We start from the raw sequence: 144179 nt of genomic DNA on the forward strand, positions 1-144179 counted from the left end.
TTAAACATAACATTAAAAATTAAATGGGAGGGGCACCTGGGTGGCTCAGTAGGTTAAGCATCCAACTTTGGTTCAGGTCATGATCTCACAGTTTGTGAGTTCCAGCCCCACGTCGGGCTCTGTGCTGACAGCTCAGAGCCTGGAGCCTGCTATGGATTCTGTGTCTCCCTCTCTCTCTGCCCCTCCCCCACTTGTGCTCTGTCTGTCTGTCTGTCTCTCTCTCTCAAAAATAAATAAACATTAATTTTTTAAAAAAACTTAAATGAGAAACTGTTCATGAAGTTAATTGGGAGTTTATAAATAAAATAATCTATTAACAGATGTTTCCCTAAAACTAGCATTTGTACCTGCATCCAGAGTCTCAACAGAGAATCTTAGATACTGATTCTATTATTCCAGTAAATTATTCTGTGAAATGACATGTTTTAACTAGATGATGACTATGGTACCTTTCAGCTATCAATTTAAATCCAATCCTTGGTTACAATGTTACAAAAAAAAGTGCATAATTATGTAATGTTCTACTCTTTCATTGTGACTAAATTCTATAATTTAAACTTTATATAGATTTAATTTCTGTGTGTGTGTGTGTGTGTGTGTGTGTGTATGTGTGTGTATGTGTGTGTGTGTTGACCCATGAGCCCAGCCCAGGCAATTCAAGGCTCCTTACCCACCTCTTTGTACATGAAATATTTGTTTCACCTACTAGCCATTTCAAGGACATAGCCTGAAGAGAGTAATATATTGTTGACATCATTGGATTAGATACATGAATGAACCCCATTAAGGTGTTAGTAGAAACTTTTAAATTTCTAGCGAGCAGGTGCAGAGATCTACTCACCTTGTGGCCACCCAAGACAAATGCAATTAAGTAAATCCCTTTGCTTGTTAAAAGTGCCACCTACCTAGCCATCTGGAGTGGTCTGCTTCTTCAGTCTCTCCCTGTCCTCTGTGTATGGAGGCCAATTTCCAATTTCACCAGGGGAACTCCTGAGGTTGTGCCCCAACAAATATGTGCCTGGAATTCAGTTGACATTAAAAACTGATTAGTAATAATAAATCCTGGGACTAAAAGAATGTTTTTGATATATCATCATATAATGCTTTCTAATTGCAATCTGTAACTTTTTGTATTAACTATACCTAAGTAATTTTTTTAGTTATTGCAATTACCAATAAGTTCAGCATCTTAAGACAAAATAAGAGACAAGGAGAGTCATCATATATATAATGATAACAGGGTCAGTCTAACAATAGGATATAGCATTTGCAAATATGAGTGGATAAAAAAGCTGTGAGATATATTATTCAGCCATAAAAAAAAAGAAATCTTGCCATGTGTAACCACATGGATAGAACTTGAGGGCATTATTCTTAGTGAAACAAGTCAAACACATACAGATAAATACTGTATGATCTCACTTATAGGTGGATCTAAATCAAAACAAAACAAAGCAAAAAAACAAACCCATAGATACAGAGAAAAAATTGGTGGTTGACAAAGGTAGGGATAAGGGGGGTGGATGGAATCGGTAAAGATGATCAAGACCAACAAACTTCTATTTATAAGATGGTAAGTTCTGGAATGTAATGTATAACATGGTAGCTATAGTTAACAATGCTGTATTATATTTGACAGTTGCTAAGGGAGTAGATCTGAAAAGTTCTTATCACAAAAATTATAATTGTATGTGAAGATGATGTTAATTAAATTTACAGTGGTAATTGTTTTGTAGTATATACATGTATCAAAACATACTATTTACCTAAAACTAATATAATAGTATATGTCATTGATACCTCAATTAAAAAAAAATCATCATCTTATTTAACTCATAGTAAGGAAAATGCTACTGATTACAAATATTTTAAATGTATCTTTTCATATCAACATAATCCATAAATATACACTATAGAACCAAAATGGGAAATACAGCAGTCATTGTTCTCAAGAAGAAATCAAATGAGTGCCTGGGTGGCTCAGCCAGTTAAGTGACTGATTTCAGCTCAGGTCATGATCTTGTGGCTCATGAGTTCAAGCCCCGCGATGGGCTCTGTGCTGACAGTTCAGAGCCTGGAGCCTGCTTTGGATTCTGTGTCTCCCTTTCTCTCTGCCCCTCCCCCGCTCACACTCTGTCTCTCACTATCTCTCTATCAAAAATAAATAAAAATTAAAAAGAATTTAAAAAAAAGAATAAATCAAAATCTCTTATCATTGATACTCACTGATATAAATTTTCTGGTTTTATTCAATAAGTCTTTGTGATATTTCTCCATTGTTATATATCGCCCTATCAATATATCTTTATTTGTGTAATACAATAAAAATTATGCATGGAAATTCTTCAATTTTTTTCAAAAACATTATGCATAGAAATTAAATATTATGTTAGTCACAAAACAAGAAAACTTATAAATTATGCCTTACAACCAAGTAGATTACAGTTTATTTTTTAAATGGACACAATTTTTAAAAGTGTGAGCTTACACCCAGTAATCTATGCATTTCAATTCTATGTTATAATTTCCCTCTTCATGCTAAATCAAGCACCTTTTCATGACATTAAATATTTCACAAATTGAAACGTCCACCTTTAATCAGGAAACTTTGGAAAGGCAAATAATATTATAAAGAGTACATACGACGAAGTCTCTCTACTTGTAGTATCTATGATCAGGAATTTTAGCATAAGTTGAAACATAAGCAAATATCTCTACATGGGATTTGAATCCATTACATTTTTACATACTCGACAGAAGACGATTTATAAACATAACACCAAGTTAAATTGCCTTCATAGGAACTGTATGAAGTTCAGTGTTTGTATGCAATTTTAAAGAGAATACATTGTAAATATCATATATCATATTCTTTTTAAAACTTGCATATAAAAATAATAAAAAAATAAAAATTGCATATAAAACCTCTATGTACATATACTTAAGTATGCACATAACACACTACTTATGTATCTATATATTATAACAAGAATTTCTCAGGAAAAATTAAAAACATGATATTTTATATGAGATAGATAATTGAAATAAAGTGAGTTCTACCCCAGATTCATGAAACAGAAATAAATTCTGAGGGAAAACCAAGTTTTCAGAATAAGAGCCACTTCATTCAGTTCTGTAAGTTTTATTTTGTCATATTTTAGGATTTCCAAGGGAGTACAAATTAATTAAGTAATAGCTAATATCTGAAGCTATATTTTATTAAACTATATTTTAATGTATTTAAGTCTTAAGGCAGACAATATAGCATTACAGAATGCTAATTATTTAATAATTATACAGTGTATACATCAATTTTCAAGTTGAATTTTTTATATAGTTTTATTAAATTTATACCATTTATTTATAAATTCCATTTAGAACTAATGAAAGGTAAATTATATGACTAATATAATTTTAAGCTAAATATGAAAAATAAATATAAACTGTTTAATATTCATATGAAATATTTTGTTCACTTAATTTGTATAAAATAATCAATGGCTTATATCTAAAGTAATGGAATAATTTCATGCTTAAGTATATACTAATACTTTTTTTGCCAGAATTTTTTTTAATATGAAATTTATTGTCAAATTGGTTTCCATACAACACCCAGTGCTCATCCCAAAAGGTGCCCTCCTCACTTCTCATCACCCACTATCCCCTCCCTCCCACCTCCCATCAACCCTCAGGTTATTCTCAGTTTTTAAGAGTCTCTTATGGTTTGGCTCTTTCCCTCTCTAACCATTTTTTTCCTTCCCCTCCCCCATGGTCTTCTGCTAAGTTTCCCAGGATCCACATAAGAGTGAAAACATATGGTATCTGTCTTTCTTGTATGACTTATTTCACTGAGCATAACATTCTCCAGTTCCATCCACATTGCTACAAAAGGCCATATTTCATTCTTTCTCATTGCCACATAGTATTCCATTGTGTATATAAACTACAATTTCTTTATCCATTCATCAGTTGATGGACATTTAGGCTCTTTCCATAATTTGGCTATTGTTGAAAGTGCTGCTAGAAACATTGGGGTACAAGTGCCCCTATGCATCAGCACTCCTGTATCCCTTGGGGAAATTCCTAGCAGTCGTATTGCTGGATCATAGGATAGATCTATTTTTTAATATTTTGAGGAACCTCCACACTGTTTTCCAGAATGGCTGCACCAGTTTGCATTCGCACCAACAGTGCAAGAGGGTTCCCGTTTCTCCACATCCTCGCCAGCATCTATAGTCTCCTGATGTGTTCATTTTAGCCACTCTGACTGGCGTGAGGTGGTACCTGAGTGTGGTTTTGATTTGCATTTCCCTGATGAGGAGTGACGTTGAGCATCTTTTCTTGTGCCTATTGGCCATCTGGATGTCTTCTTTAGAAAAGTGTCTATTCATGTCTTCTGCCCATTTCTTCACTGGATTATTTGTTTTTTGGGTGTGGAGTTTGGTGAGTTCTTTATAGATTTTGGATACTAGCCCTTTGTCCAATATGTCATTCGCAAATATCTTTTTCCATTCTGTTGGTTGTCTTTTAGTTTGTTGACTGTTTCCTAAGCAGTGCAGAAGCTTTTTATCTTCATGAGGTCCCAATAGTTCATATTTGCTTTTAATTCCCTTGCCTTTGGGGATGTGTCAAGTAAGAAATTGCTGTGGCTGAGGTAAGAGAGGTTTTCCCCTGCTTTCTCCTCTAGGGTTTTGATGGTTTCCTGTCTCACATTCAGGTCCTTTATCCATTTTGAGTTTATTTTTGTGAATGGTGTAAGAAAAAGGTCTTTCATCCTTCTGCATGTTGCTGTCCAGTTCTCCCAGCACCATTTGTTAAAGAGACTGTCTTTTTTTCCATTGGATATTCTTTCCTGCTTTGTCAAAGATTAGTTGGCCATACTTTTGTGGGTCCAATTCTGGAGTCTCTATTCTAGTCCATTGGTCTATGTGTCTGTTTTTGTGCCAATACCATGCTGTCTTGATGATTACAGCTTTGTAATAGAGCTTTGTAATTATAGCTTTGTAAAGTCTGGGATTGCAATGCCTCCCACTTTGGTCTTCTTCTTCAAAATTACTTTGGCTATTCAGGGTCTTTTATGGTTCCATACAAATTTTAGGATTGCTTGTTCTAGCTTCGAGAAGAATGCTGGTGCAATTTTTATTGGGATTGCATTGAATGTGTAGATTGCTTTGGGTAGTATTGACATTTTAACAAATTTATTCTTCCAATCCATGAGCACGGGATGTTTCTCCATTTCTTTGTATCTTCTTCAATTTCCTTTCTTTCATAAGCTTTCTATAGTTTACAGCATACAGATCTTTTATATCTTTGGTTAGGTTTATTCCTAGGTATTTTATGCTTCTTGGTGCAATTGTGAATGGGATCAGTTTCTTTACTTGTCTTTCTGTTGCTTCATTATTAGTCTATAAGAATGCAACTGATTTCTGTACATTCATTTTGCATCCCACGATTTTGCTGAATTCATGTATCAGTTCTAGCAGACTTTTGGTGGATTGTATCGGGTTTTCCATGTATAATATCATGTCATCTGCAAAAAGTGAAAGCTTGATTTCAGCTTTGTCAATTTTGATGCCATAGATTTCCTATTGTTGTCTGATTGCTGATGCTAGAACTTCCAACACTATACTTTTTTGTAAATATAAACATTATGTAAACATAAAAACTGCTAAAAGTAATAATAAAGGAAATAAGATAATTTGCAGATATTCTAATTATATCTATCTTATCTACCTTCCTTGAAGTAAAATGAAAAGATAGTTTTACTATTAAAAATTAATTTGGATAACATTCTTCCATTTGAGTCAACACATTTCAATATGAGTTTTGGAAGTTAGTTGTTACTGCAAAACACAGTATTTCAAAATTTAATGGCTAATGATTTATTTAGGTTATGATTCTATGGATTTCCATTTTTGGCTGGGTCTAGGTTGGTGGTTTTTCTGGTTGCAGCTGGATTTTCTCATTCATCTGTTGTCAGACGCATGTCAGCTGTGGGCTGGCTTTACTAATATTGACTCCTATGTCTTACATTTCTGGAGCCTTGGCAACATTAATTGGGAAAATGTGGTTCTTTTTATCACAGTCTCATTTTATAGCGGTCTAGACCAGGTATCTTCACTAGGAGCCAGGACTCCAAAGATGCATAGTGGAAGCAAACCAGGCTTAGAACTGGAATATCATGATTTCTGCTACATTCATTAGACCAAGAAACCCACAAGGACATACCAGATTAAAGGGAAGAGTACTAGAATCCAAATTCCAATGGGAAGAACTGTAAAATAATGTTGTAAAGAGTATATATTGGAAAGAAACAAAATAGGTGCCCATCTTTGCAAATTAATCAACTGCAAACGGAAGAATTTGCTGTTAGAAACAAAAGACCTAGTTTTTAATAACAGAACATATGGGAGAATAAAAATTTGGATAGAGGATGTTATTCATGAAATACCAATAATTTTAAATGGAAAACAATTACCTTCTATTTAGGCTTCTGTAAAATTAGTCCAACAACTATTATGGTTATAACTTTTTTTTTTAATTTTTTTTAACGTTTATTTATTTTTGAGACAGAGAGAGACAGAGCATGAACGGGGGAGGGTCAGAGAGAGGGAGACACAGAATCTGAAACAGGCTCCAGGCTCTGAGCTGTCAGCACAGAGCCCGATGTGGGGCTCAAACTCATGGACCGCGAGATCGTGACCTGAGCTGAAGTCGGCCGCTTAACCGACTGAGCCACCCAGGCGCCCCTATGGTTATAACTTTAAATCTGTTGTAATCTTTGTAACACTGCAACACACACACACACACACACACACACACACATACACACACACACACTTTACCTGGAATGCTGCTTCGAAATGAAGATAAATGATGCTGGTTGTTTAGTGATTTTACAATTTTGCAGACTCATCTTTAAGGCTTAACATTTTTATTCTAACAGGGCTTTTCTCTTCTCCCCACTACATTTTTCTTTTCTGGGTTGAACGAATCTGATTAAATATATATTGTCATTTATTTTTCCTTTACTCTGTCTCAGAAAATAGAAATTTGATATTAAAGTGAATTTAGGTAGATATTTATCTTTCACCTATCAAGTATTCTTGAATAAATAACATCAAGGTATGAAAAAGTATGTAAACTAGAAAAATAATAATAGGGCATTAAAACCACGTTTAACCCCAAAATTGGCTTATTGATTTTATGCTTCTGTAACTTCCCAATTATATTTATTTCTCACTAACCTCACAGATTCTTATAGTATAAATGGAACAGATATATCTTTGTGTTTCTATCAACCTGGGATTCCCAGAGACTGAGTTTCTGAGTTACTTCTATTTATAGCGGCTTCAAGTGTGTTAGAAAATGAACTGAAAGAGAAGGCAATACTAACCAGTAGTGTATTTTAAGAGGTAACATCAAATAAATATCTTTAACACAAAATATCTTTATTTTTAACGTTTTATTTGAGAGAGAGAGAGAGAGAGAGAGGCAGGCACAGGAGAGGGAGACAGAGAACCTTAAGCAGATTTCATGTTGTAGGCACAGAGCCTCATGTGGGGCTCTATCTCAGGATACATGACCCGAGCTGAGATTAAGAATTGGACGCTTGGGGGCGCCTACGTGGCTGAGTCGGTTGAGCATGCGACTTCGGCTCAGGTCATGATTTCACAGCTTGTGAGTTCGAGCCCCGTGTTGGGCTCTGTGCTGACAGCTCAGAGCCTGGAGCCTGCTTCGGATTCTGTGTCTCCCTCTCTCTCTGCCCCTAACCCACTCGCATTCTGCCTCTGTCTCTCTCAAAAATAAATCAACATTTAAAAAATGTAAAAAAAAAAAAAAATAATTGGACGCTTAACCAACTGAGCCACCCAGGCACCACACACAAAATATCTTTAATACAAATATATAGAAGACAGTATGTGCACATTGCTCTAGCTATGGGATCAGAATGTATAAAGTTATGAATTCATGATGCACACAGGCAGCATGATCGCTTAGATTTTAAGTGGAAAGCTTCATGATCAGGAAAGAGTTTCTTTCAATTCTGTGTTTCTCCCTGTGAATGGATGCACAGCATAAAGGAGCTGCTTGATCCAAAGGCTGGACTCAAAGCCTCTTATAAATGTTCCTCTTGGCCCCTCTGTGACAAACCTTATATGCATCCATTTGTGTTTTTCATTTATCTAGACACGAAATGGGCATTTATTTGGAGACTGTATGTGACTTCTTCAAGCAATATGTTAGGGGAATGTTTTTAGGGTCAAACAATGCATTTAGTACGAACATTATTAGGTGAGGAAAATAAAAACTTTTAAGTAATTTAAACAGAAAGGTAGGGATAACTTTCCACAGTAATGGAGGGCAGCTATGTTCACCACTATACCACCAATGCTGCACAATTTCCCATAGCAATGATTGATGGCAAAGAAGAATTTTATTTTGGCTTCCCTGTAGGACTCAAGATTGTTTCCTCTAGTTGGCTGAGATTGCTTACAAAATTCTAGAGCTAGAATTTTTATAAGGGGAAGTATCTTTATTAAATGGAGTCCACATATATATATATATATGTATATATGTGTATATATATTATACACATGTATATTATACACATATTAATGTGTATATGTGTATATATATTAATGTGTATATATAATTAATATATATTAATGGAGTACATATATATATACACACACACATATATGTATATATGTATATAGATGTGTGTGTGTGTGTGTGTGTGTGTGTGTGTGTATAACATACATATTAAATGGCCTGGTCGGGTATCATTTCTCTCTAAATGGTCTATGAGCTCTAGGCTAGGAATGACATCTAAAGTAATTTATTTAAATGTTTGTTTATTTATTTATTTATTTATTTATTTATTTATTTATTTTGAGAGACAGAGAGAGAGGGAGAACATGAGCTGGGGAAAGGGCAGAGTGAGAGAGGGAGAGAGAGAATCCCAAGCAGGCTCTGCACTGTCAGTGCAGAGCCCAATGCAGGTCTCAAACTCATGAACCATGAGATCATGACCTGAACTGAAATCAAGAGTCGGACTCTTAGCTGACTGAACCACCCAAGCTCCTCTAAGGTAAAATTTTTTTAAGACGGAAAACACAGTTTATCCACAGGACTGTTTTGGAAATATAAAGGTAATATATTTCTTCCTAGTTTTCAATGCTTGCCCATAAACATGTTTTGTTAACTATGGATTAAAAATATCATTGGAATAAAAAATAGTGCTTTTGTAAGTATATTAGGTACAAATATTGCTAAGTTAACAGATAGTGGGTCTGGCTTTTAAATCTGTAGCTAAAAAAATGTAGGCAATTAGGCCTGTACTTTCACCATCTGTAAAGGACTACAGAGATAGTTTCCACAGTCCCAACATTATACTCTTAATATGACAACGAAGTTGCCATCTGATGGGTTATTTTTCACCCAGGTACAAGTAGGATTATCATCTTAAAATCTGAATAGAGGTAGGCATATGGGATATAAAAATATCAAATGATGTAGTAAATGTTAGCCGATGGAGTGGGGAATAAGTCTGGTAGAGACACATATTGGTCTTGGGGACACTACTGAGGCCTAACATTAAGCTTTAAATAATTCATTTTAAGTGAAATTGGCTAATTAATATTTGTAATTATCTGAGTTATGTTCAGTTCCTTAACTGGCTTCTGTTCTTTCTTATGTGAAGAGCACCAAATCTAACGTAGCTTAAAAGGTCCTCTGTGAACTGTCCTTCACCAACCATTTCTAGCCTATTTCAGCCACATTGTTACTTGCAAGTACCTATACAATGCAGCTAGTTCCACTCTGGACAGAAAAGATCATGTAAATATTCTTCCTCAACATAAGCATTGTACTTTCAACAAAAGAACTTCATAAGTGATTTCAGTTGATCTCACCGGCTGACAAAATGACAGGTGGTGCAGATTCTTAAGTGAAACAGGCATTTTCATTTTCTTGAATGAGTGATGGTGAAGAATAAAATGCCTACTAATACAATTTGGGGCCCTGCCTTTATTTTGTGTTTAAGTACTAGTAACATTTTTCACTATTGCTTTTGCATGATCACTTGCAAACCTCAACGCAGTGAAACGTAGTTTTGACCTCGCAGAAGCCCCGGAAAAACCTCAGAGATCCTTTGGGGAACCACACTTGGAGAAACTCTGCATTAGAAGAATGCTCATGTTCATTCTGCTTCTATTGCTGCACTTCAATCTCCCAATCTACCTAGGAAATCTCATATGTGTTTTCAAAGATAAACTTACAAAATCTCTTGCTATAAGAAATCTTCTCTGACGCATCTGCTATCATCTTCATAGTACCATGTACTTTCCTTTGAGAGTCTCGTAATAGTTGGAATTTCTCATTAATTTATTTCCTACTTGAATTTTTCATCTTCTAAGAGATCACAGATCATAACATCAAATAACTGCAGCCCAGAGAGTTCATGCATAAAATCATTGAATTGGACAGTTTGTGGGATAGCGGTAGCAGACAGAATAATATCTAAGTGAGAAGTGCATGATACTCTGTCAGAAGACATTCAAATCCTTCCCCTTAGGGGCATGGCGACCTGTTGAAAGTCAATGAAAGTATATATTCGAGACAAATTCTCATCTTAGGACTCTAGTGCTTTAGCATAGAATAGTCATATGGGTACAAACACTGTGTGGGTGTGCAAGTGTGCGTATGTGTGTGTGTGTGTGTGGGTGTGTGTGTGTCAACAAAACTCCAGCACCTAGCACTGTGCAGTAAACATGTTGAATCCTTAGATAAGCTTAATGAATAAAACAACACAATTTTTGTTACTTGGAATATTATTAAGATACGAGTACATAGAGAATTTGGTGTTGAAGATGGTTGAATAGTGATCCCATGTGGTTCAGTGAACTAGTATTGTAAATTACAAGTGAATGTGGGGCTTTAGGAGAAATAAATTACAGTTGGGTGCAAGAAAGGTAAACTATATATGTTGACAAAACTGTGTGCCTGCAGGACTATGAAAGAATGAAAAACTGAAAGCTCATGAGTTATCTGAATGACTAATGATAGCTATTTATTTTCCCCACACTTTTCGTTACCTCGATAGCAAATAAACATGATCCCACACTCTACATGATAATGTAATAATTATTTTAAAAATGTGACAATTAAAAAATGAGGGGTTGAGAGGGGGAAAAAGAAATGTTGCAGTTTGGGTACTAACATGGAGACCACAGAATTCATATCTACACTCTAAAAACTGTGTTACTCACTTAGTGGAGCTGAAGTTCAAGAATATTACCAGGACGGGGTGCCTGGGTGACTCAGTCTGTTAAATATCCAACTTCAGCTCAGGTCATGATCTCACGTTGTGTGAGTTCGAGCCCCACATCAGACTCTGCGCTGACAGCTCAGAGCCTGGAGCCTGCTTCGAATTCTGTGTTTCCCTCTCTCTCTGCCCTTCCCCTGCTTTCACACTGTCTCTCCTTCTCAAAAATGAATAAACATTATAAGAATTTTAAAAAGAGCTTAAAAATAATATTGCCAGGGGTTATTATTCCAAGTTCCACTTACATTTCAGGCCACTAACACTCAAAAACACAAGTTATGGGTACATAATAGAGAATGTTTATTTTGTGAGGAGACAGGATGGAAATATACTTTCTAGAGATATGAAAGCCAAATGGTAGAGGTTGATGTGGCTGTAGAAAATATTGATCACGGGGCGCCTGGGTGGCTCAGTTGGTTGAGCCTCCAACTTTGGCTTAGGTCATGATCTCACAGTTCATGAGTTTGAGCCCCATGCAGAGCCTGGAGCTACTTTGGATTCTGTCTCCCTCTCTCTCTGCTCCTCCCCCCGCTCACACTCTGTCTCTCTGTCAAAAATAAATAAACATAAAGAAAATAAAGAAAGAAAATACTGGGGCGCCTGGGTGGCGCAGTCGGTTAAGTGTCCCACTTCAGCCAGGTCAGGATCTCGCGGTCTGTGAGTTTGAGCCCCGCGTCGGGCTCTGGGCTGATGGCTCAGAGCCTGAGCCTGCTTCTGATTCTGTGTCTCCCTCTCTCTCTGCCCCTCCCCCGTTCATGCTCTGTCTCTCTCTGTCCCAAAAATAAATAAATAAACGTTGAAAAAAAAATTAAAAAAAAAAAAAAAAAAGAAAATACTGATCTATTCATTTGATCCACAGACAGAAGGAGAAAATCCTTTTCCCCCCGTATTTCTATATTCTCCAGCCTGTGTTTTCACTGAATGTCTAATTTTATTTCCAGAGACAAATTGGCTAGTTCATGTTCCCTGGCCATGGTGAACTGAGATGGTATGCAAATTTGTGACTTAAAAACAAACAATAGAAGATAACTTATAACTAAAAATGTTTCATTGCTTACCATTTTGGTCAAGATATACTTAACCATGCTGCTAAGCATATTAACATAAACATAAGTAATATTAGTATAATATACATAATATAAGTATAAATAGTATCCTAAAAGGATTTAACAAAAACCCTCTGCCTATTTTATCCTTTCTTTTAACACAATAGTTGATTAAAATAGACTCTTCCACACTTCTCTTTTTCATTTACTACTTTATTTTGCTAATAACTCATATCAAGACATATAATACAGCTTCATGAATTTAATGGCATTATTATGATCAAATGTATGTGTATGCCTTAATAATTTAATCAGGTAATGTTTATTTATTTATTTTTCAGGATTTGCCAAATAGCCCTCTAGTATATGTTATATCAAATTACAAACCCGTATCAAAAAATAAATATACCAGTTCTGACACACTTCAAACCAATAGTGTATTACTGAAAGTTGGGTTCGTTGCAACTAGCTCTTACAATTATGCTTGTGCTGGCACTGAACTGGCAGATCAACTTAGAAAAATTGCATCCTTCACAATATTAAAGTGTCCAATCTATGAAAATAGTATATGCCTCCATTATATACATCCTCCTTTATGTTTCTCATCAATGTTAGCTTCAATGTAGAGTTCTTCCATATTTCTTGTGTTATGTCTAATATTTCATGCTCTATAAAATGTAGTTTTTAAAAAAATCAATTTTCAATCCTCTTTTGCTTTGATGATGTAATGATGACTTCTTGTATTTCTTTCCTTGCTACTGCATCTGTTATTTGAGATTCTTCTGTAAAGATGATTTCTTACTTCTTTGCCATTTATTTATTTATTGAATTACTACTCATATTTTTAGGGACAATTGGATATTTCTTTTATTCTTTGATTTAGTATTATCACTATTTGTTTTTTCATTTTTTATTATTTTTTGATGTTTATTTATTTTTGAGAGAGAGAGAGAGAGAGAGAGAGAGAGAGAGAGAGAGAGAGAGAGAGAATGAGCAGGGGAGGGGCAGAGAGAAGGGGACACAATCTGAAGCAGGCTCCAGGCCCTGAGCTGTCAGCACAGAGCCCAATATGGGGCTCGAACTCATGAGTCCTGAGATCATAACCAGAGCAGAAGTCAGATGCTTAACTTACTAAGTCACCCAGGCACCCCTATTTATTTGTTTTTTAAGATGTTCAAACTTTGGTCATTAAAAGCACTTTCAGGGACACCTAGGGGGCTCAGTTGGTTAAGTGCCCGTCTTTTGATTTCAGCTCAGGTCATATGATCTCAGGAACCCTGAGATGGAGCCCTTTGTCGGGCTCTGTGCTGACAGTGTGGAGCCTGCTTGAGATTCTCTCTCCCTCTCTCTCTCCGTCTCTCTCTCTTCCCTCTCTGTCTCCATCTCTCTGCCCCGCTTCTCCCAAATAAACAAATAAATTGTAGGAAAAAAAAAAAAAAAACACTTTCAGGTTGGCTCCTGTGTTCCTTGGGTATGCTCCATTTTTCTTTTCTTTTTAGTTCTTCTTTACTTTTAGACACCACAAGATACTCCATACTCATATGTCCTAGCCTTAGCTCCAGAATCTTCCATTTCACCAACGAGAGCGGATTCTTTTTTCTTTGAATAATTATATATATAAATTAAGATTTCATCATAGATATATTCCTTGTTATGGGGCGTCACTGCTTTTAAGTCCTCGCAGAGGACAGGAATTACAGGACAGGAATATGTGTTTGTACCCACATACCCAGTATACACACACACACATCTATGAGGTTTGTATATATATTCTAATATCTAAAATGAATCACAAGGTTTTAGCATTCATGTTTGGTAATTTGTAACAACTCTTTCTGATAGAGAGAAACCTAGCTACCATTAGCTACAAAATATTTATTCATTGTTACTCTGCTATATATTTTTAAAGTAGTTACACAATTAATAACCTCTATCTGTGTAAAGAAAATATATATCTATTAAAGTATGTAGTGTCTGCGTAATATGTTTCTCTTTCACCTTAAGGTCACAGCGGAAACAATTTTCAAAACCACGTTAGTTAGTGAGCTCCTTCCTCTTACACCCTTCAGTGTGGCTCAAGTCTCATTGGAAACAGAATTAGACTCATTCATAATAGTTGCATTCCCAACTGATAATTGACACAATCCTGCCTGATTTTTTTTTTTTTTTATGTGCGCTAAAGTTCCCTCTTTTTAGTATAGTGGACAAATGCACGTCCACTACACATGCATTCACTGTCCTGTATTCACTGTCACAGTACCACACAGAATTATCCCTTTACCCTAAAACTCCCTTGTCTGGCCTTTTGTAGTATTTCCTGTATCCTTCCCCCAGCTACTGGCAACTAACTGATTTGTTTTTGTCCAGAGAGCTTGTCATTTTTAGAATGACATATAAATGAAATCATGCAATTTGTAGTCTGTTGGTTCTGGGCTCATTTTACTTAGCAAAATACATTCAAGATCCATCCATTTGGTTGTGTGAGTCAGAAGCCTATTTTATTTTATTTTATTTTATTTTATTTTATTTTATTTTATTTTATTTTATATTTGTATATTATTTTATTATTTTTTCTTATTTATGTTTATGTTTGCTTAGTTGTTTATTTATTTTATTTATTTAATTTATTTATTTATTTATTTATTTATTTATTTATTTATATATTTTATTTATTGTTCAGTACAATTCTTTTGTATGGATGAACCAAAGGTTTTTGTTTTTTGTTTTTGTTTGTTTGTTTTTCACCTGCTGAAGTCTACTTTGTTAATTCTAGTTTGTGGCAATTATGAATAAAGCTGCTATAAACACTTCTGAACAGGTCTTTAGGTAAATGTTTTTGATTCACTTTTGAATTTCTGGGACTGGATTGTTGGATCTTATGGGAAACATATGCTTGATTAAAAAACACACAAACAAAAATCTCCAAAGCTGTTTTACAAAGTGTCTGTACTATTTTGCATTCCTATCAGCAATGAATAATTTCCTGTTACTCTGACTCTTCTCTAGCATTTGGTACTTTCAGATTAAAATACATATATATTTTAATAATTGCAATAGGTATGTAGAAGTTATTCACTGTGGTTTTAACTTGCATTTTCCTGATTAATGGTATTGAGCATCTTTCCATATGCTTATTTTCTATCCTTTTATCTTCTTCTGAAATGTCTATAAAGATCTTTGCTCTTCTAGAAAATGCTATAATTTTACATTTAACATTTATGTCTATAATCTATTTTGAATCAAATTTCATATGTTTGTTAAGTATATCTGTATTCATTTTTGGTATATATACATCCAAGCTTTCTAGCACCACTTTCTCAAGTTTATTTTTTTCAATTTTGTGAGAAAAAATTGAATTCATTCATGTTTGTGTTTTTCTGAGCTATTACTATTACTCCATTGACCTTTGTGTCTTTTCCTTCATCAAAGCCACCCTCTGTGTAGCATTTACTTTGGCTTTATAGGAATTCCTAAAAATCAGGTAGAGTTAGTCCCATCTTGTTCTCCTTTATCAGAATTGTTTTCCAGAATTTGTTTTTGTTTTTTTTTTTTTTTTTCTGGTTCCTTTACCTTTCTTTATGAATTTTAGAATTAGCATCTTAAATGCTTGCTGTGATTCTGAAGAGATTGTTTTGAATCCATAGATCCAGCTGGGAAAAATGTAGACTTCAAACACATTAACATTGCATATAACACCATTTATTTAGACTTTTTATTTCTGTTGTGAGTGTCTTTTAGCTTTCTCCATAAAGATCCTCCACATATTTTGTTAGACACATGCCAAGATGAATCTTTTTCATTTGGTGCTATTGAGAATGATATATATTTTTTAAATTTCAACCTTAAATTGTTCATGTTTTTAAAAAAGAAGTCAATTGACTATTATTGACCTTGTACCATGTGACTTTGCTAAACTGGCTTGTTAGTTTTAAATGCCTTTTTGTAGTTCTTTTGGATTTTTCTATATATCAAATCATGTCATCTGTTTACATAGATAGGTGTATTTCTTTTACTAAAATATTTATTTTTTTAAGTTAATGAGCTTTTTTTTTTTAGCAGTTTTAGGGATACAGAAACACTGAGTGGCAATTACAAAGTTCATATACAACTCTTTCCTCCTGCCCCCTCAGCGCTCCTTATTATTAACAATATGGTATTAGTGTGGTGCATTCATTACATTTGATGAGCTAGTATTGACACATGATTATCAAACCCAGTCCTCAGTTTACAACTGGGTTTACTCTTTATGTTGTACATTCTGTACTTTCACAAATGTATAATGACATGTATCTTCCATTACTATATAAAATGATTCTACTGCCTTAAAAATGCCTGCATTCTATCTAGTCATCCCTCTCCCCTTCCACTTGAACCACTACCAACCACTGATATTTTTGCTCTGTTTATAGTTTTGACCTTTTCAGGATGTCATGTAGTTGGAATCACAGAGTATTTAGCCTTTTCAGACTTAGCTTATTTCCGAAATATGCAATAGAAAGTTTTTAGAAATACACAATTTAAAGTTCTTCCATATCTTTCTTAGTTTGATCACTCATTTTTTTTATCATTAAATAATATTCTATTGTATCGCAGAGTTTAATGATACACCTATTGAAAGACATCCTGCTTTCTTCCGAGTGTTGACAATTATGAATAAAGCTGCTATAAACATTCATTTTTGTGTGTGAGTGTGGATATAAGTTTTCAACTCATTTAAGTAAATATCGAGGAGTGTCATTACTAGATGTAATGGTTAGAGTTTTGTTAAGATGGCATGGTTTCATTTTGTAGGAAACCACCTATCTATCTTCCAGAGTGGTGGTATCATACTGTACTTCCTCCAGCAATGAATGAAAATTCATGTTTCTCCATATTCTCACCAGCATTGGGTGTTGTCAATTTGAGGTATTTAACTATTAGAATATATGCATAGCCTCGTGGTTTTTAATTACTTTTCTTGCCATATTGCATTGGGTAGGTCCTCAAGAAAATGCTCAATACAAGTGGTGAGGATACTGAACTTATTCCTGACTTCAGGGAAAGTATGGTTTTTTAACAAGTAGGTATTGGGTTTTATTAGTTTTATAAAAGTTTCCTTCGTTATATTAGTTTATGAAAGTTTCCTTCTCTTCTGACTTTGCTGATTTATTTTTATGGATGGGTTATGAATTTTGTTAAATGTGTTCTCTGCATCTGTTGAAATGATTGTGTGTTAGATACATAATGGAAGTTATAACATCGTACATAGTTATGTATGTGAATACAGAAGGCATAGTTCAGTATTAGCACTTTCTGAGTCTTTGATGAACAAAAAGTCTAAAGAACACTCCTGACACTTAGATTAACCACTTTCTGATGCTTGTATGAATGTATGTTACAACATCTTAATGCAATTATCCAAACTTGTGTTTCAAATATCTGTTACTCAGTCCTTACTAACACAACAACTTTCACACTTGTACAATTTTGAATAATTTTACTCATTTCAGGCAAAATATTTCACGTTATTGTCTTCCTTTTTGTCCTAATATAACTTTTGGATCATTGGAGCATGTTTATTTTTCTAAATGTGTGTCTTTAAATATGTAAAGTTAATGGCATATGTGCCACTAAAGTCTAATTCTGTTCTAATCTATAATTTCTAAATTAAAATCATTGACCCAGTTCCTCGAATTAAAAAATCCAAGGCAAATTTAACCTTTGAATAAGGCAGCTATAAATATATTGATGTGAATAACTTATATATTGTTCCCTGAAGATTTCTTCTAGCATCTAAACTAAACTAGATACTGGGAACTTGGAGTGTGGTTCAAGAACACATACCTCTGTAGTATGGAATAAAAAAAAAGGATTTTCATGTTCTTCCATATGCTAAAATTAAACTTAATTGTGTATCAGCAAGAGGAAACACTGACCACATACTTTTGTCTCAGGTGAAAAGAACAGTTTTAGAAATAAAAAAGATTACGCAGTTTTCCTTATATAGTCTTTATTATGTTACATATCATTGGTCAATTTTCAAAGGTTGAACTCTTACTGAATTCCTAGGATAAAACTCAAGTACTCATTATATATTAATTCTCCCATATTTTTTAATTCAGTTTTGATAATTTTTGAGGCATTTTATGTCCAGGTCCACAAAAGATATGGTTGTGTATATTTTTTTTCTCATAATGTTTTTGTCCAGTTTTGGTATAAATGTAATAATGTTGGCTTCATTAAAGACTTATAAAATGACCCCCACCTCCATTTCTAGAAGATATTGATATTAAAAAAAATTCTTCCTTAAATATTCCATAAGATTTGCATTTGAAAGTATCTGGGTCTGGAAGTTTCTATTTTGGTAAGGTTTGTGTTTGGAAAGTTACCATTTTGGAAAGTTTTTTAACTTCCAATTAAGGTGTATTCATGTTATCTATTTCTTTTTGGATGAGTATTGGTAGTCTGTTTCTTTCTATGAATTGAGACATTTCATCCAAGTTTTAAAAATTGTGGCATAGCTTGAGTATCCATTTGTTTTCCTTTTAATGCTTTACAGATCAGTAGTGATATTTCCTGTTTCATTATTAATATTGGTAATTTGTCTTTTCCTTTTAATACTGAAGCAAATTTTGAGATAAATGATATGAACTACTTGTGTAAATATGTTTCATACTATAAGACTCTCCAGAGGAATGATCTGGGAAAAAATTCTAGGAATACATAATTATATAAAATATGATAATAAATAGCATGCTAAAAGTCGTGTAGCTCTTTTTGAGTTTGGATGTTTTCATTTCATCTTCTGCAAAGTGTTTTATGTATTTTATAGAGTTAAATCCCAACAATTCGGTAATACAAATAAAAATATAAGATCATAAACTTTAAGTAATGATTTTATAAAAATATTGCTAGAACCTGAGCAAAATTAATTTATAACAAAATTTTCTGATTCCACTGTTTCTTTTTTGTTGATGCACTAAATGTGATACACTAAGCATCCATAAATTTAGTGCAAACTGTATATTATTGTTAGTGATTATATCCCACTCAACTAAAGAGTAAAATGTATTCATTATGAGGAATAAAGTTAGACTGTGACAATCGTGCACACAAAATTAGTTGTGATCCAAAATAAGAAAAAAAAAGAAAAAAAAACTCATAATGACTTGTGATGAAGGGAATGGGGTCCTCACTTTGTGTCGTTTCCCTGTGGGAACCTCACCAGGTTCTCATGGTAAGGATTTAGAAAGGTCCTAGTATCACAGGGGACAATGGTCATTTTGAAACCCTCAAGACCATTCTCATTAACAAATGCCTACTCTGTGAGAGGAACGACCTCACCAGAGAACAATTCTGGAAAGTCACCCCAATGCAGAAGATATTCCGCCTCGCTTCAACACTCCTCAGCCTTTCTATCTCACCTAAGGAGGAAGGCAAACAAACACACACATACCCAAGAGAGGAGAGGCTTCAAGGATGGAATTGGGAATTCTGTGGACAGAGCGCAAGTAGGACCAACAGAATAAAAATCTGTACCCTAGAAGAGTGATAAGAAACCCTTAAAAGAGTCTATCCTCTAGAATGTAGTTTCATTAAAAGAACTAAAAGAATTTTATCTAAGGATTATAGAACATTTCCTTCCCTAAACCATTCTAACAAAAATCAGTGCAATTATCATCAGTTAGAGAAACACCTGTAAGACAAAGACTTCTGAGGAGCAGGACAAAGGAAAAAACTCAAAGCCAAGGTTGAAGATGAAAATAAGAATACTAGAGGAATTTAAATCCTCTGTTAAATATAGCTACAGCAAACATTAAATGTAGCACACACCTAGCCACATTAAGGTAATTCCTCACACTATAGACCTATTTACCTCAGCTCTTATTACCTGATACAATATGTTAGCTTTCAACAAAAAATTACAAGATATTTATTCCAAAAGGCAAAACATTTTTAATTTTTAATTTTTTTATTTAAAAAAAATTTTTTAACGTTTATTTATTTTTGAGACAGAGAGAGACAAAACATGAACAGGGGAGGGCAGAGAGAGAGGGAGACACAGAATCTGAAACAGGCTCCAGGCTCTGAGCTGTCAGCACAGAGCCCGACGCGGGGCTCGAACTCACGGACCGTGAGATCATGACCTGAGCCGAAGTCAGACGCTTAACCAACCAAGCCACCCAGGCACCCCCAAACACATTTTTTAAATTTAAAAATCTGAATATTTTTTCCTGAAGAAAAAAAAAAAAACAATCATCAAAACCAGACTTGGAAATGACACAGATGTTGTATCTCTCCAACAATTTAAAGAAATTTAGGAGCGCCTGAGTGGCTCAGTCAGTTGAGCATCCAACTTTGGCTCAAGTCATGATCTCACAGTTCATGAGTGTGAGCCTGACAGGGGCTCGCTGCTGCCAGTACAGAGCCTGCTTCAGATCCTCTGTCCCTCTTTTCTGCTCCTCCCTCACCTGTGCTCTCTCAAAAAAAAAAAAAAAAAAAAAAATTAAAAAGAAAAAATATATTTAAAATAATTATGCTTAATACATTAAATGATCTAATGAAAAAAGTAAGCACTATGCAATACTGAATGGATAACTTCAGCAGAGAATTGGGAATTATAAGAAAAATATCAAAAGGAAATCCTGAAATAAAAAAAATAATTAAAGCCACTGAAATAGAAACAAAGAATGTCCTCAATAAGCTAATAAGTAGATTTTTAAAAAAACTGGGGAAAGAACTAGTGAGCTTGAAGACAGGTCCATATAAACTTCCCAAACTAAAACTAAAGTGTAAAAACAAAATAAAACAAAAAACAAAAAAAAATGAGCAAAACAAAACAAAAGACATTAGAATATCCAAGTACTAAAGAACAAAATAAAAGGTTGTAATATAGCCATAATTGAAATTCCAAAAGGAAAAGAAAGTGAAAATAGTTCAGAAGAAATATTTGAAGCAATGATGACTGAGAACTTGACAAAATTAATATCGGACATTAAACCACACCACCAGGAAGCTCAGGGAACACCAAGCAAGTTGAATAAAAAATATAAATACACACACACACATGCATACATCTAGGCATATCATAATCACACTGCAGAAATGAAAGAAAGTCAGAGAGAAAAATCATGAAGAAGGCAGAGAGAAGGGACGAAACTGGAGAGGTACAAGAATAAGAACTACATGGACCTCTCAGAAGAAACAATAAAAGTTAGGGGCGCCTGGGTGGCTGAGTTGGTTAAGCTTCTGACTTCAGCTCAGGTCATGATCTCATAGTCAGTGAGTTCAAGGCCTGTGTCAGGCTCTGTGCTGACAGCTCAGAGTCTGGAGCCTGCTGTGGATTCTGTGTCTCCCTCTCTCTCTGCCCCTCCCCTGCTCATGCTCTTGTCTCTCTCTGCCTCAAAAATAAATAAAAACATTTAAAAAATTAAAAAAAACAATTCAAGTTAAAAGAGAGAATAAAATATTTTCAATGTTAAAAGAAAAGAAAAACCATATCAACCTAGAATTACATATCCAGCAAAATTGCCCTTCAAAAGTGAACAAGAAATACAGGGATTTTCCCCAAGTAAATAAAAACTAAAAAAAAAAAAAAAAAAAAAAAATCATTATCAACAGACCTGGCTATGGCAATGTTAAAAGAAGCAATTCATGTAGATGGAAATGATATACATCAGAAGCTTGGATCTTCATAAAGGAAAGAAATGGAGTGAAAAAAATAAACATTAAGGTAAAATAAAATTTCTATTTTCCTTATCTTAATTTATCTAAAACAAAATTGTTTAAATTTTTTTTAAAGTTTATTTATTTTTGAGACAGAGAGAGACAGAGCATGAATGGGGAAGGGGCAGAGAGAGAGGGAGACACAGAACCGGAAGCAGGCTCCAGGCTCTGAGCCGTCAGCCCAGAGCCCGACGCGGGGCTCGAACTCACGGACCGCGAGATCGTGACCTGAGCTGAAGTCGGACGCTCAACCGACTGAGCCACCCAGGCGCCCCCATAATTGTTTGTTTAAAGTAATAACAGTAACAATTTTTGGATGACAGGATGTGGATAACTGACAAGAATAACAGTACAATTACAAGAGATGAGACAGATGTATTGGGAATAATTGTTATAAGGTATCCACAGTACACTTACCTTAAATCATAAGGTGTTATTTCACCATACTTACATTATTTTTTTAATATTTTTGATGTTTAGGGCAGAGAGAGAGGAAGACACAGAATCTGAAGCAGGCTCCAGGCTCCCAGCTGTCAGCACAGAAGCTGATGCGGGGCTCGAATTTATGAACCGTGAGATTATGACCTGAGCTGAAGTCGGATGCTTAAATGACTAAGCCACCCAGGTGCCCTGACTTCTGTTATTTTTAAATAAAATACATTTTATTTTTTAAAAATATTTTTACAGATTAAATTTTTTTTATTTTACATTTATTTATTTTTGAGAAACAGAGTGACACAAAGCATGAGTCGGAGAGGAGCAGAGAGAGAAGGAGACACAGAATCTGAAGCAGGCTCCAGGCTCTGAGCTGTTAGCACAGGGCCCAATGCGGGGCTTGAACCCATGAACCAAGAGATCATGACCTGAGCCAAAGTCGGATGCTCAACCGACTGAGCCACCCAGGTGCCCCAAAACAAAATATATTTTAAACTCTAGGGCAACCACTCAAAAAAAGTTACATGCAACTTCTGGGTCAAGAGGAGATAAAACAGAATGATAAAACATATTCCATGAAAGCCTGAGAAGGAAGAAAAACAGGAAAAAAGAAGCAGAAGAACAGATTAAGTGAATGATTTCATGTGTAGGTCTCATAGACTCTGCAACTGTTCTGAATTAATACGGATTTATACATAAAAATAGTCACCCTCAAAGAATTTACAAAATAATTAAATCAAGTACTAAATTGAAATCATTTTTATAAAAATTATGTTGTTCAATAAGCATTCCTTACAAAACAATTAATGTATTAAAAATAAGCATGCTTAAAAGAATAAGCATGTTTATTAAATTAATAATCAAATTTACAGTTTCATGTAAACATAATTTAATAAAAACATGCTAAATACCTAAAGGCATGAGTGCATCAAGTCTAGACGTTGAAGGTTCTAGAAGTTGTATTTTATTCAATCATATATGTAACCACTTTTGGGAATTCACCAAATATACTGAGCCATTGTGATATTCAGAGGTGAACAACAGTTAAATGTTAGCACACAACAGACTGCAGCTTGTCACAACAGATTATGATGTTTATAGAGACAGATTTGCTGCTAACATTTTATGTTGCTTAGTTTTGATTTTTTTTTCAAAAAACACAACAATTTGTTAAAAGCTTTACAGTGAGTGTCTCTGAGAATCCTACAACCTGTAAGCCTGAGGGAGGAGGTAAATTCTTCATCTGACTTTGTCAAACAGAACCTCCAAGGGATTGATAGGAAATTTTTAAGCCTGTGTCTGCATGACTCAGAAAGAAGTAAAGGAGAAATTGTATTCGCCTAGCATTCACTAGAAGAGAAAAATAAACTGTTAGTGTGCAACTTTTTTCCTGAGGACAAGGATGGATGCTTTTCGTCAAAGGAAGAGGCAATGATTTTAAGTTAAAGGTAACCAGAAAGCATTGGAAGGAAGAAAATATCTCTTGTACATACAAATAAGGAAGGACATGTAGTTCTACCCTTATACGTCTCAGCAAAGCAGAATAATTTCTTAGAGCTCTTCCTGCCATCTGGGCCACTGAATTTAGAAAGCACTCACAAAATAACAAAAAATAGAAAACATCTGAGTTATATGTCACTTGTGTAAAAACGTCATAAAGATTTTTTTTTTAATTCCATTGGTAACATATTTAAATTTTTTATCTGCCTTAAAAAATGTGTGATAACAAAACCTGAATATGTCTACCTGTCAATCTTATGTAACATTTTTTGAGGTCTGGAATAAAAGCATTAATATAATTTTATAGTATACCTGCGAAGATAGTAGAATCAAGCTCTGGGAATAAGGATATGGGGTTTGATCCCTGATTATGAAAAAGGTCACACTTTAATCTCCTTTTTAATTCATTGTCTTTTATTTTATAATAATAGAACACTGTGTGTTAACTAAATGGACCTAAAAGTCCTCTGCTTTATCTGAAACATTAGAAGTGACAAATGTACAAACAGAACAATTTTTTTATTATTTTATTTTATTTTGTTTTAATTTAATTTATTTTATTTTATTTTATTTTATTTTATTTTAATCTTTGTATTTATTTGAGTATAGTTGACACATAATGCTATGTTAGTTGCAGGTGTACAACTTAGTGATTTGAAAAATTTATACATGATGTTATATTCATCTCAAGTGTAGCTGCCATCTGTCTCATTACATCACTATTCCAGTGTCATTGACTATATTCCTTATGCTGTGCCTTCTATTCCTATGACTTATTCATTCCATAATTGGAGGCCACTGCTCTTCATCCATTTTGCCCATTCCTGCACCCTCTCCCTTCCGGAAACCATCAGTTTGTTCTCTGTATTTATACTTCTGATTCTACTTTTGTTTATTCATTTTTTTAGATTCCATTTATGAGTGGAATCGTGTAGTATTTGTCTTTTTCAGTTTGACTTACATGGGTGGATCTTGAGGGTATCACGCCAAGTAAAATATTTTTTAAACACTAATCTGTTAGGTTAATTACTAGAGTCAATTATTTGATAAAATTTTAACTCAAAATTTAAAGTTAAACCAAATTACTTTATTAAACTGGTATATTTTAATATCTGAATAATTAAGACAAAGGTATATTTAAAAAACATAACTTCCTAACCACAGTGCCTCAAATCTCTTCTAGCTATAATTTATAAAAAAAAAAAGATAAGGGGAGAGAGGACACAACTACAAAATATTCATTATGTTACATATCTGTTCCCAGGTTTCCTCAATATATATTAGGAAAGCACATGGACTAAGTAATCATTTTTCTATCTCTATACACAACATTAGAAACAAAGGACACCTAAACATGTCAAAAGTACACTATCACTATTCCATCCTAGATTTGCTGTTGTGTTAAAATGGCATGATAACTAGATAATGTCCATGAATTCAGAACTCTTCTAGTTCAGGCATCATTAAGTCCACATTGAAGCTAACTAAAATACTATTTTTTTTAAATTTTTTTTTTTTTAAAAAAGACTATTTTAAAAATATGAACTAGGAGTGCCTGGGTGGCTCAGTCAGTTAGGCGTCCGACTTCGTCTGGGGTCATGATATCACAGCTTGTGGGTTGGAGCTCCACATCACGCTCTGTGCTGAGAGAGCCTGGAACCTGCTCAGGGCCTGGAACCTGCTTCGGATTCTGTGTCTCTCTCTCTCTCTCTCTCTCTCTCTGCCCCTTTCCTTCTTTCTCCCTCTATCTCTCAAAATAAATAAACATTAAAAATTTTTAAATACAAATAAAAATAAAAACTAGTATTATCTGGAGATTTATAGCAAAATTCATGAAAAATCAAGTGAATTAAATGTTTTATGAGATGAATAACAATTTTCAAAATTAATCTACAATTCAGTAGGTAATATATGCAGAGAACAAATGCAAAATTTGGCCAATATCCATAGTTTAAAAAATTAACCATGTGCTGATATTTTTGAGATAAATTTTATTAAAAAAATGTTTAATCCATGGAGATGCAAAAATAAAAGAAACCAGCATTATTCCATGAAGCTACTCCAACACATTCTAAAATTGAAGAAGAAAAAGAAGAAGAAGAAGAAGAAGAAGAAGAAGAAGAAGAAGAGGAGGAGGAGGAAGAGGAAGAGGAGGAGGAGAGCAGGAGAGGGTGAGGAGGAGGGGGAAGAGAAGGAGGGGGACTAGTGGGAGAAGGGGGAGGAGGGAGAGAAGAATTGGTGAGAATTTTCATTTATAAATACTAATTACAATTTTAATACGCATTTTAGCATATGTAATCAAGCCATCTGTGAATGAATAAATATGATCAATGGCATATAAACACATACAAAACCAGTCAACATCAATAAATGTTCTTACTTAAATCCAATATATAAATAATAATTAAATGAAAAACATAATTTGACTCTATAATTTGATTAAAATCACGAGAAGATGGGAATAATTCTAAAATGCTTGTAGAAATTCAAAAAGATCCCTAAATTTTAAGTTAAATATAAATAAGTTAATGAATAAATTCATTAATTCCTCAACCTTTTCAACCATATATACCAGAAACTCTCAGAAAGCACTGCACAATGGTAAGCAAACAGTCTTCTCACTTAAAAATTTTAAAGAAAAAGTCTATTATTACTGCTAGTGTTAGCATTTAATATTCAATGTAAAAAGAAAGAATATTTAAATTATAAATATTGGAAAGTAATAATTTAAGAATGATATGCTAAATACCTAGAAAATTTAAGAAAATCAAATGAAATGTACTAGAACTAATAAAGTTCATGCATAATATGTCAACACATTAGCAAATCAGCTAATGAAATTCAGGAACTTCTTACACCCATGTCACTAACTTTAAAAAAAAGGAATAGGGGAGCCTGGGTGGCTCAGTCAGGTAAGCTTCTAACTCCGGCTCAGGTCATCTCCCAGTTCCTGAGTTCAAGCCCTACATCAGGCACTGTGCTGACAGTTCAGAGCCTGCTTCAGATTCTGTGTCTCCCCCTCTCTCTGTCCTTCCCCCACCCACACACTGTCTCTCTCTCTCTCTCTCTCTCTCTCTCTAAAAAATAAACATTAAAACACTTTTAAAAATAAATAAAAATGAATTACAAAAGGGTCATTCAGAAAGGCAACAAAAATAAATCACCATCTGGGAATAGCTAACAAGAAACACATAATTCATGTATCTAGCATTAATGTAGGTGGGGGTAAACACATCCTCATGTAATGTTGGAGAAAGTTAAATTGTGGATATTTTGTGGAAAGTAATTTATCAATATTTCCACAAGTATAAAATGGGATACTTACTGACAAATTATTTTTTGTAAATTATACTTAAAATATTAATCACTGATACACTGATGAGAAACTGATTACCAATCAATAAAAACAATATGGAAAAGGCATGACTAATTTTACAGTAAAAAATTTCAAATTCAGTAACTCTACATAACAAGACAATTAACCTCAATCACCATTTAATTTTTGTAAGAGAAGACAGTTTATTTTCACAATAGTGAACATTTGGAAACAGATACAATGTCCGCAAAAAATAACTGGTTACATAAGGCACACAAATATATCAAATGATATCTGATACATATATACCAAAAAGAATAAGGGTGATATCTATTTGTGCTATGTAGTTATCTCCAGAGATAGTAATAGGTTAAAACAAACAAGCTGTAAAATATTTTCTATAGAGTATATTTTATTTAAATCATAACCTACGTGTGTACATTGTTTCATATAGACATAGTCTATGGATCATAGTTGTGTGGGAAGAGAGATCTGGATTGAAAAGAGTTTTAACTTTTCAATTAAGTATGCTTTGATTTTTTTTTTTTTAATGTTTAATATAAAAAAGACTACCTGGACAGGAAAAGTATTTGTTTTCTAGTTCTGTGTAGTAACTTAACAGAAGTTTAATTATATTTGAAAAGTCTTTTCACAGAACACAGAACAAGCTCATTGATGTTTGGCTGCATAGCTGGGAGTTGAGTGCACACCTGAGCCCAGGAATCTTGGGGACCATCTTAGATTTCTGCTTAAAACATTTTCACCTTTTTGTTTCCCTATTTCTCTCTCCTTCTGTCACTTGTTCCTCCTCTCACTCCCTCTGCTCTTCTTCAATCTCTCTTTTTCCTAATGGAAATTATGATACATACTATTTTTTGTTCTTTTTTTGAATATTGTCTACAAATTTCCTACAAAACATATTTTTGGTTTCATAATTAAAATATAGTAAATATTGTATATGTATTATAAATATAATATAACATAGTAAATGTTTTATATAGATAAACATACATACATACACATATGTATACAAATTTTAGAGAGAGAGAATGTGAGCAGGGGAGAGGGGCAGTGGGGGGGAGAGAGATTCCCAAGCAGGCTCCATGCTCAGTATAGAGCCCGACACAGGGCTCAATCCCACAACACTGGGATCATGACCTGAGCTGAAATCAAGAGTGGAACGTTCAAATGACTGAGCCCCCGGGTGCCTCAAAATATAGTAAATGTTTTAAAATCATAATAAGAAACACAAACATGATTTTCCAAGTCAGATAATTTACTAAAGGGAAAAAATGCAATGGATAGAAATATATTTATTAATGAATATTGTGTGTGTGCACATATATGAATATACTAAGGGTCCATAAAGATAAAAAAAAGGTTTGATGACGTGATCTATGGTGGGAAGAGAGGACATTATAACTAGGCACAGTATTTCAATCCTTTTAAATGATAGAAAGCTGATGGTAAAGTATTCAATGTCACTGGTATAATAAAATTAAAAAAGAAAACTAAGATAACAGGACATGTTTATAAATATTTTTAACTTCTGTACCTGCTTTTTTTAGAGAACTGTATCTAGTATTTTAATTTAAGAGAATATCAAAGTAAATATTTTAAAAAAGAAGGAAAATGATTCAGTTCTTAATAGCCTACTTTCCACTTAAAGTTCTGGATTAAGTTTGTAATAAAGTTCTACTTAACAGACTATATCACCTAATTTCCACAGACGGCTGTTAATGGAGTTGATCTTTGCCCGATATCTCTGCTTATATTCGGTAGCCTGTTTTGAACTTGTACAGGAAAACAAAATGCAACAAACTTGTTTTTTTGTTATTTAAATACCCCCAAACCAACAGCGATAATACTACCATCCCCATTCTGAAGAAGAAACAGTATCTTAACAACAATAACAACAGAAAGTTAACTTGCCCAAGAGCGCACAGACCAAAAGTGGCAGATCAAATTCTCCCTACAGAACTTTGTGTTCTTCACTGTTAGCTACACTGCCTCTCTTGCCCACATGACAGATCCACATAATGATCTGAGAATATGGACGTTGGTGTTCCAGAAAAAGTCATATGCTCAACGGAACACTAGGTAACAACACAAATAAAGTAAAAACCATGCTATGAAATGGATATATCTTACAGACACAGTGCAGAGTAAAAGAAGGTACGCATAGGGTATTTGCTATGTGATTCCAAGATTAGTCAGTAGTTTAAAAGCAAGAATAGCAGTTACACTAGGGAATGAGAGACTGAAGTGCATATGATGGGGAATTCTGGGTATTTACACATGTGTGTACATTGTATTAGAAATCAAACAATATTTGTGTGCTTTTTAAATATATATTATACTTAAATAAAGTAAAAACCTTTTTAAAAAGGTACATTTTCCTCAATCTATTCATGGAAAGCATATATTTGTTTTTAAACTGGCTTCAAAGAAATTGAAGTTAACATTAGTAGACTGTGATAATACATACAAGTATCATTCTTTGTATATTTGTTTCTTATTCAATTCTATTTTTTTATCCCATTTATTTTCTTTCCTTTTTTTTTTTTTTTTTCTTTTTCTAGAGATGTGTGCTGAAAAGGCAAAATGTGTGCTGAAAAGGCAGTGGGCAGATGTCATATATAAACACTTTAATAAGTGCTTAGGGGCAACTTTGATGAATATTTTATTTTTGATTTTCTAGTTTTGTTGACAGAGATCCATGTATCCCGGGATAGGAGTGAAATCAAACACATCAGAGTTAAATTTCATATTTTTAAAATTCAACATCTCTCTTACCAATCACCATGTTGAATATAAGAGAAGTGAAATAGTTGGACCTTGCCTCTTTGAATAGAATCCTGGATAAAGGAGCCCGGCTCTAAGCAGTTCTTTCCTATCTTAGCCTTGAGACTCTCAAAATGCTTCATCCGACCTCTTATTCCTATTGCTGTTTACATAATTTGTTTACATATTAGTCACCATCACTGGGCAGTGAGTTCCAGGTACTGGGTTCTGTCTTCATAGTCTCTGACCATTAGTTGATGTTTAATATGTGTCTGCTGGCTATATTGGTATCTCTGGTCTCAAGGTAAAACTTTCTTGCGTTACGCAAGTCTCTCAGTAAAACTCCTGGACCCATATTCTCTAAGAAGTCTGATATGGCATCTTATTATAGTCATATAATATAGTGGCATTCAAGCACTTTACACAAATGAGAAAGTAGATGGATGGATGGCTTTTCTGGTAAGAACATATTATTTACTGTTCACGCTCTTAAGTCACCTTTTTCTCTTTCTTTCCTTCTTTCTCTTTCTTTCTTTCTTTCTTTCTTTCTTTCTTTCTTTCTTTCTTTCCTTTATTTTCTTTTTTATCATGGTATATTATCAGTAGTGTTTGTAATATCACTAATTGCGTTCTGGAAAACTTTCAAAACACTCAGTGCAATTTAATGGTATATTTCAAAATAATGAAAGAGGACCCTAAACAATGATTCAAGCCTCAAAATTTATCATTTCCCGAGCAAGAAAGAGGAATTAAGTGACCAAGCTACATAGTTTATTCCACTTTCCCATTAGCTAAATAAATAGGGGGTGCCTGAGTGGCTCAGTCTGTTAAGTGCACTACTTTGGCTCAGGTCATGATCTCACAGCTTGCGAATTCGAGCCCCACATAGGGCTCTGTGCTGACAGCTCAGAGCCTGGAGCCTGTGTCAGATTCTGTGTCTCCCTCTCTGCCCCTCCCCCACTCATGGTTGCTCGCTCGCTCTCTCTCTCTCTCAAAAATAAACATAAAAAAAATTTAAATAAACAACAGGGTACTATCTAGTAGTCAATCTAACAAGGACATGTAGATTATCAATTGTTTCTAAAACAGAGAATTTGGGCTTCAACTAGATTAAGAAATGTTACCACTTGTTAAAAATTATAGAGAAACTGATATTTTATATTATAAACCTCAATTCTTTGGAAACCAATGGTGTACATTATCTTTTGATGTGTATAGAGAATGTGTAATTCTATATATATCTTTTTTTAACATTATGTGGCAGATATGAACTGCAATATAGCACGGAAATTTTGGCTGTTTTATCCTTTACGGCTATACCTAAAGACTAGGTTACTTATGTCATCCTTATTGTTGATAAAGAATAGTTTTTGTTGGGACGAGGGGTAGAATCTACTATTCTAGGAAACAGAGGTTTTAAAATTGTAATCCTGAGGTTTATTTATTTCACTTACTGTTATTGGGGTATGGTGCAATAATTTTTATTATTTTAGGGCTTTGCAGGGAAATTTGAAAATTTTATATATATGTGTGTGTGTGTGTGTGTGTGTGTGTGTGTACATATACATGTATATGCAGTAAAATCTGTATTTGATAATTTTGGTAATAATAGTAAAATACATTTTACAATAATGTTAAAATTACAAAAGAAGGGCTTTGAGTTACTTCATAGCAGTTATGTAGACAGACAAAGGAACACTAATTTCAGAAAACTTATGGAAACTAACATTAGCCAATAAACTTGTGTGAAACACTTAATTACTATTAACTTCTGGGTTTCTTTCTTATCTAAAACTGTCATTAATAATAGTACTTATTGAAAGAGGGTATGAGTACTCGAAAATTTAATATTTGTAAAAATTCTGAACATATGGCTCATAAATACTAATACCTAATGAGTGATGATAAATAATTTGATTGACCCTAGAAACAATATCCTATTTTAGTAATATATATTCATAGAACCTGAAAATTATAGATGAGGTAAGTAAATTTTGATTACATGAACAATAACGGCTCATACAATAAAATTCAAAAAGTTGAATCTGGTTCCATATTTTGATTGATCCGCTTACTTGAATACTAGGCAGTAACTAAAACTAATGATGTAAAAAATATCTATAGCAAAAATAGTCAAATGTATACTCTGTGAAAGAAGATTCAAAATGAAGTAAGCATTGCTCAGAAAGTCACTCCAAATAGAGCTGAAAGGATATTAATGGTAAATGCATATTGAAAGTAGTGTCCAAAGTATATTATGATGGATTGATTTTTCAGGTGTGAAGAAAGGAGAAGAATCAAGATTGATTCCAATTCTTGTATGTGAACAACTGGAAAATAGACTTTCTATCTCCTTAATGCCTAGGAAGGAATAAAATCAAAGGAGATCCGAGAGAATGGAAAGTCAGAATTACCAAGGGAAAGTAACTAGAAAAGAATTATGGATTAGAATATTTCATAAATTATCACTCCGTGCTGATAAATTTTATTGAATCCTGAAAGATTTTTAATTACAGGAGTAGTATAGCCAAAATGCTGTTTTAAAATGTTAACTTAACAGAAACCCATGGGGGAGGGGAAGGAAAAAAAAAGGAGGTTAGAGTGGGAGAGAGCCAAAGCATAAGAGACTCTCAAAAGGGTTGATGGGGGGTTGGAGGGAGGGGAGGTTGGGTGATGGGTATTGAGGAGGGCACCTTTTGGTTGTTTTTTTTTTTTTTTTCCCAATATATGAAATTTATTGCCAAATTGGTTTCCATACAACACCCAGTGCTCATCCCAAAAGGTGCCCTCCTCAATACCCATCACCCACCCTCCCCTCCCTGCCACCCCCCATCAACCCTCAGTTTGTTCTCAGCTTTTAACAGTCTCTTATGCTTTGGCTCTCTCCCACTCTAACCTCTTTTTTTTTTTTTTTCCTTCGAGGAGGGCACCTTTTTGGATGAGCACTGGCTATTGTATGGAAACCAATTTGACAATAAATTTCATATATTGAAAAATAAATATTAAAAAAAATAAAAAAAAATGTTATCTAGGTAGTAACGTAAATGTTATGCTGAAAGAAAGAAAAAAATATGGGAAGCAAGAGAATATTAGGAATTATGCTATGATGGAGGCAGGTGATAGTGTGAAGAATAGGGATTCATTCATTACATTTCTGCTAAGTAACTAATGTACATGGTATTTGGTATTGTGCACTATGAGGATAACTGATAAAACTACAATATTGTTCTTCCATTAAAAAAAAAAAACTGAAATGGGGCGCCTGGGTGGCTCAGTCAGTTGAGCATCTCACTTCGGCTCAGGTCACGATCTCACAGCTCGCGAGTTCGAGCCCCGCGTCAGACTCTGTGCTGACAGCTCGGAGCCTGGGGCCTGCTTCGGATTCTGTGCCTCCCTCTCTCTCTGCCCCAACCCACTCGCATTCTGTCTCTGTCTCTCTCAAAAATAAATAAACATTAAAAAAATTAAAAATTAAGTAATTTACAAAGTTACTTGGAGTTTTAAATTATTATGTTTGTTTTTCTTCAATCTAGGGTCTTACCAACACATCTGGTAAGTGAAAATTTATTAGGTTAATTTATATGTACTCATATATATGCACATGTAACTCTACTTCAGTAAAAATTCCATTCATAATTAGCATATTACAGAAATGAAGAAGGAATTAGAAGTATTCCAAATCATTAAATATATCTAAATAAAGACGTGAAATAAAAACAAGGATCTAGGGGCACCTAGGTGGCTCGGTCGGTTGAGTGTCCGACTTTGGCTCAGGCCATGTTCTCACAGTTTGTGGGTTTGAGCCCACCGTTGGGGTCTGTGCTGACAGCTCAGAGCCTGGAGCCTACTTCCGATTCTGTGTCTCCCTCTCTCTCTGACCCTCCCCTGCTCACGCTCTGTCTCTGTCTCTCAAAAATAAATAAACATTTAAAAGTTTTTAAAAATCTCTTTAAAAACAAGGATCTAGACATTTATAGAAGAGGGAGAGTTAAAAATATCAGCAGACATTTTTTGACAGCCTGGATGAGAAGAGAACACAAAGGCTTGTGTGAAGGTCGCTGACTCATGACAAGAAAAGCATCTCATTTTCACTACAGTTTTCTTAACATTAATCTTAGTGAGTTTTCATGCCAGATGCTTAATATACATTTTCCATTTGGTAAATCAACACTATTTTCTTGCAATGAGTTTTCTACAATTTTGCACAGTTTTTGATAGCTACACAGCACATATAAAATGATCTATCCTTACTACATAAAATAGTCTAAAACGAGATTTAGCTGACTTTATATAAATTCAGTTAAATGAATCTCAGTGGAGGATGGTGCCATATGTCAAAATAAAACAAGCTTGGCCAAAAAATATATGAAATAATAGCTAGTTTATTATAATTCCTCTATGTCAATCATGCTGTTTTACATATACTTCTTCAATTAACTCTGATTTCTACTCTATAAAATAAGCACAATTATTAACCCCATTTTTCAGGAAAGGATCCTAGGAATCTGAGTATCTATGAGAAACTATAGCTAAAAAAAAAAGAGAGAGAGAGAGTAACAAAGAATTGGTTTGATCCTGTCATTCAGCCTGCACTGTAATCTCCCAATAAGTTTTTAAATAAGACTGAGGAGAGTACAAGTGAGATCACAGATGCTGCCTCATTCACTCTGAGTAAAGGTCACATATATATATATAATCCTCAAAAAAACTTGGAAAGGACTCAATTATTTCACAATATAATTAAAAAAAAAAAGTCCTAGCCATAACACTCAGACAACAAAAAGAAATAAAAGTAAGCCAAATCAGTAAGGAAAAAGTAAAACTTTCACTAACTGCAGATGACATTATACTATATGTAGAAAATCCAAAAGACTCCATCAAAAACCTGTTAGAACTGATAAACAAAGTCAGTAAATGCCGCACAATACAATTAACAGAAATCTGTTGCATTTCTATACACCAATAATTTAGCAACAGAAATAGAAATTAAGGAATAAATCTCATTTACAGTTGCACCAAACCAAGATACCTACGAATAAACCTAACCAAAGAGGTGAAAGTTCTGTTCTCTGAAAACTAGAAAACACTGATGAAAGAAATCTGAAGATGATGCAACAAAATGGCATAACATTCCATTCTCATGGATTGGAAGAACAAATACTGTTAAAATATCTATACTACCCAAAGCAATCGACACATCTGATTCAATCCCTATGAAAATCCCAAAAGCATTTTCACAGAGCTGAAACAAACCATCCTAAATTTATATGGAATTGCAAAACACCCTGAATAGCAAAAGAAAAGCAAATCTGGAGGCATCAAAATTTCAGACTTCAGGTTACATTACAAAACTATAGTAATCAAAACAGTATGATACTGGCAAAAAGTAGGCACATAGACCATATAAAAGAATAGAAAACCCAGAAATGAACCCAAAACTATGCAGTGAATTAATCTTCAACAAAGCATGAAAGAATATCCAATGGAATAAGGACAGTGTCTTCACTGGTGTTCAGAAAACTGGATAGCAAACATGCAAAAGAATGAAACTGGACCACTTTGTTATGCAGTACACAAAAAGAAGATCAAAATGGATAAAGATCTACATATGAGACTTGAAACCATAAAAATACTAGAAGATGACAAGGGCAGTAACTCATTTCACATTGGCCATAGCAACTCTTTTCTGGATATGTTTCCAGAGGCAAGGTAAAAAATGAAAAGCAAAAATATACTCTTGGGACTACACCAAAGTAATATTTCTGTACAGAGATGGAAAAAATCCACAAAACTACAAGGCAACCTACAGAATGGGAGAAGATACTGCAAAATGACATATTTGATAAAGGATTAGTATGAAAAATATATAAAGAACTTAAAAATTAAAAAAAAAAGAATAATCCAATTAAAAATGGGCAGAAGACATGAACAGGCATTTCTTTAAAGATAACCAGATGGCCAACAGACACATGTAAAGATGCTCAACATCACTCACCATCAGGGAAATGCATATCAGAACTACAATGAGATATTACTTCACACTTGTCAGAATGGCTAAAATCAACAACCTAAGAAACTTCAGTTGTTGACTAGGATGTGGAGGAAAAGGAAACTTCTTGCACTGTTGGTTGGAATGCAAACCAGTGCAGCCACTGGCAAACAATATGGAGTTCCCTCAAAAAGTGAAACATGGAACTACTCTGTAATCCAGGTATCAGACTACTGGGTATTTGCCCAATAATGCAAAAACCCTAATTCAAAGGGAAGCATGCACCCTGATGTTTATAGCAGCATTATCAACAATAGCCAAAATATGGAAACAGCCCAAGTGTCCACCAAATGATGAATAGATAAAAGTGGCACACACACACACACACACACACACACACACACACACACACACCCTGGAATATTACTAAGCAATAAAAAAGAATGGAATATTGCCATTTGCAATGACATGGATGGAAGTATTGAGTATAAGGCTAAGTGAGGTAAGTCTGTCAGAGAAAGACAAATAACATATGATTTCACTCAAATGTGGAATTGAAGAAACAAAACAAAGGAGCAAAGGGTAAAGAGAGAGAGAGAGAGGGAGAGAGCGAGAAAGAGAGAGAGAGAGACACTAAGAAACAGACTCTTCATTATAGAGAACAAACTGGTGGGCTACCAGAGGGAAGGCTGGTGAAGAGACTGGCTAAATCAGTGATGTGGATTAAGGAGTGCACTTGTAGTGATGAGCACAGGGTTATGTATGGAAGTGTTCAGTCACTACATTGTACACCTGCATCCAGTGTAACACTGTATATTAATTGTAATTAATATAAAAACTTAAAATGTGAAAAAAGTACAATATGTATTCTATAAGGTATTGAGACAAGGTGACATTTTTCACCTCAAATTCATATCTCTCATTAGATTAAAATTAAAACCAAGCTTACTTTTTAAAAAAAAAAATAAGGTGACTATAGAGTCAACATTTGAATGGAAAATGTGTGCACCTATCACAAGATATAATAAGTCTTACAAATTCCAATATCTATTTGTACTTCCAAAAAACCATTTATAATATTTATTTAAGAGGATTTCTTCCCAATAATTTCAAAGTTTCTTTTGAAACAGTATACTTTGTATAATTCTGGTTTTGGTCTATTTATAGGCCTTTTGCATGACATAGTTCCTTTTATATGCTCAACCTAAATTACTTAATAAGTAAACAATATACTGAAAACAAACTCTGCCTTAGTATCAGCATCATATATTAATTTCAAATCATAATATATATGCAATAGCAAGGTATAGTGGACAGTACACTACAGGCTTTTAGAGAAGTTTCTGTTGCCAACACATTCCTTTTTAAATGCAACAGTGTGAAGGTCATTTTTTGATAAATATAACATTTTGTGTCCTTTTGTTGCAACAGGGTTCATTCATAAAGGCAGTACAATGTCCACTAACTTTCTTTTCTTTAGTTTTTATTGCTTCAATTTGCATTCTGGTGCAGTAGGTCAAAGCAATTGAGATTTCAACATATAAAAAATATTGATGACATGCTCTCACTAGTGTCTCAGGAATGGTTAACAATGTAAATTATATTAAAAATCAAAAGTAAAAAGAATAAGTATATTTTCAAACTAATAGCAGAAAAAAGTAGAAAGTCATCATGGGGCACCTGGGTGGCTTAGTAGGTTCAGTGTCTGACTCTTGATTTCTGCTCAAGTCATGATCACAGTCATGGGACAGAGCCCTGAGTCAGGCTCTGTGTTGACAGCGTGGAGCCTGCTTGGGATTCTCTCTCTCTTTCCTTTCCTCTCTCCCCCTCCCCAACTCTTTCTTTCTCTCTCTGTCTCTCAAAATACATAAATAAACTTAAAAAAAGAGAGTCATCAAAGCATACTCATCATAAGCTCAATGTTATATGTGTGTGTGTATATATATATATATATATATATATCCTTAAAGAATATACATATATAGTCTAAAGAATATATACATATATATGTATGTGTGTGTGTATATATATATATATATATATATATATATAGTCTAAAGACATCATGGAAAACAATCACTGAACAAAAAGGTGATATTGAATGATTATCTGAAACTGTGTATGAATGTAAAAATATTTCACATTGGAAAGTGAGAGCTTGAGTGATGTTTTAACCTGCTGTAGCTAAAATGTAGCATGCAATGCACCAAGCCCTTTCTCATCTATACTTACTCTTGTATTCTGAGATCATTTTGCTTTTCCCCTGGCTAGGATCTATTATATTCTTACTTAAATTTTGTATTTCTCTCCCATGCCACAGTTACAACTGCATTTAATAATAATTGTACAAGTATTTGTTTCATATTTATTTCCTCTGCTAGGATAACTGCTTATTGTGAACAAGGACCATGTTTCTAGTTTGTAACTGTGTCCCTGTTACTTGACACATAATAGATAATACGTATTTGTTGTACTGAGTGTCTAAGCAAAGAGATATATAGAATCACAAGTAGCCAAAAAAATTTAAAGTCATATAGGCAAATAGGTTACAAGACAAGCAGTAAAAGAACACAATGAAAAAAAAAGTTAAATATTTATATATTCTCCCCTCGCCAATTGTGATTCAACATATGTAAGTTGAGGTTAGAGAAACACATGCTAAAATTTTAGTAATCTAGAGAAGTGAAAAAATATTTTTGAATTAGATATTTCTAAGGACGCTAAATCTCAACTGCTGTTCTAGTAAACAGTAATGATTGTCATGAGAAAATCTTCCATTTATATCCATGAATAGAAAACACTCCGGAGTTCATGATTACCTTTGAGATTCTGATCAAAGCTTTAGATCCCCTCCAGCAGAAGAAAAAACAGACATACAAAAAAACACGGATGCACAGCCATTATATTTCGCCATCTGGGATAGGTCATGAACTGATTCAGTGATGGGTTCCAACTTAAAGCTCTAATTTAAGACTGAAAGAAAATACTTTCATACTGTTTAAAATGATTGTAACTGTAGTATACAAGGCAAAGCAATTGATCTATATGTTTCCTTATGTTTAAAGACTTTACTGAATCACAGTGTTTGACTCTTGATTTGATGACAGTCTCTTTGATTCATTTAACCTTCCACAGACCCAATTTTACATCCCCTTGAACTATTTTTAGGTGTCAGTAATAATCTGTGTAGATTGAATCAGAACTATTTCCCACAAATAGTACACTGGTGATTTGGGTATTCTCAAGCTAAATTACAAGTATGTTCGAAGCTAAAGTGAGTTTTAAATGGGCCTTGTAGTTGTTGTTTAAAGACAGATCCTTAAACAAGTGCCCTGGGTATAATAACAATAACGTCACCTCAGTGCACGGCAGGCCTCTCTTCCATGGAGCATAAAATGCCTCACATATGCCATCAAAGCTAGGAAGGTGTAAACAACTTTCCACTTGGTGAGGATGCCACTCTACTGTGGAGAGATCATCTCTTCCATAATAAAATCCTCAGAGGATGAGATTAAAGAGAGTAGAGAGGGAAAAATAGTTTCTGTATGAGGACTTTTCCATCTAAGAATGATCAAAGAGATCACTTTTTAGTATGGAGCGATTACTTAATGAGCTCAAAATTAGACATGCATATGAAACAGGGGAAAACTCTGCTTTAAATCCACAAAAAGTTTTTCTCTCTCCCACTTTTTTTTTTTTTTTTTTTTTTGGAAGAAGGAAGCTCCAGAGTGGTAAATGTTTTAAGACTATTTTTATAAGATTTTTATGAGATTATTTTCAAACAACTGCATATATCTATATCTCTATGTATATCTATCTTGACACATATTTCCATATTTAATTTCATCATCTGTGGAATGAGGGTAACGATGGATGCCTTTCTCATCACTTCTATGAGGAATGAATGAACCACTAACCACCCTTTCTGTCATGTATTGACATCTCAGTTTAAATTCAACTAATATAAATTCCAGTATTAATGTATGTAATTATGCAATATTATTAAAATGTGATATTGACATTACAGTATAACATCGCTTACACTTTACAGAAGCTATTTAAACTTACTGATAATTGTGTAAATCCTTTGGAAGCAATTGTATGAAGTATTTATGATTTACTGCCAATTATTTATAACCTGTTTTTATTTAATAGGTATACTGTATGTCATGTCAATTTATAAAATTAATTTTCAAAATGTATTAATTTTATATAGAATGTTTTACAAACTGGGTTAGAGATTTTGTAATTATAAAGAGAAAACCTTTTTTTTTTTTAATTTTGAATGAAGACTGAAATTAGAGCAAACATGATGTTTTATCATACAGAAAATCCAGAATGGTCATTCATGCACTTACATTCTCAAAGGTAATTAGCTTTTGGTGGTATTGTTTTGGAATTCACAAACTTAAAAAAAAAAAGATTCTGCTATAAATTAGGTATTTTCAATGAGAGAAAATTAACATTTTTTTCTCTCTTGGCAACAGTACCTTACAAAGCAGTGCCAAATGAGGCACAAAAATCCCTAGGTATCTTAAAGAGAAGAAAAAATTATGTAGGTAAACAGATAAATCTTTAGAACATTTGTCTTTACGGGAGAAACTCCTGCTGCTGGTCTCTAATCTGCAGGGCATTAATCTTCTCGAAATTGCCAGTGGTGTCCCACAGCTCAATGATAAATAGAAATCACTGGAAGAAATAGCATTGTTCCACAGAGAACTTCCAGACAGACATGGGATTTTAAGGAAAATACATACACAAAAGTGATTATCTTCTATGATGGCATACTTTGCCTTATGTCTTCATGCAAAGTTAATTTCTCAACTGAAAAAAAAAAAAACTTCAAATAAGCCATTAGGTAAAAATGTACACTAACATGATTGTTTATTATTTAAACAAACAAGTATGATTCCTCATAAGACTCTTTCTTCATACATAATATGTGATTTAACATCAAATAATGTTTTTTTTTAATTTTCAAATCAGCATTTAAAAATTGTGTTCTTGTTTGAAGTGGTAGGATTTACTTATTGTCTAATTAACAGCTTTTTCAATGGGGGGGAAGCAATTAAAAAAACTTCCTTTTTATGAAATATTTTTGAGTGACAAATTTAATCACTTATTTTGTGTTATACTGTGAAGTGATTTTAAGAATTATTTCTCCTGTTTTCTTAAAAGTACAAAAATCCTTGGAGAGACATTTTAACATCTTTTAATCTCAACTTTTGCTATGGACACCCAAAATATTGCACAAGAGACAAGTAAAAGGTAGGATGAGGGAGTACATTGAAGTGGAGAAAGGAAAGAGAGGGGTACAAAGAGATAAATGGGGAGAGAGAGAGAGAGAGAGAGAGAGAGAGAGAGAGAACAAGCACTAGTGTGAGCCAGCTCTATAGATTGTCTTACAAATGGCAACAATCCCTGAGGATATCACCACAGTCAACACTAATATTTTATACTAAAAGTGGAAGAGAGAAATCTTGGTAGAAAGTATTAACTCTTCTTCTTGATGGTTGTCATTTTTTCCCGAGGACATATATATTGTGGCATAGTTTCTCTTTCGTCTTTTTAGTTATGGCTTTTAAACCAAGAATGTCAGCCTTATTATGTACTGAGGAGCCTACTTCCTGAATGACCTCACGTACCTGTTTATGATTCTTTCTGTGACTGACCTTTGCAGCCAGATAATCCATAATGAGTTACCATTGGCAACAATCAAACTATAGACATTCATTTTGGGGGATAATACGTATCGATGCTTTTAAGTTACCTACAGTTACCTTTCTTTTAATGCAGACAGTTATACTTAAAAATAGTAGCTCTGTGGTATAGTGGGTGGAGTTGTAGACATTTTCAGGAGTCTTGTTTTATGCAAATTTTTACATTGGTTATATTGTTTCTTTATGCAAGTATGTATGAGTGAGACTGATGGAGAGAAAGAGGAAGAAACACAAGGAGGGAAGGTGAGAGGGAACGGGAGAGTGAGGAAGAAAAAGAAAGAGAGTAAGAGACCAAAATAGAAGGTGGTAGCACCAAGAAATACCATGCTAGGGACACCTGGGTGGCTCAGTAAAGCATCTGACTTCGGCTCCAGTCATGATCTCATGGTTCATGAATTCGGGCTCTGTGCTTACAGCTAGGAGCCTAGAGCCTGCTTCAAATTCTCTCTCTCCCTTTTTCTCTCTGCCCCTCCTCCACTCATGCTCTGTCTCTTTCTCTCTCAAAAATGAATAAACATTAAAAAAAAGTCCTTTAAGAAATATGTGCCAATGTCTAGTATCTAAAATCACATTTACATTTGTCAGTGCCCTCCACTGAAGCCAAAGAACAATGTGAAACACACCTGTAGCTGAACAAGTTGGGTTTACTGTTTCTTGTTGCAAGAGAAATTACACCCCATACAAACTATATGGTGTCTCAGTAAAAGTGTGTTTAGAATAACTTGTTATAGAATTTGAGCCTGTATTAGATAATTTTACAAATGATTTCACAAAGTGGAACTGTACTTTGTCAGGAAGCAGAGAATAATGTATGATTTGATATCTTAACAATTCTTGTCTGGAAGAAAGAAAGACTAGACCTAGAAAATAACATTATACTTGGAAAAGAAGCATCAATCATTCATATTATCTAGGTTTGGTCACTTTTGTTATTTGTATAGTTTCCATGTTTTTTCTGGCATTAAACATGATTTACAGAATGTCCTCTCCTTCACAGTTGCAGAGAACCCTTGTCTGTCTTGATGTTCTACAAAATGTTTGATATTGAATAAAAGAGCAGGAAGACCTAGCTATGAGTACCATGTCAGCTCATGGGAAAACCTAGTCTGGGATGATACCAGGAAAAGGCTTGGATTTCAGGGGTTGCTCCTCTCTTTTTCACATTTAAGAAGTATTAACTGAATACCCATCACAGAAAATGAGATATAGTAGGCTAAAAATTAACACTACAGAGAGAACATAAAAAATGAAGAAAAATATTGATAAACTGATCAAATTTATATTCTCATCCTACTTTAGAATAAATATAACATGATCACACTGTTTTTTTAATTTAAGCAGTTGTATTATCTTAGATAATCAAGCTCAGTTCAATTTTCATTAAAGACTTTAACATTTAATTTAACATAAGTCCTTAGAATATCAACCAATACCTCCCAAAAGCCTCAATTATAATCATTTTCAAATAAATTGTATCCTAAAATATATGTACTTAGTCATAGTAAGTTTGATACTAATTTTAAAATTAATACTTTCATACACGAAAATTGTCACACATTTTAGAGAGCTGAGTTACAAGAATCATCATGTAGTAAGGTTGATTTAATGGATCTATTGAACTGAGTGCCCTTCCAAAAATTACTAAAGTAAAACAATTAGCCTTTGTTAATTCATCCTTGATAGTAACTTTTCATATTTTGTAAGAAAAAATGTCTTAAAACTCTGTGATGTTTGAAGGTCACATTTCATAAATATAAAATGTTTCCATTATATTTCAAGTGGAATATAAAAAATTGGATCTACTCTTAGACATCCTGGGTTGATACATTATTTCAGTGGATATCCTTTAGAAAATAATTTAACATTCTATATCTGCTTTTTCAAATTAAAAAAAAAAGTTTACAAAAATAATCCTTTCATTTGAATTAGCTTTTATAGATATTAACTGAGATAAACCATATTTTGGACCGCATTTATGATGTTCTATTTTCTGTAAGTCTCTGTTAACAAACCTCTATCATTATAAAATCTTTGAACTCTTGAAGTAAAGGAGTATATATATGGCATACACATTTAGTGTTAAATCAATGCTTATTGATTAAATGAATAAATATTTTGAAAGCTATTTTACAAATAACAAAACAAATATTTTGTTTTTATTATTGAATTAAATGGCTTACTAGATAAAAGAGAAAATTGCAGGGTTTTTATTATTTAAGCATGGAAACAATTTTTTTTCTCTAAACTTCAGTTAACCAACATGAGATTAAACCAGAAACTTTTATTTTATTTCCAAATAACACTACATATAAAATGGCACTATATGGTCTACACCAGCTCAATGGAGTCAAAGGAAATACAAACCCTTAAAATCTGCATAGACTAAATATCTGATTCTATTTTAAGATGACAGTATAAAAGTAAGGAATTTTCACTCTCTACACTTCAAAACACAACACTGAAGAGAATATTAAAGTTGAGAAATGTTATCAGCACCAGGCTTCAAAAGAATGGAATAAAGAAATGAGTGAATAAGGAATTTTAACAAAGGATCAACAGATATGTTAGATAAAAGAGAGGCATCAAAGAGTAAAAAAAAAAAAAAAAAAAAAAAAGATAGATAAAGTTTAGGAGAGAGAGAATGGAAAACACAAGATATGAATAGAGAATATCTGATAATTTACTAAAACACATGGAAGACACTGTGTTCTGGAATCATAGACTCTATGAATGCAAAGGTAGCAAGTACTATAGAAATAATAGCTATGACATTATAATGCTATTGTAACATTATGATAAAAGCACTTAAAAGCATAGACAAAGGAAAATACTAAAATCACCCCCAAATCAAATAAAAAATAGACTAACAGTCAATATCTTTAAAATAATTGAATCCAGAAGACAATGGATACAGAATTTAGATTTCGGCATTAAGTAGAGTACTTACAAACATAATGGTGAAAGACTTAATGCTTTTTGTGACTATTAGGAAAAACTGAGGATGTCCCCTCTCACTACTTCTGTTCAGCACTGTACTGGAGGTCCTAGGCAGTGAAATAATATAAGAAACAAAAATGGTACCCAGATTGGAAAAGGAGGAGTAAATTTGTCTTTATTCAAAATTTTATATTGTCTATATAGAAAAACATGATATATTTATTTAAAAGGCTACTAGAAATAATAAGTTCAGTAAGGAATCTGTATAAAAGATCAATGTACAGAAATAAAAAAAAACAGATCAGTATCTCACATGACCATAGATTAGATTTAAAAATCCTCCACAAAATACTAGCAAACCTATTCAAAACAAAAATCTTAAAAGAATTATACTCCGAAACCAAGCAGGATTTATCTAAAACATGTAAAATTGGTTCAACATTTGAAAAGCAATCAATGCAATCTATCACCTGAACAGACAAAAAAAAATCACATGATCATATTGACAGATGCAGAAAAAGCATTTTTAAAAATCCATGACTCACTCATTCATAATAAAAACTCTCAGAGGAATAAAGGGAACTTTCTCAATCTAATAAAGATTGCAAAAGTCCTATAAGTAACAACTTGACACTTTCTCACCAAGATCAGCAACAAGACAAAATATGGAAAGAACAAGACAAGTATGTCTCCCATCAAAAATAATACAAGAACATCTGTAAAGAAAAGCTGATCTGAAACAATGTCCCAAATATAATTTACTATCCATTTCTTTATTAACCCTTCCTGTATAGAATTTCTGATATCATCCCTGCCTTTGCTATCACTGAATTTGATTTCCAGATAGGTCAATGGATAGAAAGTGCTAAATTTCTTCACAGTAGATAATTGGGAGTTTAAAAGTAAGACTTGTAAGCAGGAAAAAAAAGTGTATGAAAACTTTATTTTAAAAACACAGTTCATTGCACTGAAGGTAACAAGATACTTAGGAATAAACCTAATCAAAGGGTGAAAGATCTGTTCTCTGAACATTATAAAACACCAATGGAAGAAATTGAAGACCACACAAAGAAATGGAAAGACATGGCACACACATAGATTGGAATAGCAAATTTTGTTACACTGTCTACACCATCTGAAATAATCTACACAAAAAAATGTGATCCTTATCAAAATACCAACAACATTTTTCACAGAACTAGAAAAAAATAATCCTAAAATTTGTAAGGAGCCACAAAAAAAATCCAAATAGTCAAAGCAACCTTGAGTAAACAAACCAAAGCTGGAGGCATCACAATTCCATACTTCAAGTTATACTACAAAGCTATAGTAATCAAAACAGTATGGTATGGGCACAAATATAGCACACAGATCAACAGAATAGAAAAATCCAGAAATGAACCCAAATAATATGGTCAACAATTTGACAAGGCTGGAAAAATATCCAATGGGAAAAAGACAGTCTCCAACAAATGGTGCTGGAAAAACTGGACCACAATATGCAAAAGAATACAACTGGACCATTTTATTACACCATACACAAAAATAAATTCAAAACAGATTAAAGGCCTAAATCTGATCCCTGAAACCATAAAAATCCTATAAGAGAATAGAGGCAGTAATATCTTTGACAATGGCTGTAGCAACATTTTTCTAGATATGTCTCCTAAGGCAAGACAAATAAAAACAAAAAATAAACTATTGAGACTACATCCAAATAAAAAGATTCTGCACAGCAAAGGAAATAATCAACAAAATTAAAAGGCAACCTATGGAATGGGAGAAGATACTTGCAAATGACATATCTGATAAAGGATTAGCACCTAAAATATATAAAGAACTTATTAAACTCAACACCCAAAAACAAATCATCCAATTAAACAATGGGCAGGAGACATGAACAGATATTTCTTCAAAAGAAGACATCCAGATGGCCAACAAAAATATGAAAGGATGCTCAGCAGCACTCATCATCAGGGAAATATAAATCAGAACTACAATGACACATCACTTCATACTTGTCTGAATGGCTAAAATCAGCAACACCAGAAATAACATGTGTTGACTAGGGTGTAGAGAAAGGGGAACCCTCATGCACTATTGATTGGAATGCAAAGTGGTACAGTGACTGTGGCAAACAGTATGGCGGTTCCTCAAAACGTCAGACATGGAACTACCCTATGGTCTAACAATGACATTGTTAGGTACCTACCCAATGAATACAAAAACTCTCACTCAAAGGGATACATTCATCCTGATGTTTATAGCATAATTATCTACAATAGCCTAACTATGGAAACAGCCCAAGTGTCCAGTGTGCACCAACTGATGAATGGACAAAGAAAAAGTGATATATTGGGGTGCCTGGGTGGCCTCAGTTGGTTAAGCATCTAACTTTGTCTCAGGTCATGATCTCACGGTTCATGGGTTACAGCCCCGCATCAGGATCTGTGCTGACAGTGCAGAGCCTGGAGCCTGTAGCCTGTTTCAGATTCTGTGTCTCCCTCTCTCTCTGCCCCTCTCCCACTTGTGCTCTATGTGTCTCTCTCAAAAATAAACATCGATTTTTTTAAAAAAAGAAGTGATATACCAATATTATTCAGCCATAAAACAATGAAATCCTGCCATTTGAAATGAGATGGATGGAGCTAGAGAGTATAATGCTAAGTGAAATAAGTCAGAGAAGACAAATACTGTATGATTTAATTCATATGTGGAATATAAGAAACTAATGAACAAAGGAAAAAATGGAGAGAAACAGAGAAAGAGAGAGAGAGAGAGATAAGCCAAGAAATACACTCTTAAGTACAGAGAACAAACTGATGGTTTCCAAAGGGGAGGTGGTGGGGGGATGGGGAAAATAGGTGACGTGGATTAAGGGTACACCTGAAACTAACATAACACTGTGTATTAACTGACTGGAGTTTAAAAACTTAAAATGTGAAAAAATAAAGTACCATATGTATTTGATAAAGTATTGATGAGGATTGCATTAAATAGGTAGATTATTTCAGATAGTGTAGACATTTTAACAATATTTGCTACTCCAATCCATGAGCATGGAATGTTTCTGTTTATTTTTCGTGATCTTCAATTTCTTTCATTGGTGTTTTATAATTTTCAGAAAACAGATCTTTCACCCTTTGATTAGGTTTATTCTTAGGCATCTTGCTATTTTTGTTGCAATGAACTACAGTTACTGCTGTGATGAGCATCAGGTGATGTATGGTATTATACACCTGAAACTAATATAGCACTGCATATTAGCTGTAATGGCATTAAAATAAAACTTAAAAAAAGAAAATTAAATCAAATTATAGTTCATTTACTAGATAATTTGAGAAGATTTATGTTGGCTTCTGGAGAAGGTAGGTAATGGCCCTATTCGCAAAGAGGCAATATTAAGATAAGAGGATTTAATTTATGGTAGGATGATGGTTAATTTTATGTGCCAACTTCACTGGCCATGGGGTGCCAGATTAAAAATTATTTCTGGGTGTGTCTGTGATGGTGTTTCCACATGAGGTTAGCATTTGAATCAGCGGACTCAATAAAGTGAATTTCCTTTCCCAATATTGATGGGCATTGGTAATCTATTGGGGGCTTTAATAAAACAAAACAATGAGGGAAGAGGAATTCGCCATTTTTTGCTTTCTGCCTGCCTGCTTGTGTTGCAACATCTCAAGTCATCTTCTACCCTGGGACTGGGATGTAAACCATTAGCTCCCTTGGTTCATAAGCATTTAGGCTCACACTGAGTTGCATCAGGGGCCTTTCTGGGCCTCCAGCTTGCAGATGGAAGACTGAGGCTTCTCAGCCTCTATAAGCATGTAAGCCAATTTCTCATAATCCTTCCCATTACTCTCCTTCATCTGTCTTACTTTCTCCCATTTCCCTGGAGAACTCTTATACAGGTAGTTTCACAAAAAGGGGTTATGGGGGTGGGTGACGTTATGATCAAATTTGTCAAGATAGGTTCTTAGAAGAGAGGAGATAATCAGAACTTCTATGTTCTCTAATTAGTCACGAGATGGTTTTCCTCAATTATTGTCCTTGGTCTTACTTTTAAGAGTTGAGATTTCCTAATAAGTTTCCTAAGGTTTTATATCCCTTCTATTTTAATTCCCAATTCAATGTTATTGTGAATGTTAAACAAGATATTCCTATTGAGTGACCAGGTAATAGGCCCCTGGTGCTGTCAGTCTTGACATAACCAGAAAATTTCGCAAACAAACAAACAAACAAACAAAAAAGAGAGAGAGAGAATTTAAGCCTTAAAAATAAAACTCAAGTAGCAAAATACAATGTAATAGGAAAGGACATGTTGAGGTTTTAACCAATACTACATAAATTTAGATAAGATTAAAATATTGTGAAGAAGCGATTAGCACTTAATAGAAGGTCAAGTGATAAAACGTACACACACACAAACATTCACACCTGAATTTAATTAAATTAAAACAAAAATTTCAAATTCGTGTTTTTGAGGGCACCATGAGCTAGTTTCTACTCTTTAGATTCTTTTCCTTGATCTTCCTCTTATAAACGATGGAATATCTGAATTTTCAGACATTAAAAATGTATCCGGGACTTTTAACTTGTCTATTTTAAACCTTAAATACAGTATTACCTTATTTTTAAATAAAAAAATATTTCAGAGAATGTAAAGCTTGTGATGGTACTACATAAAATTTTCTTTAGAAGACTTTAAAAGGAGACACATCGTCTTCAAAGACTGTTGATTTCAGAGAGAAATGAGACAGAAACATTGAACCTACAGTTTCAGGTTTGAAGACAGTCCAATGTTCACCCCTTTTATGAAATTTGTTCAGAAAAGCTTTGTGTATTGAACTTATGTAACACTTCTGGGAAGAGCCAGGACCCAGGAAATGACTTGCTAACCTAGTAAATGTAGATAGTGGTCATCAGATAAAGTTTAATATTTATGGAAAACAAGTTGAGAATAAGTCTCATGATTTCAACTAACTTGAAAAGATCAAGGCTGCTTGAAACTTTGAGGAATAACGTTGAAACATTAAACATCATTTTCAAACCTCAACCCTTATGATAATGTCAGTCAATCACAAAATAGAATAAAATCATGTGCCAAAGAAACCGAGGCATATCAAAAGTAGAAAAGAAAGACAAAATAGTAAATCAACTTTACAAATATTTAAAATATGAAATTATTGACCATATGATAAGAAACAGAAAAACTATTAAAAAACAAAACATTGATTAAACAATCCATTTCCCTCATTGTATTGGATTTAGGCGTAATCTTTTTTTTTCTTTTTGCATACAATCTTAAGACAAATATAAATCAAATGTATAATGTGACAATAAAATGTCAGAAAAAAAAAAGATGAACCTAGACATTTTGTTTCTTTCGCTTATCTCTGCTCATGGTGAGCCTTGGTTCATCACTCTTTCTTGGTATTGGTATCTCCCAAGAACCCCTTTCACCAAATAACTTTTCTTTCAGCCCAAGTTTGGAATCACAGACCAAACAAGGAAACTTGTGTAACACAGAACACAGGTTCCTGTCTTTCTACACAGTATTTGAAAAAAAAATATAAACTGAAACTCTAATAACAAGTTAGTTTTCAAAACTTTTAAATATTTGCTTCCGTTTAGGTAATGACTACATCACCCATAAAATTACATTTCGAAAAAAATAGATATATAGCCAGGAAATTTGACTATATGTTTTAAGCTCATTGTTTAAAGATGATGGACAATTTGTCATTCTGTCTGCAACAGCAACAACAAAACAAACAAACAAAATAGCCCTGTGAATCTACACACAGTTCTCAGGCAGACTAGTATGTCCTTCATGCTTTTACTCACCTCATCAATCTCCCGTCTTCTGAACTACTGATAAATTTGCAGTCACTTTTGCTACCTGTTTGTCCATTTTACCTATTTTTTTACGTGATTTCTACAAAGAGCAAATCTTTTAGAGGTTCCTTGTTAATTAATTATATCCTGCCATTGGGAAAACTGTTGTAGCAAACAAAGTATAATTGATATACCTCACAGTGGCAGTTACTATTCTGATTCCTATAAAGACAGATTACTAGTTCTATCTGCACTCGGCTTAGCCATGTAAGGAAACCATACAGTAATTTTTGGTAGCTGAATATTTTTTCACTCGACATTATGGTTTTGAGAGGGGTATATATTACTGCATATATAAAGAATTCATTCTCCCTTATTGACATTAATAAACCTTGTATGTTACATTGGGTTATTATGAACTGTCATGGATACTTTAAAACATATATTTTGGTGGCACAGTGCTCATTTCTGTTGGGCATATACCCAGAAATTGAATTGCTGAATCATAATACTATCTACATATTCAAGTTTAAGTAGGTACCACCAAATAGTTTCCCAAAGCGGTCACACGTACATAAACATTCACTAGTAATCCATGACAATTCCAGGCATTCTATGTCCTTACCAACATTTGGTATTACCCTATCTTTTGGTTATACTCACTCTGGGGATAGAATGGTATCTCATTAGAGTTCCAATTTATATTTTCCCTATGAGTAAAACTTTTGAGAAACATTTCATTTGTGGTCAGCCTTTACAACAGGCTCTTTTGAGAAGCACCTGTTTTCTTTTTTAACTTTCTGATTTTTAAAAAAGCAACAATTTTACAAGAAAGTCCATTCTATCATTAATGGAGTGGAACTATTAGCATGTATAACTTTTATTGACCCCCAAGTATAGTGTGTGGAAAATAACTGCAAAAGAATATGTTAACTGAATGCTCAGAACAGCTCAATTTCTTTCTTGACTGTACAAGTAATAAAAGTATATAAAAGACAAGGCCTTTAATTTGAAAAGCTCAAAGCTGATGCTGCAGGACTGCTTCTATGATAAATACGTGCTGGGAAATGGACACAAGACAGGATTGCCAGGCAAAATTAATGGTATTTGTGTCCCAGCTGAGTCATAAGTATTACAAGATTCTTGCCAATTATTTGAATTAGTTTGCCAATTATTTGAAAGACGGGAAAATCCATAACGTGATTAAACAGCATTTATGCTTTCCTTTCCTTTCCTCTCTATTCGACTCCCTTATTTCTATGCTTTGGATTTTACCATCAAGTTTTGTCTGAGAATAAAACTGGTTTATGTCCAAGAATAGTAATCCAGTATTTCTTTTGGTGTGTGAACCAAATGTTTTGTGGCATAATAGGAATCACTTAAAAATATACATAAAATATATTTTAAGCTAAACAACCCTTTTCATAAATAAGATTTTAGAACACTATTGTCATTATTAAATTATTTTGCAAATAAACAATAGGAAGTCTGTCATTTTTAAGCTAGTTCAATAGTGTATTCAATGCATATAACACGTCTAGTTCATTTATTGTAATATATTCTCTGAGATTGAGATGCTCTTAGTACCTATCATTCTGTACTAGGGCAAAACATTTTGCTCTCACATGAATTTCACTACAAAATAATAATGATGACTCCACAAATTACAGAGTACAGTTGACATATAACCCATATGTTTTTAATCTACAAAAGGAAGTAAAGTATTCCTTGATCTGATAATCCATTTAGTAGGAATATATCATAAGAAAATTATCACGCATGGGGATCTATTTACATGAATAATTATTTACCATATAAACTTAAAGTAGACATCTCTATCAAGAAATGTGTAATAGGGGCGCCTGGGTCAGTCGGTTGAGCGTCTAACTTCGGCTCAGGTCATGATCTTGCGGTCTGTGAGTTCGAGCACCGTCCTGGGCCCTGTGCTGACAGCTCAGAGCCTAAACCTGCTTGGATTCTGTGACTCCCTCTCTCTCTGCCCCTCCCCTTCTTGCACTCTGTCTCTGTATCTCACAAATAAATAAACATCAAAAAATTTAAAAAAAAGAAGAAATGTGTAATAGCAGATAACTTATGTTGCATCCTTACATGAAATATTGAGTATTACTGATAATAATAGCATTTGAATATATATTTAATATATTTAAGGAAAGAGGAGTTTTTTTTAATTAGGGGAAAAAAGGACATATAAGAATTGCTTTCTATTTGTTAAATTCATGATCTGTTAATGGAGGAAAATATATACATTTATTAATGGCATGATCTATGTGCTGAGATTATTGATACCTATTTATTCATTGCATTTTTAAAAAACCTATTTCTAAAATAAGTAGGATATACTATAATAAACAATATGAAAGAAAATATATAATTTCCTCCTGATGATTTTTCAATTTTGTGAAATTCTTAATTTACATCTTCATTTCCCCTTCTTCCATGTCAAAGTGCCACATCTAAACGTCATTAAAGTTTAAATACCCAATATGTTAACTGATACTATCTGCCATGAGCCACAAAATGAAACTATGCAGGACACTAGAGACAAAATAAGAATAGAAGAGAATTCCTACCATCAAAGAAAACTTCTAGTTTATAAAAAAAGCATGTGATCAAATAATTCTATATCTAATTAAGTGGTTTAATAATATTGGCTAGTACCATGCATGTGTTATGGATATAATAATATTTGATGGCATCATGCATAACTTAGAAGCTATCAGTTTTGCTATATGAGCATAGTGAGACATATTTATAAATAAGAGATGATATTTGAAATGGTTCTTGAAAAGGTCACAGACATTGCTAGTAAAGTGAGCAAGACAAGTGTAGGCCAGGAAACCTGTAGCATGTTCAGAGAAAAAGCAGTAGAAAAAAGTAGAACAAAAAGTAAAATAAATATGCAACAAAGAAACGATAGATTTACTTAATCACTTAAATATGTATATGTGAATATACACATATATGTGTACACATAATTATACGTGTATATAAATAACGAGAGAAAAATCTGGAAGGATCTTCTTGATCTATAAATGAGAAAAGCTTAATAGAGAGAAATATATGCTATAGAGTATACTTTTATAAGAATAAAATAATAACTAAAGCCACATATATGTATTTGAGAATATACAAGGCTATAGATGTGGATATGTGAGTAGATGAAGAGCAGGAAGCGTACATATGAGCTTAAGAGTACTCACTGGACCTGGTAGATAGAAGAGGGAGAAAGCAAGACATATTTAAAGAGGACTACTCATTAAACTATGTGTTTGTGGTAAAATATATTTATAAAATTATTCCAAGTACTTAAAAATTATAATAGAATCTTCATAAAAATTAATAATTATTAACAAATTAAAAAAATAAAATCTCTTCTGCGCTCATACAATGCTAGGAAAACAGAGGTAAAGAATAGCCTAGTGGGTTTGTTTCTTTACCTCTCTTTATACATACCCACTCAATAAAACATGGGTTCAGGAATTTTTCTAATTATTTAAATTTTTTAAATGGCTAAATTGTGTACTTCTGTTGGGTAAAAAAAAATTTCAGTAAAATACTCTACTTAAGAAAAAAGCAAATTGGTTCTTACATAGGCAAAATTTTTGCATTTTGAACCAGATTGACCTATCCTCAATTCACTTAATGCTTTCTTATTACAATCACCAAATGTGCCATCATTACTGTTCCTATAAAAACGGAAAGGTTTTTGATAATTGGTCAGTTTATTTTCATTGACTTAGGGGACTGACCACGGACACATGGACGAAGATGTGATGACACTAAAGCGTTCTTTCAAATAGTTATGTGTTTTGTCTCCTCTAGGTTAAATGTACTGTAGGGATCACAGGAGAAGGAAAGACTTTCTTTTTAATTGAATGGGAGGATTTCGTCTGCAATTTTGTATAACAAAATATCTGACAATTCACATCTGGTATTTAATATGAAAAATATAAGGAAAAATGATGACAGTTTTCTGGATTTCACTTCATTTTGGTTTACCTGTGCTTTATGGAAATGTTGATACATTGTGCTTTATCGGTATTTCTTTGAATTTTTTAAAGGAGATAATGTGCATCACCACATAACACACACACATGCACGCACTCACACACACACCCAAACACAAGGGTTCAAAATGTTTTCATAACATTGATTTCTACATGACACAAAGTAAAGTGAACATTCTCAATGTTTGATTAACATGTTCAAAAACTTGTTCCATGTTCAAATGTATTTTTTGTTTGAATTTGTGTTGAGGGATGCCAATAGACTATATACTTCCTGTATCTGGATTAGAAAAACCTTGCATATCTGGGAAAGCATATCAATTTTGAAGGTACACCAACTTTGTACAATGTTGCTCTTCTAGGGCCATGTGGCCCTCTGCGGGGGACCAAGATTTGTCCTTGTTCATTTCCAGCCAGTACACCCAAACCCAGAGACCCCTGCAGGGTAGGATAGACTAGCAACCAAATATTTATTCACTGTAATCTCACTTACATTATTTTCTTGTATTTATACTTCTTGTGAGTATAAACTCAATAAAGTAAACATATAATATTTTAGTAACTACAAAAATAAGAATATGTTGTTCAGGTTTCTTTTTTTATGGGATAATTACACTGGGAGAGAGAGAGAGAGAGAGAGAGAGAGAGAGAGAGAGAGAAATGTAGTAGATAACAAGAAATTAGTGTTTAAAGCAATAGAAAACCTCTGATACCGTGAAACAGATTTTGAAAGTATGGGTTGAGCTCACTTCTAAATCCAGTGTCTCCAAACAAAGAAAGAAAGAAACAAACACATACAAAAACCCAGTTAGATTACGTGTATATTGCTGCGCTCAGGAGAACTATGATTTATCCCATTACTTTTAAATTCAGAACAACCACAACACCAGCCTTGAAACTTGCTATGTTGGGGAGACACAGGGTTACACAACATGTGGGTGAGAGGCAGTCAATATCTCGGGGGATGAACCTGGTAAATTAGAGACAGAAGATGGGAACACACAGATTAAATTCTCTTCTTTCTTTTTCACAAAAGACTATTGTGAAGCTGGTGATTCCTGGAAGTCATCCAGAAGGACCAAGGAAACTGGTGTTTTTGGGAGTTCTGTGGACAGCTCAGTTATACATCACATCACCTCGCCTTTGCTTCCTCTCTTTCCTACTCCACTCTCTTTTCTCCGTCACTCTCACTGTCCTAAGACTGCATTTCTCAATTAAAACCTTAATACATATCTCTGTCTCAGGCTCTGTTTCCTAGAAACACGGACCAAGACAGAGAGTAAGCCTCTCACAGAAATATCATCTCCCCTTAGGTAAAAAGACTCAGTTGCAGTGTTAGATTTTTAAATAAAGAAACATGACTAATAATCTACTCACAGGATGTTAAACAAAATCCTGAGGAAATATATTTTAGTTAAAGTGCATTGAAGGAATATGGTGAACTATTTTTAAAATGATGCACTGTAGTATAAGAGTGACCAATACTAAAGTAAAACAAACAAACAAACAAAAAGCCAATACTTTATTAAATACCAAACGTCATTAGTGTGTTTGGCCAGGATTACTTCCGGAAAACCCACTCATATGTTACTAATAAATAAAATCTTATAAAAATAAATACCTACTACAGTTCAAAGATGGTGTAACTTTGCACTATAGGCTGTTAAGGACTGAGAATAAATGTAGTCACACAAAAAAGGAAACACCTTTATAGAGAGAACTTTTGTACATATTGTATATTTTAGAATATTTTCAGGAGATTTTTTCAGGAGGGAAAGAGAGTTCTAGCCAACTTGACATGAGGTCTTTTGATATTTGAATAAATTTAAAATGCATTTTTCTAAATAATGTGCAAGATCATTTTTTCTACAAATGGATAAATGATAAATGCATCACAACTGAGCTTTAAACTTAAAGTGCAAAACATTTCCATCTGTGTTGACTGTTACTTGTGGAATATTCTATGGACCAAAAAAAAAAAAAAAACCAGATTCTATTCTACAAGAACCTGGAAAAAATTGATACACCAGTAAAGTCTGAAAAGATGTCTCTTTGTAAATGATAGTTTAGAAAACAGAATGATCAATAACTGGACAATGTGTAATAAAGATTATGGGAAAAAAAACTATTAACAGAAAATTTACAAAACTAGAAAATGTAATAGAAAATAAATAAAGTAATTTAAATTCAAAAGAAAACATTTTTTAATGCTTTGGATAAATGTAAATGCTTTGGAGGTTTCAATACACTGAATTACACTTTCCACTTCTCTAAGTGTTCTAACACTTGGAAATAGTCAACATTAATTTGATAAGAAAAAAGCCAATGCTATTACTAGTTTTACTGTTAAGATTTTTTTCCCCTGGTCTTTTAAGAGATATGATATTCTATTCTATTTTAGGAAAACAGGAACAAGTTATTTGGCTGCCTAAAAATCCATTTAATGGAAAACATAAAATATGTTTAGAAAAGACATATGATACAAAGTGGTGTGGTTTCTTAAATACATGTTAGGTAGTGGCGATATATCCTCCAAATTTTATTACAAACATACTATGATTCTCACAGACTGTAGAAGAATAATCTATTCTTTCTACTTATCTATGCATAATGGCATAGAGTCATATTGCTTCAATATTTTAATAAATTATTCATCGATTCATTTAAACCTTCACACATCCATTCAACAAATATTTATTGAGCATCTACTCATTACCAGGTACAGGTTCTTTTTATACATATTGAAAAATCAACACTGAGTAAAGTTAGATCCCATTTTATATATTCTTAAAGATAACTTAAGAAAACAGTGCATTAAAAAAAAAGAAAACAGTGCATTGAGTTTTTGTAGTAATTAATAACATAATAATTGAGAATAGAAGTAGTAAGACTCTTTTCTTTGGGAATGAAGCACCTTCATAATCAGTTTATACTGAATGTCTTCATTTACCATTTGCAACACGAAAGGAGATTTTGAATTTAAGCTATTCATGTGTACTCCAAATAGCGTTTCTCTTAAGATCTCTTAAGATCTCTTAGTGATCTCTTAAGATCGCTTAAGTGGAATATTAAGATCCCCTGACTTTGGCTATTTAAAAGAATTTCCATGTGGAAAAGGGCAGATAGACTTAAACTCTTTTCCTGTCCCATGACATTTACTTTATTTCCAAGTGTCAGTCATAAAACGAGCACCTTTATACAACATCTATAATACAATAAAGATCAGATTTGATATTTCAAAAATTGTATCCTTAACATTAATTTCCCCATCCCCAGCAAGAGTCACAGCCAGGTAGTAAATTCAGGAAAGAGAGTAATTTTATTTCAACTTCCCTCCTAAGTTACTCCCTGAACTGAGTATCTCTCTCCTTCCAGTGTGCTGTCCCATGTACTTTGAGACCGTGGGGAGGGGTGAATGTGAGGCAGGTCTTAGCTTATTCTATGGCCCCATCTTTGCATTACTCAACACTACTACCTTAGAAAGTTGTGAAGCTAGATTATTGTTTGCTTAGGAGCTGGACAAAACCAAAGAAAGCTAAACATACAAGGGAAGGAATTTTAAACAGCACAGTAAACAGAAATATTCAATATTTTACAGCATACAGCAAAACCTTTCAGAGTCAGTATCCTTGTGGGCAAGTCCAGGGCATAAATAGGTTGATACTCATCCAAAATGCTGAGAACCCTGGGGCGTCTGGGTGGCTCAGTCAGTTAATCATCTGACTTGATTTCAGCTCAGGTCATGATCTGATAGTTTGTGAGTTTGAGCCCCACGTTCGGTTTTACGCTGTCAGTGTGGAGCCTGCTTGGGATTCTCTTTCTCTGCCTCTCCCCTGCTTGCTCTCTCTCTCTCAAAATAAATAAACTTAATATTTGCATAATGACATAGACTCAGAGAGAGAGAGATAGAAAGAGAGAGAAAGAAAGAAAAACTATTATATAATGTTAATGCTGACACTGAAAATTCTCTAGAAACCAAATTTTTTATAGTTTACTGGATCATAAAAGCAGATATGATAAAAAGTGTGACTACATACAGTCTTTACACTAGTTTGTATGAATATTCACACATTTCAGTACATAGTTATGATGGAGCTGATTGTACACTCCTCCCCTCAACCAAGCTAGGTATGTTATGCAATATGCAGTATTATCAACATATCGTGAAAAACCTGATATATTATGAATTGTAAATCAAAGATCACCCAAGGATTTCTGCCTCCAAGACTTTAAGGCATACACACAACAATTTCTCTCCTAAATACCTCCTAATTGACTAATCTCCTACTTGACTAATATTTTTAGCATGTTTTAACATGTGCTGACCAGCTGATTTTTATACATTCTGCTGAGAAACATACATAACCAAATCTGATTTACTCATTTGTGGAGAGCGTTTGTGAATATCAGTAGGCTATATATAATATAGTGGCTTTTGACATTTGAAGTCCTGCAAAACAACACCATGCGAGATGGTCAGAAGCACATGATGAAGGAGTCTTGTAACTCCAAAATCAATGGAGCAAATCCTAGTTAAATAGAAGATATCAAATTGAGGTTGCTTTTCAGACTCACTAGCAATATGAACTGAAGTGATAATTGTTTCTTATGGAATAAGCTTAGCTAATAACCACGAGTTCAGATATACACTCACATATCTTCCAAAGAATAACATCAATTTTCAGAGATAGTCCTGTGTAAACTCAAAAGAGAGAAAAGTTGCAGTCTTCTAAATATCCCTTATCTAAATCAATCAATGAGAGTCTTTAAACTGATAATGCTTGACATCTCATTAAAAAGTCATGCTCCCAACCACTTTTTAAACATGAACTTTAATTTTAGAGCAATTTTAAGTTTGTAGCAAAATTGAGGGGAGGTACACACATTTCCTATATTTTCCCTCATTATCGATAACCCACCCAGAGTGGTACATTTGTTACAAATGATGAACATACATTGACACATCATTATCACCCAGAGTCCTCACATTACATTAGGGTTCACTCTTGGTGTTGTGCATTCTATGGCCAGTATTACATAGAGTAGTCAATGTTCTAACAATGCTCTGTGCTTAGCCTATTATTCATCCTTCCCTCCTCCAAACAACTGACAACCATTCATCCGTTATTCTGCCCTAACCCCAGAAAACCAACAGTCTTTTTTTCTGTCTCCATAGTTTTGCCTTTCTAGAAAATCATACAGTTGAAATCATATAGTGTGTAGCCTATAGAGTTGACTTCTTTCACTTAGCAATATGCATCTAAGTTTATTCTATATTTTTTATGGCTTGATAACTCATTTCTTTTAAGCTCTGAATAATATTTCATTGTCTGAATGTACCACAGCTTATTTATCCATTGGCCTACTGAAAGATATACCGGTTGCTTCCAAGTTTTGGCATTTATGAAGAAAGCTACCTTAAACATCCACTGCAGGTTTTGTGTAGACATGAGTTTTTTTTTTTTTTAATTTTTTTTTTAACGTTTATTTATTTTTGAGACAGAGAGAGATAGAGCATGAACAGGGGAGGGGCAGAGAGAAAGGGAGACACAGAATCGGAAGCAGGCTCCAGGCTCTGAGCCATCAGCCCAGAGCCCGACGCGGGGCTGGAACTCACGGACTCACAGACCGTGAGATCGTGACCTGAGCTGAAGTCGGACGCTTAACGACTGAGCCACCCAGGCGCCCCTAGACATGAGTTTTCAACCGCCTCTAGTAAATACTAAGGAGCCCTACTGCAGGATCGTATAATAAAAGTAAATATGTTTTTGTAAGGAACTGTCAAGCAGCCTTCCAAAATGGCTATATTATTTTGTATTCCCACGAGTAATGAAAGAAATTTCTGGTTGCTCCACATACTCGCCAGCATTTAGTGTTGTCAGTGTTCTGGATGTTGGCCACACTAATAGGGGCATAGCAGCATTTTGTTGTTTTGATGTGAATTTCCCTGATTACATAAATATAGAGGATCTGTTCATATGCACTTGTTTTCAGCTATACATCTTCTTTGGTGAGGTGTTGGTTGAGGCCTTTGGCCTATTTTTTAATCAGGTTATTTGTTTTCTGATTGTTGTGTTTTAAGCATTTTTGGTATATTTTGTATAACAGTCCTTTATCAGATGTGTACTTTGCAAATATTTTCTCCCAGTCTGTGACTCGTCTTCCTTGTCTTGACAGTGTATTTTGCAAAGCAGAAACTTTTAATTTTAATGAAGTCAGCTTATCAATTATTTCTTTCATAGATCAAGGCTTTGTGTTGTCTATAAAAAGTCATAATAAAATCTAAGATCATCTGCTCCTATGTTATCCTCTAAGAGTTTTATAGTTCTGTGTTTTACATTAGGTTTATGATACATTTCATTTTTCTGTGAATAGTTTAGTCTTTGTCTTGATTCATTTTTTTTTTTTTTTTGGCCTGTAGATATCCAACTGTTCCTGTTCCATTTGTTGAGTAGACCATCCATTGTGCCTTTGCTCTGTTGTCAAAGATCAATTGACTAAATAAATATATATGATGATGTATTTCCGGGCTCTCTATTCTGTTCCAGTAATCTATTTGCCTATATTTTTTGCCAATACCACAGCTTTAAGTAAGTCTTAAAGTTGAGTAGTGTCAGTCCTCCAACAATGTTCTAATGCAATACTGTTTTGGTTTTTCTGGGTCTTTGCCTTTTTTTTTTACCACCATCATCATTCATCTTTGTATCTGTTAAGTGTCAGAATCAATGTGACAATATCCACAAAAACCTGCTAGGATTTTGATGGGCATTGCATAGATTATACAGATCAAGTTGGGAAGAACTGATGCCTTGACAATATTGAGTCTTTTTATCCATGATCATTCACTATCTCTCCATTTATTTCTTCTTTGGTATTTTCAGCAAAGCTTTGTAGTTTTCTTCATGGAGAGCCTGTACATATTCTGTCACATTTATAGCTAACTATTAAGTTTTTGAGAATGTACTATTATAAATGCCAATGTGTTTTCAATTTCAAATTTCCCTGTTCATTGGTGAAATATAGGATAGTGATTGACTTTTGTATATTAACCTTGTATCCTGCAAATATGCTATAGTCTACCTTCAGGAAATTTTTCTTGATTTTTTCGGATGTTCTACATAGACAATTATGTTATCTGTGAACAAAGACAGTTTTATTTCTTCCTTCCCAAGTAGTATAATTTTACATTCCTTCTTGTCTTCTTGCATTAGCAAGGCCTTCCATTATGGTGTTGAAAGGAATACTAAGAAGGCAAAACCTTGCTTCTTCCTAATCTTTTTGTGAATGCTTATCATTTTTCACTGCTAAGTATGACATTAGCCCTAGGTTTTATGTAGGTAGTCTCTATCAGGTTGAGAAAGTTCCCTTGTATTAGTTGACTGAGAGTTTTAACATTGACATGTCGGGTTTTTTTTCAAATGAATTTATTGCATGTTGATATAATGATGTGTTTTTTTTTCTTTATTAGCCTCTTGATATGATGAATTACATTAATAGAATTTCAAACGTTGAACCAGCCTTGCATACCTGAGATAATCACACTTGGTTGTGATCATAACTATTTTTATACATCGTTGGATTTAATTTAAATATTTCATTGAGGATTTGGCTTCTATGTCTATGAGAGATACTGGTCGGCGTTTTTTGTTCTTTGGGTTTTTTTTTTTTCTTGTAATGTCCTTGTCTGGTCTTGGTATTGGGGTATGGCTGGCCTCATGGAATCACTTAGGAAGTATTTCCACAGCTTCTATCCCCCAAGAGGCATGTAGAGATTTTGTATAATTTCTTCCTTAAATATTTGTTACAGTTTTCCAGGGAACTAAACGGGGTCTGTTGCATTTTGTTGTGGATTTATTATAAAATCATATAAGTGCATATTGTTATTTGATACACTATAATAAGGGGATCTATTTGGCCTGCTCTGTATTTTAACTGGTGTACTTAGATCAGTGACAAGCAAAGTGATTACCGATATAGTTGGGACAATGTCAACCATATTTGTTATAGTTTTCTATGGTTGCTTTTGTTCTTTGTTCCTGTTTTTTCTTCTACTCTTTTTCTGCCTTTTTGATGCTTTAGTTGAACATCTCATATGGTTCCATTTTTTTCCCCTCTCTTAACATATCAACATTACTTTTTCTGTTTCTGTGTCTCTCTCTCTCTCTCTTTAGTGGTTTTCCTAGTGTCTATAATATACATTTACTACTAATCCAACTCCACTTTCAAATAACTACATACCACTACATGGGGAGTGTGGATACTTTATAATAACAAAAATAATCCTAATTCCTCCCTCCTGTCCTTTGTATAAATGCTGTAATCCTTTTCACTTATCAATGAACATATATATATATATATATTATACACACATACACATACACACACAGACACAAGGCTACATAACCAAATACATTTTAGTGATTATTATTTCGAACAGACTTTTGTTAGATAAATTGATAAAATAAAGCTCTTTATTTCATCATTGCTTCTCTCTTCTACAATATTCTCATTGTGTGTATCAGAATATCTGATCTGTTTCTTTTTCCCTGGTCTCTAAAGAACTTCTTCTATCGTTTATTGCAAGACAGGGCTACTGGCAACAAATTCCCTCAATTTTTGTCTGAGAAAGTATTTCTCCTTCACCTCTGAAGAATAATTTCACAAGGTTCAGAATATTAAGGTGGCTGCTTTATTCCCTCAGCCCTTTAAATATTTCATTCCACTCTCTTCTTGCTTGCATGGTTTCTAAGGAGAAGTCAGATGTAATTCTTGTCTTTGCTCCTCTGTAACTAGGGTGTTTTTCCCTCTGGCTTCTTGCAAGATGTTTTTTTTAATAGCTGACTTTCCATAGTTCGAAAACGGTATACCCAGGTGAAGTTTTGTTTTGTTTGTTTGTCTGGCATATATCCTGCTTAGTGTTCTCTGAGCTACTTGGACCTACGGTTTGTTATCTGACATTAATTTGTGGAAATATACAGCCATTAGTATTTCAAATATTTATTCTACTCTTTTCTCTCCTTCTTCTCTTGATTTTTCCACTATGCAAACATTATACCTTTTGTAGTTGTCACACAGTTGTTGGGTAGTCCCTTTATTTCTTTCTTTTTCTTTCTTTCTTTCTTTCTTTCTTTCTTTCTTTCTTTCTTTCTTTCTTTCTTTCTTTCTTTTCTTTCTTTCTTTCTTCCTGTGTGATTTGCAGTTTTGAAGGTTTCTTCTGAGAAAACCTCAAGCTCATAGACTTTTCCTCAGCCACGTCTGGTTTACTGATAAGTCTTTCAAAGGCATTCCTAATTTCTGTTACAGTGACTCTAATCTCCAGCATTTCTCTTGATCCTTGCTGAGGATTTCCACGTCTCTTCTTATATTGCCCATCTGTTACATGCTGTCTTCTTTACCAAGGAGAGACATTAGCATATTAATCACAGGTGTTTTACATTCCCAGTCTGATAATTCCAACATCTCTGCCATATGAGTCTGGTTGTGAAACTTGGCCTGCCTCTTCAAACTGTGTTTTCCGCCTTTTAGCATGTCTTTAAGTGTATTCTTACCGCCAGGTATGAGGTAGTGGAATTGCTGTAAGTAGGCCTTGGGTAACGTGGTGGTAAAGTGTGGGGGGTTGGAGAGGCATACTGTATACCTACGATTCAGTCGCAGTCTGTCATTGAGCCTTTGTCTCTGGGGTATAAACTTCACAAGTGCTTTTGGTATCCCACTCACCCCCTCAGGTAAGACAGGATGGCTGGAGTGAGATTTGAATTGGGTAATTCCCTTCTCCCACTTGGAAGGCTAGGAAGGGCTGAAGGTGAGTATTTCCTTGTTCCAGTTCAGTTGGATTCTGATAAAACTCCAGCAGTTTAGGCTCTGGTGAAATAGCTTCTCCTGAGGGAAGGTCTTGTGAAGAAGAACAGAGTGCTGTGGTGTATTTCAAAATAAATTTTTCCCCCTCCCCCTGTGGGATGTATCCTCAATATTCCCCCTGAGATCCTGGCAGCTTCAAGAGATACAATTCATGAAAGTCGGGGACCCGTGGTGACTGACATCCTTGGAGTCTCCACCTCTAGTACTTGCCCACGCTGTACCTCCAGCGATTCATCAATTATGGTTCAGATGTTCCTACTCACCACTGGTTCACACTGTGCTTTGTGCATCAGTAAGTTGTGATTCTCTGAATTTACCTGCTGTTGTCTCCAACTGGGGGGACAGTGGTTTGACATGTGACTTCACTTCTCTTATAGATCTAAGTAGGGGCTTTAAAATTTTTTTATGTTTATTTTACTTTCTTTCTTTTCTTTCTTTCTTTCTTTCTTTCTTTCTTTCTTTCTTTCTTTCTTTCTTTCTTTCTTTCTTTCTATGTTTTACCACTTGTTAGGATTGAATGGGACTTTTAAGTTCCTTACTTTCTAGTTTGAAACTGAATGTCTGCACACACTTTTGTATATAGGTGAAATGGTTGTGTTTAACTCTCCCAGCAATACAACTTTTTACCAAAGGTTGTGTAATAACAAACAGTAAATATACTCTGTTACATACAAATAGAGATTTTTTTTACTCCATCCACTTAGCTCTTCTGATTATATAGGCTTGGCTCAATCTACACAGAAATACAGCAGAAAGAGAAAAGTCTTCCAGTCTTGCAAACCTTAATTTGAATGCTATCTCTGTTCCCTGTCAACTAGGTGACGTTGAGCATGACATCTAACTAGTAGTTAAATCTCTTATATGTAAAATTGGGCATATATGCATACAATCTCATTGTTTTAAGAATTATGATAATGTTGAAAGAACTAATCAGAATATATTGCACAAAATAGGAGCTTACTGACAGAAGGTATTATTGTTATTATTATTAATAGTGAAACATATGGCTTTTTAGTCAAAAATAACGTAGACAAATCAGAGATCACCATAGAAACCTGTATCACTGAATTAAGTATATCTTTAGCTGTGCTCTAATAATATATTGTTTACTTCTAACAAGGAAGATTTTTGAAAACAATGAAGGTTTTCTTTATTGTCATCCATCCAGTACTGTACAATAATGAATTTGTGTTGTTTAAGCTACTAGGTATGTATTTGTGGTAATTTCAAACAGCAGACATAGGAAATATGTCTAAATAAAAGATCCTGCTCAGATTTCTAAGGTTCTCAAAATTTTAATATTCTCTTTAAGAGAATAAAGGATAATTTTCTCTGGAAATACATCCTTTCATTTTCCATAAGTATTTATTTGCTTGTTCAATCCACATGTCCCAAATGAGTAGCTGCAATCCAAATAGTTGATATATGTTTTATGGTATATTAAAACAATAGAAATACCTTAATGAGGTAATAGTATATTAGGTGAATTGTATAATGTTTGGGTTGCCAAATTCAAAATCTCATACTTTTCTTTAGTTAAATATTTGAAATTTAGATTTTTTTTGAAATCAGATTAAGCTCTGATTAAAGAAGATAGGTTAAGAAATTTGCTGTTTATGAGATGAATTAGTTTGGATACTCTTTGTTCTGGTGCAATATTTGATGTATTGTAAAAAAAAGTGGCAGAAAATATAGTTAGAAGTAATAAGATTCATTAAGTAATTTATAATATTTTCAGATCTATTCTCTTAAAGAAAAGAAATACAAATGTATGATGTGATATTTAAACGGGTACCATAGGTTCATTATTCAAGAATCAGTAACTGCATTATCAGCATGGAGAGACAGGCCAGTGATAATACAAAATAAATCATCAAAAACTTGAAAAAAAAGTTTTTATTAAATTAATGGAATTATTTAATACAGGTTAAAACATATTATGTGAATAAATGCTACTAGAACTGAAACAGAATTATTGATCATTAAGAACTTTTGCCAAATTTTTATTTATTTATACTTTGTTGCAACTAATATCAACTAAGTGTGCGTTAATTCGTATGTGTTCATGTGAGAGTTTATTATATATTTGGGGGCAGATAATGAATAAACTCTGGGCAGGAAATTTCTCCTTTGTTTTCTCATAAATTACAACTACTTGTGTAGTTTTGAAATTAGTAACTGTAAATTTCTGAAGACACAGTCCACACAAGATCACACTCACTACTGACACCAACTGCAAGCTTGAAGGGTTCCCAAATACACTCAGGGCTCAAAATTCACTAGAAGAACTTACAAAGTTTCCTGATAGCTCTTACACTTGCAGTTAGGGTTTATTACGTGGAAAAGATGCATATTAAAATCAGTGAAGGTTGGAACTGCATGAGGTAGGGTCTAGAAAAGTTTCAAACACAAAATCTCCATTGTCCTTTCCTATTTGAGTTGGATAGCATTCCTTTCTTAACACTGATGTGTGACAATACACATCAGGAAACCTACAGGAATCTTGACGTCCAAATTCTTCACTGGGACTCCATCACATTGACATAGTGGACTGCCCACAGGATTGCTGTTTCCAGCCCCTTAGAATGTCCAGTTGTTACTGCTTGACCTAAACACCCAACCTGAAATCACATTATTGGTGTGGCTCAAAGCTCCCACCCTAAATCACATTGTTAGTTTCTGGAGACCCAATCTCCCAGGCAAACAAAAGGTACTCCTACCAAGCATGATGTTCAAGGGCTTAGACATCACTTTCTAGAACTTGAGGACAAAAGACAGATCCATTCTGGACAAGATTAAATCTTTTAATACCTGGTTTGTATAGTGTTTTTTAAATTTAAATATCACATACATATTTGATAGTGCACACACTATGATGAATTATCAAATAATAAACATACCACAACTCAGGTCGAGAAACAGAACGTTACAGAAACACCCTTGTTCTTCTCCACAAAAATAAACACTGGCCTGTATAATTATAAAAAAACTTCTAAGCTGTATTCACATATATATTTCTTGAAATCAACTCATATTCTATTAAGTACCAGCTCAAAAACAAATTGAAAAAGGATACAGTTGATGAAAATAAGAAATGATATAATAAAAAGGTCAATATATATTATTTAATTAGCAAAAATGTAGCCCCCCAATTTGTATACTTTACATGACATAAGAGAAATATTATGTATTCTATATATCTAACTACCTTCAGATATCTTTTCAGGTATATATCTACACTTCAGATATCTAACTACTTTGCAATATTAAGCAATTTGTTTACTGAGAAATATATCAGAGGAAAACAGTCTCACATCCATCATCTCAATCATGGTTTTACATAGAAAGTAGAAATTAGGCTTTCAAATACACAGTTCTCTAATATACGTATCACATTTTCATTAATAAAACATGAATTTTATGAAATATACCCACATAGTTTTACCAGTTTTATAGGATTTTCAAGAAATAATTTTGTTTAAAAATGATTAAATGTTTAGACTTTAATGAAAAAATATGGAATTTTAACTAGAAAATGGAACAACGTCCCTAATGAAACATCTAACCATGAATAAGACACACCGGCATCTACTAATAAAAGTAATTATTTGGCAAATATTTTGAGTTAGAGTTCGTTTTCAAGGAAAAGTTATTCTAATTCTGGGTTAGGTTAAAACATGTATGTCAAGACCGGTCTCAGATGCTACTTTACCTTAAAACTGAAAAGTTAGTCTCACAATTCCCTGGGTGCTGGCAGAGGAAATCAAACTCCTGGGTCAGAAAGACAGAACTTGATTACAACACAGCGAGCAGCTTCAGCTTCATGTTCATGTTGGTTATTTATCACCCCAAAAGTCCCACAGAGAAGATGGGGAGGCAGCCTGGGCGGGTGCCACACACACAGTAATTCTGTGTCACAGCTGAGGAACCTCAAATTTAGGAAACTCCATTTTTTGAAGAGCTGCTAACAGACCTATCCAACCATCGCCCCTAAAAGAGACATTATCTTTGCTATCTTAGTCGTGAAATAAATCTGCATTGTGTCACAGATGGAAGCACTGTTTCAAGGCTACTTCCTCTATAATCATCCTTGCAAAATAACCTGGAACAAAAGCTGACACAAGATACGAAGAAACAGCCATGGTGAATTATCACTCAAGAGTAACAGCATTATGATTTTCAGCATAATACCCCAAAAGTATCATGACTTACTAACTTATGTAACATTGTTCGTAGGCCAAGAAAATATGTTACACTACACAATGATATAAATTAATTTTATAAATCATATGTTTTCATATAATTATAGTTACTGAAAAACAACACGTAAGCTTAAATAGCTGGTTGTGATAGTACTGAAGACCTATATTTTGGTGTAACCGTTGCCTTCAGTGACATTTCCAGTAATACTTTGCACTTGAGATATTTTATGGACAGCTTGCTTGAAAAAACAAAAGAAAAAGAAAAGAAAAATGCCTCAGTATAAGAGAAGAACACCAAATTCAATCTATGTGTCCACACATATGCTCATGCGCGCGCACACACACACACACACACACACACACACACACACAATCCAAAGATCTACAGGCTAGGAAAGTCACAAAATATCTTACGGAAGTGTCTTTATTTTCTTCGTATAAATCTGAAAGTTAGTAAATTAGGGTAAAGCTGGCTAAAATATCTTACCAAAGTGTCTTTATTTTCTTTATCTAAATCTGAAAATTAGTAAATAAGGGTAAAGCTGGCAAGCATATTTTTCAAGAAATAATTGTACAATGACTTAAGCGATGGCATACATAAAGTACGGTCAGCCCATTACATGAAGACATTATTGCTGTGTTATAAGTACATATAATTTACATCCACATTAAAGTAATCTTTAATTTTGTGTAAGGGCAATTGGGTAAAGCTTTGTTAATCATATTCTGTATTGTTCTAAATCAGGGGCTGGCAAATTTCAATACATGGCTTAGTCTGGTCTGGAACCTGTTTTTGTGCAGTCCCAAATTAAGAATGTTTTTTACAGTTTTAGGGCTCAAAATAAAAGTAACATTTGATGACATATTAAAATTATATGAAATTTGAATGTCAGTGTCCAAGTTTTACTGGAACACACCCTTCCTTCCTTCCTTCCTTCCTTCCTTCCTTCCTTCCTTCCTTCCTTCCTTCCTCTTTCTTTTGTTTTCAACATATTGCCTATGGCTGCTTTTGCACTACATTCAGTAGCAGAGTTGAATAGTTGTAACACAGAGCATACAGCTCTCAAAGCCTAAAATATTCACTATGTGCTTTCCTACAGAGAAAAAAAAAGCCTGTCTCAGTCCTAAAAGTTCTTTCTAACTGCAATGGTATGAAGGCTGATGCTAATGTAGTTCTTAAAGAAATTTTACATAGGCTCTACAGTAGAGTATTTTTAGTAAAAATGTCTCATATAATTAATTGTAGATAAAAATATACAAAAATAGATGTAAATGATATTCATAATAATATATTCATTAATTCAAAATAATAAAAAGAAAGCAACTCAATGGAAATACAGCAAATATACTAAGGTTTCCTATAAAAAACATCTAAAAAAAACTAATAATAGCAACTATAATAATGAATAGCATCTTGAGTTTACTGCTAGGGTCTTCTGAAATAAGAAATGAAAATAACTGAATAGGGACTATTGGCTTCAATCTAAACTTCTCTCAGTAATTTATGCAGCAAAGGCAAACAGAACCATATATGTGAGAAGTACAAAATCATTTGAAATGTTTTTAAGGAACATTATCAATCATAGTCAATTTTTTCAAAACCCACTAAAATTATTATTGCATCTAAAATTTGAATACGTAATGTATCAGAAGATCCTTTTGTTAGTAATTTTATCTAGAAATTGTATCTACAAAAGTATAAAGAAAAAAGTTACAGCATTGGGATGAGAAGAATTTTGTGGATTCTTCTATCAATAAATAATCTCTGTGTGTCAGTACACACATTTACCTTTTAGAGAGAATACATCACTGAGAGTTTGATTAGGTTATGACATCATAGATGGGAATAATGCAAAAATGGATCTTTGAAGTAAAATTTGAATATAGAGAAAAAATGTAGTTTAAGGAATAGTAAGGAGTCATTTTTCTTTTCTTTTTTTCTTCTTAAGTGGAATAGGTTTTATAAATCAACTAATTTGGCTAATCATCACTTTAGAGCTGACAAAATTGAAGATGAGAAATATTAGTGGCAAGACTCAAATGCAGTCCTGGCTTTTTCTGCTTCGGAAGCTGCCATGAAATTTGTCCACACACATCTTGTATTGCTTCTATTCGACAAAGGTATTTATTTGCTTATCAGTATTTGTTAGCTAATCCAATTTAAACTTTACTGAGGAGAGTTTATCCACTCGGGTTAATTAATATTAAACAAAATTATTATGTGACCTGTTATCACATTATTTATCTATCACTTTACCACTAAATAAAAAGTTTATCAATAGTATTTCCCCAATAGAATTCGATGGTGTCATTTCTCATGTTTAAATTACTCAAGCTTGTGACTGGCATGTAAATATATATATATATATATATATATATATATATATATATATATACTATATATGGAGCAAAATACTGATAGAAGAAACTAAAACATAAAGATAAAAGGTAATAAAAATGTTTGATATAGCAAGTAGTAAAATATAATTAACATATATTTTAAAATAAATTATCTTAGTAATATCAGTAAACACAGAAAGTTAAAATGTAGCACAAAATTTTTGACTTTTTTTCCAAGTCTTAAATTTGATGTGAATATAAAAGGCTAGTTGTTGTTGTTCCGATAAAGACATAAATGTGATTGTCAGTTGTATTGAAAACTATGAAGAAAAAGAAATAACTGAAAGATGCTTCCTGCATCAAATGCTATTTCTTCATCTGATCATGGATGAAATGATTTGTATGATTTCATCTGCTACCAAATTTGAAAATTCTGAATAGCGTTTGAGTGCCAAAATTTTAAAATATAGTGTATGATTAGTCATGTGATACAATATATTTTAAGATCCATTCTACACTGAAGTAAATTTTTTAATATTTACTTATTTTTGAGAGAGAGAAACAGAGCACAAGCAGGGAAGGGCAGAGAGAGAGGGAGACACAGAATCCAAAGCAGGCTCCAGGCTCTGACCTGTCAGCACAGAGCCAGACGTGGGGCTTGAACTCATGAACCGTGAGACCATGACAGGAGCTGGCGTTGGACGCTCAACCGACTGAGCCACCCAGGTACCCCTATTCTACACTGAAGTTATACATAAATCATATTAAATGGTCCAGAAAAGGACAAAAATAGAACAGTGTTAGTTTCTTTAGGTGATATTATTCTCATAATAATATTCTTGAAGTTACAGAATATTAGGGCTATAAATGAAATGAAGCCATTGCGTTTCCACAGTTGTCTAACTACCTACTGTTATGATCACTATTGTGGGGTGTGTGTGTGTGTGTGTGTGTGTGTGTCTGTGTGTGTGAGTGAGTGAAGGGGGGATGCTTGTGTGTGTGTTTGGTCAATTATGCTATGCTATCTACATTTCACTCTTTAGCTTGTCAAGTTTATTTCACACTAAAATAGTAGTTATGATAATTAATAGTGATCAGATAAGCTAATTCATCACATAGTGCAAAATGAGTTGTGGTCTCAAATTTCCACTTAGAAATGTTATAATTTCCCCCCAAAATTAAGGGAGGTATTATATAATAGTTAACTCGTATGCAGTAGGGTAAAACATATTCCACACTTAGTCAAATCATGCGTTAAATAAATGTAAGTGTATGCATATCTAAAAATAAAATTTGCATGTATAATGATAAGGTCAAGATTGCTGGGATCTGGGTACCAATGGACTAGTGAAATAAGTATCTGGGAATTATTTTCCAAGTTTCTAAAGAAACAATTTAGGCAAAATTCTTGTCTATCCCAAGCATAGTGTCTATTATGTGTTCAAAAGCCATAATTATTTCAAAAATAGACATTTAAGGAAACCAGATAATTAGTCCAGTACAGCTGGTGTAAAACATCACTGGCACAGATAGTGGTTTCATTAAAAACCTGGCAAAGTATCTTATAAGCAATACCCCTGGGCAAATCTAACAAATTAAGCACCTAAGTACTTTTTTAGTATTTTAGAACCTAAGAAAGTAAACATAGAGAACTCCTGATTTTGCTCCTAAATTCAAAAAGCCCCAACCACATAAAGAGCAATCCAATATTACTTTCTTATTGTTTATTTGAAAATGACCTTACATTTTACTTAGAATCGCAATGTATTTTGCTTAAGTCACAACGTTATTTCTGCACTCAATTATCTTCATACTTTTTGTTCATTTTGTTGTTACTCTTTGTAATCTACATATTGTTAAATTTCTTGTCTCTTCCTTTGATATTGTCTTATGGTGAAATATATCATACATATGAAAGATGGTGTAAAATACACAAGCAGTTTAAAGTATGATGGTAACATGAATACCTGTGCACATACTGACAAACTTAAGAAACAAAATGCAAATAATAATTTGAGGACCAATATGCACCGTGATCATGTTCCTTTCTCCAAGCCAGAGTAACTGCATTCCTGAATTTTGTGATTCATTACTTTGCTTTGCTACATAGCTTTCTCATATATACATATTTTTAAATGCATGTTGTTTATTTTTAATACCAATAGTATTACTCAATGTTATTCAATTCCAATTCAATTTTATGTTTTTCTATTGTTAATATCGGTAGCATTATTCAATTTTATTTGCTTTAATAAAGAAAAACTTTCTTTTTGGCCCAGTGGACTTCTTAGTCAGAAAAAGGGGATTGCTAGAGAATGGCCAGAGAAGGATCCTCAAAAATGCAGGCCTGAGGGTAATTTCCCTTGTTGTGTTAGTCTAAACTTATTACTGGTTTTGTGTCTTATACAAGTTTTAGAATTATATACCATCCTGGTAAGTAGAACATCTTGAATCTTAGAGTAAAAACTTTATCCCTTGTAATAGTTTTTGCCTTCCAATTTATATTATCTGACATGCCTAAAGCTATATAAGGACTTTGTAAAAATTGAACATTATTTGGTATGTATTTTGCCATTCATTCTGGGTTCTTATGCTTTAGATATTTCTCATGCCAGCAGGATTTATTAATACACTTTATAATATAACTAGACAAGTTAGTCGATTTACTTTACTTTTGTCTTATTTTATTTTATTTTATTTTATTTTATTTTATTTTATTTTAAATGTTTATTTATTTATTTTGAGAGAGAGAAAGAGTGTGAGTGGGAGAGGGGCAGAGAGCGAGAGAGAGAGATAGAATTGCTAGTAAGATCCACACCCAGCATGGAGCTAGATGAGGGGCTTGATCTCAAGACTGTGAGATGCTGACCTGAGCCAATATCAAGAGTTGGATGCTCAACTGACTGAGCCACCCAGGCATGCCAATCCATTTACTTTTAATATCATCACTGTTATTTATAGACTTAAATCTAACAATATATTATAGGATTATATTTGACATTACTCCTTTTTTTTTTCTTTTAATTTTCTTTTGCTTCCTTACTTTACTCTTTTGGATTAATTTTAAAATTTTACTGTCATTTTCACTTTTTGCTTCTTGTTTGAATCTTATATTGTTTATGTGTATTCTTTGGGTGAGCATAATTTGTATGTGTTAATTAACAAAATCAAATATTATTTAAACTCTATCTGTTCACAAATTATAGATTTTAACGTTAGAAAGTCTGCCTTTAATGTGTTTTCATCAGATTCACCTGACGTATCATGAGGTGGGATTTATAAAAATCTAGTTGGTTATCTAATGATTTATGGACATTTCACTTCCACATGATTTCTCCAATTTTTATCTACAATTTTGAATATATTATGTAGTGATTTTAACATCTATATCTGGCAACTACAATATATGCATCCTTTTTGTGTCTAATGTAGTATCATTTTTTTTTCCTTTTTGTCCGTTAGTTTTCTAACATTTGATCTTATCTCTAGGCATGTCTAGTATCTTGTTTTGATGCTGGACATTAAATATAAAATAGTAAAGAGATTTTGAATTAAATTATGTTTATTTAGACATATATCTCTTGGTAGCCAGTTTGTGGACATAAATGTCACTAATTAATCAATTAATTAATTGTCAGGAAATTATCTTAATGCTTGGTTTCAATCTTTCTTAAAAATGTATTATTTTCTTTGTTCTTCTTGAGAGTGTGCAGTCATTCTGGAATTTCCAACAGAAAACCTTTTTGAGAAAACCTTCTTTATGGCAGGCCCTGAACTCTCAACCTTTTTACTTATTCCTTTGAGAATATTTAATTTCCCAATATCCTCACTTAAGAGTACTCCCCAGCTGGCTGGCCTCTTGTGAGGCATAACTTAGAAATCAGTGAATCCCTCAGAAGTAAAAGTGGCACAAAATATTGGGCTCACCATTCTGTAGTATTTTTTCCTATAGGAATTTTTATAAAAAGCTTCATTTTTTAGAGCAATTTTAGGTTCACAATAAAATTGAGAGGAAGGTTCAGAGATTTCCCATAAATCCTCTGTCCCCTCATATGTGTAGCCTCTCCCATTGTCAGTAAACTAACAAGAATGGTACATTTTTATAAGGGATGAACTTATGTTGACAGAACATAATCACCCAAAGTCAACAGTTTACGTTAGGGTTCACTCTTGACACTGTGCATTCTATGGGTTTATACAAATGTATCATGACATATATCCATTATTACAACAACATACAGAGTAATTTCACTGCCCTAAAGACCCTCTGTGCTCTGCCTATTCATTGTCCTCCCATCCTGTCAATCAGTAACTTTTTATTGTCTCCATAGTTTTGCCTTTTCCAGAATGTTGTATAATTGGAATCATACAGTATGTAGCCTTCTCAAATTGATTTCTTTTACTGTGCAATATGCATTTTAGGTTCCCTCATACCTTTTCATGGCTTGAGAGGTCATTTATTTTTGTGCTGAGTAATAATCCATTGTCTGGATGGGCTACAGTTTATTTATCCATTTATTTACTGAAGAGACTCTTGCTGCTTCCATGGTTTGGCAATTATGAGAAAAGATGCTATCAACGCCTGTGTGTAGGTTTCGTGTGAACATAAGTTTTCAATTCCTTTTGGTATATACGAGGGAGCATGATTGCTGGATCATAGGTTAAAAATAGATTTAGTTTTATAAGAAAATCTCCAGTCTCCAAAGGGGCTACGCCATTTTGCATTCCCACTGGCAATGAATTAGAGTTTCTGTTGCCCCACATCCTCACCAGGATTTGGTTTTGTCACTCTTCCAGAATTTAGCCACTCTAATAGGTGTGTGGTGATATCTCATTTTTGTTTTAACAAGCATTTCCCTGATAACACGCGATGTGGAGCATCTTTTCATATGCTTATTTGTTATCTGTATATCTTCTTTGGTGAGGTGTCTGTAAAGGCCTTTGGCCAATATTTAATAGGTTGTTTGTTTCCTTACCACTGAGTTTTGAGAGTTCTTGGCATAAATTGGATAATAATCTTTTATTAGAGAAGATTTTGCAAATATTCTCCTATCTGTGGCTTGTCTTCTGATTCTCTGGACATTGCCTTTTGCAGAGCAGATTATTTTTAATTTTAATAAAGTCCAGCTTATCAATTATTTCTTTCTAGAATAATTTCTTTGGTATCATATCTAAAAAGGCATTGCCATCACCAAAGGTCTTCTCTCATTTTATCTTGTACAAGTTGTTTAGTTTTTCACTTTATGCTTAGGTCTATGTCCATTTTGAGTTAATTTCCACAAAGGGTTTAAGGTCTATGTCTACTTTCATTCTTTTGCACATGGATGTGCAGTTCTTGCATTGGTACAGAAGTCTACCTTTGTTCCATCATGTTGCCTTTGCTACTTTGACAAAGATCGATTGACTCTACTTATGGGGGTCTATTTCTGGCCTGTCTACTCTGTTCTACTGATATGATGATCATTACATTCTGAATTATCATCTACAAGGGTCTGTGTATGACTGTGTTTTACTGAAGAAGTAGTGTATATTCGTACTGGTATGATTTGTTTTGCCATTTAGCTTTTAATTTTCCTTAATTACAATACATAAAATTACTTATTCTTTATTTTAGAGATTATTGGCACACTTTTGCCTGATGATATAGTCAGATGGGTTGTTAATTTAATTTGTCACTTTAAAAATATTACAAAGCAATTATTTTTAACTGTGGTTGACAATTATTTACATTTTACTTTGGAAGAGATAAAGTATGTAGAATAAATAGTCTCTTCACCTGCAACATAATGAATTAACTTCACTAAAAAATATATAAAATTTTTGTCTCACTTTAGTTTCAGACTGGATTTAAGGTGCTTTTGGTATAAGTAGGGTTATGGTTTTATCCAGTCTTCTGATACCTACTGAGAATGCAAAATTATTTATTTATGATTGTTGCTTATTTCATCAGCTTTAAATTACCTAGTATTCTAGGAACAGAATTTACCCAACTGTTACTACCATTACTCAAAAAAGTGCTTTAATAAATTTGCTAATAGGCTATTTAGCGTTATCATTTTCATGTTCATGTTATATTAATCTGTATTTACCATATTTCAAATTATAGTTGGTGCAAAGAAAATGTAGACAGCCTATAATTTTCTTCTGGTTTATTGCAGTAGACCATAATCTACTCTGTTACTGGTTCAGTGATAGACATACATAAAATACTAAGATATGTAACCAAGTGACAGCAAAATTTACAATGCAGCCCTTACCTGGTATAAAAAGTCACAGTTCTTCTGGCCAGCTCTTCCGATTGATTGTCTTGACTGCTGAACATCACATGTGGTCATGAGTCATACGGGGATGCATACCTGATATTCAATAATAAAACAAAAATAAAATGATTAATACTAATTCAGAGAGAATATAAATGCCACAGTAATAATAGTGCCATGATGAATGAGAGAGAGGGAGACACAAAATTTGACGATCTTTTTTTTTTTTTTTTTTTTAATTTTTTTTTTCAACGTTTTTTATTTATTTTTGGGACAGAGAGAGAGCATGAACGGGGGAGGGGCAGAGAGAGAGGGAGACACAGAATCGGAAACAGGCTCCAGGCTCCGAGCCATCAGCCCAGAGCCTGACGTGGGGCTCGAACTCACGGACCGCGAGATCGTGACCTGACTGAAGTCGGACGCTTAACCGACTGCGCCACCCAGGCGCCCCAAAATCTGACGATCTTGAAGCAGGATCTGAGAGCTCCAAGCCCCAAGCTGTCAGCCCCAAGCTGTCAGCACAGAGCCTGACGCAGGGCTTGAACTCATGGACCGTGAGATCACGACCTGAGCCGAAGTCGGATGCTTAACTGACTGAGCCACCCAGGTGCCCCAGTGAGCCATCCTTCCATTAAGCCTTTGAAGCCATATCAATTTTGTACTATAGTATTTACTATAGTTTGCTGATTAATAAAAAATAATCTTCTGGTTTAACTGTGGAGAGGTGAATAAACTAAGTAGAGGTGATGTGGGTGTGTTACTTTGTATTCATTTTATGACCGATTAATAGCTGAATATGTGTGTCTGACTGTTTTCTAAATGGGGAATCGGCACTAAACACAAAATACATATTTTCTGTCCTTTTAGAAGTTATATGCCAATAGGGGGAGATATATAACAAGCAGAACAAACACGTTACAGATTAGGTTGTAAGTGTGGTACAGAGAAGTATAAGTGAGAAAGGGGATAAGGAAAGAGATGCGCTCCACCATTGTATGTGCGATGCTCATGGCAGATCTCCCAGGGAAGCCAGCATTGTTAGAAAATGCTGGCAGATGTAAGGGAGCTGGAGGCATGGGGAGAGCTAGCAAGAGGAAAAGCAGGAAGAGAAACCTATTGGATAGCTTCCGTTCAGAGAAAGGAGAAAGCCAGGCTTTGGGGAGCGGGCAGGCAGACATGCATCGGACCGAGAGGTGTGAACTCAGCTCTGCCATGAAGTCGGCACCTGTGCCCGTCTGGGATGACTCTGCCTTCTGAGGCGGAGCTCACTGGATGCCTCACTCCAGAAATGGATGAACAAACTGCAGCATTTCAGGAATAGTACTATTTGCGCACTTGGTTAAAAGGCCAGGTCATGTGATCACAGTGTCTTCACTATCTTTTTGGCATCTCATGAAGCAACAGATGATGCCAAATGTTCAGTGGATCCGTGGATTATATAGAAGGTGGGTGCAAAGCTCTAGGTCCTGACTGAAGGGCTGCTATGCATGGCACAGAATGGGGGTAAAATAGACCCAAGGTCACCGTAGCCTGGAACACTTGCGAAAGATATGGGCACCGAAGGACCTACACCTGTCTGGGCATGTCAGCAGGTGGCTAATGGACAAGAGAATAGTGTCGTCACTGTTCACATGAGCGACAAGGGAGTGAAGCCTCTGTGCTCTGCTTCTAGTCATTTAAATCTCAGCAGCACAGGGGAGAGAAAAAAAAACAGACAAGGGCATGGAATTACTATATTACAGATGGAATCGGGTGGGCCGCTGGGATTACAAATTTTATACATGGATGCACATCATGATGAATTGCATCTTTTAAATCCTTCAGCCGAGATTTCTAAAAGTCAAGATCTCAAAATCTGGCCTTAAATCATGAATGTAATAATGGTCAAATGTGAGAAGGAAGTAGTTGACAGTGAAAGCATTCAGATCTCTTTGGGAAAAGTTAAAAAAAAAAAAAAAACCTGCAAACAAAAAAATGGAGAAGCGGACACAGGACTGTGTGCCAGTTGTAATCAGCCGTCTTTTTCTCATTCCAGCCGCCACGGTGTAGGGTGATGGTCACTGGACAGACCATAAACAGACATCAGAGGGAATGTTGAAGCTGGATGACTGTACAACGGTCTCATTTTTACTTTTATTTTTTATTTTATTTTTCAAGTTTATTTTGAGAGAGAGAAAGAGCAAGTGTCAGGGAAGAGCAAGGAGAGAGAGAGAGAGAGAGAGAGAGAGAGAGAGAGAGAGAGAGAGAGAGAGAGAGAGAGAATGAATCCCAAGCAGGCTCACACTGTCAGTTCAGAACCTGATATGGGGCTCGAACTCACAAACCACAATATCATGACCTGAGCCAAAACTAAGAGTTGGACGCTTAACTGACTGAGCCACCCAGGCAACCCAACATTAAAAATAAAAAATAAAAAAAATTATAAGTGGGAGATGTGACATGGTGTCTCATTGATTTTGGTTTTAAATCTCTGAGTAACGATAGACATGGGAAGAACCAAGGCCATATTGCAGACAAATTTGTGCTAGGTATCATCAATTAGCATATGTCACATGCATTTTCCTAGGTTGTCCACAGTACTTAGGACACTCACTAAATGGGTGATGTAATAAACCTAAGTTCACATGTTGAACCTACCACAGTTGGAATGCGAAACCTCTTAACAACCTCAATTAGCTATTACCCCAGAGGGCCATAAGAATTCAGGAAGCCATCCTAATGTGGGCGCTGGTTATAGGAATGCATCTCATATCATTATCATCCCAAGGACCATCATCTTGTTCTTGATTTGAATCTATTCTTATGAGTAGAGTTAATTTAGAATTGGTCTTTCTAGTAGTACTGTCGTACTTTTTACAAATTTTGAACTTTATATGTATTTATAATTGTTTCTTCCTGAGTTTTGTGTTAAACTTTGTCTTCTTTCTTCTGACTTTCCTAATCTCATCTTGTTTTTCTCAGACACAAAATGGATAATTTCACTTCATTTCTGTTAAATTTGATATTGTTAGCTTAAACCCATCTCTGTTGACTCGTTGAATGCAACATATTTTCGTCACTCTCCAGCACAATATCATTGCGTATTTTATCATTACACCAACTATAAAATTCAATCCAGTAATAAACATGTTTTACAGAACATGGATGATGACCATCCTGTAGAATTCACTGAACCTCTTTTTATCTAATATGCATAATTATAAGCTCTGTTTTGATGCAAAAAAAATCCTATATTATCATAGCAAACTGTAATTAGGCATGAAAAATGAAGGGATTCATTTATTGGGTTTTCTGATTTTTCAGACACTTTATTTTAGCTAGTTTTAAAAATAAAAAAAATTTTAAGGGGTGACTGGGTGGCTTAGTCAGTTACGTGTCTGACTGCAGCTCAGGTCATGATCTCACATGTTTGTGAGTTCAAACCCCACCTGGGGTTCTGTGCTGACAGCTCAGAGCCTGGAGCCTGCTTTGGATACTGCGTCTCCCTCTCTCTCTGCCCCCCGCCCCCGCTTGCACTCTATTTCTCAAAAGCAAATCAAGATAAAAAAATTTTAAAAATACATAAAAAAAACAATTTTTCAAAATAAAATTAAGGACATTGTGATTTTTGTAACCTATTTTTTGAAAGAAGGGTAAAAAGAACACTCAAGTTATAATAGCAGCATTGATCCCTAAAACTGCTACAAATTACAACAAAGATTTAATTTCAGTGTTAGCTGTGACAAAATATACTTTGTCTATTCTTTGAGATAACATGTTCTATTTTATATAGTTAGCAATTTTATTCAGCAACATCTGTAAAGCATTACACACACATACACACACACAAACTTCAAAGAAGAAAGAGAAGCATTCTTAAATACTCTGTGCGTGTACTGGGCATAATTAGCAGATAAAAATCAATATCCCTCTGGCATTCACTTTCATCAAGGACTCTATTTAATAAAATTTTCTTTTGAAAATTAACAGCCAGTGTAAATACTTCATCTAATCTGCAAAGTCATTCTTTCATTATTATTTTAAAAGCAGTTTTAATTAACAAAAATCCCATTTTGGTTGAAAAGGACAGACACAAATATCTCAGAATTATAAATATATAAATTAACAAAAAGGAAAAGTATCAATAATATGTGTATTTTCATTAATAATATAAATAATCAAGTTCTGATGGTAGAACTGAATTATATGTTTCTCTATAACCACTGATAGCATTTAATATAAAGACTAGATAACAGGTGAATTTAACTTATTTCCTCCTCTGTGACATAGTAACTAAAGACCACATATGTATTTTGGTTAAAATAGGAGCATTTTTAGGTCTATAAGACACAAGGAAATACCATCTTGACTAGAAATTGCTGTATACATAATTCCAGAATTATATAAACTATAAACAGAGAGTCTTATTAAAGCTAGTAATATATAGGAAGGAAGTGCTATTGGCAGAGGGTTTACTCTGGAAGAATCTATTCTGCATATATTTATATATATTTTCTTACTTCATGTACTATGAAGGTCACTGTGCAAAAAATCCTATTTCTAAAAAGGAAGATAACTTAGAGGAGTCTGGGAAAGGATATGACCTAAACACATAGAAGTCAGAATACTCAGAGTCCCTGTGGCCTATGGTCAGAGACAGCAAACTTCAAAGTATGTAATGAGAGGGGCATCTGGGTGATTCAGTTAAGCGGCGGACTTTGGCTCAGGTCATGATCTCACAGCTCTTGAGTTCAAGCCCCACATCGGGCTCTGCAGTGACACCTCGGAGCCTGGAGCTTTGGATTCGGTGTCTCAGTCTCTTTCTCTGCCCCTCCCCTGCTCACACTCTGTCTCTCTCTCTCTCTCAAAACTAAACACACACACACACACACACACACACACAAAAGTATGGAATGAGAAACATATTCCCACCAGTAAACATGGCTGCTGCTATGGTTTTTTACATAGTCTGTATGCACATCCTCAGTTTTCTCTTTAAATGTCCAAAAAATCACCATGATTCTTCCAGATATTTTAATCTTTTCTAAGAGACACAAGTAGATCCAGCATGCTGACAAGTGTCGTCTTCAGTTAATACAAGTAGCTTTGGCAGAAGTGACAAAAGCCAAAGGTGGCCAGAGCAACTTTGTGGCCAGCAGTTACTTCCTGTTGAGAATTCTGTTTCAGAACTGTTGTCGCTTTGGAGTTCTGATTAAATGTGGTGAGGGGGGAGATCCCTTTCACTGATGTTTGTATCTAGGTTTGCATCTATACACAATCACTATGGTTTTTTGGGTTAGTTACATGTCTGATCTCACAAGTAAGGAAGCAGACTGTCTGGCAATGGGGTCTAAAAAAATGAACCGAGCAAGATAACCAAATGATTTTTATGCCCAGTCAATTTTAGAATAGCTTTTTGCCAGGCGTCTGGATGGCTGAGTTAGGTAAGCATCCGGCTTTGATTCAGGTCATGATCTCCCAGTTGGTGGGTTCAAGCAGAGCCTGGAGCCTGCTTTGGGTTCTGTGTCTCCCTCTTTCTCTGCCCCTCCCTTGCTTATGCTCTCTCTCTCTCTCTCTCTCTCTCTCTCAAAAATAAACATTTAAAAATAAGTAAATAAATAAATAAATAAATAAATAACTTTTCATTCTTAAAAATATGAAAGGATGGGAAGAAAAGTGAGAAAAACAGTAAATCATAAGAAGGAATTTTTAAAACTGACACATAATTATAAGTCCAAAGTTAATTAATAATAAAGTTACCTCCCCAATAAAATAGAAAATATATTTTAATAAGTTTTGATAAACAATTATACTGTCCTTATAAAAAATACAATTAAGCTTAATGTGCCACAAGAAGAATATATTAAGCAATATATACCAAGCACATATTAAAGAGAGTGATTATCACAAGACTGAGTATTAGATTTATCTATAGACTTTTGAAGAAAATGTAATCCCTGGCCCCTTTCCCAGAGACACTCATTTAATTGGCCTTGGCCTGGGGCATAACTTAGGCTTCTATGTTTTTCTTATTTAAAATTCGTGGTTGATTTGAATGAGTTGTCAGGATTTAAGACCAAGACAGTACAGAAGGCAAACACCAATCAAAAGAAAGTTGGTAAAATTGCAAAAGGAAATTAAGACAAATGAAGCTACAATAGTCTTAAACCTTTGCCACTAAGTTAATTTAGCTTCAAAACTAAACCGTTAGAGATACAAGGATATGTTGTCATGAATATGAATTTAGATATAAATTAGCCTGATATTCTTGGTATTTGTAGCCTAAGAGAAAAAAATAAAATAGAGGTATTCTTATAATGTTACTAATAAGAATAAGCATAATATTGGTTAACTAAATATCTGATATTAATTGTGCAAATACATAGCTCTTGTGAAGCAATAATAAAACATTCTATAATAGTATGTAACAATTATTATCATTACAAAATACACAATAAGGTGAAGTACATGTTTTAAAAAGATACTTTGGCACCACTTTCTGACAAGAAAGTAAATTTGAAAGATGAAATGAAAAATAAATAGAAAATACAAACAGAAACCATTTATTTTGAATAAAAAGATAAGCTATCATAACCACACTTGGTTTCTACCGTAACTCAAATTGATTTTCAACCCATTAAAGCTCTGCTATAAACTGGACGCAGAACTTCTGAGGGTCATTCAATTAAAAACAAAACAAAATGGCGTAAGTGGATGATTACAATATACTTATCACATCCCTTACTACTGTCTAGAGCTTCAAGTCTTTAACTGAGGGAGACAAAACACCCTATCCTTGTCACCTTGTAGACATGATCTACTTACACCATTTCTCATCAAAGTCAGGAGCAAAATTCTGATAACACTGTGCCGTGAAGGACTGTAATGCCATTCGTGTCCATTGAAAGAGCCAATGGGGTATTTATTCTGAAGTTTGTGGTAGTCCATTGGCTTTCACTAGAAAGGAAGGAATTGCAGGTGGTTTTAGGTTATTGAGTATATTTAATGTTAATCTTCTTCTATGTTCCTGACACTGGATTAGGAACAAGTGTTAAGCAGATGTTTGGGCTTGAAAGAATCGCTGTCTGGCAAACGGGAACATTGAATAAGCTGATGAATACCATGAAAAAGGAAGCTGCTATAATTCAGGAACAAACATTCTCCCTACAAATAAGATGAACAGGTACTAAAGCCAAAGTACGTCAATAGTGAAATACAACACGTATCGTTTAAGAAATGAATAGGTAATTTTAAAACTACCATATTTGCTTATGATAGTTCTTTCACAGAAATTCACTAATTTATCATTTTATTTGAAGTAAAATCTATAAAGGTATTTTTTTTCATTTGAAACTTTGTAGTATATTGCTGAGATATTTGAAAAACTATCTTATGAGAAAAGCTATGATATATTTAAAAATAACGTTATTTTAATGTTATCAGAGTCTGAGGAATTTCTTAACTCTCGGTAAAATAATATCATATTGGCATAAGAAAGAAATAGAAAGATACCCTTGTTGATATAAAAATGTAATATCCATGGAGTTGACATGTTTAGTGAATGTTAACAGTGTTAAATAAATTACTTACTGGGTATACTTTTGAAAATGTTAAAATGCTTTGAGTGTCATACTCTCTCGTACATCAAAATAAAGGGAATTAGTTGTATTTGAATGTAATGTAGTAGCTATGGCTCCAAATGTACTTTTCTAAAGCTTTTATTTAATTTTATTTTTAGTGTTTATTTTTATTTCAGAGAGAGAGAGAGAGAGAGAGAGAGAGAGCGAGCACGGGAGTGCATGAGCAGGAAAGGGGAAGAAAGAGAGAGGGAGACAGAATCTGAAGCAGGCTCCAGGGTCCAAGCTGTCAGCACAGAGACGGATGCAGGGCTCAAACCATGAACTGCGAGATCATGACCTGAGCCAAAGTCCAACACTTAAGCGACTAAGGCACCCAGGAGCCCCTAAATGTACTTTTAAACAAATGTTGAGGCAGTCATCTGCAAATATGTATTGATTAATCTATCTTTCCCTATTGATTTGACATTCACATTTATTATATATTAAGTTTAAGACTGTTTGGGATTTTTAGATCTTATTAAGTTGTATGGTTATTTGAAATATATTTTATTTGAAATATATACAAGAAATATATTTGAAATATATTTTATTTGAAATATATACAAGCCAATGATTTTTGTTATATGGATAAAGCCACCACCACTAAGAGATGAAAGAAAGCCAAAAATAAAACATAAAGAGAAAAAGAGAATAAAAAGAAAGAAGACAGAAATGTGAAATCAAGAGGACATTCTAGTTCTTAGTTACAATGATTTGTAAGATACAAGTATATTTCTGTCTTTGGATACCATGAGATACCATTGTCTAGTTAATAAATTCTCCTTTCCTGAATTTGATTTGGATTTTTTATTATAACCAAATATGCATTACCTGATATAAATTACAGAGTGACATTCTAATTAAAGAATGTGTGTAAGTTGCCCGGACAAGTACAACTTTTACCAGGGCTCAGTAAGAGAAGAATAAATTATCAGGATGGACTCATCACTTTAAAAAAACTGACACTTAAATGTCTCTTCTTAAATATATGATTTTATATAATTAAAATCATGTTTAACTACCCAATGACTTGTTTATTTCTTTAAAATTACCTCAAATTAAAAAAAAAGAAAAAATGCTTATCATATGAATATTAATTGATACTATGCACTATGTACTTCTCGTTACAGACAAATATTTAAGCCAAGACGATGTTTGTGCTAGCAACACTCTTGTTTGCTGAAAGACGGACAACACTTTAAGTGTCATGTTAAGGAAAATCTATTAATATACACAGTGATTTCCAAATGAACTGTATTTTCAGCATCCTCAATTACATTATAAACTATTAGAATTTAACAATTATAACCGGTCTCTATAAAATTTCTTACAACTATCTACTATATAAAGTTATCAGGATAACTGGCTAGTATAAAATATAAAAAATTCTGACTACATGTTAAAATAATTATATTTACGGGTGCCTGGGTGACTCAGTCAGATAAGCGACTGACTCTTGATTTCAGCTCAGGTCATGGTCTCATGGTTCATGAGATCAAGCCCCACATCAGGCTCTGTGCTGACAGCTCAGAGCCTGCTTGAGATTCTCCCTCTCTCCCTCTGTATCTGCCCCTTCTGGCACATGGGCATGCTCTCTCTCCCTCTCTCTAAATAAATAAACATTAAAAAAAAAACATGAATCATTGGACAATTAGGAGAACTTGGGTGGCTCAGGTGGTTAAGAGTCTGACTTTTGAATTCAACTCAGGTCATGATCTCATGGTTCATAGGTTCATGCCCCATGTCTGGTTCTTCACAAACTATGAGACCATGACCTGAGCTGAAACCAAGAGTCAGACGCTTAACCAACTGAGCCACCCAGGCACCCCAGGCAGGGTTTTTAAAAACCAAAACATGGCAGGATTGAATACACAATGAAATTTTGAGGCCTCGTATCTCATTTTGCATGATAGGTTGAAAATAAGAGGTACCATCATAAATGTTACAAAAATGTTACTTTTAGGGGCGCCTTGGTGGCTCAGTCTGTTAAGCATCCGACTTTGGCTCAGGTCATGATCTCACAGTTCTTGAGTTCAAACCCCACGTCTGCCTCTGTGCTGACAGCTCGAAGCCTGGAACTTGCTTCAGATTTTGTGTCTCCCTCTCTCTATGCCTGCCCCAGTCACACTCTGTCTCTCGCTCAAAAATAAACAAACATTAAAAAAAATGTTACTTTTAGTGCAGCAAGTTATGTGCTTGCTGGACACATGTATATGTTGGGATATAATGAAGGGAAACGTATCAAAGTATGTGAAAAATATCAATTAAGTTTAATTTTTATGTGAGTATTTTGAAAGGGATTCGCAATTACTTTTAAATAAATAAATAATTCAACTTTTATCAGTTTCTTTAAAGATTGGTGATGATTTAGTTCATGGATTACTTGCTTCTAAAAAGAAATTATAGGCTGTGATCAGAAAATACAATACATACATGCATATGCACACACACACACACACACACACAACCACACATACATTTGTATACATATGCGTGATATATCAAGCACACACATAACTATAAACAAATAATAATTTTAAATTGTCTTGTAACTCTCACTGGAAATATATTAATTTACACTAGTCAAAGCCAAACTATAAAATTGGCCATTTTGGCCATGACAACCTGTAAATCTGTCACCTTCTTTAAGATCTGTATGCATCATCATCATTAATCATTTGTATTCAATGACCAAATTAATTAACTATACCTTAGGAACAACTTACAATTTCTATGGGGTGCTAAAGTCATCTTTTGCCCAAATAGCAGAAAAGTTCCTTCTAAGTTGGCATAAAAGTGAAAAGAGGAATCATGTTGAATAGAAAAATCAGGGAGAATAATATCCTAAAGGCAGGGATCTTAAATGCCAAGTGCCCTTTCTCAGCCTTAACCATTCATTCTGAAAATGGCCTATCAAAAAAGCTTAGAGGGAGCAGTTTAATTACTGTTCCTTTGACATATGTAATACATTTTCACTTGCAGGCCTGTGCATTTATTTAAGGCCAAATGTTGTACAACAAAACTGTCCTCTAAGGTATTTCTTTCTACCATTTTTCCCCACTTGGCCTACACAGCATTTTTTTTTTAAATAACAGTCTTTTTTGGAGATATTTTTAAATAAGCCTTAAATCATGTTCCTCTTTAGAAATAATACAGCCCAGGAATGGAATTAAGAAAAGAGCTCAATCTACTTTTGAACATCAACTTAATTAAAATATTTAAATGTACCTAAACGTAATGCTTTTCATCTATACAACTATGTTTTTCTGAGTCTTTTCTACAGTGTATATGCCAATATTGGTATTTTCACTTGCTTATACTTCCGTATCTGTATGTATGCACAGACCCTTATTTATGTAAGTGAATAAAGAAATCAATGACCAACTGCCTTTAGTGGATGAGTCAGCGACATAGTCCATGTTCATACATGGTATATAGTACCATTCCTGAAATACAGTAGGGACTCCCAAGAAATAGTTAAGTAAATAAAGAGGCTTCCCCTTTTAATTCTGTATCTGAAAAGGAGTAAAAATACTAGTTTTCTATTTTAATTATCTATCTGGGATTTAAAGAAGTAGTAGGAGAAGAAACTATAGATAGATATATCCTACATATGTTAGCTTTGATCTTATTATAAAGAACTACACATAGAATGTTTTTGAAGAATTAAAAATCTCTTTAAGAATTGCCCATGTGTCATTAATACATTAATATGCATTAATATATATTGTTTTAAAATTTGTTCAAAAAATAAGAGATCAAGTATATATATTGACAGTTCTATATAGATACATGTCTATCTATTTACCTATCTGTTGACCGAAGAAAAACAGAAACCTCAACAACAAAACCAAATAGTTTAAGTAAACCTGGCAAAACTTCTCATCTCATAGGCAAATGCCATGCTTTGGTGGATCTAGCCTATGCAGTCATTTCCGCACAGTTTATTTTTAACCTTAATATGTTCTTCTATCATATACAGCTACAAGGAAAGTACTTTTTAATGACTTCATTCCTGGTAAAATTTGTCAAAAGAAAGTATTAACCATCAATCTCCCTTACCCATTTTACAAGGGTTATATGAATAGTAATTTCAGAAAGGGACTCAAACAGAGGACTCCAACAATCAAGAATGGTTCAGAGAATATTATATTAAAACAAACAAACAAAAAATAAACCCCCTCTTTTATTAATCTACATAATCCCTCTTTGGTTTAATAGGATTTTAACTAGCTCTAAATATATGAGCCTCTCTGAATTTTGAGAGGCTTAAAGCTTTCTTCCAAGCAAGCAAAGTGGATTAAAATCAACCTTTGTGTTTTATAATTTGCATTTAACTGAACGATACTATGAGTTTTACTAAAGCCCTTAAGTGGTTTCTTCCACAGTTGCTGGCATCTCTCTAGGATAAGATCATGAGATTCTATTTCCTTTGATATATTTCAACTTCCAAACATAATACATGAACAAATTCCTTGCCAGATATGTTCTTTTCTCCCAAAACACACATGCCCCCCAAAATATTTCTCTACTTTCAAACATTTCTTATGTAGCTTTTTCTTTTCTTTCATTTACAGGTGAAAAGTAGATTCTCTGAGAAAATCCTGAAGGGGAAGAAATAGATCTTAATGAAGTGTCAAGGAGATGTTAAGATAGGTCAAAGGCATGATGAAATTTTTTCCTTCTTTCTCAATATTTTCTCTAAATTTCCAGTAGCCAATGTTGACAAAATGAAACACAATCTTTCTTTTGTATCTTCTGCACTGCTGACTCTTTGACATTCACAAGATTGCTGACTTACAGCTCTTTTTGAAACAGTATCAAGATGTGTATTTCTTTGATTTATGAAAGCAAAACAAAATATCATGCATGAATTATACTGTGTAACTACTAAAAATTTTTTATCAGTGTATCACTTATATAAAAATCTTGTATTATGTGTATATAAATATAAAAGGAATAGGTAACATATACTTTCACCTCTGGTTTTGGGGGGCTATAACCTGATATAAACTCAGTTGCATAGTGAAATATGGATGACAAATAAAAAGGTCAGATTTTAATAGAAGGGAAAATATAAAGGAATAAAAGAAGGGAGGAGGGAAAGAAGGGAAAAAAGAAAGCTGAATTGTTAATTATGAAAAGAGAGCTGTAAGGCACAATTACAAGGAAGGCACTGTTTGAAAAGTGTGGACAGATGCTCGTATATAGATTTAGGAAGCATGAAACTTAAAGATTTCAGAAGTGTGCAAAGTGGAGTGATGTTTTATGGATTGGCTGACTTTCAGAAGCAGGAGGTTGTAATTCATTGGCTGGCTCTCAGAAGCTTGGCTACTGATGCTGAATTGTCATGGATCATTTAGAACTACTTTTATGCAGTTCTGGTGGTTAGATGTTACTAGAGTCAAAGAACAACCAGTCCTTTCCCATAGGTCAGAGCTTTTTATCCTCAATCCACCTCTTTTGTCCTTCTTAGACAAAGCTGCAGGAGATCTGATCAGGGACCTCACCGGGTTGCTGATTCTACCGGAGATAAATGTTTCATTTATGTGTTGGTCAGCAGTACTGCATACTGCTTTCCTCTGTGAATAATTTATTGAATCATGTAGGGATAATGGCTGCACAAAAGCATGAAGGTTCTGGATAACATATCCAATGAATATGAGACATGTAAGAATAACAAAGTATTGTAAGGTTTTGTCAGGCTTGATCAAGGAAACAAGTGCCAATGAGTGCCTAATTCTATCTTTTCTTTAACTTGCATACAGTCATGTCTTTAAACTAGATAAAGTTTTAGTCAGACTGTTTTTTATTCATATAGATATAGCTTTTTCAAATTACTTGTGATATTCATTTGGGTACATGTCATCTGGAAATAGTACAGACTTCCCACTGGTTGACCAAAAGAAAATAAGAGGCTCTTTCTTCATTAATAGTTATTTAAGCTAAGGAATTAAATTTGTGGGCTGTGGCCACGGGAAATAAATTAAACTATTTTCTATTACGTAAATTGAGGAATACATTTTTGATTAACACTATGTGCTGTTCAATCTTATGGTTAGGATCACCATTATCAGGATCCTGTTCTAAAAATTATCAGCTAAGGCATGCCTGGGTGGCTCAGTCACTTAAGTGTCTGAGTCTTGATTTCAGCTCAGGTCTCAGCACTGTGAGATCGAGCTCTTCATCTGGCTCCACAATGAACATGGAGCCTAAGATTCTCTCTCTCCCCTTCTCTCTGCCACTCCCCCATGCTTGCTCTCTCTTTGTCTCTTTCTCTTAAAAAGAGAGAGAGACAGAGACAGAGAAAGGAAAATAATAAAAATAAAAACTATTAGTTACACCACCAGAAAATGGTTTTATTCTTCCCATCTCTTCATGAAAACTGTTCTCTAAGACAGTTGGAAAGTTACGTACGTCACATAATTGTAATTGTCTAATTCTTCATCCCAGAGAGAAATAAGCCTTGCTCCTTTGCTCCTGGGTTGGGATTAAAATAAACTTAAAAAGAAAGGAATGATTCCCACATAAGGGAAGAAAGTAGGAAATGAACAGGAAATATAAACAATTTTTGTGGAGTTCTAGGTATACTGTCTCTGGGAGTTGTCTTGAAAAACAATCACTGTTACACCCCAAGAATATAAACTTACCCTGTTTTAATGCAAATAATTTCCTTTAGGTCAAGAGAGTAACATTATAAGTAAGGTGGTCTGATATGCATTTATGTTAATCATCATCTTTTGTCTATGCCTGAATAGTTTAGACAGATACAATGTACTATTATTTGTTGATTCATTTGTATTTTCCAGCTGTCACTATGTACGAAACTGCATAAATTGAATGTACTAACAATAGTTTGGGAGAGCAGAATTATATACTATCCCTAGTAAAACACAGATCTAAGCAAGTTATTATTAGTAGTAAGGGGGCATTTAGATTAAGTTTGTAGCCTTAAAAAAGGGCAGAAAAAAATGACAGCTAAAAGGATAAAGTGCAAATGTAGGCAAATCATCAAAGTATTACCATCATGGTTGTAGGCATCTAAGTATTTATTTTGGTGGTATTTAACAAACACTGGCCAACTCATACATATTTCAAGAATTTGGTGCACAGTTTGATTCTTTAGGCCACTTCTAGAAACTTTGAGAGCCTCTGTTTTGATCTCTATCAGTATAATCTTTTACTTTGGTAATAAGTGAAGTTGTTTTAGTGGTTAACATATACCCAAGAATAAACGGCTTGTGCTTTAGTTGCTTACAAAGTAGTCGAGAGTATTTGATAAGGTATTTTTTTTCTGTGATGTCTAAGGTCAGTATCTCTCTGATGTCTTTTCTAGAATACCAAATCACCTGATTTAGGTCATGTGGGGATGATTAGGTGGAGGAAGGAAAGGAAGCCTACTATAGGACTGATACGAATCAGTGCTTTAAAATGTTCAGCTAATAAGTTTGTAAAAGACTGGAAACAGTATGGATAGATTCATTTTCATTTGCATGAGCCTACTAGTGATGGGTTCGTAGTGCATCATCTATGACTTCTTTAAAAGAAATAATGAAAGGATATCAGAATTAACGAGCGTAAAGTGTCATCTGAGCGTTAAGGATGTTTGACAGTTTAGATAAATTTAGTTTTAACCTTCCATTTGCTATTTTCACCTTTCCCAAGAACTATGAGTGATTTTGGACAGTGATGCATCTGAATAAAAAACACAACTTGGCATAAAACCTACTCCAGGAAAATGTGTTCTCATGTCATTGGACCAGTTAGGTTTTGGATTCACTGACTTTTCTCTACTGGTTTTCTGTTTTCAGTTTCATTGATTTCTTCTGTAATTTTTGTTATTTCTCTTTTTTTCCTCCTTATTTTAGATTTAACTTACACTTCCTTTTCTAGTTTCCTAAAGTAGGAGCTTAGAATATTTAGATTTTCTTTTCCAACATGTGCAGCTTCTCAATGCTATAAATTTCCCTCTAGGCACTGCTTTCACTGCATCACACAAAATTCGAGAAGTTGTATTTTCATTTTATTTTTAAAAAGTTTTTTTCGGGGTGCCTGGTGGCTCAGTCACATGATCTCACAGTCTGTGAGTTCGAGCCCCACGTCGGGCTCTGTGCTGACAGCTCAGAGCCTGGAGCCTGCTTCGGATTCTGTGTCTCCCTCTCTCTCTGACCCTCCCCCGTTCATGCTCTGTCTCTCTCTGTCTCAAAAATAAATAAACATTAAAAAAAAAATTTTTTTAAGTTTTTTTAAAAATCTCTTCAGATTTCATCTTTGAACCACGAATTATGTAGAAGTGTGTTGCTTAATCTCTATAGTCTGCTAATACATCCATCAAAGGCATCGTTTAATTCTGTCACAATGGTTTTGATTTAGCATTTCTTTTTTGGTACTTTCTTAGGACTTCCATGTGTCTGCTTTCATTTCTCATCAGTTCTTGCATGCTGTCTACTTTCTCCATTAGAACCTTTAGCATATTAATTGTGGTTGTTTTAAATTCCTGATCTGATAATCCCAACATCCCTGCCATGTCTGGTTCTGATGCTCGCTTTGTCTCTTCAAATTGTGGGTTTTTTGTTTTTTTCTGTTGCCTTTTTATATTTGCCTTTTGCTTTGCCTTATAGTATTTTCTTGACAGCTAAACATGAGGTACTGGCTACAACAAACAGCTGCACACAGGCTTTTGGTAATGTGGTGGTAAGATGTGGGGTGAGGGGAAGCATTCTACAGTTTCAGGATTAAGTCTCGGTGATTTCCTTAAGCCTCTGCTTCTAGATTGTGAACCTCGGGAGCACATCTCAGGTTTCTTCTCCCCTCTAAAGTGTGACAGCATGGCTAGGGGTGGCGATAAGTGGATATTTTCCCTCTCCAGGTCATGTGGGCTCTGATAACACCCAGCAGCTTAGTCTCTGGTTACCTAGTTTTCCCCTGCATTAAGAACAGAGGGTTTTGGTACAGCATGCTTCCGAAGGGTTCCCCACACCACCGCAGAAGTCCTCAGGGATTTTTCTCAGTTATCTATTATGGGCACCTGGTTGAGCTCCTGGAGATCTCACAATATTGTTGGAGGCTTCCTATGGCTGGGAGCCATGGAAATTTTCACTCTGATTGTCACCTGCACTGAGCCACCAGCCCTTGAACAACTACTTTTCAGGTTTTTTTACCCTGGCTCTTATTTCTCAGGCATCTTCCACTCTTGAGTCTCTGCTCAGGTAAAAAGCAACTCCCTGGATTCATCTGTCAGTCTCTCCCACCTTGGGGGTAGAGGTTTGCCCTGTGTCCTCTCTCCTCTCATAGATCCAAGAGAAGTTGCTGGCCTTTCAGCCTGTTCAGCTTATTACTTGCTAGGGCAGAGTGGCGATTTCTAAACTCCTTACGTGCAAACCTGGAAACCAGAAGTCTACTCTTAGTTTTTTTAGAATTAGAAATAAAACATCTATTTTTCACCATAAAAAATAAACGGGGAAGAAGTTTAAAAAAAGAAAGAAGAATGGTTTCCAACTAGTTATTTTATATATTCTAATGGTATTATGATTTAAATTGTCACCACTTTGTTAGGAAAGATTAATTGAATTCAGAAGATCCTAAAATAGGCTAAAATACAAGGACTGATGTGTTGCATACGTTGGTGGGATTTTTTATGAGAAGGTAAAGCAGATTTGACACGAGTACAGCTAAATATTATTTGAGAAAGCTATAATAAAAAAAAAACCTGCAACCATATTTACAACATCAAACTCCCTCTTAAGAGGGCCCAAATGTATTAATTTTACTGTTAAACTACACAGATATTTTAAGAAACCATGGGCGATTACTTTTGAAGATATCTGAGGAAAGACAATCTTTCAAAGCATGCTATAATCATAGAAAGAATCATAAGGATGACCACAAAATACTTTTTTTTAAATGCTAATACATTCACCTTCAAAAAAAATATTATGAATCAATAAAAAAAAAAGAACATGTAGAGGAACCATATTTTTAAAAATCTATAATGAATCAGCCTCCAGAAAAAAAGAAATGTGTATCATAAATAATGATAGTAATTTCTTCTCACTGAAACAGATATAAATTTTAAATGCTTAATCTAATACATTATTTACCAATACATTGTTAAAAATATATCATATATTGACATTTATTTTTGCCAAAGCAATTGATAAAATGAAATCTTATTCATTCGTCTGAGAAATATGTTTAGCCAACTTCCTACAGGGAAAATTGTAAACTTGTAAAATTCCCTTAAAATTAAACTTCTATTTATAATATAGTAGCATTGTCTTTTCTTTAAAATTATCTTAAAAGAAACAAAAAGCATTCAGAAAAGAAACAATCAGGAATTAATTTGTCTATGGAACTAGGGGTCATTCTTCTAAAAGCAGTGAACAGATATGCCAGAACATCTAAATTAAAACACTCATGGTTTCATTTATTTTTTTTAACGTTTTATTTATTTTTGAGACAGAGACAGAGCATGAACGGGGGAGGGGCAGAGAGAGAGGGAGACACAGAATCGGAAGCAGGCTCCAGGCTCTGAGCCATCAGCCCAGAGCCTGACACGGGACTTGAACTCACAGACCGCGAGATGGTGACCTGAGCCGAAGTCGGCCGCTTAACGGACTGAGCCACCCAGGCGCCCCAAAACACTCATGGTTTTAAATGCCAAATAAGATTTTCACATAATTAGCACATCTAGAGGTGTAAAACAATATTTTCTTTACTACAAGGAAGTACTTCATGGCTTTGAAAGTTCCAACACTATTTCCAAGAAGAAGAATAAATGTTATTTAAGAATCTGGCAGGAAAGATATACTTGTAGGAATAGTCCATAAGAAAGGTTTAGGGAGAAGAAATAATCTACATTGTAAACAAAACAAAAGCTGCCAATCAAAGCTTATTGGGCTCAAGTAAAGCTTAGTAAAGGAAGTAGCTCATATACACTTCTCTCCCCGAAGAAGAACATATTAGATTGGACCAGAGTATCACCCTGTCCCGCACATGAAACTCCTTCTAGTTTCTGGTCCACTAAAAATCTCAGGGACGTCAAATATGAATAATAAAAAGTAAATCAACTTCAGCTCAGAGACTTAGACAGCTGGAAAGAACATCACTTCCTCTCTTGTCATTAAGGCAAAACAAAAACAAAAACAAAACAACAACCACAAAACAAACAAACAAACAAACAAAAAACCCCAGAAATCTATAAATAAATAACTTACCTTGAAAGATTCAGAGAATGGAGAACATACAACAAAGAACTCCACAAAGGGAGAAAGGCATGTACAGAGCAGAAACAGGAGTGAACATTTGCCTGTCTGGGATAGACACCATCAAATACCATCTATTTCGGTAAAAGAGCTAGAAATTTGTAACAGATTTTAAGCGCTGAGATTTGAGTAGCATGAAAGTGTCAAACTCCTGAGATCTATAGGAAGAACTTCATCCTTTTATAGACTTTTTCTCCAGGAACCCTACAAATTGCTCACAGAGAATACTGGGAAGCACCCCGAGAAAGCTTCCCCTATGGTGCTGCTGGAGGAGAAAGACTGTTCCTACTTAATCTACTGAGGGAAGTTACAGAATCTGTAGCTTGAGGAAAAATGGGGAAAAACAAACAATTGAAGCCACGAGAGGGAATGTCAACCACCAGCAAAAAACATGGTGCAGAACCATCTTCTCTATCTCTTCTAAAGAATAAAAGACTTAATGTGAGTAAAGGCATCAAAAACTGTAGAAGAACAGTAAAAAGAAAAAATTCTACATCTGGGAGAAAGTCTAGACAGAGTCTTACAGCTAGACAAGGAGCAGTAACATTCATGACGGCCACAGCACAGAGACCCATGTTCACAGAGTCTAAGACAGAGACTTACGGAGAGCACCCAGGTACATCCCAATCCCTCAACCTCCATAACATCATGAAGTCCAGTAAAAATGACAGTGGACTACTGGCTGGGAGCTGTATGGGATCTCCAGGAAGCAAAGCAAGGGACAGAGGCAAAAGCAAGGTGTTATTAGAAGAATTTGAAGCCGCTGGTGCACTGAGAGTAACCATAACAACAGAACTCAAAACTAGCCCACTCCCTCACTTCCTTAATACACAACTACACACTAAATACCTAACAGAAGGCAGTCAGGAGGAATCAGTAACCCATTTATCATTTGAGTTGGGTTTTCAGTTATTTGCTTCTGGACTTATTCTTCCTGATATCCTGAAGCTACCCCAACATTAATATTAAGATCAATATGTGTCCTTATAACCAATGCCCAAATGACTGATCCTGCTTTGTCCTTTCCCAAAATGTTAAATACTTGCTGCTCTATACTTTAAATGGGATTAATGAGCTCACAGAGAATCTATTCAGTATCAGAGAGTTTAAAAAAAAACAGTCCTTGGTGTGCATTGGCAAATCCTTAGTACTTCATTGTGACTAAAATGCTTTCTATGGCTTTAGTGTTCTATATGCGTACCAACAAAAAAATATATTTACAAGAAAAAAATCAAAATTATAGCAATGTCACAACTAAAAGAAAATAAAAATACTATAACAATGTGCAACTAATATATTTCTTAAAGGAGTATAGGTGTTCCTTTGTTAAAAGAATGTTTTCTACACTAGTTACATATGAATTTTAAAATTTCCACTGATTTAAAATTAACATATGCATAATATATTTAAATTTTTAACACTGAAAATTGGAAAAATAATATAATGAATCATGAATGCTCAACTTTATATTGATAGGCAAGTTTATTTAAAATCAAGTAACCCATTGCTCTTAATATCACAAATTTCCCAAATTAACATCTGAAAATAGTTGTTAACATGAGCATTCATCAAATAAACTTTCAGGCCAATTTGATTTCAGTGGATCATCATATATAAGTTTGTTAATAAAATGTATTAGAAATTAATACACATTTCTCTCAAATATATTATTTTCAGTCCCATGGCAACAACAGTAAAAACTCATGTGATCAAAGCTATGAATAGTCTCTATATTTCTACACATAACTCCTGAAATATGCCATCTAAAAATTTTTAACATCAATATTTCATGAAGAGAGAACTCCCCTATTCATATTTCTCCTTTGGTTGTGTCTTGCCTTCCGTCTAGCATGTGTGATAGTGCTTAGCAAAAAGGAGGAGGTAGAAAACAGACCTATGCCATCTTGTACAGACCAAAATTAGGTATGAAGTTACAACTGTTTGCCTTAGAGATTCTAAATTATTTGCTTCAAAGGAGTTTGAAAACTAATTTACCTTTTTCTAACTGGAACTTAATGTTTATTTTGCAATAACCACTCTTTATCACAGATGCTATTACCATTCCAGAAGTTAGTTCACCTACTCTATTTTTCTTTCTTAAACTGGCTGCCATGCTGTAGAAAGGAAACATTGCAACACCATAGCCAAAGTGAACATTTTACTTCTTCCTTCTCTCCCACCCCCACCACTAATGCATGAGTGCATTACTCCAGTTCAGAAGAAATATGAACTCAAGACTATCTCTAATTTGCTGCTACTCTAGCTGGCTAGAAGGGCAAAATATCCTTTTTTTTACACCTTTGATGTTGAATACTTTCAATTAATTGCTATTTGGGAAGAGACCATTGAAATGGTTCTTTAAGGTTGGAAGACAGTGGTGGAGTAGGAGGACCCCAGGCTTGTCTCCTCCCACAAATACCAGATAACTGTCAAATCATCCTAAATACCCCAGAAACTGATTTGAAGACTGGCAGAACAAACTGTGCAACTAAAGGGAAAGAAGACGTCACATGAAAGAAGGTAGAAAGTGTGGGGTTTGGGAGAGAAATGGATTGTGACTGTTATGGAGGGGAGGGAGGCAGGGTCTGAGAGAAGGGTGAGAGAGTAACACACAGGGGAACACAAGGGAAAAACAAATACCCATAGAAATTGGCCTGGAAAGCAAGAGGGGCCAGATTTGAGACTCCTGGAAACCAGTGGGGCATAAAGGATTTAGCTGAAAAGGTCAGTGTGCTTGATCGGAATGAAGCCCGATGAGTAAGTACTGCGCTGCTCTTGGACAGAAGGGAAGCAAACATATCCAGGGAAGCTGGATATACAGCATGGAAAGACAGATCCGTAAAATGCATGGGGACACAGTGGGAAGGTAATGTGCTCATTTCAGAGCGTATCCCAGAGAAGAAGCATTCATGGAGAGACTCCTCCAGGAAGAAGGGAACTGGCCAGAGCCATCTATCTCCCCTGTCCCTGAGCATAAACACAGGGCTCCCTGCAGGAACCAGAACAGCACTGACACTAACTATTTAACTTACTTATACCAAGCCCCTCCTCCTCACCCCCGGTTTGTACCTCAGATGAAAGGCCCTCTCATTCTCTTTTGCCTCAGTCCTAGCCGTGTGGGGCCTCCCCCAAGACGACCAGCCTTGGTCGTCTCCTCACCCAGGAGGAGCCTATGGCAGCAACAGGTCTCATTTTGCAAACAGACCAGAGCACACCCAGTAAAAACACAACACTTTTGGGCCACAGACCAAACATTGCCCATAACAGTCAAAGAGAGCCTCTGTAGAAGACTAGCATGAAGGATAAAGTGGCCAGGAAAAAACAGCAGAGCACACACAGCACTGGAGACACACTGGGAAATGCTAGGACCTGGGGAACAGAAGAAACTACACAAAAGGGTACTAAAGGACCTCTTCTTTATAAGACCATTACTTTCAAGAACAGGAGATGTATCTGACTTTCTTAACACACACACACACACACACACACACACACACACACAAAACAGACACAGAGACTTACACAAAATGAGAAGACACAAAAAATTATACCAAATTAAAGAATAGGAGAAAACCATGGCTAGAGATCTACATGAAACAGACATAAGTAACGTGCCTGAAAGAGAATTTAAAGCAATGATTAGAAGGATACTCACTGGACTTGAGAAAAGAGTGGAAGACATGAGTGAGACCTTTAACAGACAGATATGGAATAACATAGCAGAGATAAAGGTCTCAAACAAAATGTGACACATGCTTGATAGAATGACCAGCAGGATGAAAGAAGCAGTAGAAAATTTAATGACCTAGAAGACAGAGTAATGAAACATAATAAAGCAAAACAAAAGAAAGAGAAAAGAATTATGGAAAACAAGAATAGAATTAGGGAACTCAGCAATTCAAACAATGTAATAACATTTGTATGCCAGGAGTCCTAGAAGAAGAAGAGAGAAAAAAGGGTGCAGATAATTTACTTAAAGAAATAATAGCAAAACCTCCCTGATCTGGGAAGAAAACAGACATCCAGATACAGGGGGCAAAGAGAACCCCCAACAAGTCAACAAAATCAGATCCACACCAAGACATATTGCTATTATATTGAAAAAAGATAGTGACAAAGAAAAAATTTTTAAAGCAGCAAGACAAAAGAAGATAGTAAAATACAAAGGAAACGCCATAAGGTTATCGGGGAATTTTTCTGCAGAAACTTTCCAAGCCAGAAGGCAGTGGCATAATATATTCAAAGTGCTGAATGTAGAAAATCAGCAGCCAGGAATAGTCTATCCAGCAAGGTTATTACTCAGAAGAGAAGGAAGGATAAAGTATTCCCGAGACAAATACTAGAGGAGCTCATGGCCACTAAACCAGACCTGCAAAAAATATTTACATTTTTTTAATGTTTATTTATTTTTGAGAGAGGGAGAGCCAGAGCATGAGTGGGGAAAGGGCAGAGAAAGGGAGACAAAGAATCTGAAGTAGGCTCCAGGCCCCAAGCTGCCAGCACAGAGCCTGACACAGGGCTCAAACCCACAAACTGCGAGATTATGACCTGAGTGAAGTCAGGCACTTAACCGACTGAGCCACGCAGGTGCCCCCAGACCTGCAAGAAATATTAAAGGAGACTTACAGTAGACAGGAGAGACTAAAGTAGAAAACACAAAAGGAATAAAAATGAATATTCTAGAAAAAATCAGTGAAGGAACTCACAAAATAGAAGGATGTAAAATATGACAACATATATCTAAAACATAGGGAGGAAAGAAGTAAAAAATGGTTTCAAACTTAAACCACCATCAACTTAGTACAGACTGCGATATGCAGAAGAGGTTATATACAAAACTGAATGGTACTATATAACAAAAACCACTAACAAATGTAATAATAAAGACAAATTCAAATATATCACTCAAGAAAATCAGCAAAACATGAGAGAAAGAGAAGAAAGGATCAGAGAAAATCTCCATAAACAATGACAAAACAAATAATAAAATGGGAATAAAAACATATTTATCAATAATTATTTTGAATGTAAATGGACTATCCACTCCAATCAAAAAACATAGGGCGACATAATATTTAAAAAGCTAGGCCCATCTGCAGACTGAAGTGAGTGAACAGAGATTCATTTATCATGCAAACAGTTGTCAAAAGAAAGCTGGAGCAGTAATACTTATATCAGACAAAGGAGATGTTAAAAAAAAAAAAGACTATAACAAGAGACACAAGAAGGACACAATATAATAATAAAGGGGATAATCCAAAAAGAAGATATAACAATTGTAAATATTTTATGCACCCACCATGGAAGCACGCAAATACATAAAAGTGAGTAACAAACAAAAATGAACCAATCAATAATAATACAGTAATAGTGGGGTACCTGGGTGGCTCAGTCAGTTAAGGGTCTGACTTCAGCTCCAGTCATGACCTCACAGTCCATGAGTTTGAGCCCCGCATCAGGCTCTGTATTGACAGTTCAGAGCCTGGAGCCTGCTTTGGATTCTTTGTCTCCCTCTCTCTCTGCCCCTCCCCTGCTCATGCTCTGTCTCTCTCTGTCTCAAAAATAAATAAAAACATTAAAAAATTAAAAAATAATACAATAGAAGGGTACTTTAAAACCCCACATACATCAATGGATATATCCTCTAAATAGAAAATCAACAAGAAAACAATGGCTTTGAAAATGCTACACTGGACCAGATGGATCTAACAGATAAATTCAGAACATTCCATCCCAAAACAGCAGAATACACATTCCTTTCAAGTACACATGGAACATTCCCCAGAATAGATCACATATTAGCCTATAAAATAAGCCTCAACAAATTTAAGATCAGGGTCATACCATGCATTTTTTCTGACTACAAAGCTTTGAAATCAACCCCAAGAAAAAATCTGGAAAGAGCACAAATACATGAAGATTACATAATATCTACTAAACAATGGATGGGTCAATCAGGAAATAAAAGAAAAGAAAAAAATAAATAAAAAGTACATGTAAACAAATGAAAATGAAAATACAACTGTCTGAAACCTCTGGGATGCAGGAAAAGCAGTTCTAAGAGGGAAGTTTACAGTAATAAAGGCCTATCTCAAGAATCAATAAAAATTGCAAACAAACAATGATCTTAGTCTTAAAGGAGCTAGAAAAAGAATAATAAAAAAAACAAAACCAGCAGAAGGAAGAAATTAATAAAAACTGGGGAAGAAATAAATAATATAAAAACTAAAAAAACAAAAACAAACAAAAAAAATTGAACAAATCAATGAAACCAGGAGCTGGTTCTTTGAAAAAAATCAATAAAAGTGACAAACCTCTAGCCAGACTTATCAAGACAGAAAGGAAAGGACTCAAATAAATAAAATTCAAATGAGAAAGGAGAAATAACAACCAACACCTCAAAATACAGACTTAGAAGAGAATATTATGAAAATCTATATGCCAACAAATTGGAAAACCTAGAAGAAATGTGTAAACTCATAAAAAGATATAAACTACCAAAACTGAAACAGGAATAGAAAATTTGAACACACGAATAACCAGCAAAGAAACTGAATCAGTAACCAAAATACTCCCAACAAACAAAAGTCCAGGGCCAGATGGCTTCACAGGTTTATTCTACCAAACATTTAAAGAAGACTTAATATCCATTCTTCTAAAACTATTTCAAAAACTAGAAAAGGAAGAAAACTTCCAAATTCATCTCATGAGACTAGCATTACCCTATTACCAAAATCAGATAAAGATACCGCTATAAAAGAGAACTACAGGACCAACCTCCCTGATGAACATAGATTCAAAAATCTTCAACAAAATACTAGCAAGCCAAATCCAACAATACATTAAAAAATCATTCACCATGATCAAGTGGGATTTATTCCTGGGTTGCAAGGGCGGTTCAATATTTACAAATCAATCAATGTGGTTATTTACATCAGTAAGAAAAAGGGTAACAACCACATGATCATTTCAATAGATGCAGAAAAAATCACTTGACAAAGTTCAAAATCTATTCATGATAAAAACTCTCAACAAGTAGGTTTAGTGAGAACATACCTTAACATAATAAAGGTCATATATAAAAAAAACCATAGCTAACATCATCCTTAATGGGAAAGGTCAGGAAGAGGACAAGTATGTTCATTCTTACCACTTTTATTCAACACAGTACTTGAAGTCCTAGCCGCAAGAGACAACAGAAAGAAATAAAAGGCATCCAAATCGGTAAGGAATAAGTAAAACTTTCATTATTTGTTGATGACATGATACTATATTTAGAAAACCTAAAACCACCAAAACAACTGCTAGAAATGATAAACAAATTCAGTATATTCACAGACTACAAAACCAATATGCCCAATCCATTACATATGTATAAACCAATAATGAGGCAGCAGAAAGAGAAATGAAGAAAGTAATCCCATTTATACCTGCACCAAATAAAATAACGATACCTAGGAATAAATCTAACCAAACAGACGAAAACCTGTACTCTGAAAACACTGATGAAAGACATTAAAGATGACACAAAGAAATGGAAAACCATTCCATGCTCATGGATTGGAAGAACAAATATTGTTACAATGCCTATACTACCCAAAGCAATCTATACATTTAATGCAATCCCTATTCAAATCCAACAGCATTTTTCACAGAACGAGAACAAACAATCCTAACATTTGTATGGAACCACAAAACACCATGAATAGCTGAAGCAATCTTGAAAAAGAAAAGCAAAGCCGGAAGTATCACAATTTCAGAATCTAAGATATATTACAAAGCTGTAATCATCAAAAGAGTATGGTACAGACACAAAAATTGACAGAACAACGGATCAGAATAGAAAATCCAGAAATAAACCCACAACTATATGGTCAATTAATCTTTGACAAAGCAGGAAAGATTATCCAACAGGAAAAAGGCAGTCTCTTCAACAAATGATGTTGAGGAAATAGGACAGCTACATGCAAAAGAATGAAATTAGACCACTTTCTTATACCTAACACAAAAATAAATTCAAAATGGATCAAAGACCTAATGGCAACACCTGAAATCATAAAAATCCTAGAAGAGAACATAGGTAATAACTTCTTTGACATTGGCTGTAGCAGCTTCTTTCTACATATGTCACCTGACGTGAGGGAAACAAAAGCCAAAATAAACTATTGGGACTACATCAAAATAGAATGCTTCTGCACAGAGAAGGAAACCATCAACAAACCTAAAAGGCAACCTATGGAATGTGAGGAGATGTTTGCAAATGACATGTCGGATAAAGGGTTAGTATCCAATATATAAATAACTTATAAAACTCAACCCCCCAAAACAAGTAATCAAATTTAAAAATGGGAAGAAGACATGAATAAACATCTCTGCAAAAAAGACATATGGATTGCCGACAGACACATGAAGAGATGCTCAACATCATTCATTATCAGGAAAGTGCAAATGTAAGTCAAAATTACAATGAGGTATCTCACATCTGTCAGAATGGCTAAAATCAACAATACAAGAAACAAGTGTTGGCAAGAATGTGGAGAAAAAGGAACACTAGAGCACTGTTAATAGGAATGCAACCTGGTGTAGCTACTGTGGATAACAGTATGGAGGTTCCTCAAAGATTAAAAATAAACCCTATAATCCAGTAATCACAGTACTGGGTACTTACCTTATGAATATAAAAACACTAATTCAAGGGATTTGTGCACCCCTATTTTTACTGTGGCACTTTTCGAATAGCCAAGATATGGAAGCAGCTCAAATGTCCATCAATTAATGAATGGATAAAGAAGATGCAGTATAGGGGTGCCTGGGGGGCTCAGGTCATGATCTCACAGTTCCTGAGTTCGAGCCCCACGTTGAACTCTGTGCTAACAGCTCGGAGCCTGGAGCTTGCTTCGGATTCTGTTTCTCCCTCTTACACACACTCTTTCTCTCTCTCAAAAATAAAAAAAAATAAGCATTAAAATTTTTAAAAAACGATGCAGTATGTATGTATATATATGTGCACATATATATATACACTGGAATATTAGCGATAAAAAATAAATCTTGCCATTTGCAAGGACACGGATGGAGCTAGAGAATATTATGCTAAGAGAAATAATGTCCGAGAAAAACAAATACATTATGATTTCACTCATATGTGGAATTTAAGGAACAAAACAAATGAGAAAAGGGGACAAAGAAAGAGAGAGACAGCTCAAGAAACAGACTCTAAAGTATAGAGAACCGATGGTCACCAGAGTGAAGGCAGGTTGGAGGATGGGTTAAACAGGTGATGGGAATTAAGGATGCAATTGTGTAATGAACTGTTGAACCACTATATTGTACAGCCGAAACTTTTAACTCTGTGTTAATTTTATTTTCTTTCAGGTTCTATCAATAGGTAGAGTATATTCAATGCAAATAAAAGCATATTCCATGATATTCATGAGAAGTTGAACTAATTTTTATTCATTTTTAATAACATCTTAAATTATAATTAGGCTAGTAACTGTGTTCTGTGAGAAAGGTAACAGAAATCTATTGTCATTTAGCTCACAGCTACATTGAGATTATTCTCTCTTGATTTGAAATGTTTCTACTACTCATTCCTTCAATTCCCTAATCAAAAGCAAAAATATTTCTGATCTTATTCTGTATTTCTTTTTACACATATGGATTTTTGCAAGCTATAACCGCCATCATTCTCTTCAATGGCTGTAGCTAAATATTTAATTCTCGTTTCTCAAATAAGAGATTTCATTTTTTAGTGACATAAGTTTTTTCATGAAATGGATGTGATCTAATTCTGTATTAGCAGATATTCATTGAATATTACATTGGTGGCACAATTGATTACTTTAGCACCTAGAGAAGTCCTTCAAATAATGTGGAAAAGAGGGAGTAGAAGTTTGTAAGTACTCTGCGCTGATAATAGTACTTTACTGGCTACAAAAGCAGAAGGCTTTCTAATGCTACCATGGATATATATTAAATCTATTTAACCTACATAAGCCAACATAATAATCCAATAAGAAAGAAAACCAGTTAAAATAGAAAACTTTAATTAAAAGTTGGCGACATTATTTTCAAAGATAGATTACTTGATGATTTTGACCTAGTTTGACTTTAGACTCACAAGAATTAATGTTAAACTATGACAAAATGTTCATTACATATGTTTGCTTTAACTGGAAGGAGAACATAAGATGGGTTTTAATTCAAAATCAGTATCTTAAAAGTTATGGAGTTCTCTACAACATTCATTTGTTTTAGTCACTTTTAAAATGCTTCCTCATCAACAACTATCCAGGGTCAGAACTATATTTCCTTGGATTTTGTGGCATGCAAGTTGTTCACAGAGGTTTATTCCTAATACCTGACAGCATTAGGATTAAAATATGCATACTTTAGAGTTGACTTTAGGGTTTGCAGAAAGCTTTACATAAATATGAAAGTTAAAGTATGATGCCATATTTTCTGCATATTATTCATGACCAGGACAATCTGATAAGCATTCACACCCTACAGACTTTTTTTTTTTTTAATTTTTTTTTAACGTTTATTTTATTTTTGAGACAGAGAGAGACAGAGCATGAACGGGGGAGGGTCAGAGAGAGAGGGAGACACAGAATCTGAAACAGGCTCCAGGCTCTGAGCTGTCAGCACAGAGCCTGACGCGGGGCTCAAAGTCACGGACTGCGAGATCATGACCTGAGCCGAAGTCGGCCGCTTAACCGACTGAGCCACCCAGGCGCCCCCAGACAACTTTTTTCTGATAGTTTCTTATAGTTTATTCTATAGGGCCCAAAATGTACAGTCACACAATTTATAGTCCTAGAAGGATAGACACTAAGGAATCTGATATAGAAAAATATGCTATGAAGTATAATTACATTCTTCTGGAAAGGTTATAAATTAAGGATGATATAAAAACAAGCATACTTGTGAAGAGGGTATACATTCTAATATCACAGAATTCCTTATTTTCTGAGGGAAAAGATAGTCCAGACAGCATGAAAAAAAATTCAATAGGAGGCTTTGGTTTTGTTTGTTACTTTTGTTTAATAAGCTACTCTGTGTTAGACACAATCTCATTTAATTGTCCTACAAACGTTGCCAAGCAGGTTGAAACAAAGCAAAACAAAACCAAGGTTCAGTAATTTTAATTTTTTTAATATTTATTTATTTCTGAGAGAGACAGAGAGCAAGCAGGGGAGGGTCAGAGGTGAAAGGGAGACACAGAATTTGAAGCAGGCTCCAGGCTCTGAGCTGTCAGCACAGAGCCCAACGCAGGGCTCGAACTCGTGAACCACAAAATCATGATCTGAGCTGAAGTGGGATGCCCAACCAACTGAGCCACCCAGTTGCCCCCAAGGTTCAGTAATTTTAAATAAGTTATTCAACATAGTACAGCTCATTTTTGTACCATCCTGTATTTCCTCATATTACTTAAAACAATTCCATTCAATCAATTATTAAGTTACATATTTTTACCTAATGTCTGTGTGTTTCGGTAGAATATAAACTCTCTGGACATTTTGTATTCCCCAGAATCCAGTCTTGTGTTTGCTCTTAATAAATAGCCATTGGATAAATGAATAGCTGTTTCAGGGGGCTGGATAGAGGGATCAAAAAGAAATAAAATAGGATTGAGAATTTTAGTACAGTTAAATAGGATGGGGCTCTCCATAATACTTTTTACAAATCCAGGCATCTTAAAATTTTCCTCTATTTTCTATTTTAATTTATTCCACATGTTAGCTTATTTTTGTCCTATATTAGATTCCTGTGGCTGCTGTACTAAATTATCACAAACTTGATGGGTTAAGACAACAGAAATTTATTCTCCCTTAGTTCTGGACTGTGGAAGTCTGAAATCCATGTGCCTCTGGGGAAGATTCTGCTCCTTGCTACCTCTAGCTTCTTCTGGCAGCTGCCATTTCCTGGCGTTCTTTAATTTAATGGGTGCATCCTTCCAATCTCTGCATCCTCCTTCCAACAGCCTCCACTCTGTGTGTCTGTGCGTCAAAGCACCTTTGCTTCTTGCTTATAAGAACATTTGTGATGAATTTAGGGGCCACCTGGATAACCCAGAGTGATCTCCACATGCCAAGATCCTTAACATAGTCACACTGCAAAGGCCTTTTTTCCTTTTAAGGTAACATTTACAGGTTCCAGGAATTAGAACCTGAAATCTTTGGGTGGTCATTATTCAGCCTACTCCTCCTCCCTTACATAACTCATAATTACGTAATTTGAAGATTTTCCATTTGTAGATCCTGGTTCAAGGGCTTAAGCTTGCAAAAAGTATAAACAGTAGTTGCTAAACATAAGTCTGTTGCTTGAACCATGCAGAAAATTAAATTCTGTGCACAAATTCATTTTAGTTTAAAAGAGTTAAGAATGAGAGTTTGGAAAAGCAGGGGTTGTTTTCCTTTATATCAAATGCAGTATGAAATTTCATATTATACCTTATCTCATTCATTGGAAAGTAGTTAATAATCTATGTACGTATTAGTAATTATTTTTCATGACTTCTCCTAAACTCACACCTTGCTCAAATGTCTCATCTTTATTTCTTACTTGTGAAGTGATTTCCATTTCTGACTTTATATTTATTAACCTTACACTGAAGAGAGAACATAGAAAGGAAATTGACTAAAGCAAATGATTGATCTATTTATTGGCTGAATAAACCAAAATAGAGAAATGAGAACCTCCATAATTATGTCTTAACTGAAAATTAGAATAAATTATAATATTGCGTTTTTGCAAAACAAAAGAGAAAATGGTTGAGAAACAAGGAAATTTACTGGCTTACGAAAAGAGATATATAATACAGATAGCAATAATCTCATTGAGATTCTCATAAAATTAACTGATTTTTTAATAACATTTTAATGCCCATTATTGGTAAATTGCTGTTCTGAGGCTTCTAAGGCAGCATCCACCTGGGTCTCTTGGAAAGCCTGCTCTGTGTGAAGCCAGCTGCCATGAAAGTAGTCCAAATCCCTGAGACCACCATGCTGTAAGAAGTCCAAGTTAACCATGGACAAAGGCCATGTTGAAAGAGAGATGCGTGACTAGCTATTGTGTCCAGCCATCCCAGCTTAGATGTCAGAGATAAGAAGGAAAAAAGTCTTCAGATGACCCCAGCTCCACCCATAATCTTCCTGTCACTTCAGGAGGGACCCTGGTTGAGAACCATCCAGCTGAGCCCTGTCACCCTCCAGAACTATAAGAGATTATAACAAACGGTTACTTCAAGTCATTAAGCTTTTGGGGTGGTTTGTTACATACACATTAAACTTTTAGGGTGGTGTAATAGATGATGTTGGAGCTCAGAAAATTTAAGTAAATTGCCCACGGTCACATAAACAAGTAATCATTTGGAATTCAAATCTAGCTTGTTCATTCTCATACATGTTCAAGCCCATCCACATCATTCTACCTAATGCTTTGTTGCTTCCTTGCTTTTCTGCTGTTAGCATCCTATTGAGACCTTATCACATCATGAACTAATTTCCTCCTCTAAACCCTCTTCTCCCCCTCTTCCCCCTCCCACCTTCTTCATGATCAGATTATGGTCTCCATAATAACAGTAACAGTTTACAGTTAGTAAGTCTGAACCAAATGCTAGGCACTTAGTACATAACATGTGACAAGGATTTAGTATCTGTTATTTCATTAAATATTCTCACAAACCACTCTACACATCATAGTCAAATTATCGTCACTAGGTTCTGAATTTGGTAAACCACACTTTGCATACAGATTTCCTTTTCTTTTGAAATGTATGCCATATTGTCTATGATATTTTTATTCTAGAATATGGGGTGAAAAATAAACAAGGATACTGAGAGAACTGCAGGTGATGAGAAGTGCCATGAAAAAAAATAATAAATGAAGTGATGAAATAGAGAACATTAACCCAGGGCAGTAGTGCTTTCCGGAGACTACCTAGGATATAATGGTCAGATAGGGCTTCTCTGAGAAGGTAGTAATTAGGCTGAGAACAAAAAGATGAAAATGAGCTCACCAAATGAAAATCAAGGAGAAAAGTGCTCTAAGCAATAGATATAACCAATGCAAAGACCTTGAGCCTTAAAAAGCTTGAGCAATTCAACAGATGAAAATAATGTCTATTTGCTTAGAAATTAATGATTAAGGAGGAAACAGTAAAAAAAAAAAGGCTGATTTATGTAGGACATTGCAGTGACAGGGAATTTGGCTTTTATTCCAAGTATATTAAAAAGGCAATAAAGTTATCAAACAAAAGGGCTAGTGTGCTATAATTTGTGACTGTTATTTAGGACTACAAATGCAGAAGCAGGGAGATTAGTTAGAAGGAGTCTCTTGCAATAGTTGAGGTGAGAGGTGACAACAGCTTGCAAATGGGTGACATTAGCAAAGATAAATAAAAGGAATATTAGAATCAACAGGATATTCTGTGCATATGTACCTGAATATGTGTGGGTGTATGTTTACATTTTTTTTTTTTGAAATTTAGAGTATGTTGAGGTTCAAGGAGTGTTAATAGGTTTTAGCCACATGAAGGACTGAATCCTAAGCAACTCTCCATTAAACTATTTTTCTCCTAGATAGACTGAAAATTTCAGGGATTACCATGGGAATTCTGGCTTCTGTAGAATGCCCTTAATGGAATGACCTTGGGACTTGTCTTTTGTTACAACTGATCAACAGTTAAGACCAAGCTCATATCTCACCTACTCTATAAGTACTGGATGTTGAGCTAGAGGATTCTATTCACCCTCCCATACTTCAATCTAGAGTAAAGTTGGTGGCAGCTGGGCAGCTGACAGGAGCAAAAACCTACAATGGATGTTCAAACCCTACTGAAGTAACTCTGAAATATGGTTCCAAGGCAATTCAGACTTCCATAAGAAAATCCTGAAATGACAAAACATAAATTGGTATTTTCTGTCAAAGTAGATAAATCCCTCAAGTGGACAAAAAAAATTCTAAAAAGGAAAAAAGAATCCCTCCTTCTTAGTGTAGATCTATAGCTTGTAATTTCTTCTCTTTTCTTTCTGGAATTTGAAATGGAAGATGCTTCGCTGATGAACAACAAAAACTTCCATCAGCTAATCCATGAGTCTGGAGTCGGTTAAAATACAGAAGAGTGTAGTGCATGATATAAACTGTTATGTAGGAATGAGAGATTTATCTGGTTAAATATAAAGTGATATTTTTTGGTATGCCTCATAGTCATATTTTTTTGAAAAAAAAGAATATAGTTAACAATATTGCTTAATCATAAATATACATTTTATAATAATAGGGTGTTGATCATCTCTCTTCAATAAATATTTAACAAAAGATTGGATATATATATTGGAGTATTATTCAGACACACAAAAGAATGATTCTCGCTACTTGCAACATGGATGGAGCTACAGAGTAGAAGGTTAAGTGAAATTAGTCAGAGAAACACAAATACCATATGATTTCATTCATATGTGGAATTTAAGAACAAAACAAATGAGCAAAGGGAAAAAGAGAGTGAGAAGCAGACCAAGAAATAAACTCTTAACTCTAGAGAACAAACTGATGGTCACCAGAGGGGAGGTGGGTGGGGAAAATGGGGGAATAGGTGATGGGGATTAAGGAGGGCACTTGTGATGAGCACAGGGTGGTGTATGAAAGTGTTGAATCACTATGTTGTACACCCGAATCTAATATTACACTGTATGTTAACTGGAATTAAAAGAAAAAAAAATTAAATGATTAATTCATTAACTAATAGAATTTTAATTTGAAGGAGTGTGATATTCGAGTCGGTAGGTTTACTCAAGTAGAGTGACAAGCTTCATGGGATGACAAACTGCATGGGGTGACCTAACCTCACTGAAATAATTCAGAGGAACAGCCATATATCTAGAGCTGGACACTTACCGATGTCCATGCAGTTATGATGAAACTACCCCCCTTTTGCCCGTCCTTAATTCTGAAAATTTCTTTTAAAAATGAATTTTTATCTTAACTCTCATTCGCTGTTTAAATAGTTCTGGAGTCCCTTCCCGTTGCCCTTACCTGTACGTGGGCATGGCTTCTACAGTTATGCAGTGCTACTGTGTGGGAGCATCATTTTAGCCAGCCTAGTATTGGCCTCAATCCACATGAAGTGCTTGGGAAAGAAGCAGAGCATTAAAGTACTTTAGCCTCAATGTTGCCTTCATTGTTTACAAGTACTTACTGCCCATATAATCAATGTTTCCCTTAGTGTGTCCCCAGGTATTGCATGTGTATGTTCTGGTTCTGTAATTAGATTACAAATCCATTAAGAACAAAGAAACATCTCCCATGTTTTTAAATCTCCGATGTCTACAAACACAGTGCCCTGCACATGGTTGGCGATACAAGAAAAATTGGGTGATGATGAAAAGGGATCACAATTAGATATTTATATGCCTGTCTCTTTCACTAGAGTAGGTAAGATCTACATTGAGTTAATTCTTATGTGCCCTCAACTCCTTTCCCAGATCTTGCAGTTAGTAAATGATACATTTACTAAATATAATTATATACCATATCTTAAATACAAACATCCTCTTTTATGAACTATAGTTAGTAATGTGATTAAATCCTATAACCTTACAATTTGGTTGTATGATATATCCCTTTCTATTGTCAACTGAATTTGTTTTACTATTCTTGTTCATTTTTAAATTACTTAAGAAAGGATGAAAATCTTTAACTTCATGTGTAGGTTTTCAAAAATCTTAAAGTTAATATGTATAACTGATCAGTTTATTAACTGCCTTTCTCTATAAGCTTTGGTCATAGCTCTTAACTCAGACTATACAGGTTATTGAGATAGCAGACTAAGTAGCCAAAGAAAAATAGTCTCCTTTGGTAAGTTGTGATTGACTAATTCAGCCAACATTTTTAGTTGTTGTTAAAGAAAATAGCATCAAGCAGTGCAGAGATTTGTGTTTTCTCAATTAATCATTCAAGTTTTCCATAACTTTTACTTATATCTCTATGATACTCATTCCTGTACTTATGGGGAGCAAGTGGGAACTAATCTGAAGGAAAACTATCAAAAACAAATAAAAGCAAAGCCTTACTTTTAAATTTTTGTGTAATGGTAACTTTATGCGTCTACTTGACATTATGTGTCCAAACATTTGATCAAAGGTTATTCTGGGTGTGTCTCTTGAGAATGTTTCTCTGGATTAGATTGAATTGGTAGACTGAGTAAAGCTGATTGCCTTGCCTAATGTGAGTGGGCCTCATTCAATCAGTTGAAGGCCCATATAAAACAAAAAGCATAAGAAAGAATTTCTTCTACCTGACTGCCTTTGAGCTGGAACCTTGATTCTTTTATCCTGCCTTCAGATTTGTATTGAAACATTTGTTCTTCCTGGGTCTCAACCCTGCTGGCTTTCAGACTGGAACTACATCATTGAGTCTTTTAGGCCCCTACCTTTCTAACTGCAGATCTTCAGACCTCTTAGCCCCTGTAATTGTTTGGGCCAGTTCCTTATAATAAACCTCTTTCTACATACATAAATACATCTTATTGGTTCTGTTTCTCTAGAGAACCATAATATACTCTATATTCTAATATAAGTGGAATTCAATAAAAGAATTATTCTCAAATGCACTTAAGTGAAGAAAATTAAAACTATGTAAACTGATTTTTGTTCATTTCTTACATTTATTTTTTGTTGTATCATATATTTATTTATCATTAATTATTAAGTCAGTACTATGTGCTAGTTATTGTCTAAAGGACAACACAAAGATCCCCATTTTCATACAGCTGATAAGTTAAAAAATAAGTAACAAACACACTATGTAAGTAAGTTATTAGTATATCGTAAGGGGATTAAAAGAAAGAGAAAAAGAAAAAGAAATGTAGGAAAATAAAATATATATATATATATATATATACACACACACATACAATAAGGGAGGGTCAGTGTTACTGGGTCAAGTACAATTAGCAATTTCACAGAATAACTAGAATGGTCTTTCGTAAGAAGGCAACTTTGGAGTCAATCTTGAAGGGAGTGAGAAAGAGGTATCTTGGGGAATAGTTGGAAGAGCCAATTCAAAAGTTCTAAGGAGAAATATGTCTAATGTATTTGGGAAGGAACAAGGAGGCCAGTGGGGCTGAGGCTGGGTGATCTAAGTTGGAGGTGAAATATGATGAGACCAGAACAGTACCAAGATGATGATGATATCCCAAGAGCCTCGTTGACCAATGGCAAAACAATGGCTTTTGCACAGAGTGACATGGGAAGTTATTTTCAAAGCTTACGGCACATGAGTGATATATCTAATAACTATTTTTAAAATAACACTCTGGGGGCGCCTGGGCGGCTCGGTCGGTTAAGCGTCCGACTTCGGCTCAGGTCATGATCTCACAGTCCGTGAGTTCGAGCCCCGCGTCAGGCTCTGTGCTGACAGCTCAGAGACTGGAGCCTGTTTCAGATTCTGTGTCTCCCTCTCTCTCTCTGCCCCTCCCCTGTTCATGCTCTGCCTCTCTCTGTCTCAAAAATAAATAAATGTTAAAAAAAAAATTTAAAATAACACTCTGGCCAACATCTTGGGTGGGTGAAAGGAAAGGCAGAGCAGTTAACACAGTTAGAGGTTATTACAGACATTTGGGGAGAAGATGATGGCCATTCACAGGATAACTACACCCGAGGTGGTGAGAAGAGGTTGGATTCTGGGGTGTAACAAAAGGGACTTCATGGCAGGTAGAACATGGTCTGTGACAGGAGTTCCAGGGGTACTCTTCCAAATCATAGGCTCGAACCACTGAACTAGTTGTCATCAACTAACACAATAAGAATGTGAGTAGAGTAGGTTGGAGAAGAAGAACAGAGTTCAGTTAGGCAAATTTTTGTTTGTGTGTTTGATTTGCTACAAGGCATTCAAGTGGAGATGCTGACAATGTAGCTGAATATATCGGCCTAGAATTTGGGAACCAGATGTGCCTTGGAGTTGTACATAGGGAACTGTCATCCTATAGATTGTGTTAAAAGCCATAAAACTTAGACATATTTCCAAGAGAATCAGTGCAGACACAGAAGAGTATATGGAAATAAGACTTGGGAATAAAAGAAGAAAACATAAAAGAAAAGTGGAAATCACCAACTGGTAAAATACGTGGGCAGGGTGGGGAGAGTGGGATCAAGAGAATGTGGACACTGATAACTCACTGAAGAAAGTGTTTTGAGGAGGGGAGTGACACATTGTCAAACATTTCCAGTAGCCAAGCAGGATGAGAACCGAGAATGGACCATTCTGTTTATCAATGCAGAAATTACTGGTAACCTTGACAAGATAGTTTTGGAAGAATAATGGGATTGAAGTCTAAGTATAGCATGTTTAAGTGCCAAGTATATATTTCCCATCACCTCTTTTATTAAATTAGGACAATGACAACAAAACATTTTATAAATTAAATTAAATTTAAGAGCAACCCGTTGCTTAAATGGGGCTTCTTGCATTTTCAGCAACATAAAAATAATCACTATAGATAAATTTCTGTATCAAACACACTTTGTAATGTTTTTTTCAATAAAAAAGAAAATGTTGAAAAATATTTTCTAGTTATGGACTTTGCATTTGCATTAGGTGATAAAGAGTATAAGCCTCACCTTCTATCAAAAAGCTCCCTTGTGAACCTATGAGGTCCCTAAATCTGTGGCATTAATTCTATTCCCATACGTGATCCAAATGATATGCCCAGGCTTCAGCAAATTATTATTGAATGCAGAGGTAATCAATACAGTAAACTCAATATCCTCCATTATTACATCAATCCTGATTATTTTGTTCAGGTAGTCAGTAGGAGCTGTGTGAAAATAGGATAAAGACAGACACAGACACATAAGAGGAAAAGACAGGGATATTCCTGAATATGATCAGAGATATTTGCAGCAACAACTTTGTTATGAAATAAAAGAACAAATCATAAGTTGATTCAAATATAGTAATTATTATCACATGAACTTATTTATAAAACTAATTAAATCTTATCACACAATATATATCTTGTGATATGCCATTCTGATATAGGAGCTACAAATATTAAGTAATAGTTCTTTATCTTAAATCTATAAAAAGATAAAATATTTTTAACATTTTTCAATACTATATAAGGCAGATCATAAAAATCAAACAAATGAAGCTACTCTCTAGAATGATGGTCATATATTTTAATTCTCACTAGAAATATTGAAATGCAGAATTAAGCACATGTATATTGAACCAAATCAATTCAGATAGGCAAACACCACTTAAGCAGATAGTTTTTCCAAATACTGTTTTATACAGCCAAGAAAATTATGCTTACTGCATAGTCTAGGACAAATTGATCTCTTTACAAGTGCTTGAGACAAAGTTGAATATATTGAATGCATTATATTTTAAACTCAAGAACCTATTTGCTTGTGACCTAAAAAAGTACTCCATTTTTATTTTACCTAAATAAAAAAAAGCCCACTATGTTTCCTAGTTTCACAAATAAGCTTTTTCAAAAACACTTTTAAAACATTACCTCGTTGGGAACATATGTGTATTTGAAGTATGTCATTGGATGTTTGGACTGACTATAATTTATTTGACATTTAAAAATGGTACCTTTCCTATATTCATTGTTCTGAGATGACTTTATTCAGATATATTAATTAGGGAAAACATTTCTAAAATTATAAATGTACTAACCATTTTTAAAGTATCTTATTGTATACTAAATCAAAATCATACCTTTATGTTTCTCCCTGAAAATTTCCATCTTCCCCTTTCCCAAGGCGCATCTTGTCTTGATTTGGAATACTTTTAATGAAGGCAAGAATAATCAGTCTCCACTGTGTTTATCAAAACTTTGGAACTTTTCACTATTTTTTTTTCTTTTAACCATATAAATGATTGCATAGGTTTCCTGTTCAAATTGGTAAAGTTTCTTTTAACTATTTGAATGATATGTTTTGACACAGTCTCAAATGCCTTAATTTAAAGGCAGGTTTATGATCAATAATGGTTAAGATTATGATGAGTGAAGGTTTACTGATTTCTTTCTTGCCTGTCACCCGGAGCTCTTGTGAGTGGTTTCCAGTTTCCATCACACTCGTGTAGTGAGAATGTGTTTTAACTCCTCTCTGTCCTTGTCTAATTCTTTAGAAGAGATGGATGCAATATTGGGTGTATGTGAAATTTTGGTGAATCTTATTTGCATTCATTAAGAGGGGGTTTATTCACTTTACAAGGTTATTTAGACACACGGCAGCACACGGAGGGTGTGTTATACCTGCCACCACCCAAACACATACAGCAATATTTTAGGTTACTCACAAAATCAACCTGAAATGACCGGAATACTTAAACCCTTAAATTGCAATGAAATTGGAATTATATACAGTGAAGAAGAAAATATACACTAAGTTGGGAAGATGAAACAAATAGAATTAGTATCATTCCCATTAACTGAGTTCCCTAATCAATCTATCCTAAAATACTTGAAACACAACTTCTTTCTGAGAATATGAACTCTTCAGGTTACATAAATTGATTTTGATTAGGGTGGATATTTGAATATACAATATAATTTTCTATGGAAATAACCAAATTACTGAAGATAATTAAATGGGCGGCTTCACAAAGATATTTCCTCCTTCTTCTAGGTGTATGCTCATTAATTTCTCTAATTTACATATTAATATTTCCACAGATACTGAAACAATGATGAGTGTGACTTAATAGGCATTATTTTTTATCTTCTTAAAGTCGGCTTACTTTTCACCTGATTTTAGTCTTCAGGATTTTGTTTTCTTAAGTTTCCCCCCAAAAATTGCAAAAAAAAAATCTGTACTGATAGTAGCCAAATAATTCACATTGTATGGGAAATTAAATTATATATATAGATTAGTCAAATTAACTTCATTTTTATTTATAATTATGTTTAGCGTGGCCACTAGAAAATTTTAAACGATATACAGGGCTCATATGTGTAGTTCTCATTATATTACTAATGGATACACTGCTCTGAAGCATTGTTTACAATAAATGGCATTATTAATGATAACAATGCTGAATGGAAAATCATAATGGGGCAATACAATTACAAGCATCCAATAAAAATACCTGTCAGCCTTTTAAGTTTCTTGTAAATGATAAGATCTCCTGAGGTTCCTGTTTCATTTTCCCTGGAACCCGGGGGAACCACACTCATTATATCTGTCATGTGCAGTGACAGGTATGGTTACAGCTGCAAAATGATCTTCTTTTATATCTCTATTTCCATGTTCTCAGGATGAAGAATACTTCACCTTTCATCTGGAAATTTGCCATTACTTTGCCTCAGGCCAAAAGCTTTATTTTATTTAACTTTTCAAAAGTTATCATGGGTGGCAAAGACATACTTTTCGTTTTTTGCCTTTACCAAATATTCTGAATAAAATTATTTTATGAACTCAATCAAAATATAAACATTTTAAAATAGATAATAATTTTTTCACAATAATAAGCATAATATTCATATACCAGTGACTTATAATCAACTCACAAACATCTCAGTTATTCAAAATACAAAAGCATGCTGTGAATTTGCATCAGAAATCTTCAAAAGTTAATCAGGCACTCTCTTTTTTACTTCAGGTGAGAGAGAAAGATCCCAATATGACATAATTCACTGTTTTGTGCTTCTGTCCATAACTGAGAAGCTGCTACGAGAGGCCAAGTCTAGACACTCTGCTTCGGGGAAAGCAGTTATAGATATATTCTGCACCTCCGCCCCAACCCTTGTCTCTGTGAAGCATGTCTAAAGTGAACTGTAGAAATCCGACTTCTTTTCTTGCATAGTGGGAAGCTCCTAATAGATACCAGCTTGAGAAACCCATAAAAAATCTTTTCTTCCCTTCTCTTATGATGATAGCTATAAGAATTATTTAGATTTTTTGTGTTATGCAATTCTTACTCTGATGAGAATGGACAAAGGCTCAGAAGTTTTATTATTTTCTTATAGCATTTGGGGCATCACACATAGGCAAAGATGTAGCTTCACTAAGAGAATTTTAAGAATTGCTTATGCATTATGATATTAGTCATATAAAGGTTCCTGGGCAGGCATTCATATAGCATATCTATAGACTGTTTATTATGTGCTCTCCCTGGGACATACAAAAGTGAAAAACAGTCACTTTCTATTTCTAGAAGCATGGCAGCTAGCGTACATTTTAACACTTTCCCAATTGAAATTATGAAATGATAGATAAAATGAAACAAACAACAAACAAAAAAGAACACCCTTTTTTAACCCATAATTGTGTGACGAAATACAAATGAACTTCAAGGACTAAATCAAAGAGAAAATAATACAACCCTGGGAGGTAGACAGGACCAAGGCTGATATTTGTCCTTAAGGTTTCTGTTTGTTTTTTTTTTTTTTCACTAAGAAAGAATTCTATGTTGATACTTTTTTTGTTTTTTGTTTTTCCATTTTATCATAATGACTGTAGGCTACGTTTAAAAAGTAAAATGTTGTCATTTTTATTTTTTTATTTTTAAACATTTTTTTTAACATTTATTTATTTTTGAGACAGAGAGAGACAGAGCATGAACGGGGGAGGGGCAGAGAGAGAGGGAGACACAGAATCGGAAGCAGGCTCCAGGCTCTGAGCCATCAGCCCAGAGCCTGACGCAGGGCTCGAACTCACGGACGGCGAGATCGTGACCTGAGCCGAAGTCGGAGGCTCAACCGACTGAGCCACCCAGGGGCCCCTAAATGTTGTCATTTTTAAAATAGCATTTCTCAATAAGAACATCTTAATATCAAACAGTGTCTTCCATTGTAATAATCAGCCAGACATAGGGTTTCCCTAAATAATCTTTTCAACTTTACCAAGTTTAAAAATACTTAGCAGCATTAATATAGCAACTTATGAATTCTGGTTCCATGTGGATAATATCTCTGAGCCATCAGACATATAATTTAAAGTCAACCGAGTCTCAGATGATATGAGGTCTTTCTTGTTAATCAATCTTAAATAGATGATAATACTTAGAAATACATAAAAATGATATATGGACACTCTTGAATTCATATGTGTGAGCAGACTTAAGGGAATAAGAGGGCTTGTATGACACAGAGAAACTAGTAACAACAGGAAGCTGTTGCCAGCTGGAGTGGTAAAGTGGTACATAAGGAAATAACATGCACGGAGAAAAAGGGGCCACTGAGCGGGATCTCAGTCTTGGTGTTACCTTCCCACCTCCAGTCTTCTAATTTCTTGCTGTAAACTCCATTAAATGAACCCACCTTGAAGCCAGCCAACAGACAATAGAAATTTTATGGCTCTCGTCATTAGCAGAGGGATGACTGAACTATGAGAATGCAAGATGCATTTTGATCCTTCAATCATGCAAATGGAAATATTATAAATACTATTTATGTTCTTAGGTTTAAAATGGACACAATCATTTAAGACCAGAGACCACGCTTTCTCTCAATTATGGCCTTTATCTATTGACAGGCAGTCGTAGGAAACAGTGAGGATCAAGGACAGAAGCAAATGAGCTTTCTTCTATGTAAACACTGTGCTACACTAAGTGGAGTGATGACTTTGTTTGTTTTTATGTAAGATCCAAATCATAAAATTAGAAGGCCAAGAAAACAAATGTCCTATGCCAAACAGAACTATGCATTTCTTACTGTCTCTGATTATATATTAGATAAAGAATTTGTGGTGTTTCATCAGTAAAAATGTATGCTGGAATGTATTAAAAAATTTACAAGGCACAGTAGGTATAATGAGGTTATAAAAATGAGTCAAATGTGGTCCCTTTTCTCAAGAATTTTATGAGGGGGAATAATACACATTCAATAATGTTAAGACATGATTTGTAAATGCTGAAAGAGATACAATCACACCACTGGTAAAAGCACATAGGAAGGTAATTTATTTTTGAATGGAAGCATCCAGAGAGGCTGGTGTGGGGGAGTGGGTCTTGGGTAGAGAATGCAAGATAGAGCTAGGGCGATGCATTATTACACGGTGAGAGAATGGCTAAGAAAAATTATCCAGGGGCAGAGGCGAGGGACTCAGGAGAGGTACAGGCATTTTAATGTTTTAATCAGAACATGGCGTACTTTTCTCTAGGGACAGGAGATAAAGCTGGAAATGGAAGTTGGGGTTATATTTTAATGGATTTGAACACTGTATTTAGAAGTCTACTATGAATAATGAAATTGTCTAAGTGTCTATCATGGTAGCAGTGATACCAAAATGATTGGTTTATTAAATCTTCTAATCTTAGGTGATTTTTAGGTTATTGTAATCCATACATTATATTTTAATGAAAAGTGAGAAAATCATAACATAAAAGAAGCTAGAAATGCTTGAGTAGGAAAACATTAGGTGCACAAATATGATTTAATCATTTGTAAAAAAGTGCATACATACAATAACACCAGTGTTAAAAGGAATATATTCCAATAAAATCTTCAGTATATAAAACTTCAGTACTAGAAATTAAAATAATTTTGAAACAATGGAATTTTTCCACAATGTGGAAACAGTCCCACATGTGCCTTGATAGATGTAAGGGAATTATGAAGCCCAGTGTCTATTTATAAACCTGAAAATTGGAAACTAACAGGTATGTGATTTGCAAAGGAAAAAAAGGCACACAAACACTTTAAAATAATCATAAAACGAACATTAACACAGGCAATGTCCAGGTTAAGAAAAATAACTAAATTAGTACCTTAATGCTATTGCTTTTCAGACTTCAGTGAGTACAAGGAAATCTTTCAAATGCAGATCCTGAGCAGTAGTCTGGGGTAGAGCCTGAAACGCTCCCAGTGATTCTACAGAGGGAAGCTGATGTTGCAGATTGAAGGATCACTCTTTGCATAGCAAGTCTTCAGACAAACTCCTTTTAACCTTCTCTTATTTTATAACCTTCTCTCCCACCATCAGAATTAACTACAGTGCTGACCTTGATTTTCTTTATATCTTAACACCTAAATATATTTCCCCCAAACTGTATGTGCACATGAGCATTTTATATCTACCAGACTTGAAACTTACATAGATGAGACTTGAGATTTTTAATCACTTAATATTATATCTTGGGAGTGAGTTATAACTGCGTCTATTATTACTGTGTGGAAATTGTTCTATTTTATGGTTATACTATTTACTTGTTTGTACTTTTCTTGTATCTTCTTCTTTTTTAATGTTTACTCATTTATTTTTTGAGAGAGAAAAAGACAAAGAGAGCACAAGCAGAGAAGAGGCAGAAAGAGACGGAGAGAGAGAATCCCAAGCAGGTGCTACATTCAGTGTGGAGCCCAACGTAGGGCTTGATCCCACAACTGTGAAATGATGACCTGAGCCAAAATCAAGAGCCAGACTCTCAACCTACTGAGCCACCCAGGAGCCCCATATACTATTACTGTACCTTCTAATTTCCAGCACATACATAAGCAACAGTATTATTACTGTTAAAATGCTTATACATCTATGCAGGGGTATGTGTGCGCGAATTTCTCTGGTGGACAAACTGGGGAGGGAAATGACTCGAAAGTAGTGTAACATAGAGTGTGACTCCATTTTTGCCGTTGATCTGCTGACAGCTTTTAAGTGTCTGCCTCCCTTTTCCCCTTTTGCTCCACATCTGGAAAAGCTGATAATGAAGCTCAGATGTTTCCGCCTTTGGCGCTGGTGGGACTTCCAAACCCTCCCCCTGGCTCCACCCCCAAATCTTCCCCAAATCCCAAGTCAGTCTCTCTCCTTGCTCCCTTGGTCACTGTCAGACCAGCATGGAAAGGCTCTCTTGTTCTCCAAAACTCCTCGTTTAATGAGAAACAAAACCTTTTGTATCCTGTGTCTGTGACATCATCTGTCTCAACATTTGAACCAAATTTTGGAATAGATCCAGCTTCTATCTTCAGGGTGGCCTTAAAACAGAGGATAGGTAAGAAGTTCCCAATGTACCAGGTAATGCCAGATCATCTTGTAAAGTGTAAATAAGTATGAGTTATTTACGTGTTTTCCCGTGCTCGATACTGTTAAACTTATGTAAATCCAGTGGCTACACGATTGTATCTTTTTATTTTCTATTTATTTATTAATGTGGATGAAACAACTTTGTGTAGGTTTCCTCACCATAGGATATCCTCATTATTTTTTCATTTCCTGAAATATCTGTATATGCTTAACTTTTTAAAACTAATTACTATTGGCTTAAAGTTTGTAATATGTAATGTCAATTCTTAATAATTTTGGAATTATTATGGTGCCATTATTCTCCTGTTTGGCATTATGTCCTTTCAATGTATAGAACCTTTTCATAATCAGAATTCTAATATTTGATGTGATATTTATCAATTGTGCCACTTATTTACATCTTGTTTAATATTCTTGTTTAATATCTCCTTTTTTTTTTCCTCCAAAAAGGTTTAACATTGGATGTTTACGTGTAAGTGTCTCACACAACATTTACTGATACGGTGTCATGTGATGAGGGAAGGAATGATACATTTTCACTTTCTTTCCTCATAGATGACAAATTTTCCCAGAAACATTCAGTTAATAATCCATCTTTTTCTTGTCCACATGCAATGCCATTTATGCCCTATCATATGTGATGACCCATGTATGTGTAGACTTATTTCCAGAGTTTAAATTCCTTTTTTAATTTATTAAAGTATTTATTTAAGTATATAATAAAGTTTTATATATAAATATGTATTATATATTATATAAAATATATATTATATATATTATATAATAATTATAATATATATATAGATATATATTATGTATAATATATGATATATGTATTTTATATACATAAAACATATTAAAAGTATATATTAAAGTATTCAATTAGTCAATTTGTGTATCTATGTTATTTATAAACATGCTTCAATATTTTACATTTAAATATTACCTTGCTATCTGTTACAGAGAACTCCCTCCATATCATTCTTCATCAACAAAGTGTTTTGTTTTTGCACCTTTGTTCTTCCATTAAAAAATTTGAAAACACATATCCAGGTCTTAAAAGGTAAACCTGTGGGGATTTTATTTGGAATTACATTGACTCTGTAGGTCAACTTTAATAGAATTTACAGATTTAAAAATGCATTATATATCCATTAATTTTATCATATATCCATTATTTAAGTATTGAGATATCTATATATGATATTATATTATCATCTGTTTCATAAAACTAGCTTGTACATTATGCTGCATATTTTTTACTTTATAATATAAAAGTCATTTTTGTATTAAGTGTTTTCAGGGGCACCTGGGTGGCTCAGTTGGTTAAGTGTCCAACTTCAGCTCAGGTCATGATCTCATGGTTCATGGGTTTGAACTCTCCGTCAGGCTCTGTGCTGACAGCTCAGAGCTTGGAGCCTGCTTCGGATTCTCTGTTGCCCTCTCTCTCTCTCTGCCCCTCCCCTGCTTGTGCTCTGTCTCAAAATAAATAAATATTTAAAAATTTTTTAAATGTTTTCAATTTGTTGGTGTGTAAAAATATATTTGACTTGTACATAAAACCAAATTCATCTATATTGTTAAAATTTTTAATTTCAAACCATTCTATGATAAATGTCAAACAATACAAGAGAATATTTTTAAAATATTCATCAGCTTACATAATTATGTATTTTCCTTTGTAGTATTTTTTAGCCATGTTCCCCATACATTAGACATTGTTTTCTATTGGTGGACATGTTACTGTTTTTAAATGTCAATATCTATTTGGATTTATCCACAGACTTATTACTTTATGTCTGCTCCCCATTCCATTTCACATCTCAAACCTTCCATCTAAGGAGAGTTTCCTTCCAGAGTTATAGCCTTCAGGACTTCCTTTATTCATAAACCTTGCCTGTTTTGCCCTAAAACTATCTTATCTCACATTCTTTACTGCATTTTTTAATGGTCACAGAAATCTGATGTGAAAGATGTTTTCCTGGCATACACTAAAGCTCTCTTTTACGATACCTGGCTTTTATATTTCTATTGTTTCTTTTTTAAATTAGTTGATAGTAATTGCCAGTCTTTGCAGATGAAGGGTCCTTGTCTGTACTTTATTTTTTTTCCACATCCTATGTCTTTTATATTCTCTAGGTTCATTATGATCTAGCTAGCTCTAAATTTAGTTGTATTTTGTTTTGTGTGGGTTATGTTTTATATACTTAGTCTGAGGATTCATGTCTAATATCAATTCTGGAATAATTTCACCTCTATTTTTCAAATAATGATTTTATCTTATTGCCACTATTATTTTTTGTGGAACTCTGAAGCTACAGGCATCTTGCAACTTAGTTTTCATAGTATATTACTTGGCCTTCCTACATTCTTCTTTTCATCTTTTTAGATCAATATAAAAAAGCAGTCAACTATATCCTGTTTTATGTGACTCACTACATAAGACATTGTTTTCTACAGGGGAAGAAGAAGGAGGAAGAGGAGGAGGAGAAGTAGAAAGAGAGGGGAATAAAAGGAAGGGAGGGAGAAAGAAAGAGAGAGAAAAAGAGAGGGAAGAAAAGAAAGAGGGAATGGGAAGGGAAGGGAAGGGAAGGGAAGGGAAGGGAAGGGAAGGGAAGGGGAAGGGGAAGGGGAAGGGGAAGGGGAAGGGGAAGGGGAAGGGGAAGGGGAAGGGGAAGGGGAAGGGGAAGGGGAAGGGGAAGGGGAAGGGGAAGGGGAAGGGGAAGGGGAAGGGGAAGGGGAAGGGGAAGGGGAAGGGGAAGGGGAAGGGGAAGGGGAAGGGGAAGGGGAAGGGGAGGGGAGGGGAGGGGAGGGGAGGGGAGGGGAGGGGAGGGGAGGGGAGGGGAGGGAAGGGAAGGGAAGGGAAGGGAAGGGAAGGGAAGGGAAGGGAAGGGAAGGGAAGGAAAGGAAAGGAAAGGAAAGGAAAGGAAAGGAAAGGAAAGGAAAGGAAAGGAAAGGAAAGGATATGTAGGAGGAGAAGGAGAAAAGGAAGAGAATAGTATCTGGTCCACAAATCTTGAAATATGTACCATCTGACTACAGAAAATGTTTGCCAACTCTAAATCTACATAGATAATTTGTTTGGATTCATCTTCCAGTCCACAAATTTTATTTTCCATACTATCTAAACTGCAGTTTAAAGTGTCACTGTATTCTCAATGCCACTGGGATATATGTCATTTCTAGAACCTGCATTTTTCTCCATATATAGTACATCTTTATTTATACTTTTATAATTTCCTTCTTAGATTTTTCAGTGTTTAAAAAAATTTTGAAGCAGATTTTATTTTCTGAGTTTGTTTTTTTCATAATCATGGTATCGTCTTTCCCTAATTGTATCTTTGAGGAAAAGAGTACAATTGCATTTCTCCACAGGAATATTCCCAACCTGGAAAAATATGATACTGAATGTTTTACTGAGGTTTAATGGGCCATGCTAGTCATATGAATTTGCAACAAAAATTTCATGAGGACTAACTTATGGTTACAAATTCCCAGGGTAAATATATTCTCCTCCATCCAGTGCCAAATTCAAGATAGAAAATTTCCCTTGTCGTTCCCAGTATTTTTTCATTTACTCTTGTCATTTATTTTAGCTCTTTTAGGTGCCAGCTTTGTGCAGTACCTGCTCTATGTGGGTGTGTCAAGTTTTATGTTCTGTATTCCACATTCTGTGCAGCAATCAATGTTTACAAGGAAAAACTAGGCTGAAATCTTCAAAATCAGAAATATCTCCTACAAGAAAATATCTGCTAGATCAACTGAGTCATATGTAATGAGTGTGTTTCTTCAGATATGGATATACTTTGATATTTCTTAGATCCTTATTAAGTGGATATAATGAACTTCTTGCTTCCATATTTTAAAATCATGCCATTTCTTAATGATTTAAATTGTCACATATTTATACCATTTGTAAAAGTTACTCCTTTTATTTCAAATTCTTCTATATCTTCCCCACTCCCCGATTTTTTTCCCTTTTATGGTAAAGTTACCCAAAACAACAGTGGGATAATTTTATAGCTGAGAGCCTATAGGAATATTTATAACTAACCTGTTCTTATTAATTTTACCTGATCTTTCATCAGAATTTGACATTGTTGACTACTCCTTTTTGCATGGCTATTAAGACACTCTCTTCTCTCTTTATTTTTATTTTCGTTCTTAATTTCTCTTTTTCTTGTGTTTATAATCCTTTATCAACTATGTGATAGGTTTCTTGCCAACTACTTAATGTATAAGAATTGGTACGCTCCGATATTCCATATTCTGCTCTTCAGAATATATTTTTTCCCCTAGAAACGTTTTTCCACCCATAAGGTTCCACATTTTATTTTATCATTAATACCTTTCAGAGTGTTGATTATTACCTGAGCACCAGACACTCATATCCAACTGCTGACTAGAATTTTCACAAAGCTCTCTCCCTCCATTAATGCACAATATCCTTTTTAAAATGTACTCTTTCCCATTTAGCTTTTAAACTTCTAGATATCTGAAAAAATGTCACATACTACTTTGTTTATCCCTTGGGTCTAAGCACAATGCATTCCCAGTGCAAATGTTCAATAGTGTGTTTTTGTTGTTGTTGTTTGTTTTTAATTTTTAAGCAGATCATGCAGTTTTAGAATTGATTTTATTTCAATAAATGAAGCAGAAAAGATCTTAAGTGATATCAATTAAATGCATACTTCAAAAGGAATAATACTTTTAACAAATATTTCCACATTTGACATTGATTTATACCAGTAGAAAAAAAAAATAACTCTAGAGAACTTAAGCCTTATGTTTCTATAAATCTTTCGGTGTCTGCCTAATACAGAATCTGTCAATAAAACCTTCTCATCATTCAGTATTTTGATTCTGCTTCTGTGAAAATACAGCTTTTAGGGTCACAAATCATAGTGAGGGCACGCAAGGGTTTTGTTTTTTGTTTTGTTTTGTTTTTCTCCCTTGAGGAAAAACTTCAAAATGTTTGTTTTTTTTTTTTTTATAATTATCTAGGTTTATCTTCCATTAATACAGATAATGTAGACTACAAAGTACTTCTTTTTTATATTTATTGCTGTATACATATATTATATATATATACATATATATTTATATATATAATATATATACACACACACATATATGTGTGTATATATATATATATATATATATATATATATATATGTATATATATATATAGTGCTTAACAAACATACTGAAGATCCTTTCAGGATGGCTCTAGGTTTTTTTTAATAAGATGAAATATGTTACAGGCCTAAAATTTCAAATAAGGTTAACTAGGATACTAAGATTGACTTTATTATGAAACTAGATAATGAAAGGGAAATATTAGGATTTTTCAGGCAAGAAAGAAATGCTTCCTATGAAATGAAAGAAATGTCTATGTTTACAAAAGATATACAGATCAGAAAAAATTGGAATACCATAGGTTTCTTGAAAAATATTACTTCAAGATTCTTAAAACTCCTTAAATCTTTGGATAGTCATCATGTAATTTTGAGATGTTTACAAAATGAAATATATCTCAGTAAAATAATATTTTTAACACAATATAATGAGATACAAAGTCTTTTAGGAATGCTTGGGTGTATCTACAAACTTTAGGAAATTATTATGTGCATAAAAAACACTCTGTCAAATAAAAGCCTTAGCCTTACTGCTTAACCAGAACACTGTAATTTAAGAAATGTATTTGTATTTCATTTGGCCAAAATGTTTATGAACAATTGTCATATTACATTTCAGAAAGAAACAATTAGCAACAAAAATAGTAATTAATTCCTAGTTCTGACAGGCAAAAAGGTTTGTGGCCTAAACTGTCCCATTGCCTTTACATAAATAGAAAGGAAAACAAGACATAAATCCTCCCAGACTTGAGTTTTAATACATACTCAATTCACTTATAAATGGGCTGTAAGTGCCTACATAAATCAAACATATTCAAAATTATTTTTAAAAAATCTCGGGCTTGAGAACCTCCAGCAGATATAGTACCTTTATTCCAAACTTGCATTTTGGCCATTTTATGGGCCTTTAGATCCTAGTTGACCTTACTTCTCTGGGCCATATAGAGAGAACAATAATATAAGAATATGTTTATAAAGCACCAGCAACTATTACTGCCTTATTTCCATTAACTCTTGCACAAGATTGTAAAATTAAAATACAAAGTAATATTCTCTTCCTCATATTCTTAGAGATACATGTTTAAGATTAAGTTGTGATAAGAAGAAATTGACCTTGGTTTCAGAAAGTCAAGATTCAAATCTAGCTAAATCATGTGACCATGTTTCCATTTTCTTCCTTCCTTCCTTCTTTCTTTCCTTCCTTCCTTCCTTCCTTCTCTCTTTCCTTCCTTCCTCCCTTCCTTCCTTCTCTCTCTCCTTCCTCCCTTCCTTCCTCCCTTCTTTCCTTCCTTCCTTCCTTCCTTCCTTCCTTCCTTCCTTCCTTCCTTTTAAAGCAGTTGAGCCTCAGCTTGATTGGAGAATGAAACAGATTAATGTAAGAAAGTTTCCATGTTGGAACCTGGCTCATAATGTTTCTTTTTATCAGTAAATCATACTTAAATTAAATACATGGGCAGTGTCATGGTTAACTAAAAATCTATATATTTAACATCTTGAGTTTTCTCAACATTGAGAGTCTTCAAATTATCTAAATGTTATATTCTGACATATCCTTGTTACTCTGTTTTAAAATATATACTATATATATATATAATATATATTATACATTATATATTATATATATATATATTAATTTATTTTATTTATTTGAGAAATAGAGTATGAATATGCACCCAGAGGTGGGGCATAGGGAGAGGAAGAGAGAGAATCTTAAACAGGTTCCTTCCCCAGCAAGGAGCCTGATGCAGGACTCAGTCTCAAGATCGTGTGATCATGACCTGAGCCAAAATCAAGAATCCAAGGTTTAACCGACTGAGCCACCCAGGTGCCCCTAAGATGTACATATTTCAACATGAGAACACTGATACTTACTACTTTAATTCAAAAATAGAAAAAAATAAAAAAAGTTGTAAGGGAAAGCTTCCTACCTCCAACTCACTCCATTTGCTGTGCATATCTGGGGATATAATTTTGCACCAAAGTGTGTATGTGCAAAATACATAATAATCATGATTATAACATAGTAATACTCAGTAATTTTCTGGGTGATTTCTCTGAACAGAGTATATAGACAGCATGTCTGTTTTTAATATATACTTAGTTTATTGCAAGGGAGTAGCATAAATTATTTTATCCAATCCCCTACACATGACCATTTAAGGTTTTTCAATTTTTTTTATTATCACAAGGAAGGCTTAAATGAACAATATACATGAGCTAGTGCAATTATTCTCTTGAGGTAGAATTGCTGGAGTGTAATACATTTTGTAGTTTTGATTGTTATTCCTAAATTGTCTCTAAAAAGGTTTTGATAAATTATACTCCCACCAATAATAAATGAGAATGCTTATTTCTGGCCAGAATTGAATACTCAGCATCTTTTGTATTCCTTCTGCAAACGAATAGAAAATTACCAATAATGACTTTTGTTTAATTTTCCTTTAAAATATCTTACCAATTACATATTAAGAGGTTGAGCTATATTTATCCATTTGTAGTTCCTTTTCTATAAAAGAGAGTAACTGTATTTCATAAGCAAAATTTCCTGGGAGTATTCAAGACAGAACGGATACATGAATGAGTGTCGTGAAGGTTAAGGAAAACCCCTGTACACATTCCCGTTGCATCACAGCATGTCCAGGGCAAGTCTGAGGCGCGGATGCTCAGTGTGAGAAGCCAGGGATGTAGTAGTTCATTGATTTTTTTTTTTTTTTTCCTGGCTATTATACGTAGGAGTCAATGTGAAGGAAAAGGAAGAATTGAGTAATGTACACTGTATTAAGCCTTTAGAAAGTTCACTTTTGCATCAGATGTTTATATCTAGAGAATTAATAAAGCCAAGATTAAAATGGCTTTCATGTTGCTACATGAAATACAGATTAAAGGAAAGTCGTCTCAGTTTTCATATTAATAGTTTGGAGAAGAAGAAAAAATTCGAATCCCTACTTTTTAAAAAGATCTTAGATTTCGCGTTTAAAGCATTCAGACTTCACATTCCTCAGACCGGATGATGTGTTTTTGCCCAAGGGCATAGGAATGTCACTCCCCCAGAAACCCATTGGTGCCAGGTCTAAAATGGCCAGAGGCCTTGCCGCAGGCAGGGCAAGATGCATTATCCATCTAGCTCCTGTTGCCTTCACAGCTTTGTGGGCTGAGGGACTTCCACCAACATCTGCGTGTCTCACAGTGACAGGGTCCCAACCCGCTGCTCACAAGTGTCGGGCAGTAATCCAGAGAATGATAAAATATCCGCATGTCACTGGAGGGTTTTAACATCCCACGTACCCAGATCTATAGACTCAACAACATATATATAGTAAGATACACGGGACAAAGTTGTTTAATTGTTATATTGTAATGAGTGGATGAATCTGATGGCAATCTAACGGCACTGTGTTCCCAATTTACCAGCTTAAATATAGATGTTTCCATCTATGTGCTGTTTCAAAATATGTACAGATCAAACACTGATTTCAGACAGATGCTTGCCTCTTTGGTTTCCAAATGGCAACATGCAATCTGCATGCATGAGGCAGTCATATTTAGATCCTAGAATATTTTCAAGAAGAAAATTATCTTAAGGTCATGATACAAGTGAGAATTTTTTTCCGCATTCTTATTCTTTAAAAATCTTTAAATGTTTATTTCTGAGAGAGAAACAGAGACAGAATGCGAGTGGGGGGGGGGGGGGCGCAGAGAGAGGGAGACAAGAATCCGAAGCAGGCTCCAGGCTCCGAGCTGGCAGCACAGACCCTGATGTGGGGCTTGAACTCAGGAACCTCGAGATCATGACCTGAGCTGAAGTCAGACGCTTAACCGACTAAGCCACCCAGGTGCCCCTGAAATTATAGTTGTTTTGTTTTGTTTTGTTTTGTTTTTAATAAATACTCTCATCACGGTACCAGCCTGAATAGAACTTTTGAAATTGTGCTCGTAGAGTACAGCGGGCGTCTTTGGGCATGATAGGTAGTGTGCCCTTCTGTTCGTACATATTTAAGTAAAAACTTTTTAAATAAAATATTAAAAATAGGCTTCTGGGCTGTTGTCAACTAAATTATAATTATTATCAACATCCTCAAATAGCTTGGAATGAAATGAAAACCGATTTGAGAAATTGGATGGAATAAGAAAACTGGGTAGACACTAAACCACAAACAAAGTAGAATGTCTGATACTATATACTAGAAAAATGCCCAGTGTTCAGCTGTGGACATTTAAATCAACTGGAGAAACTCTCACAATATAGTAAGGAAAATGTTATGTAGATTTCTGTAGTGCAAGTGGAATCATAGTTGCAAATTGAAATCATAATGACCTACTGGGTGAGTCATTAATTCAGAGATATTCTTGAGGGGGAAAAAGGGAAGAAACAATCTAAAAATAATCTAGCATCAAGTCACAGCATTTGTTGAATCTGCTTGTCCTACACTTAATAAATTGCTGCTGTGGGTATTACAGTGGAGGGTATACTGAACACTTCCCAGGGGTTAAAAATGGATTAAGACACACAGGCATCTGAGTCTGATACCAGAAGCCACAAAGACCATTCTTCCGATAATCTCTGTATCTATCGCTATTGCAAATTTAGCTATCTGTGGCAAATTTTCATGACATTATTTTGAAGACAACTGTGACGACCCTGTCATGGTGACAGATGGTGTTCCAAAGTCGTACTCTCTTCACGAGTTATCTAGTAACACGATTTTGTTTGGGCCTCAGTTTTGTGAAGAATCAACACAACTTTTATATCTAAATAATTTTTCTGCTTTATGAAAAGAGAGTAATGTAACATAAAATAAAGGCATGTACAAGGCAAGACAATTACAGTTAACATAAATATAATAATTTGTTTTATCTTCTTGTAAATACAGCATTCTATTGTCCTGGGATTGATAACATTTAAAAATTATTTATGCAAGACCTCTCTTCTGGACTTGTAGGTAGGAGTCTATATATTGTAGTTGAGTAATTAATCGTATCCATTATGAACTTATAAGTCCTTGGGTCAAATTTTGGTTCTATCACCCACAAGGTGGCTATTATTAGCTGGACTGTTCACTTACACAAAACCTTTTTATATAAACCTTTTTATAAACCTTTTTTATTTAGTTAGATATAGATGTTTCCATCTATGTGCTTTTTCAAAATATGTACAGATTTTATTTGCTCATGCTTTTTTCAATGTATGTTCTGGATAATATCTTAATTTTTAAAAAAATTATTTTCAGTGATCTTTTGTTTTCTTTTTTTTAACTTTCATTTTTTTTTAGCGTTTTAGTTTTTTTTTGTTTTTGTTTTTGTTTTTTTTTTTTTTTTTGAGAGAGAGAGAGAGAGAGAGAGAGAGAGAGAGAACACAAGCAGGGGAGGGGCAGAGAGAGAGGGAGACACAGAATCTGAAACAGGCTCCAGGCCCTGAGCTGTCAGCACAAAACCCCATATGGGGCTTGAACTCACAAACCATGAGATGATGACCTGAGCCAAAATTGGACGCTTAACTGACTGAACCACCAAGAAGCCCCTGCTTTATTTTATTTTAGCCTTTGTGGATGAATTGAAAGAATAGTTAGAACGATATTCTTTAAGATTTGTATTCGTGGGGCCTGGATGGCCCAGTCGTTTGAGTCCAACTCTTGATTTCGGCTCAAGTCATGACCTCACAGTTTGTGAGTTGGAGCCCTCCATCCGGCTCTGTGCTTCTTGGGATTCTCTCTCTCCCCCTCTGTCTCTCTGAACCTCCCCCATGCATATGCACATGCTTACTCTCTCCTTGTCTCTCTCAAAAACAAATAAACACTTTTTTAAAAAAGGAATTGTATTAGTCATAACAGATGTTGTCAAATCCTGGAAAGTCCTTTTGCTAACATTGTCTATCATATAGTCATGTGTGATTCCTGTTTTTATTCATCATTGAGTGCTGTTCTACCGGTCCTTATATATGCTATTTTATGTTTGATGTACCATTTCATTATATTATATAGCTTAAAAAGTGGTAACTTATTCCATATAATAAAACCACATATCTCAATATTATTATATTATAAAATGATACAGTACGATACCTACTGCTGGTACTATGGCCACACCAAATATTATTAGTGTGGTTTCTACTCATCCTCTGCACAGCCCATGTTTACTGAATGTTTTCCATACAATCAAAACTATCCTAAGTGCTTTGTATTTATTAACTACTTAAACTTGTACAGTAAAACTCTGAAACCTTAGAGGCTCAGAACAGTCAGATATCTTCCACAAATCATAAGTCTTTTCTGTGTTAGAACCAAAATAAAAAATCTGATGTTACTACTCAAGGCCAAACTTGTTTATCCAGTTCAAGTGTAAAACCTCTCTGACAGAAACACATTAAAAACAGGGTTAATAATCCCAAATATTTCTTTGCCCTTTTTTTTTAAACTTTCCCTCCTTATTTTGAATTTATGCCATTTATTTTTGAAAGTGTTTCCTTTAACTTCTACTTTGACTGCACATTTAATTTTGTTCCAGTTGGGGCCCTATTTAAACAGCTCACCCAAATAGTCTATTTAGGTATAATATCCTATTCCACAGGTAATCAAATGCTTTCATATTTTCCCCAAAATATGTATATATCATGTTGGAAATTACTTACATGATTTATCTTACTTTGAAATATTTTTAAAATTTGAAATGGGACCTAAAAACATTTGATCCCACTTTCTCATATGATCGCGAACATGAAAGCTAGCTTCAGTAACGATTCCCTTTTTTATTTTTTTACTTCTTTCATTGAAAACATAGAAAATTAATTTTTGGAGCCATCTGCTAATGTGTCTTTAAAATATTTTCAATTTCCCAGTCACTGCACAAGAGCAGAATGTAGCTTTTGATACTCAACTAAAATTGGTGATTTATGAAATGCCTTATATGAATTAGCTCCCATATGTTGCAAGTGTTGAAAAATATATTGTGAATTTTAAAGTCACCTACAGAACTTTAAGGACAGGAAAATACATCTACTCATCTCTCTTTCTCCTGGGCCACCTGCTCACCACTCCAGACAAATGAGAATCCATCCATGTCTAAAGGAACATCTCCAGAGAAGATTTCTTAATACACCCTGTAATGTTTTCTCTCTTGCTGTTAGTAGAATCTCCTTACTGTTAACTTTATTGCTATTAGTTAAGCCTACTTCTACTGCTCTTCTCTCTACGGAGATGAAAAACAGGTGGCCAATATCTTCTGTGTACAGACATTAAAAATTCTAGAATACAGTAATAAGAATTCTTCTTTGCCTTTGACTAACATTTCCCACGATGTATTTGAGACTTTAATATGTTTTCAGGGTGCCCACCTGTGTTCTGAGTGAGGTCTGGAATATTTTTTTATGAAGCTCACATTTTTCTATATGAGATATTGCCTGAGCTGCTAAGAGTAATAAAGGAATTGTTATAGATGACTCTAATATATCATTCTTCCATCTGTTTAAACATTGCTATCACAGACATGAACTGACCAGGTAGATCTCATATTTAAATTTCTTCTTCATGTCTGGAAATAAAGGGAAGTGAAACAAATCACCAAAAAGTATTACTTTATATTTATACTAACTATATTTAAAACATAGTTTTTGTTTGGGAACCTTATCAAATCCATCCTTGAGCCTGGATGACATGTATTCACATGGATTATTTCTTGCAACAAACTATTATTAGTTTATTATTAACAGAGCCTCACAATTTATGAGCTTGGTTACAAAGACTATTTGTACATGTTTTATTGGCCCTGGTTTCTGACATAAACCTCAGTTCTATCTTGGATTTGTTCAGCAAGGGCTCATGAGACAATAAGTCTAAATATAAAGGAGAAAAACATGAAAATAGAAGCATTTACACTAAGTACACTACAGCATCTAGTCAGGAGGATGAACTGATTATTTTTTATCCCTCAAACATAGTCAAAGGCAGTAGTCAGCAAAAGTTTTCTGCAAAAGGCAATATAGTAAATATTTTAGGCTTTGCACAGCATATGGTCTCTGCTGCAACCTATTCAACTCTGCCATTACTGCACCAAACGGCCCAAGACAAAGTGTAAACAAATCCATGACTGTATTACAATAAAACTTTATTACAACAACATAAGAGATGCTGAATTTTTCCCATGGGCATTAATTCACCAATTCCTGTTCCAGGACAAAGAGGCCTATGCCTGCCTGGGATTTTGTTCCCCTATTCCCTCAAAGCTCTCCCCTCATGCAACTCTTTGAGGAAGAAAACTGAACTGGAAATCCACAAGATCCCACATCTCCTCTGTGTCCTGTGCTGGGATCTCGGACATCCACAGCGGGCATTTTCCTTGTGCATCCTGGTTAATGTATCATAAGCTCGATCAATCTCAGTATCACATCCCCGACCTAAGTTTCCTGCTTTTCATTTTTCATAGTTTAGAGCAAAATCTAAGTTTTCCCACTACAAGCCTCCCAAGAGACCAGAGCACTCATCCCAAATGTTATCTCCACTGACTGGATAGCCAAATGCTCCTCATAAATTGCATTTCTCTGTTGCTCCAGCCAAAAAAGACAGACTCAGTTTTCATTCTTTTCCTATTTCATAAAATTCATCAGAAAATTGTATTAACTCCCCTTGAAAATACATGCTACCTCCAGGTCAGAGTATCATCATCTCTTATACAGATTTTTAAATCTGCCATATCACACCAATCTATCTTTTTAAATTTTTTAATGTTTATTTATTTTTGAGAGAGAGACAGATTGTGAGCAGGGGAGAGGCAGAGAGAGCCAGAGACACAGAACCTGAAGCAGGCTCCAGGCTCTGAGCTGTCAACACAGAGCCTGACGTGGGGCTCAAACTCACGGACTGTGAGATCATGACCTGAGCTGAAGTCGGACGCTTAACCGACTGAGCCACCCAGCCACCCCATCACCCCAGTCTATCTTTAATAGAGCAGTTACATAATTAAAAGCTACGTTTGATCACATCAAAATCCGCCCATGAGTCCTCATTTCAACCAGACTGAAAAAGAAACAAGGTCCCTCACAATGGTACGCATGGCCCCTGTGCATATGATCTGTGCCACCCCCCCCCCTCACTGTTAGGCTCAACGTCTACCACTGTCACCCGCTCCCTGAAACACAGCCACACTAGCCTCTTTCCTATTTCACTAGGCACACTTCCACACCAGAGCATTTCCTCGACTTAAATTATTCTGCATGGAAGGCCCGCCCGCCAAACCACCCTTTACTTTAACAATGGCATCACCTCTTTCTCTTTTTTGATATAATTCTACATTCTTTAAGTCCTGACTTGGCCAGTTAACTATTACTACAATCATCCCTACTGCAACCAACCACTCCAAATCTCAGAATACCTCTTATCTGCTCTTGCATTTTTTCCTACCTATCAATCATCACCTTCTATCATATTATAAATGTAATTTTTTATAGGTTGTACTTGTCATTCTTGACTGTCTCCAGGTATCAAATTGCCAACTCCTGAGGACACGAATTCAGTGTTTTCTTCCCAATCATCAAATGCAATGCAGGATGAGATAGGAAATGAACCTCAAAAACATGACGGTAAGTAAAAGAAGCCAGACGCAAAAGGTCACACATTGCATGATTTCAGTTATATGAAATATCCAGAAGAAGTGAACCGATAGAGACAGAAAGCAGATTGGTGCTTGCCAGGGGCTGAGGATGGCAGGAGGGTTTGGGGAATGCTGGCTTAATGCTATGTTGGAGATTCCTTGTGAGGTGTTAAAAATGCTTTTCAACTAAATAGAGGTGGTGGGTGCACAACATTATAAATGTATTGAATGTCACTGAAGAGTTTACTTTTAAATAGTGAACTTTATGTTTTATGAATTTCACTCCAATTAAAAAAATAAATAAGTTTCTATACAGTGCCTTCACTTACGGAGACACTTATCTGTAAGAGTTCATATGCTTCAGGAATAGATTCGATGCAGCCTGAAGCTGGGGACTGCTGAAGACGGCAGGTGCAGCAATCAGAGAGCTGGATAACCGGAAGGAGTCACAGGGCTCCAACTTACTTGACCAATGGTACTGGTTCCAGTTGACCACATACACTGCCTTAACTATTGCCTTCCATCCACAAAACATGATCTGCCAGCATGAGGACAAGTAACACTAAACCAAGGTGTGAAAGAAGGAGATACTTATAACTGTAATACTTGTAGATCTTTCTTAAAAGATCATTTATCAGTTTTAAAGTTACACATGGCCCATATCTCTGTTGAACAAACTCCTTTGTGTGTATTTAGAAGGCAATAGTTCCCACTTATTACCTAAAAATGTCCCATCTGTAATAAATAAAGCCTGTTAAATGGAAACCAAAAGACAGAGCGATGTTAGAGTTATCGCAAATGTTCATCCAGCTGCATCAAGAAGCATCACAAACGTAGATTACTCTAAATGTCGTACTTCTTAAGTCTGCCCAGACCAATTCTGGACATCCAGGTACAAACAACGGACGGTGGTGTTTGCAGGGTTTGGCCTTTTTGACATCTGGTAGTGTAGTGACGGCTACTGTCCTACTGTTTGTCCTGCCCACTCAAATCTCTCCCTTCTTCGGTCAGTGCACACCTGCCATATGGTTGCAATTCCTCTAACTTAGAGTTTGAAATTCAGCCCTCCACCCTTGAGCTTATAGCTAGAAACCATGACATTTGTTTACCACTTTCTAGGAAATAACATAAAATGGTTTATTCCACTTTGAATCAGCTAAGTAATCAGGGGGAATCTAGTGTAGGGCTCAAAGGCACAGCAGCATCCTGTTCAACTATGACGGGTACTTCTAGCGATGCCCTGACACGTGTTATCGAATATGTCATTTCTATTTGGAGGAGGAATTTCTCTTCCTTTTAGAATGCTGTTACAACATAACTCACAACATGATGAGCTTTTCATGTCTTTTTGTCCTTCTGCAACAGAAAGGATTTCAATTGAAGTTCAATTATAGGCTAGCAATTGCCTCTCAAAAGGGAGTATACCCAGAGGCAAACTCAGGTAATTTGCTAAAGCAAAATCCTTATAGTCACCACTGGTTGGCAGTCATGGACTTTTGCCCAAGGCTCCTGTCTGTACATGCTGTTGACAATTCCAGTGTCATTTGAACGTTACAGTACTGTGATCCCAAAAGAATCGGCCAAGTGATAGCTTTTTGAAGCTCTCCGAGAGCCTGCATTGTCCACAACACCACAGAAATACACCATATTCCCCTCACAACATTGTTGCGGGGGCTGCTACTAAAGTTTCCAGGGGTGACAGGTTATGTCTCCATAAATCAAGCAACCTACTCAAATCCAATGCCCCTTGTTTTGATCTCAGCTGGCTGAGACAATCACGTACCTTCGCCTGTTCACGGGCTCTCTAGTGGCTCTGGCTTCTTATTTTTCATCATTTTAACATTCATTCTGGGACCTGTCCTTTAGGTCAACAGCCACTCCCTTATGGTTGCACGATTAGTATTTGAAAGTCAGTTTTAGCTTCATAGTAGGTTGAGATATCAGCAATACATAATAACTGTATAATTCCATGGAACTGAAGCTAAGTCTCATCACACCAGCGTGTGGACATGAGCAAGAAAACTTGCATATCCCTGCACAGTAAACAAGTATTGGAGTCCATCACATATGAGTTCAAACTGACTTTGATTTCCTGCAAGACACACACACACACACACACACACACACACACACACACAAAGTGTTAGCTCAGTCAATCACAGAATACCAATCTCCTCTATCTTGTTGCTCAGCCTGAATTGCGAATACTGTTAGTGAACATAGCGGATGCTTTTGGAGGTGTGCATGTCTCGACCTCTGTAGACTCTAGCTAAGCTGTACGATTCGTAAGACTTTCTTGCAGGCCATGTTTTCTCACAGCCCACCGGAAAGGGGGCTTGTGGATACTAATATAAATGCATTTGACACATTTTAAATTTAAGGCAAAAATTTTGACCTCTAGGTATCTCATATAATTTTTTCATATAATTTTAAAATAAGCATAAAAATGCTTTTCTTTAATTCTAAAGGCTACCAAGAATGCCCAAATAAAGTAAGAGAGATTTTCACACAAACCCATTCCCATCATATCCCAGACATCACATTTATTCTAGCAATACATTCATGTATGGCTGATGTGAAAACCATTATAACTTGTACTCACGAACTCCCACTTTAAACCTTATTTTTTACTTTTATGCTTTCTAGTTACATCACCATGTGCCCCTAACTTAATTATACTATGTTTACCTGTTACTTGACAGGGTTGTGCAGGGAACTAAATTTATACCGCCACCCAGTAATCCCAATAAAACTCCTGCATCATACACTATGGGTCTTTTACCCATAACACACAAGGCCTCAATTCCCCTTCTGCCGACAGATGCTGAACAGCCTTTTACTCAGAATCCTAACCAACTTTTTACCTCACACAATAATTAATAATTGGCACTAGTTATAGAGGATCAGTGGATTCCTCTCCTGCATTATTTTTTTAAGTTTATTTATTTATTTTGAGAGAGAGAGAGAGAGAGAGCGAGCACAAGTGGAGGAGAGGCAGAGAGAAAGAGAGTCAGAATCCCAAGCAGGCCCCAGGCTGTCAGGTGTCCCCTCTTCTGCATTCTTTTAAAATATTTTAAAATAGACTATATGGATAACAAACGAACATGGTCCGGGGGCTAGAAGTCTGAGATCAAGGGGCTACTTTGGTCAGGTTCTGGTGAGAACCCTCTTTCAGGTCGTAGATGGTGGAATTCTTATTGTGTCCTCACATGGCAGAAAGAAAGCAAGAGAGCTCTCTAAGGACTCTTTTATAAGGGCACAAATGCCATTCATACAGGTTCCAACCTCATGAACTAATTATCTTCCAACCACATGTTAATACCATACCTTGGGAATACACCTGAAGTAATGTAACACTGTATGTTAAGTTCATGGAATTAAAATTTAAACAGCTTTAGGGGCACCTAGGTAGCTCAGTCAGTTAAGTATCTCACTCTTGATTTTGGTTCAGGTCATGATCTCACAGTTCGTGAGATCAAGCCCCACATTGGACTCTGCACTGACAGTGCTGAGCCTGCGTAGGATTCTGCCCCAGAATCTACTCTACTCCTTCGGCCCTTGCACTGCAAGGCAACCCACAGGAATGACTACATCATTGGAATCACATCCTTCTATATTATACCAGGATTGGTCTCTGTAACTGATGACATATGGCAAACCTAATGATACGCCACTTCTGAGATTAAGTTCTAAGACTGATATTTCTATCTTGGGTGCTATCTTCTTAGCTCATGGACTCTGTTAAATAACTTGCTAGGAAGAAAACAGCCTGTCATTTTGTCAGCATTATTATGGAGATGTCCACATAGCAAGGAACTGAGGCCTTAGACCAACATCCATTAAGGAACCAAAGCCTATCAAAAAAACAAATGAGCAAACTTGGAAGAGGACTCTCCAGGCCCAGTTGAGCCTTGAGATGACTACATCCTAGACTGACAGCTAGAATGAAATATTTTAAGAGATCCTGAGAAAGAGTCATCTAACTGAGCTGCTCTCAGATTCCCAACCCTAAGAAGCTGCATGATAATTAAACTTAATTATTTAAAGTGCTAAGTTTTGGAGGTTCTTGGGTGGCTCAGTGGGTTAAGTGTCCGACTTCAGCTCAGGTCATGATCTCACAGTCTGTGAGTTCAAGCCCCACGTGGGGCTCTGTGCTGACAGCTCAGAGCCTGGAGCTTGCTTTGGATTCTGTGTCTCCCTCTCTCTCTGCCCCTCCCCTGCTCAAGCTCTGTCTCTCTGTGTCTCAAAAATTAAAAAAAAAATAAAAAATAACAAAACAAAACATTAAACTGCTAAGTTTTGAGTGATTTGTTATGAAGCAAGAAATAACTAACAGAGTACCAAGTTCTTAGTAGACTTCTAATCTAATGGATTTACAACTTACCAAAGTTTGTGAGATGTGCTGAGCAGTGGTTAAATGAAGATTTATAGCATTAAATGCAAATATTAGACAAGAAAAAAAAAGATCTAAATTCAGTACTAGAAACTCCTAACTTGGGAAACTAAAATAAGAAGAGAAAAATAAATATAGATAAGCAGAAAAAAAGAGCAAAAACTAGAGCAGAGATCAATATAATTGGAAATAAGATACCAAAAATAAAATCAATGAAATCGAAAGTTGGTTCTTTAAAAAAATGAATATTTTTTCTAAATACCCAGCCAGTTTAACCCAGAAACAACACAAACAAAACAAAAGGAAATAAGGATGACATAAACTTTTAATATAAGAAATGAAAGAGAAGTCATCACTACTGATTTCTTGAATTTTAAATGGATAGTAAAGAAATATTACGAACAACTCAATGACCATATATTGGATAGCTTAGATGAAATGGAAAGGTTACTCAAGATGAGTAATCTACCAAAACTCACACAAAGAGAAACAGATAATCTGAATAGATCTGTATCTACTAAAGGAATTGAAGCAATAGTTAACTTTCCATAACAGAAAGCACCAGACCCAGAATGTTTCACTGGTGAGTTCTACCAAATACTTAAGGAAGTAAAGGTATTGATCCTCTACAGTCTCTTCCAGAAAATATAAGCAGAGGAAACACTTCCTAACTATGAGGCCAATATTACCTTAATGCCAAATCAAACAACTATAAGAAGAAAAAATACAGATTTATACTTCCTATGAAGATATATGAAGAAGTCCTCAATAAAACATCAGCAAATTAAATCCTAAAATATGTAAAAATAATTGTACATCATGACCAAGTGGAATTAATTCCAGATATGTAAGGCTAATTTAACTTTTGAAGATTAATTAATCCATCATACTGACCAAAGAAGAAAAATCATATAATCATGTCCATAAATGCAGAAAAGTATTTAAGAAAACTTAATATTCACTCATGATAAAAACTCCCAACAAATTAGGTACACAGCAATACTTCCACAATTTGATAAAGAACATTTAAAAAAATCCTGCAACTAACATTACACTTAGTGGTAAGCAACTAAACATTTTCCTGCTAAGGAAAAAATGTTAAAGGATGCTTTCTTACTAAGAAAAACAATGCAACAACATCTACTCTTACTAATCTTATTCAACATCATATTGGAATTCCTTTCTAATGCAATAAGAAAAAACACACAGTATATGGATTGGAAAAGAAAAAAATAAAACTGCCTTTGTCACATTATTATCTATGTAGAAAATCCCAGAGTCAAAAGCAAACAACAAATATCATAGAACTAATAAGCAATATAGCAAGTTTTCAGAATACCAGATTAATACAAAAAGCATTGCTTTCCTACATCCCAGCAGTAAAACACTGGAATTTGAAATTGAAAACACACACCATTTCATTAGCACCAAACAAAACAACACAAAACAAGATAAACAAGCTAGTGGAAAACAGAAAAAAATAAAAAAAATAAAAAAATAAACCATCTTAGGTATAATTTTAAAAAATATGTGAATGATCTATCTGAGGAAAACAACAAAACTCTGATAAAAGAAATTTTTTTAATGTTTATCTATTTTGAGAGAGAGAAAGAGAGAGCAGAAGTTGGGCAGAGACAGAGAGAGAGAGAGAGAGAATACCAAGCAGGCTCCACACTGTCAGCACAGAGCACGATGTGGGGCTTGATCTCACGACCCTTAAGATCATGACCTGAGACGAAATCAAGAGTCACACAATTAGCCAACTGAGCCACCCAGATGCCCCAAAGAAACTTTTTCAAAGACCTCAGTAGAGAGATAATTCATGTTCATGGATAGAAAGGCTCAATATTGTTTTTAAGATTCCGTGCTTCCCAAATTGATGTGTGAATTCAATGCAATACCAGGCAAAAGTTACTTTGGATATTGATAAACCGATTCT

The sequence above is a fragment of the Panthera tigris genome, chromosome B1 (assembly GCF_018350195.1).
Source record: "Panthera tigris isolate Pti1 chromosome B1, P.tigris_Pti1_mat1.1, whole genome shotgun sequence".
Taxonomy (NCBI): Eukaryota; Metazoa; Chordata; class Mammalia; order Carnivora; family Felidae; genus Panthera; species Panthera tigris.